General features: G+C 50.6%; 5 protein-coding genes and 1 long non-coding RNA gene across 16 annotated transcripts; 3 read left to right on the top strand and 3 right to left on the bottom strand.

The window, feature by feature from the left end:
* Positions 1 to 6,219: 6,219 nt before the first annotated feature.
* On the top strand, positions 6,220 to 9,106 carry LOC127556394 (uncharacterized). 4 transcript variants are annotated; one of them, XM_051989526.1, is made up of 3 exons: positions 6,220 to 6,702; positions 7,956 to 8,292; positions 8,369 to 9,106. In XM_051989526.1, the coding sequence occupies exons 2-3, from the start codon at positions 8,157 to 8,159 to the stop codon at positions 8,830 to 8,832; spliced, it is 600 nt and encodes a 199-aa protein (XP_051845486.1). In that variant the 5' UTR covers positions 6,220 to 6,702; positions 7,956 to 8,156; the 3' UTR covers positions 8,833 to 9,106. The 4 variants fall into 4 exon arrangements, with proteins under 4 accessions (XP_051845486.1, XP_051845484.1, XP_051845485.1 ...); XM_051989525.1 differs by lacking the exon at positions 6,220 to 6,702 and having other exon boundaries at positions 6,722 to 8,292; positions 8,369 to 8,505; positions 8,992 to 9,106; XM_051989524.1 differs by lacking the exon at positions 6,220 to 6,702 and having other exon boundaries at positions 6,716 to 8,292.
* A 307-nt stretch (positions 9,107 to 9,413) lies between these two features.
* RABAC1 (Rab acceptor 1) lies at positions 9,414 to 14,615 on the bottom strand. Its single transcript, XM_051989528.1, has 6 exons — positions 14,517 to 14,615; positions 14,334 to 14,422; positions 12,781 to 12,996; positions 12,197 to 12,294; positions 11,468 to 11,569; positions 9,414 to 9,682 (listed from the first exon to the last, which is right to left on the bottom strand). The coding sequence occupies exons 2-6, from the start codon at positions 14,399 to 14,401 to the stop codon at positions 9,591 to 9,593; spliced, it is 576 nt and encodes a 191-aa protein (XP_051845488.1). The 5' UTR covers positions 14,402 to 14,422; positions 14,517 to 14,615; the 3' UTR covers positions 9,414 to 9,590.
* LOC127556396 (uncharacterized) lies at positions 9,689 to 11,478 on the top strand. Of its 7 annotated transcripts, XR_007952455.1 has the most exons (8): positions 9,689 to 9,904; positions 10,073 to 10,184; positions 10,262 to 10,429; positions 10,486 to 10,513; positions 10,570 to 10,625; positions 10,766 to 10,821; positions 10,990 to 11,101; positions 11,382 to 11,478. It is a non-coding gene; the product is annotated as an uncharacterized LOC127556396 (long non-coding RNA). The 7 variants fall into 7 exon arrangements; XR_007952450.1 differs by lacking the exon at positions 11,382 to 11,478 and adding exons at positions 11,130 to 11,157; positions 11,270 to 11,337 and having other exon boundaries at positions 10,262 to 10,625; positions 10,990 to 11,045; XR_007952449.1 differs by having other exon boundaries at positions 9,689 to 9,876; positions 9,933 to 10,184; positions 10,262 to 10,625.
* A 37,663-nt stretch (positions 14,616 to 52,278) lies between the features above and the next one.
* ATP1A3 (ATPase Na+/K+ transporting subunit alpha 3) lies at positions 52,279 to 81,320 on the bottom strand. Of its 2 annotated transcripts, none has more exons than XM_051989522.1 (23): positions 81,130 to 81,320; positions 74,194 to 74,319; positions 73,802 to 73,861; positions 73,449 to 73,652; positions 72,615 to 72,728; positions 72,190 to 72,324; positions 71,811 to 71,928; positions 64,629 to 64,897; positions 64,049 to 64,247; positions 63,831 to 63,940; positions 63,160 to 63,294; positions 62,386 to 62,578; positions 59,174 to 59,349; positions 58,924 to 59,060; positions 57,614 to 57,764; positions 57,119 to 57,287; positions 56,307 to 56,461; positions 55,915 to 56,038; positions 55,201 to 55,346; positions 54,893 to 55,023; positions 53,808 to 53,909; positions 53,040 to 53,131; positions 52,279 to 52,723 (listed from the first exon to the last, which is right to left on the bottom strand). In XM_051989522.1, exons 1-23 carry the CDS (start codon positions 81,133 to 81,135, stop codon positions 52,695 to 52,697), a joined length of 3,081 nt encoding a protein of 1,026 aa, XP_051845482.1. In that variant the 5' UTR covers positions 81,136 to 81,320; the 3' UTR covers positions 52,279 to 52,694. The 2 variants fall into 2 exon arrangements, with proteins under 2 accessions (XP_051845482.1, XP_051845483.1); XM_051989523.1 differs by having other exon boundaries at positions 74,194 to 74,280.
* A 6,047-nt stretch (positions 81,321 to 87,367) lies between these two features.
* On the bottom strand, positions 87,368 to 120,810 carry GRIK5 (glutamate ionotropic receptor kainate type subunit 5). Its single transcript, XM_051989520.1, has 20 exons — positions 119,830 to 120,810; positions 113,396 to 113,525; positions 112,810 to 112,974; positions 112,234 to 112,331; positions 111,986 to 112,151; positions 111,633 to 111,811; positions 108,357 to 108,410; positions 107,916 to 108,077; positions 106,641 to 106,793; positions 105,627 to 105,731; positions 105,349 to 105,456; positions 104,679 to 104,882; positions 103,623 to 103,736; positions 103,250 to 103,359; positions 102,103 to 102,276; positions 101,167 to 101,332; positions 99,621 to 99,846; positions 96,873 to 97,001; positions 96,643 to 96,764; positions 87,368 to 88,514 (listed from the first exon to the last, which is right to left on the bottom strand). Exons 2-20 carry the CDS (start codon positions 113,472 to 113,474, stop codon positions 88,083 to 88,085), a joined length of 2,946 nt encoding a protein of 981 aa, XP_051845480.1. The 5' UTR covers positions 113,475 to 113,525; positions 119,830 to 120,810; the 3' UTR covers positions 87,368 to 88,082.
* A 9,611-nt stretch (positions 120,811 to 130,421) lies between these two features.
* ZNF574 (zinc finger protein 574) lies at positions 130,422 to 136,807 on the top strand. Its single transcript, XM_051989519.1, has 2 exons — positions 130,422 to 130,511; positions 134,039 to 136,807. The coding sequence occupies exon 2, from the start codon at positions 134,051 to 134,053 to the stop codon at positions 136,715 to 136,717; it is 2,667 nt and encodes an 888-aa protein (XP_051845479.1). The 5' UTR covers positions 130,422 to 130,511; positions 134,039 to 134,050; the 3' UTR covers positions 136,718 to 136,807.
* The last annotated feature ends 2,267 nt before the right edge of the window (positions 136,808 to 139,074 follow it).

The following is a 139,074-nucleotide window of genomic DNA, read 5'->3' as shown; positions in this document are numbered from 1 at the left end:
GCAGAGATCCCTTTTAATCTTCATCTGGGGAAGCAGACCTGAAGAGCCCTTTCCTTCTGGGCAGGAGAGAGCTCCCTCCCTCCTCGCTGCAGCCCAATCTCGCTTGAAGGCAATGGGAGGCAGCAGAAGGAGCCCCACATTTGGAATCAGAGAGGGAGGGTTCAAATCTCCCTGTGATCTTTAGGCAAGTCATTTGGAGCCTCAGTTTCCTCATCTGTAAATTGAAGGGATTGGATTGGATGTCATCTAAGGGATCTTCTAGCTCTGGATCCTGTAAGCCCTGGGGGGTCCCTGGAGATCAGGGGAGGTGACAGGAGAGCCAGAGGGAGGGAGAAAATCAGGGCAGAGACACCCACAAGGGGATGGAGAAGCTAGTCCTGGGAGAGGCCCCAAGAAGGGGGGGATGGGGCAAGGAGAAGGAGCAGGAGTTTCAGTCAGAGGTCTTGGACTCCTGTCTTTCTTCATGTGTTTTCCTAACTGTCTGACCTTGTGCTGTTGTGTGTTATTGGTCTCAGTTTCCCTATCTGTAAAACGAGGGGATCAAATCTGACTATTTCTAAGGGGCCTCTTCCAATTTAGAATTCTCTGGCGTGTGTGTGTGTGTGTGTGTGTGTGTGTGTGTCGGGAGAGCTGGGGAAGAGAGGAAGGAGGAGGGAGAAGGGGCTTGAGGAGCTGCGGAGAAATGGAGGGAGAGGAGCTGGACAAGGCTGAGTGGGGAGAGGAGGGGGAAGCCCGAGCCGGGTGGGCTGGGGGGGCTGCGGCCCGAGCGGGTGATCAATATTCGATTTAGGTTTTAATTCCGGGACTTTCTGAGTCTGTCAGCCCGTGATATATGAGCTCACGCCAGGGCCGCCCCGACCTGGCCGCCCCTGGCCCTGACCACGGCCCCAACCCCGGCCGCGGCCCCGGCCCTTCCCACGCTCGGGCCCCGTTCGGAACCGGCCCCCGCCCCAGCCTTGGCGGGGCCTGTCACTGTTTCTGTCTCAGTTCCCACCTTGACCGTGGCCTTCAACCAGGTCCCGACCCTGTGGCCCCACACCCCAGTCGCAGCATCCGGGTCACTGGCAGCTCCCGCCCGGCTGTGCAGCAGTCTCAGAGCCCAGGTGCAAATCTCACTGCTGTATTTACCACTTCTGCGCCATCAGGGGAACCCCCCTCCCCACACGGTCCCTCATTTGCCAGATGAGGGGCCGAGCTGTAGCCTCTCTCCCTCCCCCCATCAGCCGGGTGGAAACTGAGAATCGGCCCTGGGCAGAAGGGAAAACCCGGGGCCAGCTCCTCGTGCGGGGCTCCCCTCCTACTCCCCCAGGCCAGGGCCGGGATCCGGAGCTCCCCAGCCACGGACACACGTGCACATTCCCCTCTACATGCGAATCCTTTCACATGTGAGACGTAGGGCCCCGGACCTCCCAGTTGGAAGGGACCCCAGAGACCCTGGAGGCTCATTTCCTGCATTTGCAGATGAAAATACCAAGGCTGAGGGGAAAGTACTGAGCCAAGGTCGCCAGAGTCTGTGGGACCTGTCTTCCCACTTCCCTATATTCATAATCTCACGTAGTCGATTCAATAATCAGAGCTGGAGGCCCCGGGGGCTGGGGCCACAGAGACCCAAGGAGTGAGTCCTGCCCCCGGGGGGCATATAATCCTCTAGCTGTCGCATCTCTGCACACGGATACAACTCTCGTGCAAATACCCAGCAGTGTGGAACACAAACACGCGTATTACACGCACAACCACGCTCTCGTGCAAAGAAACGCTCACGGGCTCACACGGCATCCCAGCCGCCTGCTGTGCACACGCAGAGACACCTCGCTCTGTCTGTCTCCTCCCCCGACTTTCTTAAATGTGTGAGAGCACACGCATGTACTTACACCCTCACCAAGCTGAGAACCGAGACATCCCGTCCGACTTCCTTAATTTCCAGAGGAGGAAACTGAGTCCAGAGAGGGTTTACATTTGTAAAATTTGTCATCCTCCTGTCCCTGAGGGGGAGCCCATCTCCAAGGGGGCTCAGGGTCATAAAGGACGGCCCCATTTTACAGAGGAGGACAGTACATATTTATAAGATGCCTACGTGTGTGTAGATGCACATTTACACCCATAAGTCCTCGCCTCCTGCACTTGGATGTCGTCGACATGCTCTCACTATGCCTTTGGGTGTGCTCGCACAGGAGAAATCTCACACGTTTCCATGTTTCCATGTACGTGCTGCACATTTATACCTTCACACGAGAGGCACATGCACGGAGATCCAATGTACGCCGCCAAAGAGAAACCTCCTGCTCGAGACACTGAGACACAGGCTTGTATATACATGTGTACATTGGTACACAACCTGCTCCTGTATGCGCGCTGACACTTCCCTGTAAACATGTAGAAGCATGAAGCTTTTGCTCAGGAATACACGGAAATTATGCTTCCTCCAGTCCTGGAAATGACACTTAACTGTGTGATTTGGGGCAAATCAGTTAATCTCTGTGGGCCTTGGGATACTCACATGCTTAGAGAATCAGGGGAGAGAAAGGGAGAGAGACAGAGAGACAGAGACAGAGAGAGAGAGAGAGAGACAGAGACAGAGAGATAGAGAGACAGAGACAGAGAGAGAGAGACAGACAGAGAGAGAGACACACAGAGACAGAGAGACAGAGAGAGAGACACAGAGACAGAGAGATAGACAGAGAGAGAGACAGACAGAGACAGAGACAGAGAGACAGAGAAAGAGAGACAGACAGAGAGACAGAGAGAGAGACACACAGAGACAGAGAGACAGAGAGAGAGACACAGAGACAGAGAGATAGACAGAGAGAGAGACAGACAGAGACAGAGACAGAGAGACAGAGAAAGAGAGACAGAGAGACAGAGACAGAGAGACAGAGACAGAGACAGACAGACAGAGAGAGAGAGAGACAGACAGAGAGAGAGAGAGACACACAGAGACAGAGAGAGAGACAGAGAGAAAGAGAGACAGAGACACAGAGAGAGACAGAGAGAGAGAGAGAAAGAGAGACAGAGAGACAGAGAGAGAGAGAGAGAGAAGTAGACAGATGCTCTCACATGTTTGGAGAATCAGGACAGGAGACAGAGACAGAGGGGAGGGGGGAGAGAGAGAAAGAGACAAAGACAGAGACACTGAGAGAGATAGAGATGGGGGGGGGAGAAAGAGAGAGAGAGAAGGGAAAAGGAGAGACCAAGAGAAAGATTACAGATGCTCTCACAAGCTTAGAGAATTAGGGCAGAAGGAGGTGGTGAGTGAGGCCCCCCCCCCTTATACAGTGTCCATCACTGTGTCTCTCCCTGCCCGATCCCTCTCCCAGTCTCTCTCTCTGCCCTGGGGGCTCATCTCTCCCAGTCTCTGTCTCTGTCTGCCTAATTCCCGGCCTTCCTCTCCATCTCCATCTCCGTCTCTGGGGGAAGATGGATCCCCAGCCCCTCGGATGACAATGCCGTCTGCGCAAACTTTAATTAACACTTTGAGTTAATTAGTTCGAGATCATTTAGGAATAAAATGTTTTTATTAGGGAGGCGGCGGGGCCTTGATGGATGGCGCCGATGCGCTCTTCCGCCCGCGGGGACAGGCGGTAAACAGGAATCAATCAGGAAGGCCTCCTCACTCCCCCCCTCGCCCCGCACCCACCACCCAGTCCCTCCCTTTCCCTTCAGGTCCCCGGCCTCTCGCCCTAACGTCCAAGGGGTCCCCGCCAAAGCGCCCGGGGGGAAATGGCGAGCCCCGTTTGCGGCCTGAGGCCCGGGGTTTGAATCCTCCTTTGCCATTTACTGTGTGATCCTGGGCAAGTTTCCTCCTCTGTAAAATGGGGCCGTCCTTTATGACCCTGAGTCCCATTGGCTCTTGGAGATGGGCTCTCCCTCAGGGACAGGAGCCTCCCACCCTCGCTTCCCTCCCGATTTCCCAGGGGCATTTTGCCTCTGTCCAGCCTCAGGATCCCTCCTCAGTCCCTCCTCCAGGATCCTTCCTTAATCCCTCCCATAGGATTCCTCCTCCAGGATCCCTCCTCAGTCCCTCCTCCAGGATCACTCCTCAGTCCCTCCTCCAGGATCCCTCCTCCAGGTCCCTCCTCCAGGATCCTTCCTCAGTCCCTCCTCCAGGATCCCTCCTCCAGGATCCCTCCTCCAGGATCCCTCCTCCAGGATCCCTCCTCAGTCCCTCCAGGATCCTTCCTCAGTCCCTCCCACAGGATCCCTCCTCCAGGATCCTTCCTCAGTCCCTCCCACAGGATCCCTCCTCCAGGATCCCTCCTCCAGGATCTCTCCTCAGTCCCTCCAGGATCCCTCCTCAGTCCCACCTCCCAGACCCCGATTCTCCTCATGGGAGGGCCCAGCTTCTCACTGGGGCCTCCCGTGTGCTCCAGGACCCCCGTTACTCTCTCTCCTCCGCCCCCGGTGACTCCCCGCGGAGGCTCTGACTGCTGGGCCGAGCACTGGGCAGGGGAGAAGCAGGAGACCTTGGACCGAGGCCCATTTGTGCTGCTGACCCACTGGGAGAGCCTGGGCAAGGTTCCTTTCTCTGAGCCTCGGTTCCTCCGTCTGCGGAACAGGGGAGGGGACGCTGGCTTCCCACCTAGCCGCGCCCGTCGGTGCCCCGCACCCACCCCAAGGGCAGGAGCCGGGGCAGCCAGCCCCGGCCCCTTCCCCACCTCCCTTTTTCTCTCTCTGACTTTCTAAATCTCTCCAAATCTCGGGGCCTCCAGGTCCCTGAGACGGACTCTTTCCCCTCCAAGCCCCCAGCTCTGCCCTCGCGGGTCTGTTTGGGGCTGGGGTCTCCCTCTGAATGGGTCTCCCTGAGTTTCTGCTTCTGTCTCCCTGGCTCTGAGGCTGTGCCTCCCCTCCCTAGCGGGTGATGACTTCATCAGGGGCGGGGGCAGGGCCTGGGCTAAGGCCGGGCCGAGGCGGGGGGCGCGGGGGGCCGGGCCGGGCCCGGGGCCGATAAATCTTCATCAGGCGGCGGCGGGGGGGCCATTAGGCGCTAATGGGAAGATGGAGAGGGCCTGTCGGCCGCGCGGGCCGCCGCTCATTTGTCCTGCTTTCCACTCCATTGGGCGCCGCCCCCGCCCCTCCCCCTTCCCTCCCTTTCCCCCTCCCTCTTGCTCCCCCCGCAGCGCGAGCCCCATTTCCGCCTCCAATCCGCCCCCCGGGGCCTTCGGCTGCAGAGAACTGGGGGTGGGGGGCGAGGATGGAAAAGGAACTGGCGGGGGCGGGGGGGGGCACAGAATCTTGGGAGGTGCCGAGAATATGTGTGTGTGTGTGTGTGTGTGTGTGAGTGTGTGTGTGTGAGAGTGTGTGTGTGTGTGTGTGTGAGTGTATGGAGAGCAGAAGGCTGGGGGGGGGGGGAGGACAAGGTCCAAGTGTCCACGACAGAATGTGTATTTTGGGGGGCAGGGGCGAAATGACTCGAGAACGTGAGAGGGAGAGAACAGCTATGTGAGGCTAGAACTTGGGGAACGCTGGGAAAGACTGGGGGAAGGGCTAGAACTCCGGGGAGCATTGAGAGCCCCAGAAAGGGGCAGAGGAAGAGGAGAAGCTACGGGGGGAAGGTTAAAACCTGGGAACGTAAACTTGGAACGTGGAAGGGCAGAGGAAGGAAGGAGGAAGAGGACATGAAGGGGGATAGAAGTTGGGGGGCAGAATGTGGGGAGGAAGAGAACTCGGGGGAGGGAAATAGACCGTCGGGGTCGGAGGCAAAGTAGAGGCGGGAGAAAACGCCGGTGGGCTGGGGAGGAGTAGAGACGGCTGCCGAGAAGAGGGGCCGAGGGGTGGGACGGGCCGGGAAAAGGGGGCGAGGGCCCGCGGGGAGGAAGCAGCAGGGGCGGGGGAAGCTCCGAGGTTGGGGCGTCCCCAGGGAGCCGAGCCGGGCTCGGGGAGTCCAAGCCGCCGCCACTCTCGCCCCCTCTCTCGGACTCGCCGCAGCCCGCGCGTCCGCTCTCATTTCTTCGCCCATTTTTCTTCCTCTCCTGTCACTTCCACTCGGCTCACCCCCCCACCCCCGCCTGACCAGACCGCCGCGCTTCCAGACCCCTCTCGCGGCTGCTCCTGGCCCTCCGGGACCCGAGCACTCTAAGCCCCCGCCTCTCAGACCCGGGCGGCGGCGCAGAACCCCGGCAAGTTCCGGGGGCTTCGAGGGTCGCGTGACCCAGGCGCCCTGGCGCCCTCCTCTGCTCCCGCCTCGGTGACCCCCCGAACTCTGACCCCTCCCCCTCCCCCCTCCCCCCTCGCTCTCAGTCTCCTTGCCTCCCCAGACCTACTGCTCGGGGATTCCCCTCCCCTCGTGCCCTCCCTTCATCCCTGCATCTCGACCCCCCAAGATCTCGGGGGTCCTAAGCCCCATTCCCGCCCCCCCCCAAGGAGTCAGGCGTCCTGCTGTCCCGTCCTCTGCCCTTCTGGGCTCCAAGTGACAAGTGTGCCCTCCGCCCGGGGTTCGAGATTTGCCTTCGCCCTCACTGTCATCCCTCTCTCTGGGACTCAGTTTCTCCCTCTCACGCGGGCAGTCTGGCCGGCTGGTCTCCAGGGACCATTGATGCCCTAACATTCTGAGGTTCTGAAAGCGCGTGATTCTCCATCCGGAGTCGGGACCCTAGGAGGCCGGGGCTCTCGCCCGTCCCCACGCGCGGATCCTGCCCCCTCCTGCCCCCCCAAGCCCTCTGCGCAACCCCGCCCTTGCAGAGAATCAATTTTAAGCGCCCTCTAGTGGTGAGAGCGCGCGTGCGCGGCAAGGTGGAGGGTGGGGGGAGGGGCGAGGGAACCACCGTACCCACTCCCCAGAGCGGACAGACCACGGCTGTCCCGCAGGCTCCCTCCCCCGTCCCGCAGCCTTGGCCGGCCCAGCCGGTCCCCGCCTCGGTAACCTCCAGCTGGGGCCCTCCACGAGGGGATCCAGTAGGGGCGGGGGAAGAAGGGAAGCGTCGGAAGAGCTGGTTCTGGAGCCGATCCGACCCCCTCAATTTACTGGCTTGAAAACTGAGGCCGGAACAGGGCGAGGTGATTTGTCCCAGGGAGGATTTGAACCCGGGCCCTCCGATTCCAGAGCCAGAGGCCCGGGCCAGCTCCCAGGCCCCAGACGGACGGACCGAGGGCTGTGAGGAAGTTCCTCCCAGGGTGGGCTAAGGAGCCCGACTTCCCTCTCCGTGGGCTTGTTCCTTCCTCTCCAAAATGGGGAGTGGAGGAGGACCGGGAGGAGGGCTGCAGGGCCAGGAGCAAGGGGGGATGGGGAGCTTGGGACACCAGGACAGGGGGTTTGCAGCAAGGGGAAGGATGGGGAGCTTGGGACACCAGAACAGGGGGGGCTGCAGCAAGGAAAAGGGGATGGGGAGCTTGGGAGGCAGGGGGGCTGCACAAGAAGGGGGGATGGGGAGCTTGGGTCACAGGAAGGGGGTCTGCAACAAGGGGTGGGATGGGGAGCTTGGGACACCAGGGCAGGGGGGCTGCAGCAAGGAGGGGGGATAGGGAGCTTGGGTCACAGGAAGGGGTCTGCAGCAAGGGCTGAGGTGGGAAGAAGGTAAAAATAAGTTTGGAGAGTCCTAGATTTGGGGGAGACTGGGGTTTCATGCATACATGTCTCCTGAGCACTTCACAATGTCTCCAGATTCTCCCTCTATAAAATGGAAACACTTATTTGCATTTTTTTTTTTTTTTTTTTGGATTTAGGCAATTTGCATTTCCTACCCCAGGGGGGTATGGGTCGGAAAGTGCTTGAGGAACACCTTAACCAATGGGAAGCTCTGTAGTTGTCCTGGGCCTGCCATGGCAGCTGAGCTAGGGAGGGGCCTAATCACTCCCTTCTCCCAGGATTCCTGGGGCAGGCCACCAGAGTCAGCGGCCCCCACCCTCTCCGGATGAGACCACTGGGCTCTGGGCCCACGGGGGGTGCCGGAGAGCAGCTGCTGCCCAAGGCCGGGGGCCGGGAGCAGGGGGCCTCACCCCTCCCTTTCTATCTCCCCGGCCAGGCCACGGCTGACCGTCGGAATTTAAAGACCTTGGAGAGCTTCCCTTGCATAGAGGCCTTCCCCAGTAGTCAGATTTTCCAGGATGAGTCCTTGAGGTCCTTCTTCCCGGACTTGGGCTCCAGCAGGACTCTGCATTCGGACCCCAGCCCAAAGCTCTGCCAGCTGAAGCTGTGCCCCCGGAGGACATGCCCCTCCCAGGAGATGATCGTGGGCAAGCAGCCCCTGTCCGTGGCTTCCCAGGGCTCGGTGGGCCCCCTCGGGTCCCTGTCCCACGCCCGTCTCCAGCCCACGAATAAGTGGAACCGAGCCCTGTTCGAATGGGACAACACGAACCTGTGTGAGCGGAGGGCACCGGGGCCAGGGACCGGGGAGGGGGCAGGCGGCGAGAGGGGCTGACCGGGGCCGCCCCCCAGGTGTCAATGGGGCCCTGTTCCCCTGCCTGCTGGCCTGCTACGTGGCCCACATCCAGGGCGAGTGCTGCTGTCTCCCCTACCTGCCCGGGGCCCTGGTGGCCATGAGGACGGCCCTCCGGATGAGCCAGGGCATCCAGGTCAGCCAGTGCCGTCCCTGCCCTCCTCAGGCCCCAGCAGTTCCTCTTTGCTTCTCATCCCCAGCCCTCATGAGGCACAAGTCCCAAGGACCCGACGGGCAAATGTCTCCCCTCCATTGGACTTCCATGGTCCTCCTCCCTAGGAGGAGCATCTCCTGTCCCAGAGTCCTCCCCTCTACCGCTCTGTGTTCTATGAACCCATTCACCCACATCTCTCATCTCCTCGGGGGCCTTTTCCAAACTCATCCCCCATCCCCAGCTCCATGGCCGCCTGCACCTCTTGTCATTTGTGTTCTCAGGAGCCCCTCTCATCCCGGACAGCCCTGACCACCCATCCCTCCCTCTGCTTTCTACGTCTCCCCTGCATCCAGCCCCGGATCCTGTCCCCGTCTCCATCTCCCACGGGCCCTTGCATCCCGCCGGGCGCCCCCATTCTTCCCTTCTCCATTTCCATCCTTTCCCATCCTCATCTTTTCTCTCCTCCAGGGATCTATAGCGGAGGACTGGCTGGTCATGTGCTGCTGTCCAGTTTGTGGTCTCTGCCAGATGGCCCGGCAGCAGGAAAACCCCAGCACATAAAATAAAGGCAGCCCCTGCCCAAGGCTCCAGGGCTCTTCTTTCCCAGCTTTCCCCTTAGATTAGGCCCCTCGCCCCCCATGTTCTGGTTCCTAAATCAGTGTGGTCTGAAGACCGCGAGCCCTGGGCAGGGATTCTGGGCCATCCGGGTCTGCCCTGGGATCCGCGAGGCCCTCAACAAGTCCCTGCCCACTCTGGACCTTTCTCCCATACACCGAGGACTGGCGGGCTCTGCCCCTCTGACCCATCTCCTCTTGGGCTTCCCCACCCCGAGGAGGGCCCGGGCCCAGCTCCACTCCGTCCCGGCCGCTTCAGCAGAAAGACCATGCTAGTGATGGGCACACAATGAGGGGTGCTGGCCGGGGCCACACTCCTGTGTCGAGGGCTGGACTTTATTCTCAGACTATGCTTCCCCTCTGCCGGGCTCCCCAAGTCTCCATCGGCCACCCTGGGGGGAGCCCCCAGACCAGGCCGGCAGGCTGGCTCTCCTTGCCCTGCGGGAGGGGCCTTCACACGGGCTCCATCTGCAGCTCCTCCCCCTCGGGGGCTGCCTCCAGCTGGTGGAAGGCCGCGTGGGATCCGATGACCACGAAGGTGGCTCCTGGGGCCAGAGGGAAGGACAGGAAGGTCAGGGGCCAGAGGGAAGGACAGGAAGGTCAGGGGCCAGAGGGAAGGACAGGAAGGTCAGGGGCCAGAGGGAAGGACAGGAAGGTTAGGGGTTAGAGGGAAGGACAGGAAAGTCAGGGGTCAGAGGGAAGGACGGGAAGGTCAGGGGCCAGAGGGAAGGACAGGAAGGTCAGGGGCCAGAGGGAAGGACAGGAAGGTCAGGGATCAGAGGGAAGGATGGGAAGGTTAGGGGTTAAAGAGAAAGACGGGAAGGTTGGAGGTCATAGAGAAGGATGCAAAGGTTACGGGTCAGAGGGAAGGACAGGAAAGTCAGGGGTCAGAGGGAAAGACAGGAAGGTCAGGAGCCAGAGGGAAGGACAGGAAGGTCAGGGGCCAGAGGGAAGGACAGGAAGGTCAGGGGCCAGAGGGAAGGACAGGAAGGTCAGGGGCCAGAGGGAAGGACAGGAAGGTCAGGGGCCAGAGGGAAGGACAGGAAGGTTAGGGGCCAGAGGGAAGGACGGGAAGGTTAGGGGTTAGAGGGAAGGACAAGAAAGTCAGAGGGAAGGACGGGAAGGTCAGGGGCCAGAGGGAAGGACAGGAAGGTCAGGGGCCAGAGGGAAGGACAGGAAGGTTAGGGGTTAGAGGGAAGGACAGGAAAGTCAGGGGCCAGAGGGAAGGACAGGAAGGTTAGGGGCCAGAGGGAAGGACAGGAAGGTTAGGGGTTAGAGGGAAGGACAGGAAAGTCAGGGGCCAGAGGGAAGGACGGGAAGGTCAGGGGCCAGAGGGAAGGACAGGAAGGTTAGGGGCCAGAGGGAAGGACAGGAAGGTTAGGGGTTAGAGGGAAAGACAGGAAAGTCAGGGGTCAGAGGGAAGGATGGGAAGGTTAGGGGTTAAAGAGAAGGACGGGAAGGTTGGAGGTCATAGAGAAGGATGCAAAGGTTAGGGGTCAGAGGGAAGGACAGGAAAGTCAGGGGTCAGAGGGAAAGACAGGAAGGTTAGGGGCCAGAGGGAAGGACAGGAAGGTCAGGGGTTAGAAGGAAGAAAGGGAAGGTCAGGGGCCAGAGGGAAGGACAGGAAGGTTAGGGGTTAGAGGGAAGGACAGGAAAGTCAGGGGTCAGAGGGAAGGATGGGAAGGTTAGAGGTCAAAGAGAAGGATGCGAAGGTCAGGGGCCAGAGGGAAGGACAGGAAGGTCAGGGGCCAGAGGGAAGGACAGGAAGGTTAGGGGTTAGAGGGAAGGACAGGAAAGTCAGGGGTCAGAGGGAAGGATGGGAAGGTCAGGGGTCAGAGGGAAGGATGGGAAGGTTAGGTGTTAAAGAGAAGGACGGGAAGGTTGGAGGTCATAGAGAAGGATGCAAAGGTTAGGGGTCAGAGGGAAGGACAGGAAAGTCAGGGGTTAGAGGGAAGGACAGGAAGGTTAGGGGTTAGAAGGAAGAAAGGGAAGGTTAGGGGTTAGAGGGAAGGACAGGAAAGTCAGGGGCCAGAGGGAAGGACAGGAAGGTTAGGGGCCAGAGGGAAGGACAGGAAGGTTAGGGGCCAGAGGGAAGGACAGGAAGGTTAGGGGCCAGAGGGAAGGACAGGAAGGTCAGGGGTCAGAGGGAAAGACAGGAAGGTTAGGGGCCAGAGGGAAGGACAGGAAGGTCAGGGGCCAGAGGGAAGGACAGGAAGGTCAGGGGTTAGAGGGAAGGACGGGAAGGTTAGAGGTCAGAGAGAAGGATGCGAAGGTTAGGGGCCAGAAGCCCGGGCTCCATATGCTCCCTCTGCCCAGGCCCTGGAACTTACCCAAGACCCAGAAGACGGCCGAGCCAGCTCCAGCCAGCCAGAAGAAGGGGAAAGAGATGCCCCCTGCCAAGGCATACTGATGGGCGGGGCTCACTTCCCGGCCTGGGGGAGACAGGGACGGGTGACACAGGGCCGAGCCTCTCAGCAGCCCACCCCAAAGGGTCACCCCAGCAGAAGGGAGACCCCGCTGGCCACTGAACCCAATCCAAGCACAAAAAGGGATGCTCCCCACCAGATGCCAGCCTCCCGGGCAGAAGCTGCCCACCGGCCCCGGGGAAGAGGCACTCTGCCCCGGGCCCCAGGGGACTTCCACTTCTAGGCCCAATTCCAGGACCTCCCCCCGGCCTCCCCTCCCCGGAGAGATCTCTCCTACAGTCTCCTCCCCGTGCCTTAGAACTAGCCCTCCCGGCCAGCCCAGGGAGCTCTCTGGTCTTCAGGGTCCGGTGCACACGGCCCCTCCCAGGAAGCTCAGGGAGGCCGCCCAGCCTCCCTTTGAGATCAGATCTGACAAATGAGGGGAGTGGGCTCCGGCCCCGGGCCCTTTGCAGCATCTATGCTCAGACATTACTGTGGCCCCTTACCCCAGGGCGCTCCTGCCAAAGCCAGCCCCAAGGGGGCGCCCGAGAGCCTTGCCCGCTGGGGTCAGTCAGAGTGGAAGGCAGGCCGGGACTGGGGCCCCCCTCACTGCCCCCTGCTGGGGGGGGGGTCGTTGGGGGCGGGGCGGCTCACCGAAGAGCACCAGCTTGGACTGCAGGGTGCGCAGGTAGAGGATGTAGCAGGCTCCGAAGAATACTGCCAGGGCCACCAGGAGCATGGGGGACGTGACCCTGTGGGGGGCACAGGCTCAGGGGCCAGCCGGGGGCGGGGTTTAGGGAGCAGATGCCCTGGGGGGTTGGGGGAGGGGCTCCCAACCACATCTGCACCCTGGGGGGCCAGAGGCTCACCCAGTAGTTGTGCCCTTGGGGGCGGGGCCTTCGGCCAAGTTTGCACCCCGGCGGGGGTCTTGGGGAGGGGCGGGGCTCTTGGCCAAGTCTGCACCCCGGGGGGAGGTTTTTTTGGGGGGGGCTCCCGCAGAACTGGATCTTGGGGGAGGGGCCTGGAGGAGGGGCGGGGCCCTTGGCCAAGTCTGCACCCCGGGGGAGGTTTTTTTTGGGGGGGGGGGCTCCCGCAGAACTGGATCTTGGGGGAGGGGCCTGGAGGAGGGGCGGGGCCCTTGGCCAAGTCTGCACCCCGGGGGAGGTTTTTTTTGGGGGGGGGGGGCTCCCGCAGAACTGGATCTTGGGGGAGGGGCCTGGAGGAGGGGCGGGACTCACACGCAGTACAGGATGAGGCCCAGGAAGACGAAGACGTAGTTGCTTTGGTAGTGCTCCACGTTGCGCACCAGGCGCTTGCACAGCTCGCCCAGGTTCCGAGGCCGAGAGAAGCGCCGCTGGTCCAGGAAGGAGCCCCAGGGCCGGATGGTGGCCCGGCGCTGCTCCAGCCACTCCCGGCCCGCCGAGCCCGACGGCAGCAGCTTGGGCAGCAGCGTCCTGGGCACACAAGGAGAAGGCGGGAGGGAGGACCGGCCTCCTGGCTGCAGCAGAGGGAGGGGGACCAGGACGCCTGAGTCCTGAGACAGCCCGAGGGCACTAAGGGCCAGGGACCGAAGCCCAGGCGGCCGCGGGCGGGAGGAGGGAGACAGGGACTTCTGGGGTAGGGGGTTCAAGGCAAAGGATTCCCGGGGGGAGGGGCTGGGGGTCGGCCACCTGAGAAAGGGGTAGGGCTAGAGGGCAGCGGTAGCTGGGGCCGCGGAGTGGGGGGTCGGGATGCCCGAGACCAGAGAAGAGTTTGGGAAATCAGGATACTGGGATAGGAGATCCCTGGGAGGTGACAATGGGGCTCCGAGTTCCTAGGTTTCGGGGTTGGGGCTGATGGGACTCCTGGGTCCCAGGGGATGGGCTGGACTCTGGCAGGGTCCCCAGAGGGGGCGTGAGCCCGGGTGTCCATTACTGGGTCCTAGAGCATGGGGGGGGGGGGTCGGGACTCTGGTTAAAAGGAAGGGGAGGGGGTCTGAATTCTTGCAGGGTTGGGAAGACAGCGGGAATCTGAAGTCCTGGATACCCGGGATGGCAGGGGAGAAGGGACTCCTGGGTAAAAGGGTCAGAGTGCATGCAAGATTGGGGGGTGACGGGCTGGACAGGGAATCTGCATTCCTATTTCCTGGAGGATGGAGGTCCGGACTCCTGAGTCCCGGGAGATGGGGGTCCGGACTCCTGAGTCCCGGGGATGGGGGTCCGGACTCCTGGGTCCCGGGAGATGGGGGTCCGGACTCCTGAGTCCCGGGGGAATGGGGGTCCGGACTCCTGGGTCCCGGGAGATGGGGGTCCGGACTCCTGGGTCCCGGGGGAATGGGGGTCCGGACTCCTGGGTCCCGGGGGAATGGGGGTCTGCACTCCTGGGTCCCGGGGATGGGGGTCTGCACTCCTGGGTCCCGGGGGAATGGGGGTCTGCACTCCTGAGTTCCGGGGGAATGGGGGTCCGGACTCCTGGGTCCCGGGAGATGGGGGTCCGGACTCCTGGGTTCCGGGATGGGGGTCCGGACTCCTGGGTCCCGGGGGAATGGGGGTCCGGACTCCTGGGTCCCGGGGAAATAGGGGTCCGGACTCCTGAGTCCCGGAGATGGGGGTCCGGACTCCTGGGTCCGGGAGATGGGGGTTCGAACTCTTGGGTCCCGAGGGAATAGGGTCCGGACTCCTGGTCCCGGGGGAATGGGGGTCCGGACTCCTGGGTCCCGGGGATGGGGGTCCGGACTCCTGGGTCCCGGGGATGGGGGTCCGGACTCCTGGGTCCCGGGGATGGGGGTCCGCACTCCTGGATTCCTATTTACCTGGCACTGAGCCCTGGTCCCTCCTCCTCCTCCGTCCCGGGATTAAACAAGTCGTTTCCAGTCGCCATAGTGTCCAGCTGTTCCTACGACTATGGAGGGGAGAGCGGGGAGAGCTCAGCCGCCGCCTCCCGGGGGTCACCCGGGACACGACCCCCTCCCCATCCTCCCAGCTCCCGACCCCACCTTTCTCAGTCTCCGCAGCTGCCTCCGCTGCCGCCGCCTCCGGATCCGATGTGGCTGCCGGACCGTTTGTCTGTGACGAGGAGGTTGCTGGGAGTCGTAGTCCTAGGGGTATGGTGGGGGGCTGTAGTTCCGAGGAGCCAAGCGCCCGGCAGAATGTTGATTACAAGGGAGAAGCGTTAGTTTCTGGGAGCAAGGCATCACGGGAGACGTAGTCTTATGGTGAGACGCACTGGTAGACGCTCCTTGTGACTCTTTCTGATCTCTAAAGGAGAGTTTTGGGAGATTCATAGGTAAAATCCAGGATAAAGTGACAGCTGTAGTCCTCGAGTCTGAGGGAACGGGGCATTATGGGAGTTGTAGTCCTTAGGCCGAAGAAATGGACATGGTCATGGATTATTCGAATTGTGGGATCTGTAGTCTCCTGATAACGGGATAATAGTGAGAATTTCAGCCCTAAGGTAGAGGGTATTGTGGGAGTTGTAGTCCTCAACGCCAGGGTGCTCAGATAGCTGTGGCTCTCTGGAGTTTGGAGGGGCGTGGGAGCGCCCTAGTGGGAAGCGGTTCTGAGAACCGGCTGGGGGATTTATCCGTCTCCTGGCTGGTGTGGCGAGGCCCCACGTTGTGAGAGCGGGACAAACGCGGCCTGGCTCGGAGGAAAACGGCGGGGCATCTCCAGCCCCTCCACTCCTCCCGCGGGACTTTCCTCCCTGCCCCGAGGGGGAGCGCAAGGACGGCCCGGGGCCGATCCCTCGGCTCTCCTCGGAGAGGGACCGCGGGCTGGACTCGCTCCTTCCCCGGGGTTCCCCGGAGAGCGAGCGCTTCAGGATCAGCCTAACTCCGGAGGGCGGGGCCTTGGGCTGTTCATCCAAGGCTCCATCCTTTCCCATCCAAAGCCGGCTGCGCCCCGCGCACCTTTCGGAAGCAGCCGAGGTCGGGGTGGGGGAGGGGAAAACCATCGGAACGCGAGGTTCTGCCCGAGCGGAGGCGGGAAATGATCTCTGCCCGCGTTGTGAGAACAAGTATTTTAAAAGTGTTTTTAAAAATAGCAAAGAAACTCATAAATAAGTGGAGACAAAAACAAATTAGAGAATTTCTGTGGACGAGAATGGATTCCAGACAATTGAGAGTGAAGGAGCCGTTCCCATGGGAAGGGAGGCAACAGCTCAGAGTCTCACACAAGGGGAACGTTCTGAAGCTCGCAGCTGTGGGAGCTGCGGACAGGGCCTCTCTCCTCAGGTTGGCTCCTTCCCAGTCTTTTCCTTCATCCCCATGTGAGGCTGGAATCAAGGCTAGAAGCCAGAAGTATCCGAAGCTACCGTCCAGCCTGACCCGAAGCTTGAAGAGAACATCAAAATGAAAGAATTCAGATTTTTTTTCCTCCTCCTCCTCCTCCTCCTCCTCCTCCTCTTCCTCTTCCTTCTCCTCTTCCTCCTCTTCCTCCTCCTCCTCCTCCTCCTCTTCCTTTTCCTCCTCCTCCTCCTCCTCCTCCTCCTCCCCCCTCTCTTCTTCTTCCTCCCCCCTCTCTTCTTCTTCCTCCTCCCTCTCTTCTTCTTCTTCCTCCTCCTCCTCCCTCTCCTCTTCTTCCTCCTCCTCCTCCTCCTCTTTCTTCTCATCTTCCTCCCCCCTCTCTTCTTCCTCCTCCCCCTCTTCTTTCTCTTCCTCCTCCATATTAGGAAGATCTCAGTTCAAACCCCACCTCAGATTCTGAGCAGCTCTACCTCCATTTTCTCATCTGTCAAGTGGGGATGATAATAGCATCTCCCTTCTAGGTATCTGGAGGGATAAGCCCTCAAAGTGGCAGCTTTTAGTATTTAATGCCGTTGGGAGGAATCTCAGTCCCTCTCTTGGGAGAATGGTAGTCACAGGATTTCAAACTGGAAAACCCAAACATTATTGTCAGACTTTCATCTTATAAATGGGTAAAGACTAGAGAGACCTTTGTCGTTCTTTAGTCATTCCTCACCAGAATATTGAAGAGGCTGGCCACTTCCTCCTCCATCTATTTGGCTTTGCCATTTCCTCCTCCAGTCTAGATGAGGAAGCTGAGGCAAATAGGGTTAAGTGACTTGCCCAGGGTCACACAGCTAGTGAATGTTTGAGGCTAGATTTGAACTCAGGAAGATGTTTTCTGGACGCCTGACCCAAGGCTCTATCCACTGGGCCCGCTGGCTGCCATGGCTGACTGACTCACTCTATTGTTCTCTCTCAAAATTAAGCCCTTGGAAATGGGAAAAGCCATTTAAAAGCTATTTGACCCGATTAAACTGCTCAAAGTTGCGAGATTGTTTTTTAAAATTGTGACAATGCTCATCTCAGCCTAAATGGGGTCTGTCAGTTTGTTTCCGGTAGCATCTTAGTTTCTGAACCAACAGATTTTTTCATCCTAAACTGAGAAATGAAAGCTGAGCTTTTTCATTACCTCCACTGACCGTCCCATTCAGTCACTGGGATGACTGGGAGCTGGAACACTGAAACCTGAAGGGCAGAGCTTCAGAGAATACACATATTTGTATGGAAGGGAATGGTTCTTTACAATTCATTATCAAGCCTGGAGGCGGTAAGATCTTGGAAGTTGAGAGATAAGGGAGGAATCCAGAATGACTGCTTGGTTGTGAGCCTGAAGGACTGGATAACAGTGTTGCCCTCTGCAGTAAGGTAGGGTAGGATTTAAGGGGAAAGACACTGAGTTCTGTTTTGGAAATACTGAATTTCAGATTTTTAAAAAAATAACTTTATATTGACAGAATCCATGCCAGGGTAATTTTTTTTACCACATTCTCCCTTGCACTCACTTTTGTTCCGATTTTTTCCCTCCCTCCCGCCACCTCCTCCCCCAGATGGCAAACAGTTCTATACCTGTTAAATATGTCACAGTATATCCTAGATACAATATACGTTTGCAGAACCGAACAGTTCTCTTGTTGCACAGGGAGAATTGGATTCAGAAGGTAAAAATAACCCGGGAAGAAAAACAAAAATGCAAGCAGTTTACATTCATTTCCCAGTGTTCTTTCTTTGGGTGTAGCTGCTTCTGTCCATCAGTGATCCATTGGAACTGAGTTAGATCTTTTCTTTGTCGAAGAGATCCACTTCCATCAGAATACATCTTCATATAGTATCGTTGTTGAGGTATATAATTGTGATGACCGCGTATTTAAAATCAGCTGGAGTCAGGAATTCAGGTTAAGGGGAAAATCTTCAATCTTTATTGAAGTGAAGAGGTGAATAAGGATTGCGATAGCAATATGAGCAGCTGCGACAGGAAGCCAGCTAACAGAGGGAATCTGAGCTGAAAGGCCATTGCAATAGCAATGTGAGCAGCTGTGTCAAAACGCCAGCCAGTGGTCTCTTCTTCCGCTTCCCTTTCCCCTCCCCTGCCTCCACCCCCCAAAATCATCATTTCCTATACAACACATCAGGACTTGCACAAAGAGTGGGCGGGAGCCATTCTTTCTCCAAGCTTATAAATAGAGTATGGTCCAATTTCTATTTAGCCTCACGTGCTTGGGACCTCAGTGCATCAGCTCGAGCCTCAGCCCATTACATATAATGATCTCCTGGTTCTGCTCATTTCACTCAGCATCAGTTCATGTAAGTCTCTCCAAGCCTCTCTGTTGAATTTCAGATTTCTGCTGCTGTGCGGTTGAACGTGTCTTAAAGGCAGCCGGAGATTCAAAGTGGGAGCTCGGCAGAGAGGCTAGAGCAGGAAAGGAAGACTTAAGAATCATCAGCATAGAGATGGTCATTAAGTCCTCGCCAGGATCACAGGTGGGATGGAAATAATACACCTGATCCCACATGGAAGTTAAGCATTTGATTACTATGTGAAGGTTGGGTCCTTCTAGAGACAACCTGGCTTCTAAACCAAGAAAGGCAGGGAAATGGAAGAGAGGGAGAAGAAAGAACCAATTTCAGAACAGTGTCAGAAAAAAATAAGCCGTAACTCTGTTGTGTCACTTGTTGCCAGGCAGATTGGTTGGATTGTTCCCTGTTGCCATCTGCTGCTGAGAAAAAAAGTTCTCTGCTCTCTAGTATAATTTTCTGTTTAAAAGAATAGAGTAAGACAAGAGAGACGTCACATCATCATCTGTTGCTGCTCAGAGAGGGAGGAATAGAATCCTACAAAAGACAGGAGGCAGAAAAGAGGTTATTGCCAACATAGTTATCTTCAAGATTTTTGTGTTTACTTCAGGGAAAGGTTGAGTCTGAACTGGAAAAGTCCAAGGAAAAACTCCAGCCAGGCAGAGGAACAGCAGAGAAGCAGGGTTGAGTGGGTCCGTGTGAGAGACATCGGACCCAATGAGGAGTTAGTGGTCCATCTAATCGACTCAGCGAGAGCATTTGTTTAATCCAGAGCAGTTTTCTTATCAAAGAACTTTTATAGAAAGTTCTTTTCTTTCCTAAAACCTCTAGGAGTTATTATTCAGTTGCCCCCCAAACCCATCTGAGACCACAGACTTCTATGCAACAAGAGAACCTAATGAGGACCGAGACCTTTAGAACATTCTATCTCTTCTCTGGCTTTCTCAAGATTTCTACTGAATATCAAAAGATATGAAAAGACAATTTTCAGACGACGAAATTAAAACCATCTATGTCATATATAAATGCTATAAATCACTAGTGATTAGAGAAATGCAAATTAGAACAACTCTGACGTACCATTTCATACTTATCAGATTGGCTAAGATGACAAGAAAAGATAACGATAAACGTGAGAGGGGTTGGGGGAAACTGGGACACTAATACATTGTTGGTGGAGTTGTGAGATGATCCATCTGGAGAACAATTTGGAATTCTGCCCAAAGGACTAAAAAACTCTGCATATCCTTTGTACTATTACTGGTTCTGTACCCCAAGGAATCACAAAGGATGAAAAAGAAACCTACATTTACTACATGTGCAAAAATATTTGTGGCAGCCTTTTTGTTTTGACAAAGAATTATAAAGTGAGTAGATTCCATCAATTGGAAAATGGCTGAATAAATTATGGTCTATGAATGTAATGGAATATTATTGTTGTATAAAAAATGAACAAACTGATTTTAGAAAGGCCTGGAAAGATTTACCTGAACGGATGCTGAACGAAACAAGCAGAACCAGAAATACAGTATATGCAGGAACAGCAAGATTGTGCAATGATTAACTATGAAAGGCTTATTTCTTCTCAGCGGTTCGAAGGTCCAAAACATTCTAATGAACTCTGAATAGGAAACACCATCTACATCTATAAGAAGAACTATGGAGATTGAATGTAAGTCAACACATACTATGTTCACTTTTTTTTCCCCCTTTTTTCTTCTGGTTTTTTTTTTTTTAATTCTTTCATGGTTTTTCCTTTTTATTCTGATTTTTCTTTCCCAATAGGATTCATAAAGAAATGTACCTTTAAAAATTGATGTACATTATAACCAGAAAAAGAAAACAATTTTTTAAAAAGATAAAAGATTTCTGCTGAATGAAAAGAATATCAATAAAACTCATTTATTGAAGAGAGAGCTAGAGTGGCACAGGGGATAGAGGGCCTTGTCTGCATTGGTAGAGGGGGAAGGGAGTTTCTTAATTGGGAGTTTCCTATTCAAATTGTCAAAGGAAAAATTATGTAACATTATTGTTACCATATTGTTATTTTATTTGTTATCAGATGAGATGGATGTGGTGTGATAGCAATTCCTAGTTCAAAATAAACATGTAACAAATTCACAATGGCCACTCTGACAAAAGGTAGATTTATTTAGAAAAGAGGATGCAGACAAAATGGAGGGATGAAATAGACACCAAGAATGGTAAATATGAAATAGAATTGGGAGAACTTATAGACTAAGCAAAAAATAAGTTCCCCAGGGAAACTTAGAATTAACCAGGAAAAAGTAAATACTCCCTGAGATGGGAGAATGCTATTGTCTGGCAAGTTAAACTGCCCAGAGTTAGCTAGGGTAAGGAAAATGGTGCCATTAGAAGGAAGGCACTATGAGGGAGAAAAAGAGAATAAGTCATAATGGGATTAGTCCTGAAGAAAACTTAGTAACAAATTTTTTTTTTTTTTTAAGCTGAGGCAATGGGGGTTAAGTGACTTGCCCATGGTCACACAGCTAGGAAGTATCTGAGGATAGATTTGAACTCAGGTCCTCCTGATTTCAGAGCTTGTGCTTTATCCACTACACCAACAAACTGCCCCCCTTAGCAACAAAAGCAAATCTTTTATAGGGGAAATTTACTCTTAGGGGTTTCTCATGGCAACCAGAGAAGTAAAGGCAACTCAGAGGGCTAGAGGTCAAGAACCAGGTGGAATGTACCTGGCTACAGATATCTGCTAATCTACATCTCAAAAGATTACTTGAAGACTCCCAGGATGGGGGATGGATAATGGGGATTGCTAAAGGGTTCTTCGGAGATAGTCTGTGAATGATCTGATAATAGCTTCTTCCTGAATGGGGAAGAGAGTAAGTCACATCAATCTCACAACTGTAAATTGCTTAGCACAGTTTGGGGCACACAGGACATACTCTATAAATGTTAGCTATTATTAGTGTTAATCCAAACATTTCTTCCTCAGCCTCTCTAAACAAAAAATGCTTGAATTTAGAAATACTTTAGATTACTAAAAATAAGTCCTTTGGGACCAACAAACATCCAAAACACAGAGGACGGTAGTTATATTTTTCTTGGACCCAATGATCGGTCCTACGCTCAAACCTTGCCTTATCCTATGCTTAGCTTATGTCATTTTCCTTCCTGAGGGTGATACTTAATAAATCACAAAATCCCTTCTTTTTAAAAGTAGGAAATAACATGGATAGGAGAATCTGATCAATTCTAGAACCAAAAGTGGACCCATAATTCATTTGGTAAAAGAAGTAGATTACTAAATGAAGTGGATAACCAAGTTTCTGGGAGTGGCATATTTGAGTCATGAATCCCTGTTTTTACCAGTCAGTCAGATGACAATGAGGTGGGAGTCACAGAGAATTGTAGGATTTGTAGTTTTGTCGTGTTGGAAATGGCGAGAGCCGTACTGCCAGAGAGCACTGCAATATGGGAATGAGAGTTCTTTGGGAGAAGGGTATTGTGTGAAGCATTGTGGGATCTGTAGTTTCTGAGAGGTATAGTTTCCATGAGTGGAAATAATCATCCTGAGGGAAAGAGCAAGGAGGGACCATAACCTCCAGGCAAGTGACAGTAAGAGAACTGGATAAAGAACAGAGAGGGGTGAATTTTGGGGAGGGTTCCTTTATCTGGTTACAATGCCTTATAACCTTGTTCTTCATCCTCACATAATCCTTAATTCATCCATCAGTTGTTTCCCAGGCCACCATTCCTTCATTGGCCAGAGCTTCCTTCCTTCCCCAACTCGAACTTTTGGTCAAGGATTCTGTCCTCTAGACTATCTCCCACCCTCAGATTCCTCGCTCTTTGTTCTGTCACCAGACACACCATACAAGTCCTAATCTTGGACTGCAGCCACTGTTGCAGCCTTCATTCCTGGTCACTTGCCGCTGAATGACACCAGAGAAAATCACAAAATTGCTGACCGAACCCTACAAATTCTTACAACCGTCCCAAATGCTGTCACTGCAACAGGTAAATCCCTGTACATCTCCCTGATCAATTAACTAACTTACTCATCCCAGAGACCTCTCTCGGACCCTCTCAGCTGAGGATCTCGACAGACTTTTGTCAAAAAAATGAGGCCATTTACAGTGTTCCCTCTTTTCTCTTCTTCATCTCAGTTGCTCAGATGTCTTCCTCCATTCCCGTCTTCCATTAAGAGGTGACCATTCTCCGTATGAAGGCAAACTCCTCCACATGTGCCTTTGATCCCGTTCCATCCCATCTTCTACAGCAGAGTGCTCCTTCTCCCACTTTACCATCTTTATTCTCTCCTTGTCTATCGGCTGCTTCCCCGTTACCCACAAAAATACCCTCATCTCCCCTGTGCTTAAACATCCTCATTTGATCTGTTCATTCCTTATTATCCTCCCATATCTCCCCTCCCTTTTGAGAAGGCCGTCTACATTGGATTCCTCCACTTTCTTTCTTCTCAGTTTTAACTTAATTCTTCAAAATCTAGCTTCTAGCCTCATCCGTCAGCTGAAACCTCTCTCCAAAGTTTCCCGTGATCCCCTAATTTTAATGGGCTTTTCTCAGTCTGCATTATTGCTGACTTCTCCTCAGCCTTTGACACTGCCCTTCACTCTTATTCTGAATATTTTCTTCTCTAGGTTTCCGGGACCCAGGTCTGAAGTCAGAAAAAGCTGAAATCCAGCTACAGACATTATCTCAGGACAAATCAGTTAACCTCTGTCTCTTCCAGTTTCCTCAACTGTAAAATTGAGATAATAATGCTTATCTTCCATGGTTTTTGTGAGGATCAAATGCAATAATATTGGTAAAATGCTTGGTTATATAGTAGGCACTCCATAAATGCTTTCTTCCTCCCAATCTCCCTACTGTCTCTCTTGCTTTCTCTCTCTCTTCCTCCCTCCTTCCCATCCTTTCTTCCTCCCACCTTTTCTTTCTCCTTTCTTTCCTTTCTCCCATCTTCTTTCCATGTCTTCTTCCCTTTCTCCCTCCCTCCCTCCTTCCATCTCTTCTTTCCTTCCTTCTCTGTCTCCTTTTATCCCTTTTTAATCCCTCTCTCCCTCCCACCCTTACTTCCTTCCTTCCTGCATTCCTCCCTCCATCCCTTCCTTCCTTCCTTTTCTCTCTCCTTTCATCCCTTCTTTCATCCCTCTCTCCCTCCCTCCCTTCCTTCCTTCCTGCATTCCTCCCTCCCTCCATCCCTTCCTTCCTTCCTGCTTTCATCTATCCATCCCTTTCTTCCTTCTTTCTCTCTTTCCCTCCCTTCCTCCCTCCCTCTCTCTCTCTCTCTCCCTCCCTCCTTTTTGACTGCTCCTTTGGTCTCTTTGTTGGCTCTTCCTCCAGTTCATGCCCTCTAGTTGTAAATGTTTCCGAGAGCTGTCTTGGACTCTCTTCTTTTCTTGGTCTAGAATGGAACAGAATCTTCCCCTGCAGTAACTGTTGCAGTGACCTCCTCAGCTCCCATAGGTTCAATAACCCTCTCTTTTCCAATGATTCCTAACCTTAGCCTTTCTCCTGGACTCCAGGCTCACATTGCCAGCTGCAGGTTAAATCACCAGCAGCTTAAACTCAACACATAAATGACTTCCCAAAAATGAATTCATGATCTTTCCCTTTAACTGTCCCCTCTTACCAACTTTCCTATCACTGAGGGATGGGCAATACCATCAGCATTGTGACCTATTAAAGTCAGCTTCACTTGCTCCCCGGCTCACTCAGTCCCTCAGCCCATGCATCTTAATTGTCAAATTCAGTCATTTCTACCTCGACGATACCTCTAGTCCACATCCTCTTCTCTCCTCTGAGGGCCACCATTCTGGTGCAGGTCTCCATCACCTCGCGGATGGACTATAACAATAGTCTTCTAGGACGGAACCAGCATTTCCCCGATACAGCTTCTGTCCTCCATCCATTATACAGGAAGACTTTCTGTTACCTAAAAGAAGAGAAAAGTGTCTTTGGGCCCTGATTCTGACAGCTTCCTGTCCTTCTAGAAGCCTGAAACAATCCCAGTCACGGGAAGTCTGGGGCTCTCAGACTTGGTTTCTAATGAGTCACAATATTGTTTTTGTTGTTCCAGTCCTCTCCAAGTCACAGTGACCCTATTTGTGTTTTCTTGGCAAAGATGCTGGGATGGTTCACCCTTTCCTTCTCCAGCTCATTTTACAGACGGGCGACTGAAGCCCATAAGGTTAAGTGACTTGTCCAACATCACACAGCTAGTAAGTGTCGGTGGCCAGATTTGATCTCAGGAAGACGAATCTGGCTCATTGTTCTATTTTCTGCACCATGTAGCTGCCCCAAGTCATCATATCTTGATGACTTCTGATGTACCTTCCAGACTCCTTCCAAATAGAAGCAAATGGGGTGGGGATGGGGATGGGAAGCACATCTAGAAATAAGAGTGCTTCTGTGTCCTTGCTACCCCAGGACATGCGTGTTAAATGCTCAATGATTCACAAGAGCCTCATCCTGTCCCATCATCATTCTTGACCTGGGACAATGCTAGCATGAGAGCTTCATGTCCAACACCCTGCTTGATGGTTTCCCTGCCAGAAGTTCTTTCACCACTCCAGTGCATCCTTCCCTCACCTGCCAGTAACTTTTCACAAAGCACAGGTTTTATTATATCACCCTCATTTTTTAATTAAAGCTTTTTATTTTCAAAACATATGCATAGATAATTTTAAACATTCATCCTTATGAACCCTTGTAGTACATTTTTTTCCTCCCTCTCTTCCCCCAACTCTCTCCCCTAGTATATCACCCTCTTACTCAAAAATCTCCAGTCCCTGTATCACCTACAGGATCAAATAACAAATCCTGTGTTTGCCCTCAGCCTCCTTTGCCATCTTCCTATGCTTTGTGTCTCACCTCTGCCCATATTTAAAGATCCAACTACACCGACTATCTTGCTGTTCCTCACATTCAGCACTTCATTCCCTACTCAGTTCCTTTGCTCTGTCTAACTTGGAATGCTCCCTCTTCTCACCTCTACCTCCTGGCTTTCTTGACCTCCTTCAAGATTCAGTTCAAATCCCACCTTCTGTGGTAGAACCTATCCCACCTTCCCTTTGGGATTATCTTCTGTTTATATGGAATATATCGCATATATTTATATGTATACACATTTATACACATATATTATATATCTAGTATTTTAATGTATTTTCATTTCTCATTAAACTTGACCTTGGAGGCAACTCATAATTCTACCTTTCTTTGTATCTTCAGGACTTAACATAATACCTAGCACACATTAAGGAATTAATAAATGCTGTTGACTGGTGGGATTTTCCATACAATCATAGACTATCAGATTTGGATAGCTCTGATTTTTAGGATTTTGATCCCTTTCCATTAAGGTGAGAGGGTGTCCCAGGGTGGGAACCACCTATATCAACTATAGATTCTATTACTTAGCAGATAAATCCCAGAGAATTGCTTGAGGCAACTTGAGAAATTTGAGTTAAGGTCTTGCCCAGGATCATCATCTAGTCATCTGACCTTGGGTCTTTCTGACTCAAACAAAGCACCATTTTATTACTAATTAATAAAATAATATTAAATGAAATAATTATTCATAATAACTAGACTTTATATAGGACTTTTAAGATTTGCAAAGGTTTTTGCAAACATGATCTCATTTGATCTTCTCAGTCACTCTGAGATGTAGATGCTATGACCATCTCCATTTTTACAAATGATGAAACTGAGACAAGTAGGTGAAGTGACTTGCCCAGGTTAACACAGCTAGTGCCTGAGATTCTTCCTTATGTTCATCATAAATCTATTACCATGTAATTTATAACCATTCCTCCTAGTCCTGCTTTCTAAGGTAAGAAAGAACAAATAAAACCCTTCATATTCTCATGATAGTCCTTCATATCCTTGGAGATATTGGTTAGACGGCGCAGTGAATAAAGCTCTCTCTGTCTGGACTCAGGGGGACTGAGCTCCAATCAAGTCTTGGATACTTCTAGCTGTTATTCAGGAGCTAGAATCAGAAAATGTTTACCTTGCTGAGTAGCCAGGAGCAGGATGAAAGCGAGATGATTTCTTCTTCTCCCAGGAAAGTTGGAAAATTGACTACGGAGAAACGTTTTCCTAAAAAGTCATTTGGGAGCATTGACTTGTGATCCTGGGCATGAAGTCTTCTGGGTCTTAGGAGTCCTGTTTTCTTTCAAGTCCCAGCTAAAAGCCTATGTTCTAAAGGGAGCCTCTCCCAATCCCTCTTGATTCTTATGCCTTTTCTCTGTTATTTTTCATTTATCTATCCTATATATAGCTTGCTTGTACATAGTTATTTGCATATTGTCTTTCCAATTAAGTTGTGGATTCCTTAAGGGCAGGGGCTGTCTTTTAACTTGCTCTATTCCCAGTGTAATATTCTGGCACTTTAATAAATATTTACTGATTGATTCATGGAGTTGGACTAGTAACATTATAGGTTCCTTCTGGCTCTGGAACTATCCGTGGTACTTACCTAAAATTGAGTATGGGAAAACTAAGAACAGAACAGCACAGGATATGTTGAGTTGAAGACAGGAATATGATGCAAATCTTACTTCCTATTTCATGTCTGTATTAATAAATGAATCAAATCTGCATATGAATAAATTCTTATGGCATGTGAAATTAGAAAGATTAAAACCTCGATGGAATAAGGGCAAAGTTGATTTTTGAGTTAAATAAATGAGTTATTGTTAGATAGAATGTCCCAGGACTCCATTAATTTCCTGCCTTGAGCATCAGGCAAGACAAGGGAAGCCATTTGACCTACAGCCTTGTCTTCCTCACTCCTGGTTTCCATTACTCTTTCAAGGATTGAGAATCAAATCACTATTACCAGTTTTTTTTTTTCTATGACGATCACTACAGACCTATAGGTCTAATCAAAATTCTTATAATTCAGCACCCTGACCCAGTCAACTCTCCTTCCTCCTCCTCATAATAGCTAGTATTTATGTCGTATGTTTTAAGTTTTGCAAAACACATTACAGTTATCTCATTTGATCCTCACAACAACCCTAGAAAAGAGGTCCTACAATTTGCCCCCATTTTACAAATGATAAAGCAGAGGCAGAAAGAGTTTAAGGGACTGACTCAACCAATGTCGTATAGCTAGTGAGTATCTGAGGCTAAATCGGAACTTGATCCTTCTTCAGCCTTCTCTCCACTCCCTCTTGTGTTCTTCTACTCTGCTCTTCTACTGTATCATCAGGAACTCCTGTTCTTTGTGAACTCTTTGTATTGAATGAATGAATTTTTAAAAGCATTTGTTAGGTTACTACTATACATAACCAGACAATAAACTGGATGCATGGCCAGCAAAAGAGACTAAAGTGGGATGGACAGGAGGGGCAGAGAGATGGGAAGAGAACCAGAAGAGAAAGAATTGCATTAAACACTGGGGATATAAGTAGAAAATAGGAGACAGTCTGATCTCAAGGAGCTCAGATTCTCAAGGGAGAAAAAACACATAGAGGAAATTTCAATTGCAAGTCAGATAGAAAGGACTAGTAGTCCTTAGGGTGCAGCAGCAAAGCAAATCTAACGAACCCTTTTAATGTCATTTCCAAGGATAAAAAGCTATCTGTTTCTGCTATTGAGCCATTTGTCAGAGCCTAGGTCTTTGGTGGGTGGGAACTTCCCTTTCCTGGTCTAGTAGCTATGGCTATTAAGGAAGTGGGGACGCAGCATCTGCCCTTTGGGGGCAGTTGGTCAGTAGCTGGAGCTGATTATTGGTTTTCCTCCTTCTCCCCTCCATCAAATTATTTTGCATATCTTTTATATTTAATTTTCTATGTCCACATTGTTTCTTCCAAATAAAATATAAGCTTCTTTGGTGTAAGAAGGATTTCTTTTCTCCCTTTGTATCTCCAACATGTAGAAGGGTAGAAGGCTCATCATCCATACCATGCCCACTATCCAGGGCTCTGGATTCTCTTCTCCATTTATCCTATCTCATTGGGTGATCTCATCAATTTCCATGGATTCAATGATAATTTCGAGGTAGAGGATTACTAGATTTATTTATCTATATCTACCTATCTCCTTATCACCAATTGGCTTTTGGACATCTCAAACTAGATGAATTCAGGAGTATCTCCATTTTAACACATCCAAAGTAGAACTTGCATCTCCCTGCCCCCTCCAACTTTCCCTCATTCCTAATTTCCCTTTTATTGTCTGGAGCACCACTATTCTTTCCCCTGCCCCATTTCCCAGGTTTCTATCCTAGGTATCACTCTTGACTCCTTATTCTCACTCATTCCACTTTTCTAATCTATTGTCAAATTATGTTATTTCTATCCCTACAAGATCTCTTGGGTACACCCTACTTATTTCACACAGTTCCCATTCCATGCTTTCAGCACTTCTTGTCTGGACCATCATAATAATCTTCCAATTGCTCTCCCTGCTTCAAGAAATTTCAATGGCTCCCTATGTATCCAAGAACAAAACCAAATTCTTCTGTTTGAAATTTAAGGCCCTTCAAACTAATATAATAAAAATGACAATTCTACATAAATTAACTTACTTATTCAGTGCCATACCAATCAAACTCCCAAGGAATTATTTTACAGATCTAGGGGGAAAAAAAAAACAAAGTTCATCTGGAAGAACAAAAAACCAAGAATTTCAAGGGAATTAATGAATAAAATGCAAATGAAGGTGTCCTAGATGTACCAAATTAAAACTATATTACAAAGCAATGGCCATCAAAACCATTTGGTACGGGCTAAGAAATAGTCAATGAATGGAATAGGTAGGTTAGTTCACTAGTCGATGACTATAGTAATTTTGTGTTTGATAAAACCCAAAGATCCCAGCTTCTGGGATAAGAACTCACTATTTGACAAAAATTGATGGGAAAATTGGAAATTAATATGGCAGAAACTAGGCATTGGTTCACACCTAACACCCTGATCAAAGATAAGGTCAAAATGGGTTAATGATTTAGATATAAAGAGTGATACTGCAAGCAAATTAGAAGAACAAATCAGATCTGTAGAAAAGGAAGGAATGTGTAGCCAAAGAAGAACTAGAGTACATTATAGAATGCAAAATGGATAATTTTGAATATATTAAGTTAAAAAGTTTTTGTACAAACAAAATCAATGCAGACAAGATTTTGGGGAAAGATTTTTACATCCAACAGTTCTGAAAAAGGCCACATGTCTTTTTTTTTTTTTTTTTTTAAAGCTTTTTATTTTCCAAACATATACATAGATAAGTATCCAGCATTAAACCTTGCAAAATCTTGTGTTCCAATTTTCCCTCCCCTTCTCCTACCCCCTGCCCTGGAAGTCAAGAAATCCAATATATGTTAAACATAGTAGAAATATATGCTAAATCCATATATGCATACATATTTATGCAATTCTCTTGCTGCACAAGAAAAATCAGATCAAGCAGGGAAAAAATGAGAAAGAAAATAAAATGCAAGCAAACAACAAATAAAAAGAGTGAAAATCCTATGTTTTTCACTCAGTGTGATCCACAAGCCTCTCTCTGGGTGTAGATGGCTCTCTTCATCACAAGATCATTGGAACTGGCTTGAATCATCTCATTGTTGAAGAGAGCTATGTCCATCAGAATTGATCATTTTATAATCTTCTTGTTGCCATGTACAGTGACCTCCTGGTTCTGCTCATTTCACTTAGCATCAGTTAAGTGATCTCCAGGATAAAAGCCTCATTTCTAAAATACATAAAGAAGTGACTCAAATTTATAAGAATTCAAAACATTCTCCAATTGATAAATGGTAAAAGATATGAACAAACAATTTTCAGATGAAATTAAAACCATTTCTAGTCACATGAAAAAATGCTCTAAATTACTATTGATCAGAGAAATGCAAATTAAGACAACTCTGAGATACTACCACTACACATCTCTCAGATTGGCTAAAATGACAGGAGAAGATAAGGATGAATGTTGGAGGGATTTGGGAAAACTGGGACACTGATACATTGTCGGTTGAATTGTGAACAAATCTGATCATTCTGGAGAGCAATTTGGAACTATACCCTAAAGGCTATCAAAATGTGCATACCTTTTCATCCAGTCGTGTCTCTACTGGGCTTATCTCCCAAAGAAATCATAAAAAAAGAAAAGGACTCACATGTGCAAAAATGTTTGTAGCAGCTTTTTTTTTGTAGTGTAGACTGGAAACTGAGTTGTTGCCCATCAGTTGGAGAATGGTTGAATAAGTTATGGTATATGAGTATTATGGAATATTATTTTTCTATAAGAAACAATCAGCAGGATGATTTCAGAAAGGCCTGGAGAGACTTACATGAACTGATGCTAATTGAAGTGAGTAAAATCAAGAGAACATTGCACATGACAATTGCAAGGATTATACAATGATCTATTCTGGTGGCTCTTCTCAATGGCAAGATAATTGAGGCCAGTTCCATTGGATGTAGAGAGCCCAGTTCCATTGGATGTAGAGAGCCATCTGCTCTCCAGGGAGAGAATTGTGGGAACAGAGTGTGGATCACAGCATAGTATTTTCACTTTGTTGTTGTTGTTGTTTGTTTGCATTTGTTTTCTATCTATTTTTTTCCTTTTTGATCTGATTTTTCTTGTGCAGGATAATTGTGGAAATATGTATAGAAAAATTACACATGTTTAACATATATTGAATTACTCAGTTCTGGGGGATGGGGCAGGAGGAAAGGAAAGGAGAAAAAAATTGGAGCACAAGATTTTGCAAGAGTGAATGTTGTGCAGGGACACTGCTACATTGTTGGTGGAATTGTGAATACATCCAGCCATTCTGGAGAGTGATTTGGAACTATGCTCAAAAACCTATCAAACTGTGCATACCCTTTGATCCAGCAGTGTTTCTACGGTGCTTATATCCCAAAGAGATACTAAAGAAGGGAAAGGGACCTGTATGTGCTAAAATGTTTGTGGCAGTCCTGTTTGTAGTGGCTAGAAACTGGAAACTGAGTGGATGCCCATCAGCTGGGGAATGGCTGAATAAATTGTGGTATATGAATGTTACAGAATATTATTGTTTGGTAAGAAATGACCAACAGGATGATTTCAGAGAGACCTGGAGAGACTTACAGGAACTGATGCTGAGTGAAATGAGCAGGACCAGGAGATCATTATATACTTCAACAACAATACTATATGATGATCAATTCCAATGGAGGTGGCCATCTCCAGAATGAGATGAACCAAATCAGTTCCAATAGAGCAGTGAACCAGCTACACCCAGAGAAAGCACTCTGAGAGATGACTATGAACCATTACATAGAATTCCCAATCCCTCTATTTTTGTCCGCCTGCATTTTTGATTTCTTTCACAGGTTAATTGTACACTATTTCAAAGTCTGATTCTTTTTGTACAGCAAAATAACTGTATGGACATGTATACTTATATTGTGTTTAATTTATACTTTAACATATTTAACATGTATTGGTCAACCTGTCATTTGGGGGAGGGGGTGGAGGGAAGGAGAGGAAAAGTTGGAACAAAAGATTTTGCAATTGTCAATGATGAGAAATTACCCATGCATATGTCTTGTAAATAAAAAGCTATGATAAAAAAAATTAGTGAATGTTGTGGGGCAGCTAGGTGGTGAAGTGGATAGAGCACCAGCCCTGAAGTCAGGAGGCCCTGAGTTCAAATGTGACCTCAGACACTTAACACTTCCTGACTGTGTGGCCCTAGGCAAGTCACTTAACCCCAGTTACCTCAGCAAAATAAATAAATAGGAGTGAATGTTGAAAACTATCTATGTATGTATTTTGAAGATAAAAGTTTTATACATACATACATATATATATATATATGGCTCTTCACATCTTCCCACTTTTCCAGTCTTCTTCCACCGCTCCCCCCACATACTTTGTCCTTCCATACTGATATACGGATTCTTCACACATCACTCCACCTCTATACCAAAAGAGAAAGCTGTTCTTCCTCTCCTCCCAGGATCCCTGGCTTCCTTCAAGCTTCAGCTTAAACCAGTTCCTCCCTTGAGAGGCCTTTTGTCCATGGGAGGTTAACTGTATGTCCACAGTTACCTTGTGAGGCCTTGATTTGTTGTATCCACCTTTGTGCATAAACGCTGCTCCCCATTGAGTTAGTTCTCTGAGGGTAAGAAGTGTTGCCCTTTAGTCTTTCTGTTTCCAGCGCCCTACAAATGCGGGCACGTGGTAGCTTAACCCCATTCAATTCATGGAGAATTCAAGATGTGGGGATTAATAAGAAAAAGCGGCAGCTGCAGGACCCGTGGAACTGTTCTCACACATATGATCACAGGCGGGTGGCACGGGGACCATGGACAGCGCCTGCTCCTGACATCCCCAAGACCTGAATTCAAATTCAGACTCACTCATAGGCTGTAAACGCTTAACCTCCGTTTGCCTCAGTTTCTTCATCTGTAAAAACCTATTGCTGGTGCTGTATCAAAGGGGGGGATAACAACTGAAATGCTTTTTTTATAGCTTTTTATTTACAAGATCTTTGCATGGGTAATTTTTTAGCATTGACAATTGCCAAACCTTTTGTTCCAATTTTCTCCTCCTTTCTCCCAACCCCTCCCCTCGGTGGCAGGTAGACCAATACATGGATAACTGAAATGCTTAACCCAGCGTCTGGTGTGCAGTTGGTACTATGTAAGTGTTGGGGTTTTTTATTGCTACAGAAAAGGGAACCCCTGCAGGAGACAGTAGTTGGCTCAGCTCAAGCTTGGAGTGCCATCTGGAGGTGGAAATAAGAGATTACACCCTGAGTAACTCCTCCCCTCTCCCCCCTCTCTTTGACCTAAAATATTTAGGTCTCCTGATTACAAGTTCAATAAATTATGTTGCATCTTAAGGAGTCTTAAGGAGCGCCAAAGGGAGGAGCCTCTTATCAATTGTTTTGAAATGATCTAGGTCAGCAGGATCTACCCCTCTATAGCTAAGCTAGGTCTGCCATCAGGTGGTATAGGGAATGAGCATCTTGGAGATCCCTCTAGAAATGTTCAGATACTTTCTCTACAAGGTACAGTGTCGGGTGCCACGAGGGTTTAATCAATCGATGAATGGAGAAGCACTTATTAGTACTTACTATGTGCCGGGCACTGTGCTAATCGATAGGATGGATCAGGGGGAGGTCTCGAGCCCAGATCTGGATGCTGAGTCTAGCAATCCATCCACTGCATCAGATTGTTCACAAACCAGTTGTTTTTTTTCCTGGCTGATATACATAACTGTAGTACATTGTACACAGAAGTATTGCTTCTCCCATCCCAGATGTAAAAGTTCCATGCTGTTTTTTGAGGTAATATAAATTTCCCTATATGCGGAAGGATCCCTAAATTGGAAGAGAAAGAGGAAGGACGGGACTTGTTTAGTCTACCAGGGATCCTTTAGGTAGCTCCAGTATAACCTGCTGCTTCTTTGGGCCCTAGGATCCTGGAATTGCAACTTTGCACACTAACAATAAGGGATGCTTTGTGGGTGAGTTTTCCCACGTATCTTAGCGGCTTTGAGGTCTCCTCTTGCTACTGGTCTCAAACTCCAGACATCTAAGAGAATTGGAGTTCACTCACTCCTACAGCACAATCAGAGGAAACATTAAATCTTTATGTGGCCAAAATCTTGGTGTGGCTCATTTCTATGCTGTCTACACCTGCCTCCTTCTCCTTGGGAGTATGTTACCTTAGTATAAAAAGCAGGAGATAAGTATAGCCAGGACAACAGGAAGGAGAAGTTGCCTGGGTCTGGTGCAGGTGGAAGCCACCATTCCTGAGGGGACACATGCATCGGGGGATTGAGAAGAGCTTTTCACCTGAAGCTTGAGATCAGGCAGGTGCAGAAGGATGTGGAAATCTCCTGTGTACATGATATTTGTAAAGTGCATTGCACTATATTAAAGCACTCTATAAATGTTAGCTGTTATGTATATGTGACCTTTCTTTCTTACATAATGTTCTTTTTTATATATATTTTCCTGGTTATACATGTACATTCATTTTTTATATACATTTATTTATGAACCATGTTGAGAGAGAAAAATCAGCACAAAAAAGAAAAACCTGGAGAGAAAAAAAATTAACAGAAGAAAAAGGAAAAAAGTGAACATAGCATGTGTTGATTTACATTCAGCCTCCAACATTTTTTTTTTTTATGAAGTCTTTTCCCCTGCCCACCTTGGAGGTCAGGATAAAATTAAAATGGAAGGTGAGATGGAGTGTCAAAGGCCCACCAGGGATGAGGGTGCCGCCAAATGGCTAAGAGCTCTGGGAATTAGAATTCCGGGGAGCTCTTGAATGCAGGGATAACGTGGAAAGGGAGAAAACGTGGATCTTTGAAAAGAGGTGGGAGATCCTGGGGAAAATTTAGGCAGTGTGGGAAAAAAAGTATTAAAATCTATCTTAAAACATTTTGTATTTGAATTGTCATCTTTCTTATTTTTTAATATATTCCCATCCCTCCCTCGGAAAACTCTCATGACAAAGAATCAGAGAGGAAAAAACCGTTCAACAAAACTTACAAAAACATGGACCAAATGTGACACTATATGCAATGGCTCTTATGTCTTAAGAGGGTCAGGTAATCTAAAATGAAGGCATTAGAGTGAAGGATCTAACAATCCTCTTCCATCCCTAAAGCTATAAATGCATAATCTATTCACAGCGCCCCCTGGTGGAGACAGAATGTAATGGCCTGTTCACAGCTCTCCCTAGTGGGCCCAGACAGAATGACTTGTTAACAGCCCTCTCTGGTAGTGATAGAATGACCTGTTAACAATGCTTTCCAGTGGGGACACATAGAGTTCATGGATCTCCCTGGTGGGGCCAGAAAGAAGGACCTGTTGACAGCGCTCCCTGGTGGGCAGAGTGTAGTGACCTGTTCATAGTGCTCTCTGGTGGGCACAGACAGAATGACCTGTTCACAGCGCTCTCTGTTGCAGACACATAGAGTGACCTGTTCACAGCGCTCCCTGGTGGGACAGTGTAGTGACCTGTTCACAGCGCCCCCTGGTGGGGACACATAGTGACCTGTTCACAGCGCCCCCTGGTGGGCCCACATAGTGACTTGTTCACAGCGCTCCCTGGTGGGGACACATAGAGTGACCGTAGAGTAATCTGTTCACAGCGCTTTCTGGTGGGGACAGAGTATAGTGACCTGTTCACAGCGCTTCCTGATGGAGACACATAGAGTGACCTGTTCGTAGCGCTCCCTGGTGGGGACACATAAAGTGGCCTGTTCACAGCGCTCTCTGTTGCAGACACATAGAGTGACCTGTTCACAGCGCTCCCTGGTGGGACAGTGTAGTGACCTGTTCACAGCGCCCCCTGGTGGGGACACATAGTGACCTGTTCACAGCGCCCCCTGGTGGGGACAGAGTATAGTGACCTGTTCACAGCGCTCCCTATTGCAGACACATAGAGTGACCTGTTCACAGCGCTCCCTGGTGGGGATATAGAGTCATCATTCAGGAAAATTTTTCCGTGTGGATTTTTGTCACTGTAGGAGCAGCCTATGGATGTCCCTAGAATTTTCCTTTGGAGGGGGGGCTATTGAATAGGGCCTTTTAAATAACTTTTCCTAATCACCTTCAGATAATAATAGTTACCCTTTATATACCTTTTATCTCAAAGGAGATGTTTGTAAAGCCCATTGCACGGTGCCTGACACAACATAGTGTTTAATAAGTGCTTGTTCCCTCCCTTCTTTAAAATTTCCAAAACAGTTTGACAACGTTATCCCACTCGATCCTCACAACAAACCTCTGAAACAGGTGCTGCTGTTGTCTCAATTTTACAGATGAGGAAACTGAGACTTATAGAGAGCTAAGGTTCATAAGATCAAGAGGTCACAAAGGCAGGAAGGGTCTCAAGCAAGATCCAAAATCAACTCATGCTGATTGTACATTTAACCTTCTATCCACTCCACCACAAAGCAGTGTCTGGAAATAGAAGCAGCCAGGGGGTTCAATGGAAAGAGGACTAAATCAGGAGTCAGGGAGGCCAAATCTGGCCTCAGACATTTACCAGCTTTGTGACTCTGCCTGCCTCAGTTTCCTCATCTGGGAAAGGGGAATCATAATAGCACCTACTTTGTTTTGAGGCTCAAATGAGGTAATAAAGTACTTGGCACCATGTCTGGCACATAGTAAGTGCTATTTAAATGTCGGTTGTCATTATTATTACTGTCCTTCTGCCTCTGTGCTAGACCTACACGGTCTTCTTACAAGGTTTTATACTTGGGTATTGCTGTCTGACATATTAAAAAGAAGAATGGATGTTAAATCCTTGGAACAGTGGCAGCAGGTTTTAGAATTGTATTCCCATGAGGAATGCATGACATTAGGAGTATCTCTTGGCACTGAGATCAAAGATACAGAGGAAGGAGGGAAGGAATATGCATTTATTAAGTACCTACTGTGTGCCAGGCACTTTATAAATATCTCATTTGGTCCTTACAATAGTTCTATTATTATCCTTATTTTTACAATTGAGAAAACTGAGGAATACATTAGGTGACTTACACTCAATGGAGCCTCTGAGATGCAATAAAGTATGGATCCATTTTCTGCTGCTGGTGCTAATTTTGGTCTAACAATCAACACCAAGAAAATAAAGGTGGTTCCATCACTCAGCATCACACCATCCATATGTGGAACAGCAAACAGACATTGTGAATGCTGTGGAGAAGTTCACTTGCCTTGGCAGTATACTTTGGAAGGGTACACACCGATAACGAGGTTGACACACACATTGCCAGAACTAGCTCAGGGTTTGGGAGGCTCTGGAGGAAAGTGCGGGAGAGAAACTATCAAACTAAGGCCTACAGAGCCATTGCGTTGAGTTGTATACCTGAGAAACCTGGCCGACTGTCCAAGCCAGAAAAACTAATCACTTCCATTTGAATTGTCTTAGGAAGATTCTGACGATTGCCTGGCAGGACGCTGAGATCTTTTCTCAAACTAAACTATCAAGCGTTCAACTCTGCTGCAGAGAGCACAACTCTGGTGGGCCAGCCACACTGATTGGATGTCAAATGCATGTTTGCCAAAAAAAACTTTTACTGAGAATTCACACAGGGCAAGAGCTCACAAGATGGTCAGAAAAAGCAATAAAAGGACACTCTCAAGAGCCATCTTAAGAACTTTAGAATTGATTGTATGATATGGGAGACACTGGCACAGGACCGCTTGGCATTGTATGCCCTCATCAGGGAAGCTGCTGGGCTCTATAAGAAAATTGAAATAGCCCTAAAGAAATGCCAGATGTACAAAGTTAGAGAAGAGGAGATGGGGAAAGTGACAGAAGAGAGGGTATTGAACTCTCAAACACAAAAGTGTGTTTAGAGAGGGTTGACTTTGGTGACTGCCCGGTACGTAAAGAATGAAAAAATCATTTGAGGCAGAAACTCAGTATGAAGACTCCCACATTATTGTTCCATGAGTAGAATGTAGGTGCAACCTACAGAATCCACTGTATTCCCTTCTAGCCTTCCTAGAAAAATCCCGGAAGATGTTTTCTCAGAGAGGGAAGAACTAAGAAACCACCCAAAGGAAGTGTCAGCCAATGGTCTCCTCTTAAAGTCTTGAGGTCTACATGTATTACCCATAGTGTTGATGCTGACGCCTGGGGAAATCCAAATGTATGTAGACTATAAAATGACCAGTAAATCATGGATGAGTTTGAGATACCCTGGGTTGTTAGGAAGCTAGTAATCTTCAGTATTGGACTTTTGAAGGAGATCCTAACACATCATCAAAGCAAAGGAAGACAGGGAGAAAATAGCCTTCATCTGCTCAGAATGATAATTATTCTAATCATTCGACTCATAAGCTTTGACGAGAATCATTCCTGAGATGTTCCATGACACTATGTATGGAATTCAATTTCAAGTTTGGGTTGACAAGCAGCTGACCTATTTTGACCAGCCACCTTTTGGATGAATAAACTAGCAGCACTAGCTACCAACGAGTTCATCAAATAATTCACCAAAGATTAACTGGGATGTCCTGTTCCAGGGACATCTTGAATCTGAAATTATGATAACAAATAAAAATAGGTATAGGAATTGTACCTTGTGACTTAACTGGTCCAGGGAAATCCTGAGAAGATTAAGGTTGAGTCTGTATCATGTTTTTTTTATCCTATTTATAATTAATTGATTTTTATCCGTAACTGCTTTTTGTCCTGTAATTGCTTAAGTCATAGTTCTTAATCTCTGAACTTAGTTGAGAATTCAACTGGCCTGTAATAGGTTAATTTTAGAAATTCAGCTCTCCTGCTAATCACTGATCTATTCTTGCCTCAAGGAACTTAGCTGACCTTGGGAATTGCATGTCAACACTAGGGATTCAGGCCTACCATCTTTACTCCACAAAGCTATTCTTCAAAAGTCCAGTCTGTTATCTTGTCCCTGGACTCTTAGGAGAAACCAATTATGTTCCCGGGCCTCAGCTCTATAGCTAATCATGTTGCCTTCAACTATATGATAACACCCTGTTCTTTTTTTTTTTTTTTCCCCCTCCAAATCCTATATAAAAGTAATTATCCTTTTACTCAGTCTTTGGCATAGGCAACCCATTGACCCATTTATTGACAGGCAGCACACAAGTAGTGTTGACTTACTAGAAGAACTGTCTCAGTTTACCTTGGTTAAATTTCAATTGCAACATCCCAAGGAATGAAAAAAAAAAAACTTTCTCCCCAACCATAGTTGCCTAGAGTACTGCTTAAGTCACTTTTGTCCAAGGGTTCCAGCCAGTTCACTGCTTAAGTCACTTTTGTCCAAGGTTATACAGCCTAAGTTAAGTGATTTTTGTCCAAGGGTTATCTGGACAATTCACTACTTAAGTCATTTTTGTCCAAGGTTATCTGGCCAGTTCACTGCTTAAGTGACTTTTGTCCAAAGGTTATACAGCCTGTGGTGAGCTTTTTCTTCTCAAAACGCAGCCAGGTGATAAAAGTTCAGATCTTTTATTATCCCAATATAGCCCGGTTAGCTTAGAGGCCTATCTCTCTGCTTGGTTCCAAGAGCTCTCTCCAAATGTCTTTAAATCCAAAGGTCTGGTCCTTCAGCCTCTGCCTCTGCTTTTCTTCAGCCTCCAGCCAGCTCCAGTCTTCATGTCATTCCGGTGAAATCTCGACTTGTAGCGTCTTCCTCTCAAGAGCCTCTTCGACTGGCCCATTGGCCTATTTATGCTCCTTCCAGAGAGAGGGATTATGGGTAGTTCTACTTAGTACCTTGTTTCAGGTTCTGCCCAAAACATCTTCTTGTAAGATTAGATCAACTCTAATTACTTAGCAGTTAGTAAGGATTCCAACACAGCCCATTTTTGTCCAAGGTTATCTGGCCAGTTCACTGCTTAAGTAACTTTTGTCCAAGGGTTCCGGCCAGTTCACTGCTTAAGTCACTTTTGTCCAAAGGTTATACAGCCTAAGTTAAGTGACTTTTGTCCAAGGATTATACAGCCTAAGTTAAATCACTTTTGTCCAAGGGTTATCCGGCCAGTTCACTGCTTTTAAGTGACTTTTGTCCAAAGGTTATACAGCCTAAGTTAAGTCACTTTTGTCCAAGGGTTATCCGGCCAGTTCACTGATTTTAAGTGACTTTTGTCCAAAAGTTATACAGCCTAAGTTAAGTGATTTTTGTCCAAGGGTTATCTGGCCAGTTCGCTGCTTAAATGACTTTTGTCCAAGGTTTTACAACCGGTTCATGTCAGAAAGCCAGGTCTTCTTGATTTCAAAGACAACTCTCTATCAACTAGGTTATGCTGCCTTTCCATATGCACAGGAAATAATTAAGACTTATAGGGAGCTGGTCCACTGCCCCTGGTCCCATGCAAATATTATTCAGATTCTGAAATTTCCACTAGCGGGTGGCTTCAACCTGTGTCGCTTCTCTTTATCATCTGTCCCAGAATGGATGGCAGTGGGACGGCTGCATGAAGAGGGGTCAAGACAAGCCGAAAAATGGTAGAATGATCCTCAATGAAGCTTCATTCCTCAAAGGTCCCTTACAGTGAAAATAATAGCAGAAACTATGTCCATAATGGAGTGTGGTAAGACGTGACTGATTCCACACGTGGCCCCAGAAACTAGTTGGCTCAATGGCCACGGCAACTCTCCATTACGATTTAGGATGAGGGTCTGAAGAGAGAACTCTCAGTCTAGTAAGAAAGAAATCTTATTGCCCCTCCTCCCCCAAATCATCAAATATTGATAAAAATTCAGGGGGAAATGCCACCTGAAGCTCCTTTGGGTCATAAAGCTGAAGGGGACTTCAGAGACCCTCTGATTTAACGGCTTAGTTTCACAGATGAGGAAACCAAGACCCCGAGAAAGTCATCTACTTAAGCACTAACCATCAAAGGCAGGATTTGGACCCAGTTCTGGTTCCTGAACCAGTTTCTCCTCCTCCCATATTCCATGTCACCTTTTCTATCTGGAGAACAAATACCAGCAAATGTCTGGAACTTGCGGTGTTTAGGTTTTTTTGCCTCAGGAATAAATAGGAAAAAAAGTGTTGACGAATGATTTGCACTTCTGTTATGGACCAGCGGAAGCACCCAGGGATGAGAAAGCTTTGCCCAGAAGGTGTAGAACAAGCGCTTCTCCTTGCGGGGCTTCCCTCTGCCCAAGGGAGAGAGCTGAAGGGGAAGCACACTGGCTGTGGCTGACCACGAGAAGTCTAGGAAGCTGTGAGGGTGACTCTCAGTTGACATTTCAGTTTCATTGGGGACCTTCCCACTAGAAATCTCAGCGATCTCCACGGCTCAAGTTCCCTGGACGTTTGTACGGCAGAAGGAGTAAATAGTGCCCCAGGTTTACAAGACAGGATTTTCACGAGAGCCGCCTTTGTCGATGGACCGGTAACTTGAGATCTCGGAAGACGGCGCTGACATGGATCCTGACGATTAGCGGGTCTCTTGTCGAAAAAACGGTGACCTCAGCTCGGAAAAGTTCTGACGGTGCGAGGGACGGACCGGGACTCAAGTTCATTTTCAGGGTTTCCAGCAAGGTAATAGAGTCTCACTGGGATATTTTAGTATGCAGGGAACACGCGAAACTGCAGAGCTGGAGAAAGCCATCCATACCAAGTAATTGGAAGCCTGGGCAACCTGCCAGTCTATAAGATGGGCCCAGAGTGCTGATAATAGCTCAGAAGTCAATGTTTCGGATGAGGGAGAAATAGAATACTTGGAATTTCTCAGAAGGTCAGGGAAATCAGCGCGTGTCTGGGCCCCAGGGGTACTTTTGTTCAGCCGGGGCTGAAGGTTGAACCCACAGACAGCCTTTTTAAATCTAATACTCCAGCTATGGGGACACTTCAGGAGTAGAGATCAAAGAGTGTGACAGACATCTGAGGGATCCTCAGGCTTAGGACCGGGCTACGGCAGGTTCTGACAACTGGATGCCTGGGCCGTTCAATTCATCCACTACCGTATGTTTTTCACCAGACCGGGAGGTCAATATAGGTCTGCCAGCCTTGGCAGGCCAGTGACCGAGCTTCCTCACAACAGGGCAATTGCCATCCACTCAACACTGGGCTTTTGAGTCCTGCCGTAGACATTTACTGGCTATGTGACACTGTGCCTCAGTTTCTCCATCTGTAATATTATAATATTATTAATTAATATTATAATCTTATAATAGCACTTATTCCACAGAATTGTTATGAGGCTCAAGTAAATATGTGTAAATATGAATCTTTCAAATCTTCTTGCTGTTATTCAGTCATTTTTCAGTTGTATCCAATTCTTTCTGACCCCACTTGGTTTTTTCTTGACAGAGATACTGGAGTGTTGGCCATTTCCTTCTCCAGCTCATTTTACAGATGAGGAAACTGAGGTAAACAGGGTTAAGTGACTTGTTCAGGATTACACAGCCAGTAAATGTCTGAAGCCAGATTTGAACTCAGGTTTTCCTGACTCCAGGCCCAGGACACTATCCATTGAATCACCTGCCTGCTATTATTATCACAATATTTAGAGAAATGGGAGAAGTGATTATCTAGTTAAACAACACCCAATTACTGCAGGCTATGTATGTTACCGCAATGGAGACTATTGTGTGTTAATCATTACCTGTTTCTTCTCAGTGTCAGACAGGTGGCCCACAACACTTCCAAGTGCAGGGTGGGATCAAATTAAAATGTAATTGGGGAATGCTTAAGAAAATAAATAAAAATAAAATAAAACACAGATAACATTAACTTTCTAAGTTAATATGCAGTTTGCCCAAAGGGATCCTTACATGTGTTTCTACTTCAATCTTAGGCTACAGCTCTAGAAAATTCAATAACTTGCAGAGAAGGTATGCACTTGCTTTGGGAGAGTGGAGTTTCCTCACCTGGGAGTTCCACGAAATAGCCAGAGGAGCCCCCTCTCTGCTAAGTCATGGATGTTAGACAATGACGGTCTTGAGGGCAGGGGCCACATGTTTGCCTTTCTTTGTACCCCTGGCACTTGGCACAGGGCCTAGCACATAATATGGGCTCCATAAATCTTAGGGATTATCATAATTGGTACTTAATAAATGCTCCTTGATTTGACCTGACTAAAATCCTCCTCTTTGGACCCAGAAAGGAAACTTCTCGATATCAAAGGCCATGGCCCTGTCAAATGGTTTAAGCTTGTTTGTCACATCCATCCTCTGCTCTGCAGCCACATCCCAAGGGTAAGGGACCTTTCCATCTGACTTAGACTTGAAAGCTCCTCTCTGGGTTATTGCTTAGCCTTCCCCCACTCCTCCACCCTCCCGGACTTGGAATAAATGCTCCCCAAGGTCAGGGACTGTCTTCCTTTACTATTTGTATCCCCAGGGCTTAAAACAGTACTTTGCACATAAGTGCTTAATAATTGGTTGGGTTTTTTTTTCCATTAGTTTATTCAAGCTCTATGTCAAGTGTTCTCAACTTGCTTCTGTCAAGGACTGGGTCACCCCTGCTGAAGCTTAGGGACCTTCTCAGACTCGTGGTATCAAATGCACCAAGTAAAGTGCCCAGAATCATAAAAGAAAACCAATTATTTTGAAAGTTAGCAAAAGGTTCAAATAAAGACAAGATCTTGGACCCAAGCTAAGACCCTCCGCCTGCCTCTTTCTCTCTGTTTGTCATATGAGCTCTATGTATGGAGTCCTGAGGGTGAATTTGAACTCAGGGCCTCCTGGCTTCAGGGCCAGTGCTCTACCCACTGCACCATCTAGCCGTTCTTTATGTATGGAGGTGCACTCGTGTAAATTATACTGTGATATTGAAGTAACTTCCTGAGATTATAGAACATGTCAATTTCTGCTATTTGTATTGGAAATCTAAAATTGTGCATGTGAAAATCAGGCAATTTCACAGACTGTGATTTGTTTTTTCTCCTTTTGGGAAATAAAGTGAGCGATCTAGTCTGGAGACACACCACTCATCTGGCGCCCCAATAATTAAAAACAATGCTTATACTTCCTAGATCTTCTCTTCTCCAATTTAAATAGCCCCCGTTGCTTCAATAATCCTTGTCTATCACAATCTTGAGGTGTCTTCTCAATCATCTCTGGTCATATTCCATTGATCAGCGTCCACCTTGCATTATTTTTCTGCCTTTTCCTTGACCGCCATCTTGTCCCTGGCTCAGAGACCATACCCCAAAGGACTTAAACTTTTCACCACCCTGTCCCACCCCCCAAATTTTGACTGGTGAGTAAAATGGAAATAAATATGTTAACTCTGCACAACTCCATTTAGTTTTAAGTTTCCATTTTTTAATTAAGTTGTTATGTAAATTATTTTTCTGTAATGAGATAAATATTTGTGTATAGTTTTATTAATATAGTGTATGTGTCCCCAAATTTGGTAAACAACTGATAAACACTAACGATGTTAGAAAACTGAAGCTTTAATTGGTAATATGCTTTTATCATAAGCTTGGGTAATTGGTCACCAATCAGAACTCTGATGTTAGAAAACTAAAGCTTTCATTGGGAACATGCTTTTATCATAAGCTTGGGTAATTGGTCACCAATCAGAACTCTGATGTCATTTTAAAACACTTAACGAGCACCATAAAAACCTTCCGCAGGTCCCAGCTATGAGTCTGCCTCTGGGGGAACACTAGAATTGTGGACTCCTGCATTCACACGACTGATGAAGGAGCAGTGTTGATTAGGGCCAGGATAGCATCTTGGTGGGAGACATTCTGCTTCTCTCTGAACAGTAAGGGAATGTTCTAAGTCCGGGTATGAGACACACTTACGTGGCCAGTTAGTGGTTTGTTCCTATTGGCTTGATGTCTATAGGATTGAATGTATCATGGATCCCTGCTGATTAATAAAGAATGATTGCATGTATTGATGATTGTAAGTCTGAAGTCTGATCTACAGTTACCTTGACCCTCAGCATAGATAAAGGCGGGGAACAAACCCATAGTTAGTCCCAAGAAAAGAGTTGTTTAAATTTAGGAAAGGAAATTTGAAAAGAAAGTGTTTTACTAAGCCTATCTCTCCTGGGAGAATAAAGATAAGGTGAAGGACCTTCTAAGCAGATGCAGATAGAATATAGATTGAACTGGAGAGCTCTAGGAAGTGTGGGTGACAAAGATAAGGGTACTAAGCCAGTGGTCCAAGGTCATATGACTTTGATAAAGCCAAAACCACCGGAACAAAAATTTAATAATTCCTCTTTGCAAGATGTTAAGGATTTCCTACTTAAGAAATTAAGGGAAAAGATAGACTTGATTTGACAGGGGAAATAGCTCTCTCCTTATGGAAATAGAAAATAAACTAAGAAAATATTAAAATAATTAACCTGTGATTTGGAGTTTAATTACACACATTATATCAAGTAGGTTTCAGACATAGGAAAGCCAGAACAACCAATAGAAGACAAAGAATAATGGTTTCTTTGAAAATGGTTCGGATGACCCATTGCCGGAGGGATACAAAGATAATGGATGATGCAGTATTGGTCTTTCACCCTTTATCAATTCGCAAGACTTTTAAGTGAGAGAGAAAACAACCACTAACATAGAATCTAGAGCCTATCTGCCACAGACTTTATAAAAGGAATTATTATTGTTGTGATTGTTATTCAGTCATTTTCAGTCACAGTTGACTCTTCACCACCCCATTTGGGGTTTTCTTTGGCAAAGATACTAGAGTGGTCTGTCATTTCCTTCTTTGGCTCATTTTACCAATGAGGAAACTGAGGCAGACAGGATTAAGTGACTTGCCCAGAGTCACCCAGCTAGAGTCCAGATTTGAATTCAGGAAGGTATCTGCCTGACTCCAGGTCCTGCACACTATTCTTTGGCACCTTGCTGTCTTACCTAGATATTAAGAGTCTATTTAGGTGATGAGTCCATCCGGTTAGATTGGGATGAGTCTACACGCTGAGGGATGATTAGGAAAGACAAAAGGCTGACCCAGACTCGTAGGAAGGGAGAAAGTATTAAGAAGCAGCATAATTGAGAGGTTAGCAGAAGATATTCTCTTACATTAGATTTTTTTGGTGCTCGGAGGAAATAATGACCTAGTAATAAAAAGACAGTTAAGACTTAGAAAACTATGCCTCAGGCAGCACAGCTGTTATTAAAAAACGGCCATCCAAAGAACAGGTATACATGGATTTAAGCCAATAGTTGAAAGACCAGAACTAATACATTGCATTGAGCAGATGAAAAGAATCTCAATTAGAACAGGTCTAAATAGAGACAAAACTTACTCCTTTCCCTCTTTGGGAGGAGCAGATGCTGTAGAACAAGTCAAGACAACTTTAAGGTTAAATTAGGTTATTAGCTCAGAAACTAAATATTCACTAGCTATACAAAATGAGAAACTCAACCAGTGTAATAATATCTTTAAGGGGGCAAAATGATAGTAACCAAGGCAACCTTAGGGAATATGGAAAGAAAAAAAAGACTATGGAAAGAAACATCCTATTAGGGAGAGCTTTGGTACAAATTAAGATAAAGAAGAATAACATTTGAATCTATTATTATCTTCAATTTTCTCCTGTCTATATCTTGTTTGTATCTAGTTGTTTGAAAGTTGTCTCTTCCATTATACTGAGAGCTCCCTGAGAATGGAGACTACCTTTTGCCTTTTGCTTTGTCTTTTATTTTTTCTTTTGAAACATGACAATTAAAATTTTTTTTTTTACTTTTTTCTGGTTCTACGTGTATATTAACTTTTAAAATATACATTTCTTGGGGGCAGCTAGGTGACACTATCTACTGATAGAGCACCAGCCCTGAAGTCCGGAGGACCTGAGTTCTTGTGTGACCCTACGCCTAGTTAAGTTACTTAACTCCAATTGCCTCAGCAAAAAATATGTATATAGAATAGTAAAGGTGGGTTTCCAGAGACCTCCACCTGGAGTAGGACTGTAATAAAGTCACTTGAACAAAAGGCCTACTTAAGAACAAAAGGTCTAAACAGAAGCAGAATCCACTTCTAATCCTGTCAGTGCTCCTCCCTGCTTGTCTCCAGAGTAGGTTTCCATATTGTTTCCAGAGATTCAGGCTTTCCTCAATGCCCATCTGGCTATTCAGGACCACATCATCAGGGCAAGTTACTTTACCTCTGCAACAGTTTCCTCAATCATGAAAAGGAGATAATAGAATCTACTTCCCAGGGTTGTTGTGAAGATCAAATGAGATAATATTTATAAAATATTTAGCACAGTAGATACTTAGTAAATATTCCTTTCTAGATTTAAATATTTGGCATAATTGAGATGGAGATTATCACAGGCTGACACTGTTAGATACTGGTTTACAAGTGACTGTTGAGGTTGGGAAGGGGGGACCCCAAAAGTTTGGGGTCCCAGATTGAGATCACCAGGTGTCTCAAAAGAATTTGCAGGCTTGAACCCATCTCCTTAGCCAAGGGGCAAAGCTTTATTGGAATAGTAACGCCATTATAAAGCAGACTAAACTGTAAGGGAATTCAGCAGAGAAACAGAAGCAAGGAGCTACATCTATCCAGCTTTCAATCATAGACATGCTAATTCTATGGCTCATAGGTAGGAAGGAATGGTCTCCTGAATAGATTATTACTGACAAGATTACCAGTCAGTAGTGAATAATAGGGGTCTTATTCACTATTGTCTCAGAAATTTGATCTGTGGGAGTTTCCTGAGGCCAGAAGCTATCTGGGTAATAACCAGATATATTGGGTGTGGGAGTTTCCTGAGGCAGATTCCAAAGCTAGAAGATTTAGGACTACTGGTTTATTGTTAGAACAGAAGTCCCCCCAAGGTCAGGGGACCCACCAAATCATATTACATCATGAGCAGACTCAGTAAGAAAAAAATGAAAACAAACAAAAGCAGACTTGGATAAATGATTTTGGAAATCCTCAAACCTTAGTTTGAAAAGTATATAAAAACTTTTTAAATTTGCAGATTAGCCTGAGGAGATCTATAGATGTGCTATTCTAGTATTAGGAGAAGCAATAATCAGAATGAACATTTGCCTTATGGAAGAAAGAAAAAATTAACATTCGGTTATTGGTAGGGAGAGCCTTCTGGGTTTCAGTCATCTTGCTGCCCCAAAGCAACTAATAAATACCTTTCAGCAGAAAATTAAAGGAAGAGATAAAGAAATTATTTTGAAGGATTTGGAACAGAGAGGCAGAGTAATGAGGTATGGAGAGTGCTTTATCTGACCTACCCGCTGCCCCATCCTTACTTGACTTTACTCGCCAACTGCCATTAGGAATAGGTACACATATTTTCCCTCTTCCTACCCTCATTTCTAGTTCTGGAAGCATAATCAATCAATGAATATTTCTTAAGCTCCTACTACAAGACAGTGATCTTGATTTATGTCCTGCCACTGGACTTTAACAACTCTGCAGGGAAATGAGACCTATGACTTTGTGTAACTCTGTGTCAGTTAAATCCAATTCATTTTTACTTTTTTGGTTGTTATTTGCTTGCATTTTATTTTTCCCCATTTTTTTTTCTTGTGCAACATGATAAATATGGAAACACCTATAGAAGAATTGCACATGTTTAACATATATTGGATTACTTGCTATCTAAGGAAGAGGGTGAGGGGAAGAGAGAGACAAAAAAAATTGGAACACAAGATTTTACAGGGGTGAATGCTGAAAACTTTCCATGAATATATTTTGAGAGTAAAAAAACTTAAAAAAAAAAACAAGCTTAAGACTAATACTATTTTAGGTCAAAGCTTCTTAAACTGTGGGGTCATGTAATTGAATGTGGAGGTTACAAAATTATGATTTATTATCAGTAAATGTTTGATTTGTATACCTATTTTATATACTTATATACCCGGAGTCATGTCAAAATTTCTCTGGTGAAAAGGAGTCTCAAATAGAAAAAGTTTAAGAAGCCTATTGTAGGTGATTAGGATACTAAATGCCTTTACTAGTAATTCACTTATACTATAATCAAATGAATGCTTGCCATTGTTCCTTAAAAGATGTGCCCATTGCTTTCCTTACTGTTTCATTCCCCAACTACCCAAAATATTCTTCCTAGCCACCATCCCTCTATAGGGAGATCTCTTTTATTAAACTGTAAGTATCCTGAATGCAGAGACTGTATTTTGATTTTTTATCCCCTAATTCTTAGCCATATAGTGAGCACTTCATAAACGCTTTTCCTTTCCTTGATTCCTAAAATGTGGCTTCCGAACCTAAACACAAGTCTTTAGATGATGTTCTCTAACAACATTTAAAGGAGAGAGAAAGGGAAAGGGGAAGGGAAGGAAGAAAGGAAAGAGGAGGAGGAAAAGAGAGAGCTATTGACAGATTTGAAGGGACTTGGGAAACAATTTAGTTCAACCCCTTTATTTTATGTGTCTCTTTTAGCCAATTCACAGGTCAGAAGGATGAAAGAGAGAAAATGAGATGTAAAGGCAAAATACTTTCACAAGTGACTTAGTCATTCTATATCAGGTCAAGGATCCAAGGCTTTGAGTAATCATTTGTATATTAAAGGCCATTAGAAATGATGTTATAGTCCCTAGAACTTAGGTTGACCAATAGGATAGAGATTTTTAAAAATCTGTTGAACTCATACTCCCAGATATATTTGGTGATATAAAGAAAATGTCTATTGTCTACTTAAAACAACCGACTGAGATGAAGATTTGAGAGATGTACTGGATGATCACCATATATTAGCAAGAGATTTCTCACTGGGGAGACTTATTCTTGATAGGGAGAGATTTGTCAAAAGGAAAGCTTAAACATTTTTCTAAGAAACCTTGAAGCTATTCAGAGTTAAGTATTTGTTTGGTTTTTTTTAAAATATTCCCAGGTTAAGCTTCTGTTCTTTCTGGAAAGACACGGCAGTATCTTAGCTGATGATCAAAGTAACAGTGGTAAAAATTATTCTGATCATCAAGGATCAAGATTGATGGTAATGATAAAAAATGGCATCAAGGCCCTGCAGTACCAGGACGATTATTTTAATTATCTGTACTTCTTACATGTTCCGCACTCGAATATTATTTTAAGCTTGTGTCTGTTCTTAGAACTGACAATCTGCCTTGGCTTATAAGGGAGAATTGTTTTTCATAATTACTTTTCCTACGGCATTTGAAATGTCTTTACTGAAAGCTAATTAATGTTATTGGCTGACTATTAATGAGAAGCACACTAGTGTGGGCTTACGAGCTATAGAAGAAGCAGTCTTGTACAGAATTATCCCTAGAAACCAAGATGGCAGCCACCTCTTGGGAACTCAACCCTCATGGGTACCTCCCAGGAGGTACTACATGGATAAGATGATTGGAGTTCAGAGAAAGCAAGTGATTTACTTAAGATGTACAACTGGTAGAGCCAGGATTTTAAATCTGGTCCTAAATCCAGTGCTCTTTATTGTGCAGCAGGCTAGCCTAGGAAAGGACCCAGGACCCATTGCAGTCTCCCCAGGATCACAGTAGAGTTCACTGGAGGACCCTGATCTACACAGTAGCTGGAGGCTTTATAGGGATATATCCTTGATAATCTAGGGTTTGACCTAGGGGATTTCTGTGTATCACTAGGGGAATCACTCTCTCAATTGTGAATTCCCTGAGGGCAAAGGGAGTTAATGGGAGTTGTAGTTCCTGGGGAGAAAGATTGCAAAGTGCCTGGGACATTAAGCACAATCCAAGGGGAAAAAATTCCTGGCACTGGAGGATGTTGGGAACCAGAGTCATCTAGGAGAAGAGAATTTTGCATAAAATGGAGCCTCCATTAGTAAAGGATTATGGGAGATGGAGTCCCCCACAAGAACTGACTGTAGCCCATTTAAAGACTAAAGAATTATGGGAGATGGAGTCTCCTGGAGGGGGATTCTAGAGAATGGATTGGTGAAGGAGAGCAATTGTGGGAGATTCTGTCCCCTAAGAGGACTGTGGGGAGTTTGTGGCCAAAGGAACTGTGGGAGATGGAGTCTCCAGGATTGAGGGATTGTTGCTGAAAGCTTCATGGAAGGAGATGGCCAGGGGTGGGAGCACCCAGCCTGGTCCGAGGCTGATGTGGGCTAGAGGAGGGACGGGTAAAAAAGAAAACCAGAGAACTTGGTTAGAGAGACTCCTCCTTCTGAGTCCAGTGTTTCCTGAAGCCAAATGGAATTGGGGGCAATGGTGGAGCTGGAGAGCTCCTTCATCTTTCCCTCATTGAGCATCCATTTCCCTCTCTGTTAAAAATGTGTGTGTGGTGGGGTTGGGATCTGCCCTAAGGTCAGTTCCTCTGCCGGTTCTGACTGTCCATCCGGGGCTCTCTGATCCCTTTTGCAGCTTCCACCAGAGGTGGTCCAGGGGTTTCTCACAGCAAAGGAATTGGTGAAATGTGTTACTGTCCTGCATGCTTTCGGCACTTTGCTCTTTGGGCACATACAGCTGCATGCACACCCATCTGTGCACACACAGACACATACAATGTGCACACACACACACACACACACACAACTCCTCCCACATACACAGGCAATCCACACTGCACCAATATGTGAGCACACGTGTACACACATAGATACATTCACACAAATGCACAAACTCACACACGCACCCTCAGATCCGAGGGTCCTGAGTGTGCCCTCCTGCAGTGCCCACTGAGGTTGGTAACTACATCAGTCTGGCCATCAGCTTCATCTCCGCAGACCGGACCAGCTGCCCTGGACCCTCCTGCCTTCTTAGGTCGCTTGGAGACTTTGGACAGGATTTTGCTTTCTCACTTTTGGAGGGAGGGACATCAGGGTCTGCTGGGGTCCAAAGCAGCCCTTGGGGAATATTCTTCACAATAAGTAGCTTTTTTGGAGCTCGTTGCATCTGGATCCCTCCCAGCCCTGTCCTGTTCTCCTTTCTCTTGTGATGTACTTGAGTTTCCTCCTTTCCCCTCCCCAGTAGAACCTCCTCCAAGGCAGGAACCATGTTTTCTCTGATCTCCCACACCTTTCCCCTGTGGGGCACCCAGTTACTGATTAGTCAGCGCCCCCAGTTCGAGGATTCTAGTGTTCTATGCTGTTGAAGGTTCTCAGAGTCAGGGGTCTCCTAATCCTAAGGAGTCCTAGATTTAGAGCCAGAAGAGATGGTGGCTACCATTAAACCTAGCCCCTGCTTTACAGCGGGGGAGCCCTGGGGAGGAGAAATGGCTTGTCAGCTGTAATCGCTGATAGGGGGATGGAGTACTTTACGCCTAATTATCTTGGGATGTGGATGCTATTATTATCCTCATTTTACTGATGAGGAAACTGAGGCAGAGGAGAGTTTAGCTGCCTTCACATAAGGGTAAGCGGGAGAGGCTGGATTCTGACTCAGGGCGTTGCTCTCTCAATTTCTACGAAATAGCAGAGCCAGGAACACAAGTCCTGTCCTCCAGCTCCCATGCCAGGGCACTTTCCGTGGCACCCCGCTGCTTCCCAATATTTCTGGACCGGGATCCCGGGACTTGCCCTCAGCCAGTAAGTGTGTAAGGCAGGATTTGAATCCAGATCTTCTAAGTCCAAACTCCTTTCTTATATTCCGCTGCCTCTGTTCAGTTCTAAGAGTCCAGATTCTTATTTCTAGAATGCTTAGAATCTAGGTTTCCCAATAAGGGGATTCTAGAACCCTCGTTTAGAAGTCTGCGATGTGAGACGATGCAGCCCAGGGCACATGGACTGGGGCCAAAGGCGCACTGTCTGTTCCTGCCGATCCCCCCACCCCCAGCGGGGTCTCCGAAAGCAATGAGGACGCGGAGCCAGTCCCTTCTCTCTCTCCACCAATATATTTGATACTTGTCCAGAACCAGAGAGATGGAGTCGGCCATCGGGAAATAAAAAAAGAGGGACAGGGAGAGGGAGAGAGAGCCAGGAAACGGAGAGGGCGACGAGGACCCGGGACAGGCGGGAGGGCTCTCGAGACGGAAGGACAAGGAGAGAGAGACAGTGACACAGAGAAGAGGGCTGGGGCGGGGGGAGAAAACCAGGGAGGGAAAGCAAGCCTGGGAGAGCGGGGAGCGGGACGGAAGAACTTTGGGGGTTCGGGAGGCCGGGGGGCCGAGGCCCGGCTAAGGGAAGAGAAGGTCCCTCCCCCCAGAATACAAAACGAGGGTGGGGGCACTGGGGCATGGTTCTCTCCTGGGCTGGGGGGTGAGACGGGATGGGGCGGTGCTGGGAATGAGGTCAGTAATAGGTCTCCTTCTCCACCCAGCCTGGAAGAGAAGAGCCAGACAGAGACAGCGCCCCAGAGGCGGACGGAGAGAGACACAGAGACGGAAGGACACAGAGAGACAGACGGACACAGAGACACAGACACACCGAGAGACAGACGGACACAGAGACACAGAGAGACAGAGTCAGAATGAGAGAGAACGGCAGAGGAGAAAATAGAAACCAGTGGAAAGAATTGGCTGAGCCCTCCTGGGTCCGTCCCCCGGACTCCTCCCCGTGGCGCCCGAGGCTCCGTCGGGACCACTCCCAGCCCCTGCTCTAGTCCCCGCCCCACCCCCAGCCAGCCCCAGCTCTCACCCCCGGGGTTCCTGCGCAGGATGAGCTTTCTGATTTCATCATAGACAAAGATGAGGAAGCTATAGGGGAAGGCACAGAACCACCAACTGGGCCTGCCGAGCCATCGGGAGAGCGGGGAGACAGGTGGACACGGGACAGGAGCAGAAAGACAGGGGAAGAGAGGATGGGCGAAAGGGAGGGGGGGAAGAGAGAAGGAAGGGGAAGGGCAGGAGGAGAGAGACAGAGACAGAGACATAGAGAGACAGAGAGAGACAGAGGGAGGAGAGGGAGAGAAAGAGGGACAGAGAGACAAAGAGAGACACAGAGAAAAGGAGAGACAGAAAAAAGGAGAGACACAGAGAGAAGGACAGAGAGACAGACAGAGCAGGGAGAGGGAGAGATAGAGACAGAGAAGGAGAGGGAGAAAGAAAGAGAGAGAGGGAAGGAAGGAGGGACAAGGAGATTAAGGGTGAGATATTAAGGGACAGAATGGAAGGGGAGGAAGGGGAAAAGGGAAGAGGAAGAGGAAGGGAGAGAGAGAGAGAGAATGAGATTAGTGATTAGTGATTAGTTTCTGCACTGAGGCTATTCATTAGTAGAGAGGGATCCCCAGATCCTGGAATGGGGAGGGGGTTCCACTCTTGAGAATGGGACCAGGGTCTGCAGGAGATTTGGGGGGTCCCCAGGAGGCTGAGGAAGAAGTCTCCCAAAGTGGGTGCGAGAGAATGGCTGGCCGGGGTTACCGGGAGGGGAGAGCCACAGGCCCGCCAGGCTGTGGGAGACACTCACTTGAGTGGATACATGCGAAGGGCCACGTCCATGCCGGGGCAGTAGGACAGGAAGGCGGCCAGCGCTGTCTCCTCAAACAAGCCGAAGATCAGGATCTTGTTCCTGGGGAGGGGAGACCGTGGTGGGGGGCCTGGGAGGCACCAGGAGCCCGGCAGACGTCACACACACACACACACACACACAGACACGGCTCAGAGAGCCTCGGAGTCACAGGAACAGCAAGAACAAGAAACAGGAGCACGGAGCCGGGGACAGAGCTGGAGAGACCCCAGGAGGGGGAGGCAGATACAGCAAAGTGAGGGAGAGCACCGGGGGGCAGACAGAGACACAACGAGAAGCAAACAGACGCACTCAGAGGCAGAGAACTCATCTCTCCACAAGGTTCTCGCCCATCTAATTGCACAGGGAGATAAGGGCAACAAAGGCCCGGAACTGCAGAGAAACTCAGAGGTGAAGGGGAGGGGAAGAAGGAGGGGAGGGGAGAAGAAAACGTGAGGGAAAGCTATATGGTGGAGCCCCGAGAAGTGGAAATGGGGGCACAGAGTTAAACGTACTCAGAGAAATCCTCAAGATGGCAGAGAGATGGAGAGAGAAAGATGGAGAAAGAAAGAGATGGAGAGAGAAAGATGGAGAAAGAAAGAGATGGAGAGAGAAAGAGATGGAGAGAGAAAGATGGAGAAAGAAAGAGATGGAGAGAGAAAGAGATGGAGAGAGAAAGATGGAGAAAGAAAGAGATGGAGAGAGAAAGATGGAGAAAGAAAGAGATGGAGAGAGAAAGAGATGGAGAGAGAAAGATGGAGAAAGAAAGAGATGGAGAGAGAAAGAGATGGAGAGAGAAAGATGGAGAAAGAAAGAGATGGAGAGAGAAAGATGGAGAAAGAAAGAGATGGAGAGAGAAAGATGGAGAGAGAAAGATGGAGAAAGAAGAGATGGAGAAAGAAAGAGATGGAGAGAGAAAGATGGAGAAAGAAAGAGATGGAGAGAGAAAGATGGAGAGAGAAAGAGATGGAGGGACAGAAGCCTGAAGGAAAGAGGGGGCTGCAGTGAGGGGGAAGGGCCGAGCCCCCGCCTGCCCCAGCCCTCACTTCATGCCCTGCTGGAACACAGAGTTCCTCCTGGTCTTGCAGATGATGAGATCTGCCCACTGCACCACCACGATGCTGACGAAGAAGGCTGTGTGACAGGTGAACTCCACGGACTTGCGCTGCTCGTAGGTCTGGGGGGACACGCGCAGGGGAGTCAGCCCACCTCTCTCCCGGATTCCCCCCATGCCCGGGGTCGTCCTCCTGCCTGCCTCAGGGCGCCCCCCCGACCCCCGGCTCCCCCAGGACCTCGGCCCCCCTCCAGAAGCTTCTGCCGCTCCCCAGGGCCTTTGGAGGCCCTCCTCACTCACCCACTGCTGCCCATAGCTGTCCTCAAGGTCGTTGACCGTCCGGTCGTCCCAGTTGAGCCGAATGCCCACGAGGTTGGAAGGCAGGAAGCCGTTCTCCGCCAGAATCACGAAATAGGCAAAGAAACCACCAAGAGCCTGGATCATTCCTGCGGGGGCCAGAGGGAAGGGGGTCCAGGATCCCTCGTCAGACTCACCTCTGAGGTTACCGGAGGCTAAAGGTTCTCCGATCCCCTTCTGTTCCAGGACTTAGAGAGGGGTGGGACCTTGGGGGTCACCAGACCCTAGTGTGACCTTCCATTTTACAGATGAGGAAACTGAGGCACCCCACACTGATAGCAAGAGCCACGGCAGGAAAATGGCCCAAGCGTCATCTTGGATGGAATATCTGAGAGAAGAGTCTCAGCAGAAAAGGGGTCAGGCAGGCATTTATTAAGTGTTTACTGTCTACCATGCTTTGTGCCAAGCACTGGAGATACAAAGAGAGACAAAAGTAACTAATACAGAAAAGTTGCCAACAAAAAAAAAGAAATCCAGCTACTGGCCGTCTGAGGCAGGATTCCAACTGATCCCACTGTCACCTCCCAGGTGGCCCCTGATCCCACCTGAGGATCCTACCTGTGGAAGGTCACCTGACATGGGTCACCCGAGATAATGGCCCAAGGGGCTCAGCTGGGCAGAGCCTGGCGCCCAGAGGGGCAGACCCTAACCCCTTACCGATCTGCCCGTACGCCATACTGATGAGCCTCTCGTTCACCAGCTTGTCCGTCCTTGGATTTCGGGGCTGTCGCTTCATGATGTCGCTCTCTGCAGCCTCATAGGCCAGGGAGATGGCGGGGACCTGGCCGGGAGAGAGTGGGAAGCCGGTCAGTGAAAACCCACAAGTCACCTAAGAGGGGAGCGCTCCCCTGTCTGCGGCGGGAAGTCTCTCCTAGCTGGAGCGACCCAAAGAGGTCTTGAGAATCAGATCCCTTCCCATAGCCAGTGCCCGCTCTGAGCTCGGCTCCCTGGAGAATTTTCAGGGAGACCCACCCCGTGACTCCCAGCCCCCATAATGAAGGGCTTGAGCCCCCCGAAGCCTCTTGGGGAAGCTGAGTGGAGGATCTCACCATATCTGTGCCCAGGTCAATGCAGAGGATGGTGATGGTTCCCAGGGGCAGAGGGATGTTGGCCATGATGAAAAGAAGGAAGGGGGTTATCTCAGGGATGTTGCTGGTCAGGGTGTAGGCAATGGATTTCTTCAGGTTGTCGAAGATCAGTCGGCCTGCGGGAAGGAGGTCACAATGGGGGTCAAATCGGGCAGTCACCTGCCTTCCTGAGGAAAGAACTTGGCCCTCATATTTTCTAGCTCCTTTTTCCATCTCCCAATTGTCCTAAAATCCTTCTAGTGACCTGTCTTCAAAATGAGTGGTTTTTTTTAAAATTTCCCACAAAATAAAGTGAAACTTTGATTTATATCAGTTGAAATGCAAAAAAAAAACCCAAATTTAAAAATCTTTATGAGCACAAAAACAGGATTAAAAAAAAAAAACAAAATGGAAAAACAAAATACTTCTTAAATTGAGGATAATCACACTGCAAATGTGTAAAGCAGATGTATTTTTAAAGTAGAAGTGACCTCGACTCTGAGGTTGTCCTTATTCCCATGGAGAATAGGGAAGGGGGTGGGAATTGAGGGCAGCTCAGCCTCCTCTTGACCCCAGCTCATGGATCAGCGCATAGAACCCCAGAATGGACCAGCCTCTGGCTCCCTCACAGAGACCTTCCCAGTTTCTTCTACAAGGAAGGACACCTTGACAGCCAAAGAAGGGCCCCCATAGTGTCAGAGCTGGAGAGGACCTTTGAGACCACTGAGTGCTCCCCTGTCAGGTTGGAGTCAGCTGGCAGAGCTCAGCCTCCAGACCCCCAAGCCTCGTCTCACCCTCCTCCACGCCGGTGACGATGGATGCAAAGTTATCATCCAGCAAAATCATGTCGGCTGCCTGCTTGGAGACGTCGGAGCCGGCGATCCCCATAGCTACACCGATATCTGCCTTCTTCAGGGCGGGTGAGTCGTTCACACCATCCCCAGTCACGGCTACGATAGCACCCTGTGGGAAAGAGGGAGAGGGACACCGGGACTCAAGGATCTGGACCTCCAGGACCGTCCCTCTTCAGGGCCCCGAGGAGCCCGTGTCCCAGTCCCTGCTCTTCAGCCTCCAGGACGTGCTGTTCTCAGGGACTCGGGCACCCCAGAACCATGAACTCTACCATCGAGCCAACTTGTCCATCTGCCTCAGGAAGAGAGAGTTCTGTCCTCCTGTCCCCGGACACTAGATCCCCACCCACTGATAGTCACAGTCTCTGTTCTCCTGAGAGATGCAGCGTCTGCACCCCTGGCGACCCGGGACCCCTGATCCCCCCAGGGAGCTCTCACCTGTCTCTGGCAGCCTTCCACAATGATGAGTTTCTGCTGTGGGGAGGTCCGGGCAAATACAATCTCTGTGTGGTTCTGCAAGATTTCATCGATCTGTTCTGAGGAGAAATCCTTCAGGTCCGTGCCGTGGATCACGCAGGCCTTGGCGTCCCTGCACGGGCACAGGAGGTTGGTGAGAAATGCCCCAGGGCTGGGCAAGGGAGGGTCTGAGGCGAGAGAGAAGGGTGGACTGGGATACAGTGAGGGAAACCAGGAAAGGATAGGAAGGACACGGGGGCGGGGGGCAGACAAAGACTGAGGTCAACGGAAAGAGAAAATGACAAGAGGAAGGGGAGGAAGGCCAGGAAGGCCGGGACACAAAGGGAGTTTGACAGAGAGGCTCCAGGGGAGAGAAAGCTCATCCTCCCCGAGCCAGAAGCATCCTCCAACAGCAGCTTGTCCAACCTCAGGGTCTGATAAAGAAACTACAGCTTGGAGGCTCCCTTGGCCAAACTCACACAGCTGGAAGAGCAGCATGGACTCGAACCCAGGTCATAAATGCCATTGAGAAAGAGAGACAGAGATAGAGACAAGGGAAATAGAAAGAAAGAGAGAGATGAAAAGAAAGGAGGAGAGACAGGGAGAGACAGACACAGAGCCAGACAGACAGGACAGAGACAGAGAATGAGAGAGAGAGGGAGACAGATACACAGACACACAGAGAAAGAGACAGAGAGACAGAGAAAGAACAGAGAGAAAGACAGAGAAAGAGAGAGACAGAGACAGAAAGAGAGAGAGAGAGAGACAGAGACAGAGAAAAAGAGAGACAGAGAGAGACAGAGACAAAGACAGAGAAAGAGAGACAAAGAGACAGAGAGAAAGAAAGAGATAAAGAGAAGAAGAATAAGATAAGCAGAGAATGAAAGAGATATAGAGAGAAGAGGAGAGGCAGAGAGAAAGATAGAGCAGAGAGGGAGAGAGACAGAGGGAGAGAGAGAGACAAACAGAACAAAGAGAAAAAGGAAGAGAGAGTGCAAGTAGAGAGCAAAGACAGTGAAACAGATGGAGAGACAGAAAGAGAAAGAGAAACAGAGATAGAGACAGAAAGCAAGAGATACAAAGAAATAGGGAGAGAAAGAAGGGAGGAGAGAGACAGAGAGAGACAGAAACAGAGACGTACACAGAAATACCCGGCAAAGACCACAAGGGGGGAAGCGTGAGGGAGACTCAGCAGACCAAGCTGAGCAGAGAGGGGCGAGAGGGGCAGGCGGAGGAAGGTGGGGTCGGTCCTGGGGCGGAGGCGGGGCTCCAGGCCAAAGCCGTCGCCTCACCTGGGGTTGACCTGGCTCACGGGGATGTTGAGCCTGGCGGCGATGTCCTCCACAGTCTCGTTGCCTTCCGAGATGATCCCGACGCCCTTGGCGATGGCTTTGGCCGTGATGGGGTGGTCGCCGGTTACCATGATCACCTGTGTGGCGAGAGAGGAAGGAGTGGTCCCGGCCGCAGCCTTTCCCCTTCAGCCCCAGGCCCTCGAGTCTCTCGCCCTCCTCCAACCCCCCCCCCACCTGCCCCCGCCCCCACCTTGATGCCGGCGCTCCGGCATTTGCCCACAGCATCGGGGACGGCGGCCCTGGGTGGGTCAATCATGGACATGAGGCCGACGAAGCAGAGGTTGTCCGTGGTGAAGTTGACGTCGTCACAGTCGAAGGCAAATCCCTTGGGGAACTGTTCCTCAGGCAAGTAGTAGTGGCAGAACCCTAGGGACGCCCGGAAGAGCCGATTAGGACTGAGGGTCCGCCCCTCCGCCACCCCGGGGTCCACATCCCAACAGGTTGTGGTCCCTCCTCTCTCCCCATCTCAGCCTCCCGATTCTCAGCTCCCAATAGCCACTCTTCTACCAGCTTCCCACCCCAGTCCTCAGTTTCCCTATTTCCCACACCCTCCTCCTTTCAAACTCCTAAAAAGTCCGGGTTCGCCAACCCCTTCCTCACAGCCCGAACCCAACTCTGCCTATAACCTCATCTTCCTTTCAGTGATGGGAAAATGGAGAAGCAGAGACTTGCCCAAAGTGACAGTGTCAGGATCAGGGCACAAAGTCAGGTCTCAGGGGCTGATTCCGTGCCCCCCACTCCCAGGTTTCCAAATCTCCTATGCTCAGTTCAGTATTCTCTTCCTTTGATCCCCAACTCCCCATCTTCCCACTCCTACAACTCCCCAACTATGATTCCTATAACCCCACTTCTCAATTTCCTAATCCCTCATCTCCCAAGTCTGCATCGGCTGCTTATCAGTTCCAATGCCCTCTCCCTACTGCCCCAGATTCCCAAATCATCCCCCTCAACCACTGTATCCATCAGTGGATTTTCCTAATTTCTCACGCCTCAGGCGCCCAGCTCCTTAGTCCCCACAACTTCCCAACTTCACTCATCCAGGTTTCCAATCCTTTAACTTCTAACCCCTCAGTCCCTCAACTTCCCAGGTTCCAACACCCCATTTTATCAATTTTTCATTAATTCAGTTACCCACCGCTATGTCTCTCAATTCTCCCAGTCTCTAACTTCTCTTTTCTCCAGCTCCCCAACTTCCCATCCCTCTAATCTCCTAGTTCCACATCCTTCAGGCTCCTAAACTTGTCTCCCCATTCTTCCAACCCCTCTCTCTCTTCACTTCCAATTCATCATCCTACAATTTCTAATTCTCTCCCTTTTCCAACTTCTCATTCCCCCATTCTTCCAATACATTTATCTCATTAGTCTTTTAACTCCCCTAACTCTACAAATCTTCAGTTCTAGGCTCCCAATTCCTCATTCTATTAGTTTTTTTCTTCCATTTCCCCTATTTCTCAGCCACTCAGTTGCCTATATAACCCAGTGTTTTACTCCCTCATCCTTCTGGTCTCAGTTTCTTATCTCCCATTCCTCAGTCCCTCAATTGCCTATCCTCCAGTCTCCCAATTCTGGTCCCCAGTTCCTCATCCTCAATCTTCCCATGCCCTGTCCTCTTGCCCCGTCCTTCTCCTCCCTACCTTGTCTCTTCTTTCTGTTCTCATTCCTTCATCTCCCAAACTCATTGCTTAACTGAAATTACTCTTTCCAACATTTCGGTCACTTAATGGCCGAACCCAAGAGTCTTTCCTCAGTCTCTGTTCTCAAACTATATGTGATATTTGATACCTTCTTTCCCTCCTGGCTATTCCCTTCTCTCTGAAGTCTCATGACATTATTTGGTCTCTACCTGCTCAGTCTTGATCTCCTTGACTGGATTATTATTCACCACCCACTAACTATCGGTGTCCCCCTAGGCTTTATGTTGGGACCTGTCTCTTTTCTATGCGCCATCTTTCTTTGATGATCTCATCAACATCAATGGGTTTATTAATGGCCATCTTCATGCCTGGGATTGACTTTGAGCTCTATATATCCAACTTCAGTCTCTCCCCTGAGTTTCAGTCCCCATCACTAACTGCCTAATAGACAGTTCAAATGAGCTGTTCCAAAGACACTCCAGACTCAACATGTCCAGATGAAACCCATTATTTTCATCGCCATTACTGCCCATCCATCTTCCCAATCTCCCTACTTTTTGACAAGGGCCCCATTATTTTTCTAGCTACATGGGTTCAAAATCTTGGTGTTAGCTTTAACTCTTTACCACAGCATCTCTTCCCTCTTGTCCCTTCTCTCCACTCATGAACCCACTATCCTTGTTCAGGACAGCATCCATCTGTCCTCGAGATTACTGAAAAACCTTACGACTTCCTCATTTTGCCTCAGATCTCTCCCCACTTCAGTCCATCCTCCTCATTGCTGCCAAAGTGATTTTCCCTATGTGCATAATCTGATCGTGTGACTTCCCTAATTTACAAACTCCTGCAGCTTCCTATCACCTCTGGAAACTTATTACAAGCTCATTTGCGTTGCTTTTAAAGGTTTCACAACTTGCTCCCAACCTATCTTTTAAATCTTATTTAAGCTCGTTCCTCCCCTAAGCCTCTCCTTCTCTCTGTTCCTCATATACAACAATCTATCTTCCATTTTAATTTTTTTTTACTAGCTACCCTCTGTGCCCCTCACCTTAACCTTACTGAATCTCTCTCTTCCTTTAAGATTCAGCTCAAAGATGACCTTCTGCATGATACCTTTTCGTGAACCGCAGTCTGCTTGGGGTCTTCCCTCCCTAGCTCTCTTGTATTTATCTAATCTGCTTTTATTCTCTGTACAATATGGACTTGTCTCACCCATTAGAATATAAGTTCCTTGAGAATGGAGGTTATTTCCATTTTTCTATCTGTATTCCTAGCCTCTGACACGGTCCAGGGAACACAGTAAGTATTAGATAAAAGTTTGATTGATCTTCCCAGTTCTCTAATCTCCCACTCCCCAGTTCCCCAAATTCTGCTCAGTCTCCCATCTGCAAATGCCTTTCTCTAGTCTTTCAGTCTCTTATTGAATATCTCCAATTTATGTGGTCTAGATCTAGGTCTCCTTAGAGTCGTTTGCAGACTGTCCTCCCCCCATACTCATCCCCCATTATACTGTGCATTTTTTTTGCCTGTGTTTGAATCCCCAGAGCTTCACACAGATGCCCCTCACATAGTAGGTGCTTAATACTTCCTGATTTGACTATAATTCCCTGTCCTCCCAGTCTCCTATTCTTCCAACCCTCCATTTCCTTCAGTTGCCTGACTCCTCACCCCCAGTCTCCCAGGAATCCAGAACATGGTCCCCTGCCCTTCCAGCCCCCAGCCCTTTGGCGCTGAATCAGGCAGGGAAGATGAGCTAGCTGAGCCATACCGAGCACCCGTTCACCCAGCCCGCCCAGCTCCAAGTAAGCATTCTGGAAGGCCTCCTTGAGTTCATCATCCAAGGTCTGCTCTTTGCCCTGAAGCAGAATGGTGGAGCATCTGTCCAGGATCCTCTCAGGGGCGCCCTTCATCACCAGCAGATATCGGTTGTCATTGGGGTCCTCTGTCTCGTGGATGGAGAGCTGGGAAGTTCAGTGAACAAGTCAGGGGGTGGTACTCGGTCGCATGCACTCCCCCATCCCATGGGTGTTCCCCCTCACATTTCCTTCTCCCTGAGTGTCCTTCCATCTTCCTTCTCTCTCTGTGTCTTTCCATCCATCTACCTCCTTTTCAATCTTTGTATCTCTTTATCTCTGTCTCCCTCTCTCTCATTTTCCCCATCTCTCTCTCTGTGCATTTGTCTCTCTCCACTCCCTGACTCTCTTTCTGTCGGTGTTGCCTTCTCTCTCATCCGGCTCTGTACGTCCTCCCTGTGTATTTTCTCTTCCCTGTCTCCCTGTCTCCGAATCATTGTGTTTTGACCCTTCTTCTGCCTGCACCTGTCTCTGTGTGTGTGTCTCTCCCTCTTGGTGGAAAGAACCCCGGGAGGGAGAAGGGAGTCTCAGTTCTTCCCCCTTGTGACTGAACAAGAGCTTCCCTTTTTGAGTCTCTATTTATGTATCAATATTTCTTATGCGTAAGCTTTCGCTGCTGGGGCTGAAGGGGTTCCTCCCCTCGCCCCGATCATTGTGGGTGGTATCGCGGGCCAGCAATGCACATGTACCTGGTATTTGTTGGTGGAGTTGAAGGGGATCTCGGCCACTTTCTTGTTCCTTTCCCGCATGAGCTTCACGGAGCCGGATGACAATTCGATGCATTTCAGGAGGGCTGACTCGGAAGCGTCTCCTGCCACGTCCCTCTGCGTGAGAGGCGAATGGGAGAACAGGGAAGGGAAGGGCCGGGGGATGGTTGCTCGGTTAGCCCGGTGGCATTGAGGATGGGAGCGAGAAATGAGGAAAGGGGAGGCGGGCAGCGCTAAGGAGACCCAGGGGGACTGAGGGGAACCAGGTTCCCACAGCTGGGCGGGCAGAGGTGAGCGTAGCTAAAAAGGCACCGAGAGGACACATTGAGGTGGGTGGGCACCCAGATTGACACGGGGAGGAAAAGAATGACTGAGAAAATTAAGGTCAGAGCCAGGAGGACGTCGGGGCCGTGGAAGCTGCGGGAAGAGCTCTCCCTTTGGAGTTCTGGAGTTGGAGTCGTGGCGTCTTAGTCTAAACCTTGATTCTGCACATCAGGAAGCCCCTCAGCCTGTCTGGAGCTCAGCTGGACATGATCTCGATTCCAGTTGTTTAGCTAGAGCTCCTGGGGACAGTCTAAGCTCGGCTGCAGGGACAGGAGCTGGGACTGGGAACCCCAAGGGCCGGGGGGGCGGGGTCCCTCTCCCAGTCCCACCTTGAGCACAGGTATGTTGTCCTGGCCCCCCTTGAAGACAGCCCGGTTGCAGAGGCCGGCGATGTGGGACAGGGCCACCCAGGTGTGGGAGCTCTTGTCAAAGGAGGTTCCTGAGGGCCAGAGACGTGGGGTCAGAGCCCACTCTGGCTCCCCTCCGGCTCCCCTCCGCACTCCCCTCCCCCAGTTTGCCCCCTCCCCAGCCACGGGGTCACAATCACCAGACTGGTCCTCGGTGGTGTCTGCCTCATGGATCTGGTTGTCAAACCACATGTGGGCAACGGTCATCCGGTTCTGGGTCAGGGTCCCGGTCTTGTCCGAGCAGATGGTGGAAGTGGAGCCCAGGGTCTCCACGGCCTCCAGGTTCTTTACCAGGCAGTTCTTGCGGGCCATTCGCTTGGCGGTCAGCGTCAGGCACACCTGGAAGGCAGGGAGATGCTGGGGTCCCCCCGGAAATCTAGACTGTGCTTCTGCAGCCCCCGCAGGCGACGGTTCCCCCAAATAAGTCTTATGGCTGACCCAGAATTCTCACTCTACCGAGAGACTCCGTCCCCTTTGGGGGGAAAGCCCCTCTTCCTCAGGGCCCAGACCTGTTGCCGCTGGGCTCCCTGCCTCCCAATCCCCTCCAGAGCTGAGATGTTTCTCATTTCCCAAGCCCTCTTCTGTCCAGCTTCTGCCCCCCATCTGGCCCAGTCTTTCGCCCCCGACTCCTCATGATTCCAGGCTCCTGTCCCCCTCCTAGTCCCCCTGGCCCAGCCCTTCCAGGGACCGTGCGCCCCGAGTCCTCAGGGGAGCCCTTACGGTGACGGTGGCCAGCAGGCCCTCGGGCACATTGGCCACGATGATGCCGATGAGGAAGATGACGGCCTCGAGCCAGGTGTAGCCCAGGATGAGGGAGAGGATGAAGAAGGAGACGCCCAGGAAGACAGCCACGCCCGTGATCAGCTGGATGAAGTGCTCGATCTCAATGGCGATGGGAGTCTTGCCCACCTCCAGTCCGGAGGCTAGAGTTGCGATTCTGCCCATGACGGTCCGGTCACCCGTGGCCACCACCACGCCTCGGGCTGTGCCTGAAGTCCGGAGCAGAGAGTGAGAGACGTCCCCGCGGGGGCCCAGCGGGGAGAGGGGCTCCCTGGGGGGGAGGGGGAGCGCTCTGCAGGGGGACAGGGCTCGGGAACCATGGGAGGAGGTCCCCTAGTGAAGGGGATGAAGGCTCAGGGAAGGGAGAGGAGAGCACTGAGGGGAGGGGGCAAGGGGGCTCACTGAGATGGAGCCTGCATCAGGACACGCAGATCTCAGTAGCAGGGTGGGAGCCTCAGGGGAAACCCTGGCACTCTGGTTGGGCTCCAACTGGACAAAGTGAGGGGAGACAGTGGTGGGGCTCAGGGAGGGAATGGGGGTGTTCAGAGAATGGAGGCTCAGAGGGGACCCCGGGAGGGGAGAGCATTCCTATGGCGGCTGGGGGCTCAGGGAGGGAATGGGGGTGTTCAGAGAATGGGACTCAGAGGGGACCCCGGCAGGGGAGAGCTTTCCTATGGCAGTGGGGGGCTCAGAGAGGGAATGGGGGTGTTCAGAGAATGGAGGCTCAGAGGGGACCCTGGGAGGGGAGAGCATTCCTATGGCAGCTGGGGGCTCAGGGAGGGAATGGGGGTGTTCAGAGAATGGGACTCAGAGGGGACCCCGGCAGGGGAGAGTTTTCCTATGGCGGCTGGGGGCTCAGTGAAGAGGATGTCGTGTGACTGGGGTTCTCTGGACAGTGATGATGTTCAGTGGTGGCTGAGGACTCTTGGGCAAATAGAGGCTCAGCAGGAGAAAGGGTGATTCGGTGAAGGACATGGAGGTTAATTAAAAGCTGAGAATCGGTGTGGAAGAAATGGGGCAAAGGGGTTCAGGAAGATAATGAGCTTTCCTGAGAGCATGATGGGGGGTTCTGTGAGGGGAAGGGACAATAGTGAGGATATCGAAGCCTGAGGAAGGCTGGGGAAAGGCATGAGAGATCAGTGACGGGGTGGGGGCCATCAATAAAAGGGAGGGGAGTTCAGTGAAACCATGGTGAGTCTCTGAAGTGGTCTGGGGATCCAGTGGGGGAGGGGAACTCAGGGAATAGAAGGGAGTTCAGAGAAGGTAGGATGGGGCAATGGTGAGTCTCAGTGGGAGACAGGGGATCCAGTAGGGGGAGATGGGGGGCTCATTGAAGAGGGTGTGGTTCAGTGAAGGGATGGATAATGATGGGACTTGTGGTGGTTTGCTGCAGATTAATGAAGGAATGGGGGTGTAGTGATGGGCTTGAGATTTGGGGGGGAATGGGAGGCTCAGTAAAGTGGAGGGGGTTCAGTATAGGATTCTGGAGTTTGGTGGAGAAAGAGGATCCCCTCTTTCTAAATATTGGATGGAAAATCAGCGGGGAGGTGGGGGATTAGTGTTGGGCTGGGATTCAGCAGGGAAATGGGTGACTCAGTGAAGAAAATGGAGGTTCAAAGGAGAGTGATGAAGGCTTAGTTAAAAGATGGGGGTAAGTGAGGGGAATGGAACAATGGGGTTTCAGTGGGAGGATGGGCCTTTGTGAAAGTCTGAGTGGGGCTAAATAGGGGGATGGGACTTAGTGAGGGTATGAGTCATCAGTGAGTAGGACTTTGGCTTAATTTGAGTAACAAGGAGTCAGTGAGGGGGATGGTGGAGAAAGTGAGAGAGACGGAGGCTCATGGCGAGAGTGGGGAATGAGTCAGAGGAATTAGGACCTAGTGAAGGAACAGAGATATCAACATCGGAAGACTTTTTTAGTAAAGGGAATAAGGGTTCAGTTAAGACATAAGGTATCCGTTAAGGGATGGGAGCTTAATTGAGGGATGGTGGATAAATGAAAAAGGAAGTCATCAATAAGACCTAATAAGGTTTAGGGATGGGGATAGGGATTCATGAGAGGAAGGACTTTATGAAAACATGGAAGGCTCCTTGGGGAAGATGGCAGCCCAGTGACATGGGAGATGAGAAAACTCAGTGAAAGATGGAGATTCAAAGGAGATGGGGTCTCCCTGAGAAAAATGAAGGCTTAACGAGTGGAATGAAAATTCAGTTTTGAGTGTTGGAGTAGGATGCAGGTCCATGAGAGGAATAAGAGTATTCCCTCAATTTCATAACTGGAGGTTTAACAAGCAGCCTGAAGGACCACTGGGGAGGTGAGGGATCAGGAAGAGGAATAGGGACTTCGGGAGGAGATAGGAGCTCTCTGAATAAGGTGATAGACCAATGGGGGCATAGAAGTTCAGTGAGGAGGATGGAGGGCTCAGTGACGTGATGGGGATTCAGTAAATGGATCTAACTCGGTGGACCGAGAGAATAATTTAGAGGGACATATGTTTCATGATGGGATGGGGCGTCATTGACCAGATGGAGGGTTCAGTGAAAGGGATAATGGCTCATTGTAGACTTCCATGTAAGCACAGAGATGTGTGTGTGTGTGTGGGGGGGGTAAGTTGCATGATTTGTAAGAGGAAGAGTGGTTTAATGAGGCTACAGGAGTTCATCTTGGGAGCCCAGAAACCGGGAAATGATGGGTGTTTGGTGATGGGGATGTGAGCTCAAATGAGGACCTGGGGAGCCACGTAATGGAAATTTAAGGGCTCAATAAAAAGTATAGGAGGTGTAGTAAAAGAGTATGAGGGTGTGGTGAGGAGGCTACATGTCAGTGGAGGTATGGGGACACAGGGACTGAGGAGGACTGTGCCTCAGTGATGAGAAAAGGATGGCTCACTGAGTAAGATGATGACTTGGGAAAGAAAATAAAGCTTAATCAGAGGGATTAAGGGCTCACTGAGAGAATAAAGGGATCACTGATAGGGGTCAGGTTCAGTGAAGAGGCTGGGAAGCTCAATAAAGGAAAGGAAGTGAATGAAGGGAAAGAAATCTCACAAGAGAAATAGAAGCTCTTTTAGGGGGTGGGAAGCATAGTTCGGAGTAATAGTTCCCTCAGGGAAGCAAGAGGGAGTTACATCTAGATTGATTGGGGCTATAAGAGCTCCTTGAAGGAAATAATGCTCAATGAAAGAAATGAGATACTCAATGAGAGAAAAGGGGGTAGGGCTTGTGGCCAATGGAAGGATGAGGAACTGGACAAAGTCGCTGGGAGAAGAATGAGGAGGGATAGGGCTAATGGATGGTCGTCATTGAATGACAAGATGGCAGGATGGTACAAATAATGAGGATACACTGATGGGATGGTGGGACTCAGCGAGCAACCAGAGGCGTGGAGGGGAAAGATGTGTCTCAGGGATGGAGATGTAGGTTCAGTGAGGGGAATGAGGGGTTCAGAGGGAGGAATGGTGAGCCATTGAATGAAGAGAACACCAATAGGAATGGCTGTTGGTGGGAAGGATGAAGGTACTCAACAGGAGGGAGGAAAACTAAGGGAAGAGGATGTGAACTAGGGAAGGAAAAAGTGATCTCAGTGCATGCAATTAGAGCTTAGATAAAAGGTTAGACTTCAAGTGCAAGTGCATGTGAAGGAGAAAGAACTTTCGAGTCAAAGGACTTCCAGCTCCAACACTAGATCTGTGACTTTATAAATGTAACATTACCTCCCGGCTCTATTTCCTCATTGGTATCATGAGACTTGGATCTCTTGGATCTTGTCTCCTGAGATATTTTCATTATCTGTGATCTCCTGTTCCTGAGACTTTAGGGAATAGGATGAAGGCTTAATAAAAGGAAGCTGGGGAATCAGTGTGGGAGATGAGGAGGCTCCAGGAGGAAATGAAAGCTTGAGGAAGGAGTTTCAGGCTCAGTGAGAGTTTTGGGGACATTTGGATTCGGTGAATTGGGTGGGGATCAAATGAGAGGAATGGGGGACTTAGTAAAGGGATGAGGACTTGAAGAAGGCATAGGGAAGGATTGGAGACCAAAGGAAAATAAGGGTATGATGTCAGAATATGGGCTCAGGCAAAGGGTGCTAATTAGAGAAGTGCCAATTCAGGAAGAAGGAGGAACTGTCAGGAGAGATCTGGGGGCTTAGAGGAAGAGTGGGAGGCTCAGTGAGGGGGAGGTTTAGTGACTGGATAGAGGGCTCAGTAACGAGAATGGCTTTAGTAATGGAGAAATACGACAGGTGGGGGCTCAGTGAGAAGCACTAGGGAGCTCTTTGAGGGAAATGTGAGGTCTGGTCAACAAAACAGGAACTCAAGGAAAGTGTAAGAGTTCATGAAGGCTTAGCTAAGAAGATGGGAAGCACGGTGAAAGTATTGCTCCACAGAGGGAGGAAATGGGGGCTCTCACCTGGGGGATGGTTGAAAGTGGCCAAGTGAAGGAACTAGAATTCAGTGAGGGACATGGGGGTTGAGTGATGTCAATGAGGAGAATGGATTAAATTGGGGAACGGAAACTCAGTAGGGGAAATAAGGGCTCTAAGAGAGGTATGGGGACACAGTGAGGGGAGGAGAACTAATTGAGGTGGTGATGGTTCAGTGATGGGAATAAAGGATAAGTGAGAATTCAGTGGTGGGGATGGAGATCAGTAAGGGATCTGTTGGAAAATGAGGCTCAGTAGAAGAGATAGACTCAATAAGGGAAATGGGAGAACACTGGGGAAATGGGGTTCATTGGAGGCAGTAGAAACTCATATAAGTGAGAGGGAGTTCAGTAAGGATAAGAAAAGGATCAGTGAGGAAATATGGAGGTTAAATAAGGGGGATGGGGAATTATTTTGAAGTGGAGGATCAGGGGAGGTGATAAGGACTCGATAAAGGGATTAGAGTTCAGTGAAGTATATGAGAACTCAATGAGGTTAAATGAGGGGGATTGGGTCTCAGTGGCAGTAATGGGAGATAAGTGAGGGAAGATGAGGGTTCTGTAGAGGAGAAGGAAGAGGGGATTAAGTAAGGGAAGTTGTGGAATTGTAGGGGAATGGGCACTCAGTAAAAGAGATGGGGGATAGAAGTTAAGTGAGGGGCATAGATCTGAAGAACCAATAATGTGATATAGGGAGGACACAGGAGAATGGGAGATTATTGGGAGAATGGAAGCTTAGAGTGATGGGGACTCAGTGGGGGGATTAGAATGAAAATAAATGGATGTGAGTTCAGTGATGAGAATGAAAGTCAAGCAAAGAGGATAATGGGGAAAAGAGAAATATTGGGGAAGACAGGACGACTGAGTTGGGGTTATGGATATTCATAGAGTGACTCTATGGGGAGCGATATGTTAAATGGCAGATTTATGGAGGGAGTGGGGGTAGTGGAGAAGATAGGGGGTCATTAAGGAGTATGGAGGTTTAGTGAGGGCAAAGAGACTTGGTGATGGTGGAATTAGTGGGGAGAATGTGGGATTCTCCTTAGTAGGGGAAAGGGAACTCGGTGAGGGAATAGGGGATCAATGATGGTTGTGGGGATCAGTGAGGTGATGGATTAGTAGAGATGTGGGTTTATAATAAGTGAAGATGAGAATTCATTGAGAGAACATAAGGTTCACTGAGGGAATGGCAGCTAAGTGAGGAGGAGAGGGGCTGAGTGGTGGAGATGGGGACTCAGTGATCTCCATAAGGGATCAGTGAGAGAAAGAATTGATTGGTACTGAGAGATCATTAGAGTTTTGTAGCATGAGAGGGAGAGTCCCATAAAAGAATGGTAGCTAAGGGAAGGTGATAAGACTCGGGAGTAACAAACTATGAGAGCCAGGGTTCAGTAAGGAGGATTAGGGTTCAGTAAAAGCATTAGAAGCTCACTAAGGCAGGGGAGGCTTTTAGTGAGGGAAGGGTGTATCAGTCATCAATCAAGGGAGATGGATGATCAATGGAAGGAGCCCAGTATGGAGTTTCAATGGGAAGAAGAGTTCACTAATGAGATGGGGAACTCATCAAAGGAATGGGACACTCAGAAGGAAAGGAACTAAGTGCAAGCATGGATTGCTAAGGGAGGAGGACAAAGAGATCAGGGACAGGATGTATGTTAAGGATAAAAGGTAGACAAGAAGATAGGGACACAGTGAGAGGAGTGAGGGCTCAGTGAGAAAGAGGAGGATTGAGTGAGGATGGTGAGAATTTGGCAAAGTAATATGGCGCTCAGTAAGGGGAGGCAGATTCATTTGGGAGTCTGTATAGGGAATGGAGAACTGGTAAGCGGATGAGGGCTCCAATTAAGTAATTCTGTGAGATGATATTCTTATCCATTCAGGGGGCATAATAATAGGACCCCCTCACAGGGTTGTTGGGAGAATTAAATTAGGTCGTGTACATAAAATCATATGGAAATGAAAATGATGATTTCTATTAACAGTAATCAGAGAGAAGGCTGAATGAGGAAGATGGGAGTTTGATGACCATGGGGGTTCGGGAAGAAGTTTAGCCTGATTGATGAGGATGGGGTCTCAGGAAATGGGTTGGGGACTCAGAAAGGGTGATGAGCATTTAAGGGGGCCAATGAGGTATCAGTAAAGGAATAGCAGGTATGGAGGAGGTGGAAGAGAAATTAAGGAAGGGACTAGGGGCTCAAACTGGGGTTGAATGAGGTGATATATTCTCAGGAAAGGAGCTGAGGGTTCAGGGCTCAGTGAGGGGAATTGGGTCTTAGGAGATAAGAGCTCTGTGAAAGCATAAGGCTGGGGCTCAGTGATAGCCTGGCCCAATTCCAAGGAGGATGGGGATGTAGTAAATAGAACAGGGGTTCAGTTGGGGGATGCCGGCTTAGGGAAGATTATTAGAGCTCAGCCCTAAGTCTCAGTGGATAGAATGGGGGCTCAGTCTAGTGGATGAAAGCCTAGTTAGGAGGATGGGAGGTTCATTAGTGTTAGGGGCTAAATGAGAGTAATGAAGGCTTCTGGGGGGGAAATTACGGTTCCAGAAAGCATGGGGGCTCAGTCATAAATGTCTGATGGTAGGATAAAGACTCAGAAAAGGAATGGTGAGTAGACTAGGATGCTCAACCTATGCCAGTCCCATTTGTCTCCCCTTCCTCCCCTTAGCAGGCCATGCCTCGGTTTCCCCTGGGATGTTCCCACCTTCCACACAATTGGTGGAAAAGAAGGTGATGTTCCTGGTCTCCAAGGGGTTGTCATGTGTACAGTCTGGGGATCGCGTCTGGGGCTCAGACTCGCCAGTCAGAGAGGAATTGTCCACCTGGAGAAAAAAGCGCAGTGAATGAGGAGGGATGGGCAGAGCAGAGCAAGGCTGCTGACCCCGAAACAAGAGGCAGGCCTGAAGCAGGGCTGCCTGGTCCCCAGGGCCCCGCGTAACAGGAAACCTGAGTCCCCGAGCCACCAGGGGCTGGCCACTCACGTCCATGAGGAGATCGGGAGCCCCCACGGCCTCCACGCTGTCCCTCCCAGACAGCTTTTATCTCCATGTCTCTCAGATCGGGAGGGAGGGGTTCTGGCTCACCTTGCAACCGTGGGCCGAGATGATCCTGAGGTCGGCCGGGACTCGGTCCCCACCCTTGATCTCCACGAGGTCACCGACCACCACCTCCTCGGCATTCACCTGCATCTTCTCCCCTTCTCGAATCACTAGGGCTTGCTACAGGAGACATTGGGGTGGGGGAGAGGTGGAGGAGAGTCAAAACCTCTTCCTGTCGGGTCCTGCCCTTAGCTTATGGCCTCCCTCAGGGGGAGGGGGGCTCACTTCCTTCTCCAGCCACCACTTCCAAGCCCCCCCCATCTCTGACCGGGCTCAAGTTCCGGTTTCAGGTGTCCCGGACTCTGCCCTCTGTTCTTCAGCCAGTGTTCTAAGCCTCCATGGAGCCCAGAGCCCCTGCCCTAGCCAACCTCCCCACGCCTCGCGGGGCCCCAGCCCTAGGAGCCCCTGACCTGAGGGACCATGTTCTTGAAGGATTCCATGATTTTCGAGCTCTTGGCCTCCTGGTAGTAGGAGAAGCAGCCGGTGATGATGACCACGGCAGCCAGGACGATACCCAGATAGAGCTGCGGGAAGGAAGCCCCCCGGGTCACAGAGATGCCCCGTTTCCCACGTGTGACCCCGGCCCATGTTTGCCCGTTCTGTGTCTCTGGCGTGTTCCACGTCTACTCCCACGTGTGCACACACACACTCTCTGCCCTGGGTCCCATTTACACGCATGTGTGTCAGTGAGCATCCCGCGCCCCCTGTGGGTCCCACACATGTGCGGGGCACAGACGGTGACATTTGGGACCTCGAGGCTCCCTCCAAGCCCCTGCTTTTAAAGCTGAGGGAACACAAGCCAGATGGCGGAAGGGACTGACTCACTCCCATACAGTCTGCCCCGAGAACTCCTCCAACCCTACATCCCCTCTGCTCCCCTCTCACACAAGCCCGGGTGTGTCTCCTGCGTGTGTGTGCCCCGGGGGGGCGTGTCCCAGGCCCCACGGGAAAGTCTGTTCCACATCCTCTGAGCCCCGTGTCCCCCACGGCCCTGTGTCCTCTCAGCGGCTCCCGGCTCTCCCCACGGTCTCGCACACCCCCCTCCCCCCATCCCGTGGGGCTCATGGATGAGTCCCACGCCCAAGCCTGGTCCGCGTCCTTGAGCGTCTCCCTCGGGAGTCTCTCACATCGCCCACGATCCCCCGGCTCCTGTGCTGGTGCCCCACAGCTCCCCGGTGCTTGTCCCCGTCCCTGCCTCTGGAACCCCAGACGGATCCCCGGCGGTCCGGCCGCCCTGCACTCACGTTGTCTCCCGCGGGGTCATCCTCGGTGCCCGCCTGGATGCCGTAGGCTAGGAAGCAGAGGATAGCCCCGATCCAGAGCAGAATGGAGAAGCCTCCGAAGAGCTGGCGGCAGAACTTGACCCATTCCGGGGTGGTGGGGGGAGGCGTGAGGGCGTTGGGCCCGTCCCGGGCCAGGATCTCCTGCGCTTTGCTGTGGGTCAGCCCCTAGAGGACGCGGACCTCAGAGAGACCGGCCTGGCCCTCAAGGGCCCCCCCCAAGGCTCCACCCACTCGGGGGCTCCAGCTCCGGCCCTAGTCCCCGCCCCCCGCCCCTGCCCTTCTCCCCCATCCGTGGATGGCTCCTTCAGACTCACCTGCACACAGTCAGTGTTGTATTTCCGACACACCTCTTCCACTGACATCTTGTGCTCGGTCTAGGGGCCAAGAGAGGGGGAGGTTGCAATCGGCCGGGGGAAAGGGGGCCGCCCCAGGGGGGCCTCTGGGGAAGGGGCGGAGCCTCAGAAAAGGCCTGGGAAATCATAGGCGTGTCCGTGTACAGGTGGAAGGGACCTCAGGGACTCCCGAGTCCGAACTCCTCATTTCCAGGGGAGGAGGGAACGAGACTTGCTCAGGATCATACGGTTATTAATGACGGATCTAGGTCTATGGACTCCCCCCAGTAGCACCGGGGCGGGGCGGGGACCACCAGGGAAGGAGTGGACCCCCGAGGGAGAGGAGGCGGGCTCAGGAAAGGGGCGGGACTCACCATGGCCACCTCCTTCTTGAGGTCGTCCATGTCCCGGCGTTCCTTGTTCTTGCCCTTCTTGGGCGAGCCCTTGTCATCTTTCTTGTCCTGCGAGGTGGCGACACGATAGCTGTCAGAGTGGCCGCGCTGCGGGCGAGAGGAGGTGACAGGGAGGGACGCCCCCACAGCGCCCCGCGCCTCGCCCCGCGGCCTCCGCGCTATCCCTCCCAGGCAGCCTTTCTCTCCAGGTCTCTCAGATTGTCCCTTCTCTTTGTCTCTCTCGTGTGTGTGTGTGTGTGTGTGTGTGTGTGTGAAAGAGACAGAGAGAGACAGAGACAGAGAGACTGTGTGTGTGTGAGAGACAGAGACACACACACAGAGACAGAGACAGATAGATAGAGATGGAGACAGAGGAGAAAGAAAGAGAGAGATGGAGACAGAGAAAGAGAGACTGTGTGTGTGTGAGAGACAGAGACACACACACACAGAGACAGAGACAGATAGATAGAGATGGAGACAGAGAGAGGAGAAAGAAAGAGAGAGATGGAGACAGAGACAGAGAGACTGTGTGTGTGTGAGAGACAGAGACACACACAGAGACAGAGACAGATAGATAGAGATGGAGACAGAGGAGAAAGAAAGAGAGAGATGGAGACAGAGAAAGAGAGACTGTGTGTGTGTGTGTGTGTGTGTGTGAAAGAGACAGAGAGAGACAGAGACAGAGAGAGAGACACACACAGAGACAGAGACACAGAAGAGACAGACTGTGTGTGTAAGAGAGAAACAGAGATAGAGATACTGTGTGTATGAGAGAGACAGAGACACACACACAGAGACACAGATAGATAGAGATGGAGACAGAGAGAGGAGAAAGAAAGAGAGAGATGGAGACAGAAAGACAGACACAGAGACAGAGAAAGAGAGACTGTGTGTGTGAGAGAGAGACAGAGAGAGAGAGACTGAGAGACAGACAGACAGACAGACACAGAGGCAGGCAGACAGAAACAGAATGAAGCAGTGAGAGACAGAGACAGAGAGAAAGAAAAGAGAAGGGAAAGGAAGGAAGGCAGGGGAGGAGTGGGAAGAGAAGAGGGAGGGATTGAGAGAGAGACAAAGAGAGAGAGTGAAAGAAGAGAGAAAAAGAGAAGAGAGGAGAGGGGAGGGTAAGGAGGGAGACAGACAGGGACAGAGAAACAGACAGACTGAGAGTGAGAGAAAAGAGAGAGAAGGGGAGAGGAGGGAAGGGGAGGGACAGAAGAGGAGAAGGAAGGGGAGAAGGGAAGAGATGAAAGGAAGGAGGGAGAGAGACAGACAGACAGACGATAAGAAGTAAGACAAAGAGAAGAGAGGACAGGAGAAAGAAGGAAAGGGAAAGGGAGGGGAGGGAAGGAAGAGAAAGAGAGAGCTGTTTCTGTCCCTCTTTATTTCTGTTTCTTTATCTTCCTCTGTCTCTCTGTGTCTCTTTGTCTCTCCCTCTGGGTGTCTTTCTGTATCTCTCCCCCTCTGTGGCTCTCAGGTAGGTATAGGTGTCTCCTTCTTTGTCTCTTTCATAGCTGTCTTCCTTCGTCCTTTTCTCCTTCTATGTTTTTCTCTCTTCCTTTCTCTTCACCTATCTCTTTTGACCTTTTTTCTCTATGTCTGGGCTTCTCTACCTCTCAATGTATCACTCTCCTTTTCAGCCTGTTTCTCTTGTTCTTTGTCTCTCTCCCCTTCTGCCTCCTTTTCACACTTTTTTGTCTGTCTTTTCCCATCTCTGCGTATTGCTTTCTTTGAGTGTTTTTCTTTCTTTTTAAAAATTAATTTAACATTTTAATTTTCTCCAGTTACATCTAAAACGATTTCTTTTTCAGACTTTGAGTGTTTTTTGTCTCTTTTGATGTGTCTCTGGCTCTAGCTGGCACACACATATATGCCAGTATCCCCCCCTTCTCTTTCAGACCAATACTGCTGGGCATATCATCCCATCTTTGTTCTAGGTCCCCATCTGTTGACCCTCAAGGATCTTTCTCATTTAATGTCCCCCCCTTCTCAGCTCCAGTCCTCTTCCTCCTTAAAGAGTATAAGAAAAGCTAGTCTGAGAAATAAAGAGAAACAACAAGAGACATAAGGAAAGAGATGGGTGGCCAGAAAAACAAAGAGAGACTGGCAGCAGTAAAACAGAAAGGGGGTGGAGAAGGCACATGGGGGAGGGGTAGACCCTGTCTCCTCTCCAGCTGGGCAGGATCCCTAAGCTGAGAGGGATCCAACCCAGCCCAGTCCTTCTCAGGCCAGCTCATCGGCTTCAGGGATGCTAATCCCCTGGTGACCTTGCAGAGAGAACTGGGGAGCGGAAAAGCAGCCTTTTACCACACAATCACACACGTACACCTAACCCTTTCTAGGTCCTTGGGTGTTGGTATGGAGGACGTAGCTGACTGGCCAAGGGCACTTCCCAACACTGATTGGTGCCTCAGTATCCTCAGCTGTCAAATGGAACTAGATAGATGCTGACAACATAAGGGACGTGGTGTGACAAGAAAGGACAAAGAAAAGGAGTTCAGGGAGAGGGACAAAAAGAGGCAAAAATTTGGGAAGAAGAGAAGAAATTGGGAGGATTAGAGAAATAGAGAAAGGCAGATGGAGATATTGGGAGACAGAAAGGTCAAACCATGGAAACAAAGAGGGGGAAGAAACCAGAAAAGCCTGAGAAACAAGGGCATGGAAAATCCCAGACCGGGAGAGACACACACAGTAAGAAAGATGCAGAAAAAGACAGAGGTGGATTCAGAGATAACGGAAAAGAGGAAAAGAAAGCTGAAAGTGAGGTAGAAAGAAATGGAAGGGCTAGATAGAGAGACACAAGGAGAAACAGGAAGGCAGAAACATAGAAAGAAAGCAAAATGGAGACAGACCGAGAAAGAGGAGGTAGAGATGAAATATGTTCACGTTTATATAGTGAGTTTCAGGAAAATGGAGACAGAGAAAGAAAAATGGGAGGGAGAAGCCAGCTGTCAGTGTGCAGGGAAGAGGAGGACGAAAAGGTCTTAGAAGGAGGGGAGGTCTGGCCACTGGCCAATCCTGCAGCAATACTGCGCCCTAGGAGAGTGGGGGCACTGGAGCTGGGTGTTAATGAAATCTGTGGCCTCTTCGAATCCCCATAATATACAAGGAGAGAGACAGAAACACAGGAAAAATGGAGAGAGGGTAGAATAAAATAGAGAGGGATTCAGCTGCTGTGACTGTGAGAGGAAAAGGCAGATACTGAAAAGCAGAGAGATAGAAAGATGGAGAGCAAGAGACGAAAATTAACCTTGGGGATCAGGGAGGACCTATGGAGGAAAAGACAAGGGGATGGACAATGGGGGATGGAAAACAGACTCTAAATACTAGCAGTTCGTTCCCCCTCTTCCTTTCCCCTCCCCCTAGTCCCTAAACCTAGGAGTGAAGGTTGGAGAGCATTGAGCCCAAATATCAGAATCCCTGAGGTAAAAGGGGCTGGGGGATAAGGACATCTGGGAAGTCTCCTTGAACACTTGAACAGGGGACTCTGGAAACAAGGCTGGGGGAAGATGGGATGCCTACTCAGACTGGGAAAAAAGACACAGATGGAGAAACAGCAGGGTACAAGGAGAAACTGAGAAGGGGGAGGAGGGGAAGAGAAGGGGAATATAGCAAAGGACAGCCCAGGGGATGCCCAGCTATCCAGTTCCTGCCTCTGAGTGTGTGTGTGTGTGTGTGTGTGTGTGTGTGTGTGTGTGTGTGTGTGTGTATCTAACTACATAGTTATTTCTTCTTTAGTTTTTCCTGTCTCTGGATCTTCCCTGAGTCTCTTCATTATATCTGTTAATTGCCACCTCCCTTCCCCTTTCCCTACTCTTTCTGACCTTCAAGTTTCCTTTCCCCTTCCTTAATCTCCTAACCTTTGTCCCTCACACTTTCCCTTCTCCTTATTGAAATGCAACTCTGAAGGCAGAGACTGAGAGCCAGAGGGGAAAAGAGATGGAGAGACAGAAAGCAGGCGAGCTGATAGGTGCAGAAAGCTGGGGACTGCAGAGAAGCAATGCGGGGGAGGGAGGGGGGGGCTAGGAAGACACAAGGACACAGAGGTGGAGGGAAAGGACACTGTCCCAGAGGGAGAGAGCAACAGAGACTCGGAGACACAGAGGGACCGAGACAGGGACACACTGTGATGTAGAGGCTGAAGGAGAGAAGAGCAGATAGAGAGAAGGGAGAGGCAGACTATGGCACAAAATAAGAGAGAATGGGAGGTACAGAGATATGGGTTGGGGGAAGGCTAAAGTCTGCTCTTTCTGTCCCCCCCCCCATCCTAGTCTTGAACTGCTTCTGTGTCTTTCTCTAGCACTGAATCCATCTCTCTCTCCTTGTGACTCCCTCCCCTGATACCTTGTATTAAAGCCACTCTATTTTCTCATTCTCTCTTTCTATCTCTGTCTCTATCTTTGTTTCTTTGTCTCTGTCTCTCTATCTCTGCACATCTATTTTTTTTTCTTTCTCTACCTCTCTCTGAATCTGTTTCTGTATCTCTGTACATCTGCCTCTGTCTCTGTCTCTTTGTCTCTCTTTACCTCTGTCTCTGTCTGTCTCTGTCTCTCTCTCTTTTTCACTGTCTTCCTCTGTTTCTGTGTCTCTGTTTCTGTCTCTGTATCTCTCTGTGTCTCTGTCTCTCCTTCCAGCTTTATGTCTCCAGTCTCCCTCTCTTTCCCTTGCTCTCTCTTGTCTTTTCAGTGTATATCCCACATTCCCACATCAGTCTATTTTTTCATTATATTTTAGTCTTAAATTATCCATTTGTGTCTCTTTCAGCTCTATTTGTGTCTCTCTATAGCAATGACTTTCAGATCAAGCCTCTGTGTCTCACTTTTCCATCTTTTATTTGTAGGTATCTCAGAATCACGTCTCTGTCCCTATGTCTTTTCCATTGTCTGTTTCTGGGCACTTCCCCAAATTTCTCTAGGATTTCCTTTCTTTTTTATTTCTATCTGCTCTCTCTTCCCTTCCCCACTCCCATTTTTGTCTTTCTTAAAATCTCGTAATCAATTTCATTTCCTAACCCTTCTCCCAGTCTCCCCATATTGGCTCCCCTCCCTCTGTCATCCTCCCCCATTTCCTCCTCCTCTCTTGAAGTATTGGCCTCCCAATCCAACTTACCTGGAAGTCAAAAGCCCTCTTTCCCTTCCCCTACCCCCTCCCTCAACCCATATTTCCCCCCTATTTTTATCCCCCTCCCCACCCCAAACCCATCTCCAAGCTCATTTCTACCTTCCATCTTTATCCCACCCTCGTTGCTGTTCCCACCCTCCATTTTATCTCAGTCATGGTGAAGTGGGAAAAAAGACTGTATATAATGACAAATGGATCCAGCTTCACTACCTCCTAATCTTGTGACCTTGGGCCAGTCCCTTCACCTGTGTGGGCCTAGTTTTCTCATCTATAAATTGAGGAGGCTGGACTAAATGACCTCTACGGTTCCTTCCTGTTCTAAATTTATGATTCTCTGGTCCCCATTGGAGCTTAGTTTTCCTGCCTCCTGTTCCTGTGTGCTTCTTATGGTGTCATCCATCCCTAGCTTTCATCTTTACCCCCATCTCCCTCCTCCAAGTTTGTCTGCATTTCCAATTAGTATTTTCATAGCCCTTTAGGGCACCAGATGGTGCAGGTATTGCATATTCCAGATGGGGAAACTGAGACCCACAGGAGTGAAATGCCCAATCCAGACACTCACAGTGCCAGAGCCCAGATGCAAACCCTGACCTCTCCTGTCTGCAAGGCTAGACTCTTTCCCTTCCATCATGCTGCCACCCCTGTCCCCAACCCATTCCTCATCCTCCATTTTTAATTCCACTCCCATCCCCCCTCTTTCTCCTCCTGCCATCCCAAAGCCCATCCCCTGTTCCCATGCTCCATCCCCTCTCCATCCCCATATCTTTATCCTCCTGCCCATCCCCAACCCTGTCCCTCGTCCCCATGCTCCATCCCTCTCTCCACCCCCATCCTCCATCTTTGTCCCAGTCCCCATGCCCTTCCTCTTGAAGGCCATTTTCCCCAAAGCCCCCGGGCTGAGGATCAGACAGAATGGGATCCGGGTCTGCGGGAGGGTCAGGAAACCGAAGCGACTGCATCTGGTGGAGAGACCCAGGGACAGAGACAAGGACACACGGACAAGGGCACGGGGACACGCAGCTCGAGTGTTCTTGGGCCCAGATGCTGATTTTGCCCGCCTCCCCCTCCCCCCGGGGCCCGGAGCTCCCCCCTCCCGTCACGTTCCCCTGGGCAGGGCAGCTGAGGCACGCACGGACACACACACTTAAGAGCCGAGGCGCACTGCGGGAGGAGCCCCCCACCCTGATGGGCCAGGCCGCGAAGGAGACAGGGAGGTCATCTCTGCTCCTCCCCCCGAGTCCCCGACTCCGCAGCTAGACAGGGAGATTTCAGCCAGATGCACACGCAAGGTCACCCAGACGTGCAGTCACATCCGCAGTCCCCGCCACGGGCGGCTGGCTCGGCCCCGTCTCGGCGAGCCCCGGCAGGGTCCGCAAGCCCCCGCCTCGCCGAGCTCACAATGCCGCCCACGGACACGAGCCCCGCGGCCCCCCAATGTCACCCCCAGACCGCCACTGACACACACAGACGCTCGCCAGCCCCCAGGCTCGCAATGGTACTCGGACCACAGCCCCCGCTCGGGCAGCCGGGGTCCCAGCGGGCGCGCAATGTCAAACCGGGGCACGCGACATCACACATCCCAGCGTGTCACACAAACAACGCCACATCCAGAGCCGCGGAGCACCCGGGGGCCGGATCCCAGCCCGCGGACCCACACCGTGGGCACACGGCACCCCAAGGCCCCTCACACACACACACGCGCGCGCACACATGCACACACACACACACACACACACACACACATACATTCACACTCACACTCACACCCTCCGCCCCCCTCCCGGCCCGGGCACCTACCCCCATCCTGGCGGCTTCGCTGGGCCGGGGGCCGGGGAACAGGGGCGGGGGTTGGGCTGGGAAATGGGGGCTCGGGATTCAGGGCTCCGGGCTCTGGGGCTGGGGCTCCGGGTGCGGGGCGCGGGGCTGGGCTCGGGGCTGGGTCCGCGCGTCCGCTGCTCGGTCCGCAGAAGAGGCCGCCCGCCCCCCGCCTCCGCCTCCTCATATGGCCGGGCGCGCGGGGGGGCGGGAGCCGGCCAATCCGAGGACACGGCGGGATGAGTGGCATCCTGGGCCCCGCCCCTGGCACTGCAGCTGTCGTGGCTGCCTCCGCAGGGGGGGCGGGGCGGAGGGGGCACAGCGCTGCGGAGCCCCCGCCTCAGGCGCCCGGGATGCCAGGCTCCCCGGCCCCCGCCTCCTCCCTCTCTCTCCCATCCTCATCCCCCCTCCCCGCCCAAGGGGCAGCCCCGGGAACCCTCTGCAGTGCGGGGAGACACTGAACGCGGCCTGCCACCCACGCGGGACAGAGACAAGCACAGTCACAGAGACCGCGGCAAGACAGGCCGAGACGGAGAGATAGCTACAGCTAGAGAGATGCAGGGTCAAGGAGATCAGGAGACTCTCTGGGACAGGGAGGGCGATAGAGATAAATGGGGGGGGGGGGACAAAGAAACTAGACAGAGGGAGACAAGAGACAGGGACCCAAAGGAAGCCAGAGATCCAGTGAGAGAAACAGGTGCAGAGATAGACACAAAAAGGGACAGAGTAAGGAAGACCCAGACTAGACAGAGACACACAGAGATAAAAGAGAGAATTACAGAGACTAGAGGAAAAAGAAAAGATAGAACTCAGGAGACAGAGAAAGAGATAAAAAACAACAGAGAAAAGACACCGAGGGAGGGAGAGACAACAGAGAGACAGAGAAATATCGAAATATAGGGAGACAAGACAGACAGCCAGAGCTCAGAAGACAGACACAAAGGAAGGCAGGGACAAGGAGGGGGACAGATAAAGAAGGTTAAAGGGATGCAGACACATCATAGAGAGAAAAACAGCATCTTGGACGATAATATCTAGCAAACTTTTTCTAAGGGCCCATTACTAGCTGGGGCACCTGGCAGAACAAGCACCGTGTAAAACTTTCCCCCCTCTACAATTCGAGGATCAGAATAACACACTGATACTCGGAATCAAACCACCAAGAAGCTGTGTTGCCCTTTCCCTGCCCTTCCCAGCCAGCAATGGCCTTATTCCTGTTCTATCATTCCTCCATCCCCACCCCGTGATTGTTCCTCTCCTATGAAACTTGTCACGTAAGGGGAACATAGATGGCAGATACTAGAACAGGTCAGTCATTGATTGATAGAACATTAGACTTAGAAGGATCTCGGAATTTAGGGTATAATAGAATGTCAGGACTGTCAAGGTGCTTACAACCCAGACCTTAGAATAGAAAACCAGCAAATACAGGGTGAGAGTTGGAAGGGTCCTTAGAACAAAGAATCTGGAAACTCGAACTTGGATTTCAAAGACCCTTTCAGTCCAACTCCTCCCTGAACATTGACTACTCTCTGTACCATTCCTACCAATGACCATCCAGCTGATGCTTAAAGACATCCAATAAAAGGGGCCCAACTACCTCCTGAGGCATTTCCTTCCATTTTAGGAGATCTTGGGAGATTTCCTACCTCATCCCCACCCTCTCTTACATTAAATCTAAACCTGCTACACAACGTCTGACCATTGTGTCTCGTTCTGCCTTTGAAGACAAACAAAAATCTAACTTTTTTCAAAATGAAGACTCTTTAAGATTGAAGGAAACCATAATGGCTTCCCTTCCACAGGTTAAACAGGCCCAATGCCCTCAACCCACCACATAAGGCATGATCTGTGAGATCTTCATATTTTTGACTGATTTCTGGATACTCCTGCTTTTCAAACCCTTTCTGGAGTGAAGTGCCTAGTGTTGAACCCAGGCCACCCAATATGACCTTCCTGTGAGATCTTCATCTTTTTGACTGATTTCTGGATACTCCTGCTTTTCAAACCTTTTCTGGAGTGAAGTACCTAGTGTTGAACCCAGGCCTCCCAATGTGACCTTCCTAAAGCCAATACACTCTCAACTGGTGATTCTGCCTTTTTAAAAATGCAGTCTAATATCACCTTGGTTTCTTGGCTGTCATATTATTCCATGCTAAAAGAAAACGGCAAGAAGCAGTGGAAATTGGGTTGGGAAGGCTTGTTTTCCCATTTCAGAATACAACTATTCTCACTATTCTCCCTCATTCCACCAGGGAGAAGATTTGGTGGGGGAAAAGTGCTTGCTTTACTGGACAGGGCATAAGAGAGGTAATGGAATCAAGTCCAGAGACATGGATTGAGAGACAGAGATGGAAGTGGAGACAGAGACAGAGATCCAGACAGCAAAAAAGCAGAAAACCCCAGAGCACACAGAAAGATGGAGAGAGACAGGCAGAAAGCAGAGGCAGAGGCAGACTGGAAGACACACAGGTCGGAAGGAGACATTCAGAGACATCCCCATCCCCAGAAAAAATTCAGTAGCTGCTGGTTGCCCAGGTAACGGTAGACAGGCTACAATGAAGGGCTGGAAGGTTGTGGAGGGCCGTTACTATGGAGACTGGGAGCCCTCTGTGGTCCAATTCCAGGAAGCCCCATCACTGTCTTCCCCTAGTTGTCTTATGAGGCTGGGAAGGAGAGGTCACAGTTTCCAATATGGTTTCTCCTTGTACTCCCAGTGCCAGATTCATCATAAACACACACACACACACACACACACACACACACACACACAGAGTATCAAATGAACGCACATTTGAAGCTGCATTGGAAGCTTGACTGCTGCTTGCTTGCTACTAATGCCATCATGGGCAAGTCAGTTTCCTTCTCTGGGCTTCAGTTTCCCCATTTGTAAAATGAGAGAATTAGACAGTCTTCAAGGACCAGTTCAAAGGCATTAGACTCATGGTGTTTAAAGAAAGACTGAGATACACAGCTCCCTGAAAGAGTTGGTGTGGGAAGGACAATATCACCTTTTGAGAAGACTGTCTACCCTTCTTGAAGGGAAGAACACTGGGATATTTCTTGGGGAAATTAAAAGGCAAGAAATCTAGGTCCCTGGGTGGGGGGGATGGGTAAGAAGTATGCTGTAATGCAAGTTTGACTTCCTTTCAGAAAGATCTGAGTACTGCTAGTCTTTGTCTGACTCCAGACATGTTACTTCCTGAAGGATCTGTTTCTTATCTTCAAAATGAGAGGGGTAGACCAAGTGATCTCTGTGAATCTTATGCCCTTATAATAAATCCTATGATTAAAATCTCATGGTCCACATACCCGCAATGTTATTCACTTAAGATGGGGCAGTAATCAATACACACTCAACATGGCCACACATTTAGATACACACAATTCCACAAGAATTCCCATTCAAGCTCTGCAGAAATGCATGGGGATAAACCCAGAAAGTACAGTTCCATTAAACACGGAGAGGACAGTCCCATCTACACAGCCACACATAGGCCACCGATCACACACTCACTGACACCACACTACAGAAGGACTGATGACTCTGCAGCCTTTCTCCTCCCTATGCAGGAGCTGCGGTACCACAGAGGAAAGCGAAGGTCATAGGGACAGAACCCGGGACTTCTCAGGATTTAGAGAGAAAAGAGACAGGGGGGACCCCTTACCCTGAGCCTGGGACGGGTACTCAAAGAGTCAGTGATTGAGCAAAGGAGACAAACAAGAGACACAGGATCCCTACAGAATCAGAGCCTGGGAGAAAGCAAGGGAGACCTTGAGGTTTAGACCATGAATCAGGATAATGTCTCCTTGGAGAGGGGACCCAGTGTGTGTGCGGTCTCCCATCCAATCTGACCAAGGGTTTCTCATGCTTATAATGCTGGAGTGGAAGAGATTTATAGTGTGTGTGTGTGTGTGTGTGTGTGTGTGTGTGTGTAGCAGTGTAAGGAATTTAAAGTGGGTGGTTGTGGTGGGTAGGGTATAAGGAATAGAGTACTCTTTTCAGGGGGATCAGGAACATGGAGTGTTAGAGGGATAAAGTGTGCTGTGGAAGGAAACGTGGGGTTTGTGGGGTGGCAAGTGGGTGAATCATGTGCAACATTTAATAATGTATGGTTTGTTGGGGTAGACATATGTCATGAGGAGTGTGTATGTTGGGAAGTATGTGGGTGATGTGATAGGTGTAGGTTGAAGAGTCCAGATGACTAGTGAGTAAAGGTGTCTGGTGTGGAGCCGGGGGTGGGAGAAAAGATATTTATATTGTGTATGGGTGATGGGTTATATATAGGGAGAGGCATGGAAGGTATATAGTAGACCCCCCCACACACACACACACACTCTTAAGGCTTACATTCTCTGCAAATGCTGGTCCCTAACCCGAAGCTGTTTGTCGAATGTGGTGCTGAATGGACAGCGACCGAAGTCCAGAGCCCTGAGCCAGGTTGTTCTTTTTGTCCTTCACTCTTCACTGCTTTGGGTCACTGCGGCTGTCCCTTTGACCTTCGGCTCGCCCTCTCTCTTGCCCTTCATCCCTTCCCCCCTCTCCCTCAGTCTCCCCATCTGTTCCCCAGTCTCTCCCTCCCTGCCTCTCCCTCGGTCTCTGCTTTTTCTGACGGTGGTTCACCTGCTTTCCCCATGACCCTTTGTGTCTCCCCGTCACTCTTATCTTGTCTTGGTTTCTGCCTACATCAGTTCACTTCTCCACCTCCCTGTCTCTCCGGGCTCTCTCTTTTTTCTCTTCCATATGACCTTCACTTGTCCTTTCTTTGCTGCAGTTAAGTTTTCACAGAAAAATACTAGAGGGCTGTGGGGATGGAGGCGGGGCCGCTAGAGAGCTCCCTCCACCCACCCCAACTGGTGAAATGATGATCTCGAGCCTCTTCATCTCACCCCCTTTGCTATCAAGATACACAATCACACTCACAGGGAGTACACACAATCACACAACCTCACAGACAAGCCTCACGTGGAAACACACAACACAATCGCAAAAAGAGCACACAGAAATCACAGTCACAACGATAAATATTCCCAGAGCATGGCCGGCAAGCCAGGCTCATCTGACCCACACTCTACAGACATCACACAAAATCACACACATCAAAATATCGAAAGCAAAGCGCCCCCAGACCCACAAAAGCCACGTCACACACGCTATATCACATACATCATGAAAACAACCACCGTTCATGGCACAGAGGCACGAGTCACCCACACACTGCAAAGGGTCACACCCAATGCCACAATTATGCCCGGGAAATATTACACAACCACACTCAATCACACCAAATGTTGGGGGCCAGTGGACTTGAGTGGACGCCACAATCTGCTTCTAGTGATTGCTACCTATTGCCAAGTTATCTCATCTCTGAGCCTCAGTTTCCTTCTCTGGGGCTGGAGCAGAGAGAGGCTGAGATCTAACTCTATCTAGTGGGGATCTCCACTCCTTCCTGACAGAGACCTCAGAGAGCAATCTCTCTTTGTCTTTCTGACCGTCTGTCTGCCTTCCCTCAGGCATCCACCACATCTCTCGGTGTCTTTGGGTACTCAGCACCAGGGACAGTAAGGAAGGGCGGGGCGGAAGAGCCCAGAATCTCGGTTGCCTTGGAGACAGGAGCCCTCTCCCCCTCGTCCCCCTCCCAGCTCTCCGCCTCCCGGGGGTGGGTAGGAGAAAAGGCAGGTCCCGCAAAGCGACTGCGCAGGGAGAAGACTTGACCCGGCAACTCCTCCCCCTTTTGCCTGCAAACCTAGAATATGGGGATGCGGGGGCAGCGGCGGGAGGAACCTGCGTCTGATCGCCGGGAGACCCGGATTCTAGTTCCGACCTTGCTTCTGGCTTGGCCCTGACTTAGTTTCCTCTTTTGTCTAATGATTGGAGCGAGGGGGGTGGGGTGGGGTGGAGTGAGGACAAAGTGGGGAAGGGACTACGTGACTCTAGGGCCGAGGAAGAAGGGACAGAGCAAGTTCAAGGTGATCCTGATCTAGGCTCCCGGTCTCTGCGCCCCTCTTCTCTTCCCCCCCGCCCCCCGCTCCTCGAAGCACCAAGTAGTTTTTCCCTTATCCTCCATACTCTCAGGAACCCAGGCGTCCTGATCTGACCCATGGGCCCTCAGGGTCTCTGGCACCCGATCTCTCCTCCACCCTCTAAGTGTCCTACATGTCCATCTGCTCCGCCACTCCCCGCCCCCCTCAGCAAGAGAGGCCCAGGAGTCCCCAACGGTTGAGGTTTTCTTTGATTTTTTTTATTCCAACGGGGACGGGGGACTCGGGAGGGGGAGGGACAGGGGAGCCACCGACCCCCTCCCTAGGGAGTGTCATAGAAATCCGGGGGCTTCTCCCCAAAAATAGAGAAAGAGACAGAGACAGAGACAGAAAGCTGGGCCAGAGGTCGCCTCCCTCTCCTGCTCCAGGATGGGTGGGGCTCTGAGTCCAGGGGGCATTTGGAAGTGGGGCCCCCCAGGAGTTCCCCCCGCCACGAAGAGGGATCCATTCAAGCATCCAGGCTCAGGGCCTCCACCTCCGAGATCGATTCCTGCTCTCGGCTACGCCTCGACCAATCCACCAGGGGGCTCCAGAGGGCGAGTCCCCACCCTCACCGCCCTCCCTCCCGCCCTCGGGCGGGTCTGGCTACCAAAGGGCCAAGTCTCGGGAGTCCGGAGTCGGAAATTCTCTTTCCGCGACGCTCCCTCCGGGGGAGAGGGGCCGAGGGCTCGACCACTGGGCTTCCCCTCCATCCGGGCCACCCTGTCGCCTGGGTCGCGTTCGCGAGGGCGGCCGAAAGGGCTCCTTGATCTCCCTCTAGTCCAGGTTTCACCTCGTGGGGTCAGGGGATCGGACGCCTAGGTCCTTCTTAGTCGGCTGCTCGTAAGCCTGAGTTCTCCCCGAAGCCTGAGTTCTTGAGCTGGCTGCCAGCCCGCCCCATGGAATGGGGGCGGTCACTCTTGCTCGGACAGCTCCCGGGGCGCCGGGGGCCCCGGTCTGGGCCTCGGGGGGCTGGTGGTCTCGGTTGGGGGAACCAAGCCCCGAGGGGGCCCCCCACCTGCAGCCCGAAGGGCCTGGATGCGCCGGCACTCGTGGCAGACGCGGACGTGGGTGCAGCCGGCCGGGGCGGGAGCCGGGGGCCGGCCGGGGGGTCCGGGGTCGTCCAGGAGGCGCTGGGGGCCCCCGTGACCCCCGCCCGAGTCTCCGCCGCCCGCGCCCGCAGAGTACAGCTTCCCGTTGCTGAGGCGCATCTCCCGGACCGCCCGCAGGGACAGAGCGGCCCTGCCCGGGACGCCCGGGTAGCGGCGGCGGCGGCGGGAACGGGAGGTCTTCCGGCAAGACACGGCGTGACGAAGTTCTTGCAGCATCTCCTGGCACACGGACACCTGCGGGGAAGAGGAGGGCGTGGGGGCCGAGGAGAGGCCGGCTCAGGTCTCTCCCCCCTCCCCCTTTCCACCTTTCCTCCTCCACTATTATTCAGCGTCTCTGTCCCTCAGCTCTGCATCTGTCCTCCTGTGTCCCCCCTCTTCGTCTCTATTGTGCTCACCCTCATCTTTCTGACCTTTCACCTCCTCCTCTCCTGACTCCTTCCTCTCATTTGCCCTTCTCTCTCCCCTCTGACCTCCTCTCCTGGCCCTATGCCCTGGCTGCCCCAGCAGCGGGTTCTCCTCCCTGATCCGGGTTCTCCTCCCTGATCCGGGTTCTCCTCCCTGATCCGGGTTCTCCTCCCTGATCCGGCCCATCTCCACCTCTCAGACCCCTCAGAGCCCAGAGGCTGCCTGGTTCTATCCACTTTGGAGCTCGGTATCCGACAAAGTAATCCAGAAGGTAAAATATGGCGGAGCAAAGTTCTTTACAAATATCATCTCATTTGGTCCTCACAGTGATCCTGGGTCAGTGGTTCTCAAACTTTTGTTTTCAGTATCTTTATCCTATTAAAAATGATGGAGGATCTCTCCGAAGCGTTTTTGTTTTTCTGGATTATATTTATAGACATTGACCACATTGGAAATAAAAACTATTTTTGAATTTGTAGACCCTCTAAAAGGGTTTCCGAGATCCCCAGGATTCTCTAGACCATACTCTGAGAACCACTGTGACCCGGGAGGTTGGCTGTTAGAATGGCCATTTTGCAGTTGAGGAAACTGAAGTAAAAACAGACTAAGTGACTCCTCCAAGATCACACAGTTAAAAGTATTGGAACTTGGGTCTTCCTGGATTCAGGCCCAGGATCTTCTTGCCACTTAGCTGAGCACTGGAATTATTGTTGATCTTTCACCTTATTGGGGATGTGGGCTATTTTGGACCACGATTGTCACATACAGAGAGGGATACGATCATAGATGGGAGCTGGAAGAGACCTTAGAGACAATTGGCTAATTGTGAATTAGATTCACTCTTCTCAATTTGCAGATGAGGAAACTGAGGCTTGGAGAATTTAAGGGGCCACGCCCAAGATCACAAAGCTAGTCACTGACTTGGGAGGAGCTCAGGGGAACTGGGAGTGAAGTCCCACAAGTATTACATGAAGGAGCAGTTAGGAGATGGTGATGTATTTTCTGGAGGGGAGGGAAAAGTTAAAATTTATAGGATGGTGTTTTCCATTCCAGAAAACTGGAGGATGAGGCAGGGAAAAGATCCTTTTAGGAAACTGTTGCATAAAGAGCAACTGGCTTTGGTGGACCTGGGCCCAGGTTCTAGCTGTATGGCCGTTTAGTCTATTCATTGAGCCTCAGTTTATTCATCTGTGAAATGAAGAGGCTAGATTTAATGGCCTATAAGGTTTCTTCTGGCTCTGCTCTGCAAGGTAAGAAGGCAAGTCATCAGGCAGCTTCCTGATTGGCTGAGAGGAAACACATATGTGTGTGTGTGTGTGTGTGTGTGTGTGTGTGTGTGTGTGACAGAGACAGAGAAAGAGGGAGAGAGAAAAAGAGAGAGAGAGAGAGAGAGAGAGGAGAGAGAGAGAGAGAGAGAGAGGGGTGGGGGGAGAGAGAGAGAGAGAGAGAGAGCGAGAGAGAGAGAGAGAGAGCGAGCAGATCAAGGAGCTCAATCCAGAATGATCCCAAATCATTCTGGGGATTAGGTGGTTCTGGGAATTAGGAAGACGTTGTGGGAGTGCAAAGGCAGCAAAGGGAAGTGGAGCGGAGATGGGGGGCACCGGGCTCGGCCTAAGCTGATGGCACAGTGAGGTAAGAGTTGGCCTTGAATTCAGATCCTGCCTCAGACACTTGCCCTGTGCACGAGCCACTTGGCCTCTGGGTCTGGGATCCCCATGGCAGCTGCTTCACAAGGTTCTTCTGAAAATTATGAGCCGAGGCTCTGCAGCCCTTAAAGTGCCAGGCCCAGTGTGAGTTGTTAGAACTGTTCCTTAGCATCTAGTTGGGATGGGAGAGCTTAGGAAGTTTACTTGCTGCCCAGCCTGTGGGAAAGGAGATTTTCTTCTAATTCTTCTGTGTGACTTTGGGTAAATTGAGTCAACTTCCCTGGGCCTCAGTCTCCCCATCTGCTAAATGAGGAAGAGGTGCTGGACGATCTCTAAGACCTCCTCCAGCCCCAGCACATCAATCACTGGCTCCACTTTCGGGGCTCCCGTTCCCTTTTCTGTAAAAGGAAGGAGCTGGGCCAGACTGCTATTCATCCTTCCCTCTCAAAGGGGACCATGGCAAGTGAATTGGGCTGAAGTGAGGCAGGGCTGGGCAAGGTCACCTGCCTCACTTTCCCCTCCAGAACCACCTAGGCCAGTGGCCAAAGGCAGCTCGGGATGACTGGCCCTGGCGGCCGAGGGGAGACCTTGACCTTTTAAAGCTAAAATCAGAAGAAAGGCAGTGAAATGTAGTAGAAAGAACACCGGACTTGCAGTCAAGGATACGGGTTCAAATCTGACCTCTGGCACATCTGCTTGGGTGATCCTAAGCAAGAAACTTAATTTCTAGGACCACAGGCTGCCAAGTAGAGACTGACCTTGATAGAAGGAATATTGTTAAATCTCTTTGTTTAACCCTTTTCCAGTTATGTTCTACTCTTCATGACCTGACTGGGAGCTTTCTCGGCAGACATACTGAAGTGGTTTCCCATTTCCCTTCTCCAGCTCATTTTACAGGGGAGGAACATGAGACAGACAGGGTCAAGGGATTTGCCCGAGGTCACATGGCTAAGTGTCTGAGGTCAGATTTGAACTCAAGTCTTCCCGCTTCCGGGTCCAGTGCTCTACCCGCTGGGCCATCTGTCCGCCCTGAAGTACTTCCCTACCCAAAGGAAACAGCCCCACAAATACTGTCCTAAAAGTCTTAGTGCAGTGGTAAACTTTGAAAACTTAAACGTGCATTTGTGTATGAGAGTGTGTGTGAGAGAGAGTATATGTGCCGATGAGTGTGAGGGGGGGTATAAGTATGAGTGAGTGTGTGAGAGAGAACTGTTGAGTGTGTGTGTGAGTGTGAATGTTTGAGAGCTTATGAACCAAGGGTGAGAGAGTCTGTGTGTGTTAGAGAGTGTGTGTGAGAGTGTGTAGGACTCAAGCTTGAAGGCACAGGACCTGAGCTCCAATCCTGACTGTTCCCTGTGTGCACCTGGACAATCACTCAAAGTCCGGGCCCGGCTTCCCACAGGAAAGCCCCGAGAGGCACAAGGTGACTCCTGGAGCTCTCCCGGCTCTCAGCCCCAGCCACGAGCCTTCTGATTCCCTCGCTCTTCTTCAGTGGAATAGAGAGCTGACCCTGAATCTAGGAAAACGTGGGTCCAGGCCTAGCCCTGGCACATCATGGCAACGTGACCCTGGTCAACTCACTTAACTCCTCAGGGATCGAGACAACTCTAAGTCTGGTTTTCAGGGAGGCTCTGGCCTGCATTGGGAGAGGGAGGTTTCTCACCGGAAAGGTCCCTGTACCAATGGAATCATAAGTACATTCATTCCTGTCCCTGTAAAGTCTGACTCAGCGCCACCTCCTCCAGGAAGCCTTCCCTGATCCCATCCCCTACAGTCACGGCCTTCCCCTTGGACCTTCCTCCAACACTGCTCGCAGCTCTCGGGTGGTCTCTGTCCATCAATGAGAGAAGTCTTAAGGAAACTCCCTCTTCCAAGACTGGCGAGGCTGCCCTCAGGACTCTAGAGCACTCTACGTACTTAAATGACTTGCCCACAGTCACAAACTCACTGTCAGGAGCAAGATTTGAACTCAGGTCCCCCTGGCTCTGAGGCAAAGCTCTCCAGGGGATACGCTGGGCTGTGACTCTTGGTCAGGCAGCAGTGGATAAAGTTCGGGGCCTCAGAGTCAGAAGAGATCAGAGTTCAAATCCAGCCTTCGGTGCCGGTTCATTGAATTTCTGTTTGCTTCACAGTTGCCTGGATTGTGAAATGAGCACAATGATGGCCCCTCCTCTCAGGGTCCTTGTGAGGATCACATTGTATTGAAAGCACAGGGCCTGGCTCAGGGAGCGCTGTCCAAATGCTGGTTCCCTCCCTTCCGCCTAGGACACTCCGTGTGACATGGCATAGCACAGTATCTGTCTGGGCTCCTTCGCACTGAGCTTGCTGACAGCAGGTACTGGGCCTAACTCAACGCCTTCCCCTAGCCACCTGTGGCTCGGTACACAGCAGGCGCTTAATAAAAAGCTACCGAATGATTTCCAAGCTCCAGTGACTCCCCAAAGCCATTGCCTCAGCTTGGTTCCTTCCCCCACGGCCTCGGCTCGCAGCCCTCACCCCCGTCGGAGTTTATTGCTTCAAGAATTCCTCGACCAAAAACCGTCTCCCCAGGAGACCAGTGCTCTGGTGCCGGGCCCTTCTGCCCCTCGCCAGCTTGGTCCACAGCCGCCAGACGCACCATCTGTCTCTGGGCCGCTCCTCAGAGCCCATCTAGCCTGGCAGGACCTGCTAGAGCTTCTGCTCTGAACGTAGCCCTCAAAAACCCAAGGTCACTTCCACATCCCAAGGCATCGGAGACGGGCTTCTAGTCTCTTTTCTTCCCTAACCCTCTGGCCGCCTTATTCTGAATTATTTCATGAATTATTTCTGACTTTGTCCCTGCAAGGAAGTGGGAAGAAGCCCTGGATATCAGCCACCTTTTTGTGTGACCTTGGGAAAACCCCATTCCCTGCTCCAAGCCTTATTTTTCTCACCTGCAAAATGAAGATAATTAAGGCAAAACTGATCTCCCAAGGGAGATAAGTGCTGTACTGAAGGCAACATTAATGCAAAATTAATTTATAATTAATGTAATTGATTTATGATGAGTGTAGTGCCCCACTTAAAAATCAGCTATTATTGTTACTCTCTCTTTTCCCTGGTAAATATTTCAACCTCTTTAGGGATCTGGGATTTCATTAGTGTGAGTATTCCTCCCCTGATTCAGGTGTGAGCCCCTCCAAGCTTTAGCAAATCCATCTTTATACTTTAGTAAATCCCTCTCAGCTGTAAAATGGGAATAATAATAGTAGCTACCTCCCAGAGACAGGGTTGTTGTGAGGATCGGTTGAGATGCTATTTGTGAAGCACTTAGTACAGTGCCTGCTTAGTAGGTATTTAATAAATGCATACTTTCTTCCTTCCTTCCCTTCCTCCCTCCTTCCCTTCCTCCCTCTCTCCCTTCCTCCCTCCCTCCCTCCTCTCTTCCTCACTTTTCTCTTTCCTTTCTTCCTCCTCTTCCTTCCTTCCTTTCTTTCTTCCTTCCTTTCTTTTTTCTTCCTTCCTTCCTTTCTTCCTTCCTTCCTTCCTTTCTTTTCTTTCTTCCTTCCTTCCTTTCTTTTCTTTCTTCCTTCCTTCCTTTCTTTCTTTTTTCCTTCCTCCCTTTCTTTCTTTTTTCTTTCTTTCTTCCTTCCTTCCTTCCTTTCTTCCTTCCTTTATCTCTCTCTCCTTCTTATCTCTCTCTCTTTCTCTCTCTCTCTCCTTCCTTCCTTCCTTCCTTCCTTGCCAAGCCAGAGCAGTTACAATAGCATTAATAAAGGTGAGGAGATAATCAGAGGTGGAAGAGGCTGATTCCTGAATCTTGTGATCCAATGTGACTCAAGAAGGAGACAGATCAGGGGATTGACATTGAGTATATGAGGGCATGAGAAAAGTGTCATGGCTCAAAAAAACACAAGAGAAAATTGTAAAAGGAAGCCTTAAAACCTAAGGTTCCCTGACCAGGCTCAAGGTAGCTAATGAGATCCAAGAAAGTCTAAGGACAGAAAGATTGTTGGAATATGGGCCAGGACTCATCAGAGTGACCTTGGTTATGGGGGCAGGGGTGCCTGAGAACCTGTAGCCTGTTGGTAGGAGCTGGCTCTGAAGGGGAACAGAAAGCAAGAGCAGCTTTAGGTAAAACCCCAAGATAGGAAGAGAAAGTTGAATGGGAATCAGAGAACTTAAGAGAGGGGAAATACCTTAGACCACAGGTTCAAAAATCTGGAAGAAAATATTTAGTCCAACTCCCTCCTTTTATAGGTGAGAAACTGAAGCCCAGAGGTTAAGTGAGTTCTGAGATCATATAGACAATAAACATCAGTGACAGGATTTGAACCCAGTCCCCTGCTTCCTGAGATAATGCTCATTCACCCAAACCATGCTGCTTCCAGGATCACATGATGCCATTCCCTCCTAGTAAGGGATGTGGAAACTAAAGCCCTACAAGAATAAGAGTTCCACAGATTTCCCAGAAGTGGGAAATGCCAAATCTAGTTGTGACAGACCATTTAGCCCAAATCCCTCATCTTATAGAGGAAAAAAAATCTAAGGTTCCAAGAAGTAAGGACAGAATGTAAACACCAGGAATGGGGACTTTCTCTTTGTATCTCCATTGCCTTGCACGGCGCTTGGCCCAGAGTACGTACTTATGGAACAACTGTTATTTTTACAAAGAAAATAGGGAGATGTGAATTTTCCACCAGATGGTAGGGCTCCAAGGGTAGCCATTCATAGGTCAACGGTAACGGCATCTAGGGTCTCCAGGGATGCGTGTCTCATTCATATTTTTTAAACCAATGATTGGAATCATGGCACTAATGATATGTTCATCAGATCTGCAGATGTGAAAGACAGCTGACCCACTAGAAGACTCCATTGGGAGCCAAAAAAGTCTAGACAAGTTAGTGCAGTGGGCTGAAGGTGGTAAGAAAAGTTTCAATAAACTGTACTCATAAACTTTGGTACAAAAATCAAATTCATAAGTACAAAGCAAGAGAGGCTTAGTTAAGCAACAATTCTTCTGGAAAAGATCTGGGAGTCTTAGTGGACCAAAAGTTCAATGTCAGTTAGCAAAGACATGTGGCCCTCCAAAATTTTCAATATGACCTTGGGCTGAAATAAGAGAATAGCATCCAGGAATAAAGACGTGCTATCTCTGAGTACTCTACCCTTGATCAGATCACACCTGAAGTCTTGGGTTCAACTCTGTGTACCCGAATTCAAAAACAGGACATGGACAGCCAGAATGATGAAAGCCTTTGCTGCTGATGAAGAAGAATATCAACTTAAGAAAATGGGAGTCTTATTCCTGGAGAAGAGGAGCTGGGTATGAGGGATGTATTCAAATATATGAAGAACTGTTGTTTTATTTGACCTCAAACGACAGAACTAGGGAGTGGAATAAAAATAGAAAGAATAAAGAGGAAAATGTAATACACACACACACACACACACACACACACACACACACACACTCCTAACAACTAGAGATTTTCAAAAGTAAAAGGGTTTCCATGGAGCTTTTCAGGCCGAGGCTGAATGACCATTTGCTAGGTATCTCTAGTGGAAATTTCTCTGTGGTAGAGGTAAACTAGATAAACTGAGGGCTCTCCTAACTCCCAGATTCCCTGGTTCTGGGGATGAGGTGACTTTCCCAACCTCGAAGAGGAGTTAAATGCCAGAGCTGGAATTGGAACTCAGAGTCCCTGGAAGGACGATTTTCCCACTAGGTCACAGCTGTTGATGGGCTTTGTCATTAGATCCAGGCTAAGGTTCCTGGTCCCCACGACTCAACAATTCTATGCCTTGTGAGCACGGCTTTTTTTTTTAAACTCCTTTCCCTTAATCACTAATAAAAATGTCCTGAAAATCTTGCCTACGCCTTGAGGGAGACATCACCCTGAAGCCCAGAGAAACTCTAGCATGGGAGGTAGCTCTGGTAGCAGCTTTGAGCCTGGGGCCTCCTTCCATTCTCTTTGTTCTCACTTCAGCTGGGTCTCTTTCTCCTCCTCCTTTTCCTGCTGAAGCGCTCCCTACTCCTTCCCTCTCTGCGCCACTCCTGGCTTTGTTTCCGCTCACCCCTCTGACCTCACCACCCCCTCCGAGTCCTCACTACTCCTTTCTCCGCAGCCTCTTCCCTCCCCCTCCGTCTCTCTTCTCTGCTGATCCGCTTTCTGCTCCCTCCTTCCCCAGCCTCACCCTCTCACCTCTGTCTCTCCTTCTTCTCCTCGGCTCCATCTGCCTCTTTGGGTTATTCCTTCTCCCTCCACGCCAGGTCTTCTTTCTCTACTCCTGCCCTCCATGCCCCTCCCGCCGACCCTTCCCCCCTTCCTCTTGGCTCCTTGGACCCTCACCTCCTCGGACTCTGCCGACCTCCTGGTGGACCACACGAACTCCATGACGGCCACAAAGACAGCGATGATGAGGCCACAGATGAGCACCACGAATATCCCACCGATGTTCTCCATTCCCAGCCCTGGAAGGAAACGGGGGAAGGGCCAGGGAGACACCGAGGCTTCAAGACGAGGTCGGGGGCTAGGGTGGGGGGGCGCTTATTTCAGGGGGTGTGGGAGGGGACACCGACCTTTGGCCCGATGGTCCTCCTCCTTGGGGCACCGGCCCCCCTCCCACCACTTTCGCTTTAGGATCTCCAACCGGTTGTTCTCTTGCAGTTGCAAGATAGCCAACGTGATCTCATCCCGGAATGGGGAGCCTGGAAAAGCAAAGGCGGCGTTGAGGGCCCTTCGGCTTCACAGATCCTCTCAGATTATCTCTCCCCAATCCCTAATCTTCCCCACTTTTAATTTTTCAATTTCCTCCCTAGCTCCTTTCCATCATGGCCTCCCATCCCTCTAGATTCTTCTGATAACTAGTATACTCATCCCTCCCTTGACTAACATTTCTTACTTTCTCCATTCTTTTCCTTTTCTTTTCCCCATCTCCCCATCTCCTATAATCCCAAACGTCTAATATTCCATAGCTCCCTCCCTCCCCTTCCATCTTCCTCTGTATCCCCATTCCTTCAATTTCCTTTCTTACTCCATCTCTCCAACCCAGAATCTCCCTGCATCCTTTATCCTTCTGTCTTGCAACCTTAATCAAACTGCCTATCTTCATCTCCAGCCTAGATGCTATAATCTCCATCGCCTCCAAATTCTCCGGATCTCCATCTTCCATCTCCACATTCCCTAACCTCCCATCTCCATCTAGATTCTTCCATTTTTTAATCCAACAGACGTTTATTAATTACCTACAAGATGCAAGGTTCTGTACTAAGTTGCCCATCCATGGGCATCACGCTAGCTATGTTGTGTAGAGACACCGGCTTCCCACTGTACAGCTGGCACAGCCCCCTGAGAAGCAGCATGAATACCTCTCCACTTGTGAATGCTATGTGTGTCTGCTCTTCCCACTGGTATCGCACTTATTTATGGGAGAACGTACCATATTTATGGGGCAGTTATTTTGTCACGACTGCTCTTAGTATGTCAATTTAATAAATGTCCGTGCTGTGAGTTAATTATGTCCCAGCTGAATAAAATAAAGGTAAACAGAGTGGTGGGAATCTGTGAACTGTACTTGTAGGTACATGGAATCACCTTTAACCTGTACTAATCAACCCTCCCCACTCAGGACCCAGCTTATGAGAATGTCAGGGACTGAAGTAGCCTAGAGTGGAATTACATGTTCATAGAAGTTACACTCTCTATAAGAACAAGTTCAAACTGTCTTCAAACAGTATCCCACTATTACACAATCCTTCTGTGGATTACATATGAAGAATATTACAGTACGTGTTTGGCTCTGTTGACAAAGAATTTCAAATGTCACATATTCTCCTCCCCCAAACCCTCTATGACCAACATGACAAGTAGTTAGCCAACCTCTGTTTGAAGCTGTCCATTGAAAAAGACTCCCATCCCTCTCGGGGCAATCTATTCTCTTACTGAATGGTTCTCATTTGTAGGAAGTTCTCCCTGTGTCAAGTCTAATTTTTCTCTATGCAACATTTACCTACTGCTACTGGCTTTCCCCTCTGGAAATGAAGAGAACAGGATCATAGAATCTGAAAGGATTTCTGAACCCTAATACAGAGCTTAACCTTTCTCCCTTCATAACACCTTTTTGCCTGAGAAATTTTTATACCACCCCAGGTAGAGAGGTAAATAAAAGAGATGTATGAACCAAACCTTTACTGATAATAAATCATAATTTTGTTATCCCCAATTCAGTTATAAGACCCCATATGGGGTCGCAACCACAATTTAGGAAGCTTTGACCTAGTCCAATACCTTCATTTTAAAATGAGAAGGCAGAAGTCCCGAAAAGATAAATTACTTGCTCAATATATCTTAGGTAAAAGAATTAGGATTCAAACCTAGGCCCTCTGACCCCAAATCCAGTTCTTATTTCTGCTTAACAGTCTTTGTGATGCTTAAAGATCATTATGTTCTTCTTCACCTCTCAATCCTATTTTTACTCTTACTACTCCTATGCCTCCATTTTCTGGGTCTCCCCATCCACACAGATCCATCTCCCAAGTCTCTCTAGTAATCTCTATCCACATTCTTCATTCATCCTTCCCACCTATTTCTACCCTCCGTCACCTCCCCATATTAATGTCTGTCCTATGAATTTGATTCAGTTCAACATTTTAAAGCATTGACCATGAAAATGATCCTGTTCTGGGAACTGAGAAAAGAAAGAAAAATGAAAGCCAGTTCCTGTTCCCACAAACCTTATGTTCCATTCACTTTCAGTCTCCATATTGCCATTCTTTAACCCCCCATCTCCCAAACCTAAATCTCTCTATTCCATGCTCTCCCCATCTTCATTCACCCCATATCTCCTCTCACCCCATTACTGCCAGTGTCCAAATTCACTTTTGATGATTACCACTTGTGTTGCCTTAAGCAAGTCACTTAAATTCTCTGAACTCAGTTTCCTCATATGTAAAATGTTGGGATTGGATTAAATAGCCTTTAAATTCTGAACCCATGATCCATTCCTTCCCCATCTCTTCCTCATTTTTATATCCTCCTATAACTCCTATAAGTGTAACTTCTCCCCCATAGTTCCCAAACGCCTGTTCCATATCTCAAAATCCCTATATCCCCTTTCCATCTTCAAGCCTCCATTTCTCCCAATGTTTCTTCGATCTACTCTACCATCTGTCAGTACCACATCTTCATACTGTCCTCTTTCTCCCACCCCTTAATCCCCCCACCTTGTGATCCCCCTATGTTCCTCATCTCCCCAACCCCGTACCCCTACTCAATGCCCACATTCCTGGCTGGGTCTCCATGCTAAGGCCCATGGGGCCATGGCGCACCCAGTGGCATGCCGATGCCATAGCCCTTGGTATCGAGGAGGCCCCCAATCTGGGTGAGGTTGCAGTTGAGGCGCCTGTGGTACTCATTCATGGTGGACTCCAACAAGAAGGCATAGCGAGAGTTGAGGACCCGGGCGATGCCCTCCTCCGTGCTCTTCACAAACACACTGGGCTGCTTGGACTGCATGTAGTTCCACATCCGCTGGTAAGTCTGGTATCGAGAGTTCTGGCCAACGTGGAGAGGTAAGGGAAAGGAACACCACGTGAACGCCATGGTTCTCTGCCATCTCTCAACCCCTCGCCCTTTATAAGCCCTTTCCTCTGACCTCCTTCTTCCTTTCAAGTCCTGCTCAATTTCTCCATCCATCCCTTCTCAACTAGAAAATATCTCTGGTTAACCCATTCCCCTATGTCACTTTAGGAGTCCATGAATTTGTTAATATTTTGATAACCTTGCTAAATAAAGTTATTTCTTTTTAATCCTATGTATTTTATTTTATATGTTCAAAAATATATAAGTTGGGGGGAAAAAGGTCTGTGAGTTTCATCAGGCTGACTGCCAAAGGGGTCCCTGATTCACACAAAAAAATCAGAATCTCCACCTTCCTTAGTAGCCTCTTGGCAATTTGGGGCTCTGGGCCAGAACATTTCTTTCTCATAATACTATGCTCTTCCCAAGGACAAGACCATGTATCTCCCTAAAACTAGGGAGGGTTCCCAAGGACTGTGCTACTTTTCCCTAGTTGGACTGAGGGAGTTCAGAGATTTCCCCATCAACCTTGGAGTTCCTAGAAGACATGACCCCATTCCCCACCTAAGGCATCTGAAGCCTGAGTTGTGTTCTCCTTCCTCAGGGCAAGGGTTAATGTTTAGGCTGTATTTTTTCAGATCAGAGTCTCCCCAATAGAGGGCCTCTTTCTCAGGATGGGGAGGGATGCCCCACTCCATCTCACTGGCCCATTGGAGGCCTTCCAGCTTGCCCCTGCCCCACCTCACATCCTCCACTTGCACTAGATTGGAGACTAGGTGGGGAGGAGCTAAATCTGCCCCACTCCTTCCAGGCATCCTCCAAGAGCTGTTCTTGGTGCTGAATCTGATCACCTATGATGGACACAGTTCCTCAATCAACTTAATTATGTTCTTCTCCAGGAGGGGCAGGGACTGAAAGAAGCACTGAGGAAGGGGACTGGGAAAAATGAGAGTAGGGGACTAGAGGGAACTCCATGGAGGTAAGCCACTGAAGAAGGAAGACTAGGAGATGCTGGGAACTGGGGAAGACATTGAGGCAAGGGTCTGAGGGTGACCACTGGGAGATTGCCTTAGGGAAAGAACTAGAAGACACTGGATGGGGGAATTGATAAATCACTAGAAGAGGGAGAACTTAGAAACAATGAGGGGAGGACTGAGAGCATATCAAAAGAGGGGGTGTAAGATATGGGGGAAGAAACTAGGGAAGTGGAAAATTAAGGACAGAGGAGAAAGTAGGGAGAGTGATGGAGACACTGAAGAGAAATAAAGCCCAGGAGTTGTTAAATTTTAAAAGTACCTGGAAAAAGGTCATGGTGGAGCCTGCATGGATGGTCCCATACTCAATATTGGTCTGGTCGGCCAAGTCATCAGCCGACTCGACTGGCACCTCCATTCGCTGCACGGTGAGAAAGGCCGCCAGGTTGGCCGTGTAGGAGGAGATGATGATGAGGGTGAAGGCCCACCTGGTGGGAGGGGGCAGTGACTCGCCCAAGTTTCCCTGTCCTGGAAGCATCAGACCCCAGGCTCCTGGACTCTTAAGTCCTCTACTTGCTCTCCCCAATTCCCTAGGACATGAACTTCGGGGATCATGCATAACCCATCCCAGGGATAGTTTTATCCCAACAGGGATTTTCTGGTGATGTTGTTCCTTCAGACTAATATGGAAAGAGCCATGGGTTCTGATCCATCTGATTTTTGTCCTCTCAGCAACTCAGTTTCCTCAACAGCTAATTGGACTTCATAAAGTTTAAGGTTCCACCCAGGTCTGCAATCCTATATTCTAGGTCCTAAGATCCTCAAGGTTCTGACACTCCCCATTGTAAGGACCCGATCACCTTTACCATTCTATTTTCTAAGGTCTCTTCCAGCTCTAATATTCTGTTCTATGTTCTGAGATCCTTCTCTGAACTGACCTTCTCTCCAATCCCTCCCAGTCCTAACACTGTATGATGGAGAATTTGTCTAGATCCCTCTGCAGTATATAGGAGCAGGCTATCAGGAAGGTTGGATCCTGTGCCCAGAACTGTCCCTGGTATGCTATGGGTGACTGAGTGATTTATTCTCCCTCTTTGAGGGAAATGAATAGATTTTCCCAACTCTATAAAATGAAGATGCAGCTAATGGCCATCTCTAATTGACTTTTAAACTGCTCAGCTATCCCAGCATCCCTCCACACCGAGCCCACCCCGCTCCCCTGGCCCACTCCATCACCCATTTTGATTAGTGCCCTCACCAGACCCCGCTGACACATCGAGTAGAAAGTGCCCGGGGCATGATCTCCGAGCCCTGCTGCATGAATCCCCCGACGGGGAACCACAAGCTGTTGCCCAGAGTATACTGGTTCTCCACCACATGGGGACGTGCTCGGAGGCACGGGTGAGGGTTATACCACTCATAGGGGCTCAGCCTGCAGGAACATGGAGAGATGGGCCATGGCAGAGACAAGGACCGGCAAGCAGACATACAGGCAGAAGGACAGATGGAAAGATAAGCAGGCAGGTTAGGAGGGGGAGCCCTGGAGGTGGGGGAAGGGCATGGATGGTGCTTAGGGACCCAGGAATAGGAAAGAGACAAGGAGGGAGAGAGACAGGAGAATGACATCAATCAATAAGGAAAGAGATGAGAACAAGGATAGACAAAAGAAGGGCAGTGACAGAAACAGTAAGAGATTGAAAGGGAAGAGATGAGAGAGAGAGGGGGGGTGGGAGAGAAAGAAAGGAGGGGGGAAGAAAGAAGAGGAGAAAGAGGGGGAGGGAGGGAAGGAGGGAGGAGAAGGAAAAAGAGAGGAGAGGAGAGAGAGAGAGAGGGAGGGGAGGAGGAAGGGAGGGGGAGGAAGGGAATGGGGGAGGGAGGGAAAGAGGGATATGGCTTAGGAAGAAGGATAAAGACAAAGACAGAAACTTGAGATATGCAGTTGGGGAAGAGGGAGGCATTGACCAGGGCAGGGACAAAGAGGTGGAAAATAAAAAGGAAGATGACAGAGATAGATTGACAGGAAAATTACAGGAAGAGAACAGAAAGGAACAAAGAAGTAGAGAGCAGGGACTGATAGAAAGAAACAAGGAGAGACCAGATTAAGGAGGAAACAGAAGAAAAGACAAAGTTAAAGAGAAAAGACAGGGTCAGAAGCCCAGGAAAACCAGTCGGGGCAAAGGAAAAGGGAAGGGATTGGAAGGGGCTGAGAGCGGCCAGGGTGCCGGCAGCACAGAGGCTGAGGAACTGTATGGGGCAGAGGGGGGGAAGGAGGTGGGGCGATGCTGGCTGAGATGGGAGGGCTCAGGGCAGGGGCAGAGCTGGAGAGAGCCTGGGGCCAGGACAAGAGACAGAAAGGGGGGTCGGTCCAGGCAGACAGAGACACAGAAATAGGATCCAGGCCTCACCTGGCTGCCAGGAAAAGGACACAGCTAACAGCCAGGTAAGCCAAGAGCATGAAGAGCCACACAGCAGGTGAGAAGGGATCGAGGAAGGAGAAGTAGCCAGGCTTTCGACCCTGGGGCAGGGGGGAGAGAGCCAGGTGTCAGCCATCCTAGTGCACACTCCTTCAAGAATACAGGTGACTTCCTCTCTGATCCCCCCCCCCCTCACACACACACACACACACACACACACACACGCACGCACACACTCCCCATGGAGTACCCCAATCCCAATCCCCTACCTTCTATTCCCCGGGGAACTCAAGCATCCCAACCCCCAAGTCTGCACTTCCTCAGAAATCCAGACACAGGGTGACCTGGCCCCAGGGGCCCCTACCATGTGCACTCTGTAGAGGATGCTGATCCCAAGGGTCATGAAGGGTTTGGAGAAGTCTATGACCTTCTCCCGCTCGGCTGTGATAGTGAACGCGGCCACTGCCAGGTCTGCTTTCTGCTGGGGACATGGGGGTGAGAGACAGACAGACAGAGATAGAAGGGGGAGGAAAGCCATACACAGAGAAAGAAAATGAGAGGCAGACAGAGACCCAAAGAGAGTCAGGCAGGGGCAGAGAGAAGACACACAGATTGAGACAGAGACAAGGAGAGACAGAAAGAGAAGGAGAGACAGAGAGACAGACAGAAGAGACACAGAGACAGAGACAGACACACACAGAGACAAAGACAGGCAGAGAGAGATTTTCAAAGCAAGATGGGGAAACAGAAATGAGAGGCATAGAGACAGAGACAGAGACAGGAAAGTTAGAAATAAATGTGAGAGAGGGAGAGAGAGACAATGTGAGATCAAGAGAAACAACCCCGGAGGCAGATGTTTGGGTGGGAAGTGAGGAAGAGGAGAAACGGCTCATTGGGAGTCCGGGAAGACCTTCCCACACAATCCCTGGTCCCCCATCCTGCCTGAATTCTTGCCCCAGTTTCCCCTAAGGACTTTGGTCTCTTGTCTCCATTTCCTGTGTCTGGACAACCGGATTCTTCTCCAACCGTTTGGCTCTGCTCTAACTCTCGCCTCATTCAGGGACTTCCCAAGGTTTCTCGAGTCCCTTGATACTCATTTTCCTCATCCTGGCACTGAAGACCTTCGAAATCACTCTTAATCATCCCACCTGGAACACCCTTTCCACTCTTATCCACTTTTCCAAGTCATTTCCCCAAATGAGAAGATTGGACTGAAAGATCCTCAAGGTTCCTCCCACTTCTGACATTCCCAGCTCCAACATTGCCTTCCACTTTCTGCATCCTTGGCTCCATGGCTATTTTTGCTCACTCTCTGTCTCTCCCCTCTCCCTGCACTCACCCCCAATCACCGGTCCTCCTTTCCTCCCTCTTTTCCTCCCTCCCTCCCTCTCTCTCTCCAAGAGCTCCCCCTGCCCCATACCCGGTTGATGAGCTCCCCAACCATTCCGGTCCAGGAACCATTGGGCTCCGGTGCCCCATACAGCCCATCTTCTACTAGTCGAAGTCGGAATCGAAAACGAAGCAACTCCGCCAGCTCTCGGAGCATATCCACACAGAAGCCCTCAAAGCGCTCATTTCCTGACAGAGACTGGAAGTTGGGCCTTCGCATGACGTATGGATTTTCCTGGGGAAGAGGGAGGGGGAAAGGGGGTGAATGCTCAGAGCTCAAGGCTCCAGAATCAAAGATAAGATAAAAGCGTGTTCGATCAGAAGTGGAGAACCCACAATTATCGATCAAGAACTTAGGATCGGGGGTCAAGGACCTGGGATGGAGATTCAGGGATTACCCAAGAAAGAGCAAACAAGTTATCAGGGACTGATCATGGACTAGAAATCACCTAATTAGAGACACAGAAAAATAAAAGGAAAGACCCCAGAGAAGCAATAGGAAAGAACTTCAGGGTCTGGGGTGAGCATCCCAGGGGCAGGACCTGTTTCCTTCACAGAGTAATTGGCTGGAGATACCAAGGAGTTCTGCAGTTCTATAGACATGGTTCCTGGGAAGCAGACCTGCCTAGAAATCTAAAATTCCGTTTCTCCCAAGCTCTGCTTCCCCCCAGTCAAAGACCCCTCCCTCTCCTCCCTCTTACCAAGATGGTGGTGACCACCAGGGTCTTATTGGCTAAGGTCTGGGAAAGGTTGATGTCCAGGGTGGTAGCGTTCATAGCCAGAGTTCGATTGGAGTACCACACCCCGATCTGGAAGGAGGAGAACTGGTGAACGCCGAAGGGTTCAAAGCCGCCCCCCACGACCCCCCACGACTCTGAATCTTCAGGGACCCCCGCATCTGGGCCCCAGGTCCATGTCTACTTCGGTTCCAGCTCCTCCTTCCCAGGAACTGCAGCTCAGGAACCGTGGCCCCACTCACCTCCCGATGGCCCTCTCGGGACTTCTCTAGGATCCGCAGGGTATAGTTGGTCCGTTGACCTTTGCTGTTGAACTCAACTCGCCCAGTCAGCCCATCATACTCTACCTAGCCAGGGAGGGGAGGCCGGGGAGGGGACAGGCACGGAGGGCAGAGCAGAGGGAGGCAGGAGAGAGAAGACCAATGGAAGCAAAAGACAGAAATATGCCCAGAAGCGTCAGAGGAACAGAGGAAGGGGGAGACAGAGGTGCCCGGAGGCAGAAAGAGAAAGAGGGGGACAGTCCAGGAAAACAGTAAGAGGCCAGCAGAGGGATAGAGACCCGGCGGGAAGGAAAGAACGTGGAAAGGAAGCAGGAGGAAGAGACAGAGACCAAAGCAGAGCGATGGGGGTGGGAGAGAGAGGGAGATGTCCAGAGAGGAAACCAGCCAGGAGTGATGGGTGAAGAGGGAAGCAGACAGAGACAAATGAACAGAGAAGGAGGATAGGGAAATCCAAGCAAAAAAAGGGGGGAAAAGGACCGAGAGATTGGTAGAGAAACAGGGAGGGAAGGTGAGGCAGAGAACAAATGAAGCCCAGAGAGAGGCACAGAGAGAGGAAGATGGAGGCCAACGGAGAAAGGGAGAGAGAAAGGGGGAAAACAATAGAGACAGAAAGGTGCAGGCAGTTAGACCAGGGAGACAGACGTCAGGGGAGTAAGATCCCCACCTCCATCCTCACCCCCGGAGGTCCACAGGAGTTCGAAGCACAGTCACAGACACAGAAACAGGAATGTCCAGGAGGAAGAGACAGCGTCAGGGAGGCACAGGCCACGAGGGACCGAATTACAAATACGGATGGAGACAAACAGAAAATGAGATGGGGAGATCCAGAGACAGAGACAGAGTCGTACCCAGAAAGCCCAAGACACAGGGGGTGCGGCCAGGAAAGAAAGGGGAGCAGGGATGGGCACACAGCAGCCTTCCCCCCTTGCCCAGCCCCAGGCCCACAGCATCCGAGTCCCCATTCTGCCAGCTCACCATTCGAAGGTAGTTCATGAGGCTGGTCCCGTGGGGCCAGATATTGGAGGAGGTGCAAGCCAGGGGTTTTACGCCGATCTCCTGGCTTCGATTCAGCTCCCTCACAGCACTCACAACCACATGCACGGCATCAAACATTAGGGCTGCAGACAACTGGAGGAGGGGAGAAAATGGAACAGGAGGGCTCGACAAGGACAAAGCCCAAGCTAAGCTCCCAACCTCCTGCTCTTCCCTGAGGGCTTCAAAGCCTCCCCTTTCATGTGCTTTTCCTCTTTCTCTTTATCTCTTCTTCCCGCCTTCCATCATTCTCTTTCTCTTATCTGTCTCCCTATTTCCCTCTTTTTTTTCTCTTCATTTCTTCTGTCTTTTCTTATCTCATCCCCTTTGCCTCTTTCTGTTTCCATCACTCTGAAGCCTTCCCTTCCCAACCCTCTTCTGTCTGTCTGTCTCTTAGGCTCTGTCTGCCTCTATTCCTGCATTCCCGTCAGTCTCGTTCCCTGTCTCTCCTCTCCATCCCCATGTCTCCATGCCTCTATTTATTTTTATGGTTCTATTTGTTTAACTGTATGGCTTCATATCCTGGTCTCTTTCTTTCTGCCTCCATCTTTTTGAAATGAAAATGTATTTTTTTTCATTTAACAAATTATGTTCTCTCCCTTACACCTCTTCCCCCCCTCCCCCGGAAAAAGAAAAGGAAAGGAAAGGAAACTCCTTATAATAATAGATATTCCATCTCTGTACTTCTGTTTTTCTTTTCTCAGGTCTTTCAGATCAGCTGTTCCATGGAATGAAGGCGAGGGCAGAGTTATTTCTGTTTCTTGGGATGTGTCTGTATATATATGTGTGTGTACACACACACACACACACACACACACACACAAAATCTCATTTGGATGAGACTGGGTTCTGCCTGTATCTATCTCAGGAATTGTGTGTGTGTGTGTGTCAGAAAGAGAGACAGACAGACAGACAGAAAGAGACAGAGATAGAGAGACAGACAGAGAGACAGAGAGAGAGAGAGACAGAGAGAGAAAGAGAGAGAGAGACAGAGACAGACAGAGTTAGAGAGAGACAGAGGCAGAGAGACAAAGAAAAAATAGAGACAGAGAGGGAGACAGAAAAAACAAAAACAGACAGAGAAAAAAAGACAGGAGGGAGACAGACAATAACAGAGACACAAAGGTCGGGGATGGGTGCACCTGCGTGTTTCTGCCCGTGTCTCGTGTCTGTGTGTAAGTGTGTGAGTGTGAGAAGCGGCGCAGACAAGAGGCTCACCGCTGGACCAGGATACATGCTAGCCTCACAGTTCTCCCGCCAGGACATGTTGAGGCTCCGAACAAACTCCAGGTAGAAGGGATGGGATGTGTTGAACATGGAGAAGCCCAGGATGTTGGATGAGTCCTCCACAATGCCGTCCAGGTGAAGGATAGGGAAATCCTAGGGGCAGGATGGGGGGAATCAGGTCAGAGCCTGAGAGGGGAGAGGCAAGGCTCAGAGAGGGAGACCTGAGGCCTGGGGACAGAGAAGGGGAGCTCGGGACCTTGCAGAGGAAGGCTCAGGCCCCAAGAACAGGGAGTTTGGAAGTCATAGGAAAGAGAACGAGCCTCCAAATCTAAGGCAGGGAGCGAGAGCTCCAGCTTTGGAAGGGAGGGAAGAAGCCGAGGGGCGGGAGGTTGATAACTGGTGGGCAAAGGCAGGGGCAGAAGGGGGACTCACCATGGTTGTGAGGATGTATTTATAAAACGCTGAGGTCATCCCCAACTCTGAGGCCTGGAGGGAGAAGAAAGCATGGGGCGAGGAAGACAGAGACCGAGACAGAGCCATACAAATGGAGACACCCAAGGGATGGACGTAGAAAGGACGGAGAGAAAGACCAAACAGGAACCAAGAGAGGCCCAGGCCCAGGCACACAGACAGTTAAAACCAAGGGCAAAATCTGAGGGACCCCAAAATAGAGAGATGGCAGACGGGAGCCCAGACGCAGGTTTAGGGGCTGAGACACACAGAAGGCGGGTAGAGCCGCTGGCACAGGGATGGGGTGGGGGCCCATGGGGCCGGCTGGCAAGCTCCCTTCCGAGCCCCCTGAGAGTCTAGGACGGGGAAGAGGGATTTCAAGGATCAGGGAAGTGCAGAGCCTGGACTCCAGGGGCTCCCAAAGACCACCCAGAAAGCCAAGATCAGCACTTGCATTTGCACCTGCTTCCAATTTCCCCCAGCCTTCTCTTTTACATCTTTCCTTTTTCCTTCTTTTTTGTTCCCTTCTGCACCTCAGTTCCTTTCCTTAGTGCCTCTTACTGTTTCCATGCTATTCTTGCCCTCTCTTTGTTTCCCCTTTTCCTTCTTAGTCTTCCTCTCTGTGTCTTGACCTTCTCTTTGTCATTCAATCTTCCCTTCTCTCTCAGTTTCTTCTCCTCTGTCTTTCCTCCCCCCCCCAGCTCTGTCTCCCTTCTATCCCTCTATCCCTAGTCTCTATTCCTCATTTCCCCTGCCCCCAGAGCTCCCCTTCTCTTCTCCTCAGTCTCTCAACATCTCCACTCTGTCTCTCCATGTTCCCTAATTCTCCATCTATCTGCCCCTCTCAGTCCCTCTACAGAATCACAACATCTCAGATTCAGCAGGACCTCTAAGGCCATCCAACCTAACCTGCTCCAACCCAAGAATTCTCTCGATTCCCATTAAGTAATCATTCAGCTTCTGCTGGCTGACCTCCGGGGACTGAGAATCCACCACCTGGGGCAGTCAATTCCCCTTCAGGCCACTTCTTATTATTAGGAAACGTTTTCTCCCAAATCAGTCTTAGCCATCTCCACCCACTGCCTTCAGCTCTCTCCCCTGGGGCCAAGGGCAGGAAGTCTATATCACCTCTTCTACACAACGGCCCAGGTAGTGAGTATGGAGACCCCTCCCCATCTCAGCTTTCACTTCTCCCACAGTCAGAAAGTGCCGGTTAAATACAAATAAAAACCAAGAATCCTCTGTAAAGATCCCTCCAGGCTATATATCGACTTAGAAATCCACCGTGTTAACACTTCTTTGTTCTATTGTATTTTTATTTATTTTGTTAAGTGTTTCCCAATTACATTTTAATCTGCTTTGAGCTGGAGGTGCAAATGCTGCTGTGGGAGTTGTGTTTGTTATCTCTGGTCTAAATGGCTTTCACTATCCCCATCATTCAGTCTGTCAAAGTCTTTCCTAGAACATGGTATCCAGAACTGAGAACTTTTGACACTTTCATTTGGTTTTTGGGATGCTAAAATCCCTGAATCACAGACTGTTATCATCTAGTCACAGTTTGTCCTTGAATCTTGGACTTAAGACTTTGAAGATCCAAGTTAGATTGTGAATCTGGGCATGTCACTTAACCTTGATCTGCCTCAGTTTATTCATTTGTAAAATGGAGATAATATGCCTTCCTACCTCCCCAGACTTCTTGTGAGGATTAAATAAGATATTATTTTCAAAGTGCTATATATGTGGAGTGCTACATGAATATTAGCTATTATTCTTATTTATCTTGATTATGTGAAATTTTATTCAATTAAACTCACTATTCTAATCTGTCTAAATCTTTTTGGATCCCATTCCCTTAGGTCTCGCTACTAGTTTTGAGTCTTCTGCAAATTGGATGAGGATGCAAACCATGAATTCAGAATATTAATGGATTTTAAAAAATACTAAACAGCACAGTGTCGAGCATAGATCTCTAGTAGTGCCTTCATTAAAAATCTCCCTTCAATCCCTGTGCAACAAAAGAACTGTTCGGTTCTGCACACATATATTGTATCTAGGATATACAGCAACATATCCAACATATCTAGGACTGCTTGCCATCTAGGGGAGGGGGTGGAGGGAGGGAGGGGAAAAATCGGAACAGAAGCGAGTGCAAGGGATAATGTTGTAAAAAATTACCCGGGCATGGATTCTGTCGATATAAAGTTATTATAAAATATATAATAAAAAAGAGAAGAAAAAAAAAAGAAATCTCCCTTCAAGCTGACAGTGATCTCTAAATTGTCTTTCAGCAAGTTCTAAATCTTATATTCTCTCTGACCCTCTGTGTTTTTTAGTCTTGCTCCTTATCGTCACTAAATCAATTGTCATAAGGACAGCTAGCCACCTTTTACAGTGAGCATTAGGGCGGGCAAAGCCCTTTACACACATAAGGTCATTGAATCCTCACAATAACCCTATGCTCTTCTTATCATCCCTATTTTACAGATGAGAAAACCGAGGCTGAGAGACTTGCCCATCATCATAGAGCTATACGTTTCTGAGACAGAATTTGAACTCGGGTCTTCCTGATGCTACATCCAGCACACTGCTCTGTCCAGCACCATCTAGCTGCCTCGGCCATCAGCTGGCTCACGTCTCTCCAGCGCGTCCTCAAAAATATCAAATATTTTGCCAAAAAGTAAACGATTCAGAGATCCCCTGTCAGTCTGCGCGCTGTCGGAGAAAGGCAGAGGGGCTGGTGGGTGTGGACGGTTGCTCATGAAACCAGCCTGATTGATCCCCGCTTCCTTTTCTGGGTGCGCACCAACCGCCCTCTCTCATCCGAGAGCATGACCAGAAACTGAACCGAAGAGCCCTGGTCGGTGGTTTCCGGACTCCCCCCTTCCGTCCTTGGAAACCCGGCCATCTCCCCTTCTCCATCCCTGCGGGGTTCCTTCCCGAAGATCTCTCTCCCTGCTCCCTCTCTTTCCTCCCACCTCCCCTCTGTCTGCCCCTCAGTCGGGTCCCAAGCTACTTTTTTCTGCCGTCTTTCACGTCCGTCATTTCATGTTCACGTCAGCCCGGGGGAACGGGGCCAGCGGCGCCATTTTTGGGGTGAGGAAAATGATCCTCGGCAAGGAGAGCAGCGAGTCCGAGCCAGGAGCAGGAGCGGCTGCCCTGAGCTCTCCCCCGGCCTTTTTGGGGGTAGCGGCTCCTGGGTGAGCCCCAAAGTCCGGGGCCGAGGGGAGAAAGTGGACATTTGTGGGGGGAGTCACCGACCTTCTTGAGGATGAGGTGAGAGATGGAAGCGTTGGCGTCGATGATGATGGTGGAGACCTTGTCGTCCCGGATTTCCTTGAGCAGAGGTGTGGGGTCCCGGCTTTCGTCGAGCATCCGGACTGACAGCGTCTCCTTGGAGATCAGGAAGCCTCGGACCAGCTCCTCCAGTCTCAGCAGGCCTAGGGGAGAAAGCGATGGGGTCTGGGCTCAGGCCTCCCGGAGACCGGCCCAGACCCTGAGGGGGCTGGAGGGGAGGCTGGGTCTGGGGGGGTCTGGGGGCCCGAGCTCCCCCAACGGAGAGACTGAGGAAGCCCACGGGGAGGAGGAGGGCGCTGCTGGGTCCCCTCCCTCACACTCCGCCTTGGCACAGATGAGGCTGGCTGAGGGATAGTTGAAGGATTTGAGGATTCGGGAGACAGCCAGACTGACGTCCTCATTGCTGGGGTAGAGGCTGACAGAAGCAAACCGAAGGTACTGGAGCCGGGGGGTCTCCTCTGGGCCCACCTTGATGTGGGGGATCTGGAGAAGGGGACAGAGAACGGTCTGTACCTCCCTCCTCGGCCCTGTCCCCCTTTCCTCCAGCCGCCCCTCGGCCCCTCACCTCCTTCTCCCCGCAGATGTGGCTGACGATGGAAGCCGATGCCGGACTGGAGGAGGGTCCCAGCACCGACACGACCCCCTTGGGCAGGATCTGGCACACTTGAGAGGGTAGAGAGGGAAGCTCCCATGAGGCACAGGCCCCAAACCCTGCCCCCTCCCCCCTTCAAGGGAGCCTTGACCCTCCCTTCTCTGGGACCCCCCTGGGGGGGCCACCGACAAAGAAACTCCCATGTCTTGGTTCCCAAGTGAAGTGTCGCCTCTCAAGTTCTGACTTGCTGGGGGCCATTCAGACCCACTGGGGCCCACGGATGGCTCCTTGGGGTGTCCCTTCAGCCCAGGGACTGAGGAGTCCCTCTCCCCCTCAACTTAATCTGCATTTTTAATGAATAACTGGTCAAAAGGGGACCCGGTGGCGAGAGTTGAGGAAGAGAAAGCCTGAGCGGCAGAGAAAGGAAGGGAACCCTCGGGAAGTCTGGGGGACAGAGAGAAAGCAGGCCTGGGGCCCTGCCTTGCTCCCTCTGTGGTTGGGGAAGCCCTCGGTCCCCCCGCCCCAGGCCCAGGCCTCGACCCCGCTCACTGGTGTCCGTAGTCTCGTACTGGCTGTCTCTCTGGAGCTCAAAGATGTCCACCTCCACGCGGGCCTTGGCCGGGACTTCGATGATCCCGTTGATCTGTTCTCGGGCAAGGGCCAGGGCCAGGCGCTCTCCTCGGCCACACACGGTCTGGTCGTCCAGGATGGCGGCTGTGGGGACAGGAGGCTGGGAGACCAGAGGCCCCGGGGAGGCGGCCCTCGGGCTCGGGGTGCCCAAGGCCCTGTAGGGGCGGGAGGGGGGGCAAGGACTCCCGGATCCCTTAGCACCGAGAGCTGGTGGATTAGGGTTCCGAGGCTCTGGGGGAGGGTGGTCAGGGCTGGGAGAAGGAATCCTGGGGGCCCGGGAGGTCCGGCTCCTGAGGGGGGTCCCAGCTGGGGGTGGTCAGAGGTCAGGTCTCTGGGCACCCGAGGAAGCAGGAGCTTATCGATAGTGGCGGGGCTGCTCAAAGGCAAGGGGCCGGACCCCGAATGCCCGGTCTGGGAGAGGGCAGGGCAGGGAGTGAGGAGGCAGGGGCCTGAGCTGAGAGAGCCGGGGGTCCCTGGGAGGGGAGAGGGCTGGGGGAGGCCTCACCCATGCGCAGGGAGGACAACACCTGATGGCTGGGGTGGGCAAAGGCAACAATCAGCAGTAGCAGCAGCTCCGCCGGCATCTTCCTCCCCTCCTCATGGAGAAGCTGCTGCCCGAGGCCCCCACGTACCACCTGAAAGCAAAGCCCATTCCCAGGTCTCCAGGGCCGAGGGCCCCGGGGCACGGGGGGAGAAAGTCCCGGAGGGCCCTGCAGAGGGAGGGTCCCACAGGGGAAAGTCCTCGGCTTTGGGCTATTGGGGGAGGGGGGCCCAGAAGCATATTTGGGGGCGGGGGCACACAGGCCTGGGGCACTACTGGGGGGGGGCCCTAACCGGAACACTGCCGCAGACAGTTCACAGTCCTGGGACTCTGCTGGGGGAGGGGGAGACCGGCCTCCAAGGCGCGTTGTTAGAAGGAAGCTCGCAGCCTGGGAGCACTGCTGGGGAGGTGAGAAGAGCTTCCATCGCTGGAGGAGGGAGCTGTGGGGGGGCCCCGAGGTGGGGGGCCTGCTGAAGGAGGGACCCTGGCGAGAGCTGGGGAGGAGCGGAATGTTGGAGAAGAGCTCCCAGCCCAAGAGCTAGACTGGAGGCGGGGAGAGCTTTCAGCCCAGGGTCACTTTGGGGGAAATGAAGCCGCTCCAGAGGGATTGGGGTGAGGGAAGAGCCGCAGAAGGCGCCAGCGGAGGAGGCCCTCACAGCCCAGGGAGACCGCCCCAAGTTTGGGGGAGCTCAGAGTCCCAGAAGATCAGGGCCCTGGGTGACAGGGTCACAAAGAGGCTATCCCCACCCCGGAATCAGAATCAGGGCCAGGAAGCAACCCCCGCCCCTATCTCTGGGCAGGCGCCTGTCACCAGGCAACAGGAGGCGGCTAGAGAGGATGCAGCGGTCACCAGGCAACGCTATCCCAGCCCAGATCCCTGCCACCTCCCCTCCCCTGACGTCCAGCTTTCCCACAATCCCAGGGGGCTGGCGAGAGAGAGAGAGAGAGAGAGAGAGAGAGAGAGAGAGAGAGAGAGAGAGAGGGGAAGAGGAGGAGGAAGAGGAGGAGGAAGAGGAGGAGAGAGGGAGATGAAGGAGGGAAGGAAGAAGAGAGAGAGAAAGAGAGAATCATAAGAAGTAGAAAACAAAAAGGTGACAAAGAGGAGGAGGGAAACCAGAGGGAAAGATGGAGAGGAAAGTAAGAAACACAGAGACAGAGGCATCAGGGAGAAACACAGAGGGAGAGAGGGACAGAGATTCAGGACAGACAGAAAGGGAAGAGAGGAAGAAACAGAAAGGGAGAACAGTGAAGGAGGTAAGGCGGAGGGGTTGGCAACCTTTCAAAAGTGATTTACTTGACTACTGTTCTGGTGTTCTAGGGGGAAGTGGGAAACCAGATCAGAATAGCAGGCGCTCAAATCAAGAAGAGACCTTGGAGACCATTTAGTCGAAAGCCCCCAAGGGATTCACATGGTGAGTCAGGGAGACAGTGAGTGATCACTATCATTCAGCCCATCACCGTTCTGTCCCCACACCCCACATTCAGTCTTCCCCTATTCTTTCCAATCAGAAAGATACTGAAACTTAGGAAAGATAAATTCCCCCAGAGAAGAGGGAACTTCGAGCCATTCATAGTAACAGACTCAAATCTGGAAGGCACCGAGTCCCAGTCCATGCTAGACAACAAGAAGTCTTTACAACATGGCAGCCTTTACTTGAATACCAGAGTCCAAATCCGGGGCTCTGCCCCTTACACCTGTGTGACAAGGGCAAGACCCTGAAACTCTCAGGACCTCAGTTTCCCCATCTATAAAATAAGGGGTAATGATTAAACGTCCTTCTAAAGTCTTTTACCTCTAAATGTATTATCCCAGTGACCTTCGGTGACAGGGACCTCACCCCTCTCTCCATCCTATTTCAGACCATTCCACTGTAGGACAGGGCTCATAGTGACATTTTACCTTGTGCCGAGCCAAAGGCTGCCCATCTATATATTCCATCCCTTGCTCTTTGTTCTGGCCAATAAGAACTGGACTAGTTCATTCCCTGAAAACCAAACTCCAGATAGATAATTGATGGCAACTATCATGGTACCATTGAATTTCCTGCCATCGTTTATTCCATGGTCTCCGGTCCCCTCACCACCCCATTCCACCTGCGGATGAATTCTGGCAGATCACTGCTTCAGAGTGAGGTTCATAGAACCCCAACACGATTTGGTGGGAAAGAGTTTCATCAACCAATCCAACCCTAGGCTTAGGTCAACAGAAGGAGGATAGTGGATTTTTGATGGGAGAGCCTGGATAACCTGAATTTCTCTCCCACCCCTCTCCTGCCAGACCTTTAACTCAGAGAATTTTAGAACTGGGATTTGAGGAGCTTTTAGGCCATAGGGAAGAGAATGCAAAAGATAGGAGAAACCTTAGAACATAGAATGACACAGCTGGAATGGCTCTTAGGACAAGGAAAGCAGGGCTGGGAGTTCCAAAGGAGTTATGATGAAAAAATGCTATTCATCTCCAGAGAAGAAATGGATGAACTCTAAGTACAAATGGAAGTACAATTTTCTCACTTAATTTTCCTTTTAAAAAATATGGCTACTTGGAAGTATTTTGAATGCTTTCATATGTATAATTGCTATAATATTGCTTTCTTTCTCAGTGGTAGGGAAGGAGATGGAGGCAGGGAAATAATTTGGAACTCAAATTTTAAAAAGAAAAGAATATTAAAATAATTTTTTAAAAATTTAAAGTAATGCAATCTTTCTGTTTAGAAAAGAAAAGAAAATGGAATTTCAGAACTGGAAAAGCTCTTAGGACAGGGAATGTCAGAGCTGGAAGGGACCTTGGAACAAGGAATGTCAGATCTTAGAACATGTAATGTAAGAGCAGAGAGGCACTTTAGAATACAAGATGTCAGGCCTGGAAAAGATTTTGGAACAGGGACTGTCAGAGCTATAGTTGGACCACAGAATAGAAAATGTCTGAGACAGGAAAGGTCTTAGAATACAGACCATTGAATGTTCTACCTGGAAGGAATTTAAGAATACAGAAGACCATAGGAACTTTAGGATATATCAAGACTGTCAGACCTGGAGAGCGGAATAGCAAAGATGGAAGAGAATATTTGAGCGGGAGATGTTAGAATATACAATGTCATGCATGGAAGAGACACAATAAACTGAAGATCAGTGCCGGGAGGGACTGGGGAACAGAAGCTGAGGGTGAACCTTACAACATAAGTGTCTGAAATGGAAAGGACCATAAATCATAAAATGAACTGTCAGGACTGAGAGGTACCCAAGAATACAGATCATACCACTTCAGAGGCTGTAGGAACCTTAGAACATGGAATGTCAGAACTTGTAGGGACCCAAGAATACAGATCATACCACTTCAGAGGCTGAAGGAACCTTAGAACATGGATTATCAGGACTGGGAGGGACTTAAAACATAAGACTCTCAGGATTGGGAGGGACCTTAGAACAGAAAAGGTCTAAGCAGGGAAGTTCCTTAAAGATTATCTGCACCAATCCCCTTGCACACAGATGGAGAAACTGAGGTCCAGACAGAGGAAATTATCAAATTAAATAATGGATAGAAATGCTTTGTAAACAATAAAGTGCTGCATAAGACGTTACTATTACTTATCATTTCTATTTTTAGAAGGATCTTTACCAGACTTTCACAGGGCTCTTGTCTCCAAGGCATTTCACTACAGGACCTTGAGAAGCTGTAGGTTACCTGAGGAGACTGGGATGGGGAGGGCTGGGCAGAGATCATGAAATAAACCTTGGACAGCTCCTGTGGTGACTACTCCCAGACTGGGACTCGGACTGTCATAACTCTAGTCCCAACTCTGACGTACTGTGTGACCTTTTCCTCTCTGGGCCTCAGTTTCACCATGTGTATTTAAAAAAAAAACAACCTAGATTGATTCTGAGGGCTGGCTCTTTGAGCTCTGCGAATTTATGCTTTATAATTCTGGATCGGGGTATAAATGACTGGCTGGTTTAAGGGTCCCTGAAGGTGGAAGACCAAGAGAAAAGCAGAGGTCACTTGGATGAGAAAGGGAAGCCTGAGTTATGTGAAGACAGGAATCAGTGAGGAAGAAAGGTAGGAAGGTAAAAGTATATTGGAAAGGAAGACAGGGAGAGGAGAACATTGAGTGAGCGAAGCACACGGAGACAGGGATGGAGATAGAAACAGGAACCGAGAGACATTTAGAGAGAAATAGAGAAAAGAGAGACAGAGAGAGGAAGAAAGAGAGAGAAAGACATAAGCAGATGGGTAGAGTAGGAAACAGATGACTGAGAGAAAAGAAGGGAGGGAAGGAAGAGTGACAGAAAGAAGGAGGTAGAGGTGGGAAGTGAGAGAAAGGAAGACAGGAGAGAGACAGAGAGATGAGAGAGACATAGAAAGGCAGAAAGATAGACAGACAGATACACACACACACACACACACACACACACACACACACACTCTGTTCATTGGATAGAGTAAGAAACTCAGGTAGATGGATAAAGTCAAATCCAAAACAACAGGCAGACACAGACAGCCCAAAGCAAGGACAAGCAGATACAAATCAAATGAAGAGGAAGGATAGGAAACACAGATAAATTGGGGGGGAGGGAGTGAGGTGAAAGGGGTCCCAGAGGAAAAAAACAAAAAATTACTAAGAGATAGGGAAGGAAACATGGAGAAAGGAACACACAAGAAGGAAAACAAGGAGGCATGTAAGAGAAAGCAGAAGGGCAAAAGGGATGGAAAGGAGAACAACGGATGAAGTGGGGTCCGAAAGGAGGTCAGGGAATGATGAGATCTGACAGAAAGGATGGACAGATGGAACAGGGAGGAGTCATCAAGACAGGGACTGACAGTCATGGAGGAAAGGAGACACAGAGGAAGAAAGAGACGGAGACACCCATTTGGAGCGTTTGGAGAGAGGGATTGAGAAAAGAAGAGGGGCAGAGCAACAGACACAAACTGACGGAGAGAGGCAGAGGTGGAGGAAACAGAGACACCCAGAGAGAACAAGAGACGGTGAAGTGGGAGAGAAGCAGAGACAGAGAATGAGGGAAAGCTAGGAGACAGGAACAGAAACAGAGAGAGTGAGAATAAGAGCCAGAAACACAAAAAGGGGGCAGAGACACGGACATAGAGGAAGGGGTGCAGAGAAACAGAGTGAGAAAGTCCAGAACCAAAGCTCGGGGGGAGAAAGAGATGCAGAAATAAATGGAGTAGATACAGGTGAAAGACAGTGAAATAGTGTAGACATGGAGACGAGCAGAGACACACAGAGGGAGGGAAAGAGAGAATGATGGAATCAGGAGGAGTGAGGGAAGGAGAGGAGAGCAGAGACTGGAGAGAGGAATGAGAGGTTCAAAAGTTAAATGGAAAGAAATCAAAGAGATAAATGGAGACAGAGACAGAACACACAGAGGGGTACAGAGAGAGACACAGAGAATAAGATAAAAAGGAGTAGAATGAGACAGATGGAAAAATATAGAGCAAGAAGGAAGAGTGACAGAGATGGCACGAGACTATGAGAGACAAAGAGAGAGTCTGACATGCAGAGTGAGAGGAAAAGGTGATAAAGAGACCGGCCAAGATAGAGTTGGGACAGAGAATGGAAAGAAGAGCTGGGAAAGTTAAGGAAAACAGATGGCTTAAAGAAATCGACAGAGGCAGTGAAACAAGAATCTGGATCAAGCCTAGATCGGAGAGAGAGAGCCGGAGAGATAGAGAGAAAACCAGAAAAAGACGGGGTCACAGGAACGGGGAGACATAGCAAGACCAAAGCTAAGAGACCTAAAGAGATGCAAAGAGACCCCGGCGCAGGAATTAAGAGACAGGGAGACACTGAGAAGCACAGGAGCTAATAGAGCGTTAGATGGGGGAAAGAGAAGAAGAGAAACAGCAAAACAGACGGAGAGAGACTGGGGGAAGGAGACAGCCAGACACAGCCTGAAAGACACCAGGGAAATAGAGGCAGAGACTGAGAATGGAGAGAAAAACCCCAACGAAATAGAGGCTAGGTCATAAAGACAGGGACAGAGCCGGCCAGACAAGAGACAATCCACATTCAGAGAGAGAGGCTGAAAGACAAATGAAAAGTCAATAATATGTCCCAAAGGGTGGGAGAGGCCGGAGCACTGGGGGAAAGGGGAAATAGAGAAGCAGCAGATACTGGGAGCACCCGAAAAGTGATCTGGGGAAACGAGGGGACGGCAGCATGAAAGAGCCCTCCCCGACAGCCCCCAGCCCCAGCCTGGGTTCCCTGGGGGGAGCAGTCAGTGAGGGCGCTTTGCCAGGGGCCTTGGAGACTGTGGGCAAATCCAGCCTGCTCCCAGGAGCAGCCCCCATCCCCCCTCTGCCAGCTTGGCTGCGCCCAGTCCCACTCCCCCACCCCGCCCCCACTCCCCCCACCCCACCCCCCGTGCCCACGGCAGACACTCACGGATCCTGGTGGGCCAGACGGCTGGGGCTCTCTCGCCGGCTCAGGGGCCGAGAGGGGTGGGGGTGGGGAGGGACACTGAGATGGGAGCAAGGGGAGAGTCTTCTGGTCCCCAGCTGCTGGAGGTGAGGAGCCAGGTGGAAGGGGCGAGGGAGAGAGGGAGGGCTGGCGGGCAGGCCTGAGAGGGGAGAGGAGAAGGGGGAATGCAAGGAGAAAATGGAGGAGGAGAAGGGAAGGAGTAATGGAGGGAGGGAGGGAGAGAGCTGGCCCAAATGGGGCTCCCCACCCCCGGCCCCCTCCCCTCAGCCGGGTCGGCCTGGGGGGGCTGCTGGGGGTGAGGAAGGGGCCGAGATGTAGCCCGTGGCCATGGGGTGAGGGGGTGGGGGAGGGGAGGGGCCGGCAGAGGGAGGGGGTTACCCCGTTCTTCCCCCTCCCCCCCAGGCCTTGCCCCTCCCCTGGGGCAGCAGAGGAACGGAGACTAGGGATTCAAGTCTTCAGGCCTGACCGAGGGAGCATCAGGCCCAGGGGTAAGGAAGAGGGAGGATGGAAGCGAGGGAAATAGGGGGTGTAAAAGACAGGGGGGGAGATGGTGAGAGTGGATGATGGGAAGGATGGGGAGATAAAGAAGGCTCAGAAAATGGGGGGATTCGGAATCTCGTAGTGCAGGGAGAGCGGGAGATAAAAGAGGCTGGGGGCACGGGGGTGGGGGATGGGGCTCCAGGGAGGAAAGTGGGTAATGGGGAAAGAGGGGCCGGGGAGAGGCTGGGAAGGTGGGGGAGGAGAGCTTGGGAGAGAGAGGAACAGGAAAGGAGAGGGAGATGGACAAGTGAGGGCAAGAAGAAAGGATGGAGGAGGAGAAGGGATGGGGAATTGGAGAGGCGAGAGAGAAGGAAGGGGGGCCGGAGAAGAGGGGAAGATGGGGAGGGAACAGAGGGGTAGAGTGAGCCCAGAGGAGGCGGGGGGAGGGAGGAGGAGGAAGACGAGGAGGAGGAGGAAGAGAAGGAGGAGGAGGAGGAGGAAAAGGGGGAGGAGGAGGAGGAGGAGGTGGGAGGGAAGGAAGGGGAGAACAGTGAGGAGGGATGGGGAGGAAGAGCGGGAGAAGGAAGGATGGAGCGGTCCCGAGTCCCTACTCGGCTGGCCTCCTGGCGCCCCTTCCCGGCTCCCCCTCAGCGCCGAGCCACCGGCCTCCACGGGGCCCTGCCTCAGGCCACCCCTCTCCCTCTCCAGCTGCCGCTTCTCTTCCCTTCTCCCCTTCTCTGAGTCCGCGTCCTCCCTCGATGGCTGGCGCTGGGGGGAGGAGGGGAAAAGAGGAGAAGAGGGAGGAGGATGGAGGCAAAGCGGAGGGAGGGGAAGGGAGGGAGAGAGGCAGGGGGAGGGAGAAGAGTAGGGGAGGGGGAGGGAGAGCCTGCTATTGGTTGGCCGCCTGGTGGGGGGGCGAGAGGAGAATACCAATGAGGGGGATGGAGCTGCACTGGGCATCAGGGACCACCCCAGGCAGCCTCTCCTCCTGTGCCCTCCCCAGCACCCCCCCAGAGCCCCCCAGAGCCCCCGGGGCAGCCAGGGAGGGAGCAGAGGGGGCCCAGAGGAGGGCAGAGAGACCCAGGGACGGGCAGGAAAAGACAGGAGCAGGGAAGAGGCAGAGAGAGGGAAACAGGGACAGAGGGAGGGAAGGGGAAACATGGAGAAGCAAGAGGTCTGACCAGAGACAGAGGGGACGGCCAGAGGCAGGAGAGACTCGGAGAGGAGGCAAAGGAGGGCTGAGAGCAAGGGGAGAGATGGAGAGGAGGGACAGGAGACACCTGGAGGGAGGCCAAGGGAGGGAGGGAGGCAGGGAGGAGGGAGAGGTCTGGCTGGAGGCAGCCAGAGACAAGGAGGGAGGCGAGGGAAGCTGGAGGGACTGGGGGGGAGTCATAGAAAGCTGGAGGGACTGGGGGAAGAGTCATAGAAAGCTGGAGGGACTGGGGGGGAGGCGAGGGAAGCTGGAGGGACTGGGGGGAGTCATAGAAAGCTGGAGGGACTGGGGGGAGTCATAGAAAGCTGGAGGGACTGGGGGGAGGTGAGGGAAGTGGGGGAGCCCAAGGAACAGTCAAAAGCAGAGAGAGGACAAGAAGCCATGAAGAAAAGGGTCAAGGTGGACCAAGAGGCAGACATAGAGAGGACCAGGGGACATGGAGAGGTCCAGAAAGAGGTGGAGATTAGAGAGATTTCCTTTGAGAGAGAGCAGAAGGTAGGGCCAGGAGAAACACCTCAGGAGAAGGGAGAGGCAGGCGCAGGAGAGACAGAAGGGGGCGGAGGAGGGAGATGGGAGATGGGAGACGGTCCTGGGGGGGGAGAAGGAGCCGACAGTTGGAGCTGGAGGCTGAGACCGGGTGACTCATCGCCGCCCCCGTGGCTCGTGACTGGGAGGAGACACACATGGGCTTCGCACGTGACCTCGCGCCTGCCACACGCCTGCCACGTGGCCCTGGGGCCCTGCACCCCTTCCCCTTCTGGCACTGCGCCCCCAGGCTCCACCTGACCCCAGCCCCCGGCACCAACCCCGCTGGGTCCTGGGTCTGCCGAGCCGTGAACGGGCCCGGTCCCCCCCAGTCCCTCCCCGACACGGGGCTCGTCCCGGCACCACCGGCCCTCAACCACATCCTCTGCTCGTGGGCCGGGCGTCCCCGGATACCCCGACACCTTCTGTGCCGTCCCCGCCTGGCCGGGGGCCCTCGGAGGCTCGCCCCCACACCCTCTGCCCCCCACAACTCATCCACATCATTCCTTTGTTCTCCCCAGCTTCATCTCTCCCCCCTCCCCAATAAACTGGAGACCTTCAAACATGCAAGAGGTCCTTCCATGGGGATTTGTGGCCCTTGCCTAAGAGCAGTCCAGGATAAGGGAAAGAGCCGGGAGTCATTAGCCTAATCCATGGGAAGGAGGCTCGGCTGGTCCAGAGGCTTGGGGTGGAAGCTCCGAGAATCCCCCGTGGCACCTTGGGGTTACTTAATTTCTATGGGTCTCAATAGAGCGGTTGGACTGATGACCTCTACCATCTCTCCCCTAATCGAAATCTGTGATCCTGGTTCCTGGCAGCAAGTCTGCCTCTGAGGCCCCTGTAAGCATCAGTTTCCCCATCTGTAAAACCAGGCTTAGGGTCCACCGGGCTCCTGGGACCTAAATCCTGTCTCTCCTACTTGCTTAGTATCATAACCTCAGCTTTCTCATCTGTAAAATAAGAGAAGGGGGCCATTAGATGAACTCCAAGATTCCTTCTAGCGCTAAATTTATAATCCTATGATTATTTTCCTGTTTTACTTCACAAGAGATCGTGGATAGGGAAATGATCTGTAACCTACATAGTTGTGCAACCATGTTTTTAAAAAGGACAAGAAGGAGAAGGATGAGGAGGAGGACGAGGAGAAAAAGGAGAGGAAGGAGAAAGAGAAGGAGGAGATGAAGAGGAAAAAGAATGACCCTCTTCCCTTCACTCAGGCTGATGGTTTCTCCTAAAACCCTTTCATCTTGGTCCCCTCTTCAACTGAGTTCTATCTGTCCCACTCGTCTTTACTTTTCAAAAGCTTGCCCGATGGCTTTAGGACGTTGTCACCAATTTTGTCCCTCCTACAAACGGATAGCATTTCTTTTTCTCTGCACACTGTTGCCTTCAGTCTTATGCCCACCTCTCTTTCATGGCCCTGATCATATCCTCATCTAACTAGACTCGGAGCTCTTTTTGTAGCTTTTGCACTCTCAGTAGGTGTTTAATACCTGATTCTGGAATGTCCTCGTTCACTTGTCATTTATAAAGAACCTACTATGCTCAAGACACGAGGAAACAGAGCTCTGGGCAGGGCACTTGTCATGGGCATGTAACAACAGTCTTTGAGGTAAATAATAGATATTATCTCTATTATGAAACTGAGGGAGGTTCAGAAAGTGTGAATAAGTTGTCCAAGGTCACAGAGATGGTGTAAAAGATTTGTGAACCCCATGCACTTACTCAGAAGGACAAATGATTTTTTTTAAGTGTTCTATCCATTTTTAAAAAATAACTTTTGACAGAACCCATGCCAGGGTAATTTTTTACAGCATTATCCCTTGCACTCACTTCTGTTCCGATTTTTCTCCTCCCTCCCTCCACCCCCTCCCCCAGATGGCAAGCAGTCCTTTACATGTTGAATAGGTTACAGTATATCCTAGATACAATATATGTGTGCAGAACTGAACAGTTCTCTTGTTGCACAGAGAGAATTGGATTCAGAAGGTAAAAATAATCTGGGGAGAAAAACAAAAATGCAAGCAGTTTACATTCATGTCTCAGAGTCCTTTCTGAGGACCCAAAGGGTGTAGCTGCTTCTGTCCTTCATTGATCAATTGAAACTGAATTAGCTCTCTTTATCGAAGAGATTCCCTTCCATCAGAATACATCCTCATACAATGTCGTTGTTGAGGTATATAATGATCTCCTGGTTCTGCTCATTTCACTCAGCATCAGTTCATGTAAGTCTCGCCAGTCCTCTCTGTATTCATCCTGCTGGTCATTCCTTACAGAACAATAATATTCCATAATGTTCATACACCACAATTTACTCACCCATTCTCCAATTGATGGACATACTTTCATTTTCCAGTTTCTAGCCACTACAAACAGGGCTGCCACAAACATTTTGGCACATACAGGTCCCTTTCCCTTCTTTAGTATCTCTTTGGGGTATAAACCCAGTAGTAGCACTGCTGGATCAAAGGGTATGCACAGTTTGATAACTTTTTGAGCATAGTTCCAAAAGGACAAATGATTCTTGATATAAAGGTAATCCAGTAAAAGGAGGACTCTACTTTTCTGATAAAGTTGGAGCCCTGCAACCTGAGCTTGAATCCTATGGGAATTTGGGCGTGTCACCTGGTGTCTCTGAACCTTCTCATGTGTAACCAGCTGGTTTGACTAGATGACCTCAGAGATCCTGTCAGACTGTAGTATAATGATTCTACTCCTGCCATGAATGGTAGGCAATAGCTACTCGGGGCATAATATCTAGGCAAGCCACCAGGTGGCTCTCCAAGCAGAAGCTACTCCAGCTCACCGACAGTGGGTATCAATGAGAAAGTCATAAGTTAAGCGATCATATCATTTTGAGATTTACAAAGCACTTTACAAATATATCACTTTAAACTCATAACATCCCAGGGAAGTAGGTGCTATTATCTCCATTTTACAAACAAAGAAGCTGACACATATGGGTTAAGTGATTTGTCCAGGGTCAGTGAGTAAAGAAACATTTATTAAGCACTTAGAAATAAAAAGGTAAAGAGACAGTGCCTTGAGGACTTGAGGAGTTCACAATCTATTGGAGGAACTAGCATACAAATAACTATGTACAAATAAGCTATATACAGGAGAAATTGGAAATAATCAACAGAGGAAAGGCATCATAATTAAGAGGAAGCAAGAAAAGCTTCCTGTATACTGTAACCTATTCAACAGGTAAAGACTGCTTGCCATCTGGGAGAGGGGGTGGAGGGAGGGAGAAGAAAAATCGGAACAGAAGTGAGTGCAAGGGATAATGCTGTAAAAAATTACCCTGGCATGGGTTCTATCAATAAAAAGTTATTAAAAAAAAAAATGAAAGAAAGAAAGGCTTCCTGTAGAAGGTAGGCCTATTGTCTAAGGGCAGATTTGAACTTGGATGTTCCTGACTCCTAAGTCCAACATTCTATCTCCTGTGTCCCATAACTAACTCACTTACATTTAGTGTGCTAAAGAATCCATTGGGCTTGAAGCTAAGAATACCTAAAACTTAAATCCAGCTTTGATTATCATTCTTATGACCTTGGGCAGGTAATTTAGTCCCTTTCTGCCTCAGTTTCCTCATATGTAAAATGTAAATAGCACTTTACAAAATATAAACAGCACTTATTTCACAGAGTTGTTATATGGATCCAAGGAGATGGTATACAAAAAAGTACTTTGCAAACCTCAAATTATTATATGAATGTTATTATTAAGTTAACAATATTGACTCCAAAAATTCAGCAACACAAGGGTACTTGCCATTCCTAATGATATTTGAAACCTTAATATCGTAGCCCTTCAATCTTTTGGATCTGATTTTACACCTAAAGATGAGTTCAATGGATAAATCCCCTTCCAAGCACTTTGGTTTTAAGGATTCTGGATTTGAGACAGAATTTCCCTCAATAATCCTCTCACCCTCTGGCTACATTTGTAATAACCCCCACTCAGGAACTAGCCACATGTTAGGTAAGTCAGACACTGGTTTCCTTAGCCAGATGCTCTTTGGAATCTCATCATGAGGTACCACAGCAGCTCCCTTATATCCAATCAACAAGTGTGAATGCCCACTTCTGCATATCTTCATCTGTCTTTTTAGTTTTGTCTCAGATACTTCCAGGTTTCCAATACCATCCTGTTCCAAATGTTTACTCTTGGCTCAAACCCCAAGAAGACTGGAGGATGGAAACCCCAGGGAGAAATGTGAAGCACTTTCCCATCAGGAATCCCACTGGGGCTCATAGTCTCTTGCAACCTTCTGACTTAGTCTTCCCATTTGCCAAACAGTCTCTTAACCATCTTCCTCTGACACCCATAGAACTGAGCGTCTTAAGCAGAAGTTGCTTCGGAGAAAGGTTATGCTAGTGAATAGCAAAGATGTTGGTGATTTCGCTAGCATTCTATCCACTCTATCAAAGATGATGCCTAATGTTGCTCTTTCCCACTGTGTGTCTTTTAACAGGTCTCTTCTCTCTGGGCCTCAACTACCTCATCCAAAAACTAATGGAGTTGGAGTAGATGAACTATATTTGGTTCATTAAAGTCCTAATATTTGATGGTTTTCTTCCCGTCTCTACATGTCACACAGAGACAAATAAGAAAGAGAAAATCGACTGCTTGGGAGAGTAAGATACACCTGTCCCTTCCCCCACTTCCCTCTCTTTGGGGGTCTGTTTCTATTAAAGAGCAATAGAGAAACAAGAGGGACCATCAGGTCTGAAACTGTAAATTTCTATCCTCCTGAGGTCCCCGAGAGATCCAACCAAGATCCAGGTCCCCGAAGCACTAGGAAGATGTTGAAAAGCCTCAAACAAACTAAACATACAGAGTAGCAAAGGGTATTAGAGATCATCTTTTGTTGTACAGAGAAGGAAACTGAATTTCCGGAGGAGCAGGATATTGCAAGGTCAATTCAAGTCAACAAACATGTATTAAAGAAAGGACCTAAGTGATTGAGAGACGTACAAGATGAAAATACTGAAAAATAGATCCTAACCTCAAGGAGCTTATAATCCCCTAAGGAAATACTATCTATCTATCTATCTATGTACCATAGATGTAGCACCCTCACTGGACTACTCTCCCAACTATTATTCTCTCAGAGTTCTAAGGATTAATAGTAAAAGACTGGGCGAACCCCTACCAGCATGCTTCCTATTGACAATCAGTAATCTCAATTCATTTTTAGTAAAAGTATTTACGAAAATGACATAATAAAAACAGTTGGTATAAAACATTAAACATTAGCCCTAAAAGTGTGGGGCCCATTCTTCTACAGCTACACACATACCAGTGGATAAAATGGGTTCCTGACTTGTGACAAAAAGGTAACACAACTCCTTGTACTCTGTGGCCTGGAGCAAATGAGATGATATTTGTAACATGCTTATTAGTACACTGCCTGGCACAGAGTAGGCATGATATAAGTGCTCATTATTTAAAACAAAATTATCATTACCAATCTTTCTTGATTTCAAAGTCAGAATTCTTCTCTAGTGTAAAGAGTCATGATCTTGAAGCTCTTTTCTTCTTTCTGCATCCATCCATGCTTATCCTCTCTCTGTTCCCAGCTGGAGGTGTTGTCTCCTACTTATTTAGTCTTTTCAACAACAAAGTTATTGTGAGGATAAGAGAAAGAAAGAGAGAGAAGGATGGGAGAGAGAGACAGAGACAAAGAAAGAGAGACAGAGACATCCTCTTCATGTGATTTAGGCACCAAATATTAGGGTTCACTTGTGAAGAATTCACGATCATACTCTTTGGCAATACTTAGGTTTATTTAGGAGATTACAGACAAAATGAAGAAAATAATAGACACCAGGAATGGTAAAGATGAAATAGAGTTGGGAGAGCAAGGAAAGGGGTTTTGACAATTAATGATGAAAAAGACAAGTTCCCTAGAGGAACCCACAATTAACCAAGAGAAAGGGAACACCTTATGAAGTTGGAGAATGCCCTTAACTGGCAGGCCAAATCCTAAATGGAATTTAGCACCCTAAGAATTAACTAGCTATAAGAAGGAGTAAGAATAGAGGCTTGATGGAGGATGCGAGAAGAGACACCATGTGGCATGGGGAAGGGGAGAAGGAAAAGACACCACGAGGCAGAGTGCCATGGCAGGCTACAACCCAAAAGGGCCAGATGGCATGGGCCACAGACAGGTTTATAGGAGAAATTTAACCTCACGGGCTTGACATAACTTGGATTTCTGACTAGATGACCTCTACAGAGGGGAGACTCTAAGGTTAAACTGATCTCCATCAGTGCCCTTCTCTAGTTGCTTCAGGGAATAATTCCATGAATACTTCAGTCTTTTTCTGCCAGTTCCACCTAGTTACTCGGGACTTCATCCTCTCCTTTCCTAGAATCTATTATTTGAATTGGTCTTCCACCAACAGAGAGCTTTATCTTGGACTAACTGATATTTTTATACGTAGGGCCCGAAGTATGCTAGTTTCCATATGCTTTTGAACCAATGCTCCAAGCATAATAATCCTCTCGATTAATTAAGAACTTATTCGCATCTAGTTTATTCTTTTTGTTTATGGCTTGATTCGATCCAATTGTCGTACTTTGTATGAATGATTGGGGTGGGAGACGGCACTTAACTTGATCCAACTGTGCAACTAAATCAATACAAGGTCATTCCAAGAAGGTGAGAACCCGCCCAGCCAGCTCAGGGAAGTTTTCTCAGAGAAGGCAGCCCCTGCCCTGAGCCCGGAAGCTAAGGGTTCTATTCTCAGCTTTGCCATTAACTTGCTGTGTGACCTACAGCCAGTCTTCCTAAGCCTCCTTTTCTTTATTTGGAAAAATGAGGGGCTCGGCCTAGATGATCTCAAAAGTTGGGGCTCCCGTCTGTTTCTCAGCCTCGATGCTCTCTCCCTTCCTCTCCCCTTGCATCCCTGCCGCACTGTCAGCCCCTCTCTCTCTCCTTTAAAAGTCTCCCCTAACCTGCCGCTGGGACCCCCTTTCCCTAGCCATCACCCCGGCCCTTCAGTGCCCCCCCTCTCCATCGGTCCTTCTCGTTTTGCTTTGGCTCCTTCTCTGAATCCCCTCCCGCCCGGGACCTCAGTCTCCGCTTTTCTTAGCTAACTCCGGCCGTGGAAGACCCAGAACACAAGTTCTCAACACCCAAGATCTCGGCAGTGTTTTCGGCTCGGAAACAAACACGAGGCACCGTCGGCTTCACGGCGGCGCCCGGGGCTTCCGGGGTTAGTCTCCCCTCCAAACGGCTCCCTGGGCTCTGCCTCCTGCTGGGCGCGCAGCAAGCGCTTAACAAACCCGTCTTCCGGCCCGCTGCCCGCCTTGGCTTCCGGAAGCGGGCAGGTTTCGGGGCGCCCCCGAGGCCTAGCACAGAATAAGCACTTCACAGCGTGCTAATGCTTCAGGGCAGCGCGCAGTCCTTTTCCTCAGCAGAACGGAGGCTCCTCGAAGGCAGGGACGGTTCTCTGCGTCTCCAGAGCTGACGCCGGAGACCGCCACAATGCTTAATGAGCTGTGACTTGGGCGGGAGCTTGCAAAGAGCCATTAGGGCTGCCAGGAGGCTCCATTTATTGTTGGGAATTAATGTCACCACGGGCGGTTCGGCACAGAGGGGACCTGGCGCCAGAGGGAGGGAACACGCCTCCGATTCTGAGCCTCAGTGGCCTTTTCTGTAAAGTGGGGGAAATAATCTCACGTTCCCCCAATTCCCCGGGTTGTTACAGGAGGCACTCTGTACACCTGCAAGAGCCTTACATGGAAAGACTGTTTTTCGGTGTTGATCACCGCCCCGGCTTCTAATCGCCTCTCTTCCCTCCCCCTCCTCTCCTTCACTCAACCCCCAAGTCCCACAAGATGGCGCCCGCAGCCTCATTCCTGCTTCGACTGACGTCACTTCTAACTCGCTCTCCGCCCCAACCAGTCCTAGACGTAGGGGGGGCGTGGCTCTGCGAAGCCAAGGGAGGGGCGTGACGGCGGCGCGAGCGTCGAGGCGGGCCGACGAAGAAACGTCGCGTGCGGATTGGTCGCTGTCTGCCGAGGGGCGGGAAAAGAGGACGGGCACCTCCGTTCCGCGAGTCGCCATTGGCCTCGACCCCAGCCTCGCGGGCAGCCTATTGGTCTGCCCGCCCGCCCGCCCGCCAGCTCGCCGGACGCACGGCCGAGGTGGGGAGGGGGCCGCCGGAGCGGCGGAGAGGGGCGGGGCGTTGCTGAGGGCGACTGGCGGCCAGAGCGAGGCTGAGAGCGAAGGAAGAGAGAGGGAGGCCGAGAGAGAGGGAGGCCGAGACGAAGAAGGAGATCGAGAGCGAGATCGCTGCGGAGGTCGCGTGAGCGGACGGCCGACGCGGCCCGGCCCGGCCCGAGGACGGAGCGAGCGAGTGAACCCGCGGGCCCGAAGGAGGCGGAGGACGGGCAGGGCGCGTGCGCGGGCCCGGTAAGTGCAAGGCGCGAGGCGCCCTGGGCTGGGGCCCTTCCCCCCCCTTCCCCCCCCTTCCCCTCCCCCTCCCCCCCACGCCGCGCGCCACGCACCATTCCGCCTGCGCAGAAAGCGCCGCGCGCCGGCCCGGAGGCAGCCGCTAGACCCCGCGGACTGCGCGTGCGTGCGCCGAACCCTCGGTGGAGAGAGCAACGGTCGCCCTCCCCTCCCCCCCACGCGTGCGCTATAACCTGGCTGGGGGTGGGGTGAGAGGATTCGAGGAGGGGGCACCCTGGAGCCGGGGGGGTGGGTGGGAGAACCCCTGCACGCGGCTCCACGCCCCTCCCCCATCCACCTGGCTGACCCCAGAGAGCCCTACCTAGCTCCAGGGTCAAGAGACGCCCTGCCCGAGCCCCAGGGACGAAGAGGCGTGAGCTGTGTACTAGACCACAGGCTGAGGGGTCAAGCCAACAGTCCTGCCGAGAGTTCACTGGCCCCACCCCCAAAAACCCCCTGCTAGTCCTTAGACTCCCCGAAATATCTCATCGTACCCCCTCCCCTTAGCCAGCTTCTCCTCAGCGCCGCCTGGCCCTCCAGTCTGAAGTCCCCCCTCCCAGCCATCCTGGGCCTCCCAGTCTGGAGACCCCAGCCATTCTAAACCCTGAGTCTGGGACCCCAAAGCTAGACCCCCCCAGTCATTCTAGACCCTCCGGACTGTTCTAGACCCCCCCCAATCTGGAGCCCCTTTCCCTGGTGGTTCTAGACTCCTTGTGGAGCTCCCCACTGTTCTAGACCCGCTCCTGTCTGGGCCTCCCCCTCCCCCTGCTGTTCTAGACCCGCTCCTGTCTGGGCCTCCCCCTCCCCCTGCTGTTCTGGGCCTGCTCCTGTCTGGGCCTCCCCCTCCCCCTGCTGTTCTGGGCCTGCTCCTGTCTGGGCCTCCCCCCCCCCTGCTGTTCTAGACCCGCTCCTGTCTGGAGCCCCCCCCCTCCCCCTGCTGTTCTGGCCTGCTCCTGTCTGGAGCCCCCCCCCCCCCTCCCCCTGCTGTTCTGGGCCTGCTCCTGTCTGGGCCTCCCCCTCCCCCTGCTGTTCTGGGCCTGCTCCTGTCTGGGCCTCCCCCTCCCCCTGCTGTTCTGGGCCTGCTCCTGTCTGGAGCCCCCCCCCCCCCTCCCCCTGCTGTTCTAGACCCGCTCCTGTCTGGAGCCCCCCCCCCTCCCCCTGCTGTTCTAGACCCGCTCCTGTCTGGCCTCCCCCTCCCCCTGCTGTTCTAGACCCGTTCCTGTCTGGGCCTCCCCCTCCCCCTGCTGTTCTGGGCCTGCTCCTGTCTGGAGCCCCCCAGGCAGCCTCTTTCATCTGCTTGGCCCTGGCACCTTCTTCACTCCTCTCGCCATTAAGGAAGCCCCTTGAAGACAGGGATTGCCTCCCTGCGGCCTGACCTTAGACTGTGTTCCTGCAGGAGAGGGACTGTTCCCCTCCCAGATGGCTTTCAGTCTGGCCCCGACTGCTTGTCTCCCTGCGTGGGCCTTTTTTGCCAGACAGGCCGGGACCGTTTCCTTCTCCAGCTCATTTTACAGATGAGGAAACAGAGGCAAACGGGGAGAGCTTAGCCCAGGGTCACCCGCTAGGGAGCGTCGGAGGCCGGCTTTGGACGCGGGAGGGGCGTCTGGCTGCCTCTGTCCCCGGCCCCTTTCTCTTCGCCCCTTTGCCTGGCTGGGAAGGCCGAGGCCCGCCGTGGTGAGGTTTCTCACGCTCTCAGGCCTCGGCCCTCTGGTTACCTCTGATCCCACCCTTGGCTGGCTCATCACAGGAGGGGTTACCTCCCCCTCGCCTGCCCCCTCCCCCAGCACATCTCTTTCATCTTCAAACCTGCCTTCTACGCCTACAGATGGGGAAGGGAGGCAGTTATGGCGCCGCTGCCCGGCCCGTGCTGAGCACGTTGTGAAATTAGCCCGTTTGACCCTCACAGCAGTGCTGAGGCTGCCATTTTACTGAAGGGAAAATTGAGGCAAGCAGGGTTAAGTGCCCTGCCCAGGATTCTACAGTTTGGGTCTTGAGGCTGAATTTGAACTCAGATCTTCATCACTGCAGGCCATAAGGCCTAAAATTCCTTAAGCGCTCCCTCTGTTACCCTCTGTCTCCTCTCGTTCAGCGCCGAATTCCTAAGATGGGGAGTCTGTCTCTTTTGCCTGCTCCCAGTCCTTTGTGGTGGCGCCTCCGCCCCTCCCCGAGTGCCCGGCCTGGCCCACCTCGCCTTAGCCCTTACTCTCCTTGCTGTTTGTTGAGCTCATTGCTCCTCTTCCTCTCTCTTCTTGGCTGAGGCGCTTCTCCCTGTCCTCTCTGTCCCGGGGGCCTGCACTCTCTCCCTTGGTAGTCTTTATCCCCCCAGGTCTGTCTCGCCAGCCCCTGGAGCCCATCCCGGCCTCCACATCCAGCTGCTCGCGCCTCCGCCTTGCCTCCCCCCTTCTGGCTGCAGCGTCTGTGCCCTCCCCTTCAGATCCAGGTGGTTGTGAGCCCCATCCCTTGCCCCCTCACCCTCTTTCCCTCATTCAGGCTTCTTTACCTCTTCTTTAGAGTGTTCTAAAAGCCCACAAACTGACCTCAGGGTGTCTGTGGGCTTGCAGTCAGGAAGGCCTGAGTTCCGATCCCCCACAGGTACTGCGCCGCCTTCTTTCAGCTTCAGTGTCCTCATCTGTAAAATGGGGATAATAGATAAGGTTGCTAAGGACCAAATGCAATAATCTGTAAAAGGGCTTTGCCAACCGACACCACTATCGGAAGGCTGGCTCTTGTTAGTTTTCCCCTTTCCTGTCCCTTCTTCTCACAATTGATAAAATCTCTCTCTGATGCTCAAGCCTAGCTCTGAAACTCAGTGGCTGCCCATTTTCTGGAGGAAAAGCTAGCAATTGCTCAGCCTGCCATGTTTGAGGCCTGCAGCCTTTCCGGCCACCTTCATTCACAACCCTGGCCTTTCCAGACAGACTAAAAGATCATTTCTCTGGAAGGCCATCCCCTTCCCCCCTCAAGTTTCCTTCACCTTCTCCGTCTCGGGGCCTTTGAACCAGCTGCATCCCAAGTAATGTCTCTCCTGATGACATAGAAACTCTCTGAGGACAGGACCTTGGTCATTCACGGGTATCCCAGGGCCAAGCAGGGCCTTGGAAATTTTAGGTGTGAAATAAAGTGGGGTCGATGGAGGGGAGGCTGGAATGTAAAGACAGGGTGTTGGGGTCTGACGCCTAGATTTGGGGGGCAGGAGCCTGCGAGGGTGGCCGAGAGGTCATCTGGGAAGGCTGGACTAGGGAAAAGAGGCAGGGGTGCCCTAGAGAGAAAGGGATCTAGAGGTCTGGGGGGGCAGGAGCAGAGGGTTAGGGTACCTGGAGCCCTAGAGAGGGGAGGGGGTCGGAAGGGGTGGGGCACTGAGGTCAAAGGGGAAAGCCCCAGCCATCCCAGCTCCCCTCCCCGGGCCCTTCACTGGCCTCCCGCCCCCTCTCCTGAACCTCTCCTTTCCCTGTGGGGGATTTTCTTGTCTCTCTCCCCTTCCCTCCCAGGGCCCCGCCACCATGACGGAGGAGTCGGAGGAGACGGTGCTCTACATCGAACATCGCTACGTCTGCTCCGAGTGCAACCAGCTCTTTGGCTCCCTGGAGGACGTGCTCCTGCACCAGAACTCGCACCTCCCCCAGCAGCACTTCGAGGTGGTGGGCGTGGCCGACCCCGGGGTCTCTGTGGCCGCCGAGGCTCCCAGCGGCTCCGGCCTCTACCAGACGCTGGTGCAGGAGAGCCAGTACCAGTGCCTGGAATGCGGGCAGCTCCTGCTGTCCCCAGGCCAGCTCCTGGAGCACCAGGAGATGCACCTCAAGCTGCTGACCACCCAGGAGCCGGCCCCGCCCGAGACGCCCCCCGCCAAGCCGCCCCCCGCCATCTCCGCCAGCACCATTCACTATGAGTGTGTGGATTGCAAGGCGCTCTTCGCCAGGCAGGAGCTGTGGCTGAGCCATCGCCAGACGCACCTGCGGGCCGTGGCCGCCGTGGCGGCCGCCGCCGCCTCCCCTCCGCAGCCTTCGCCGCCCCCGGCTGTGGGGCCCCAGCTGGGCCAAGCCCAGGTGGCCCTGGAGCACTCGTACCGCAAGTCGGAGGAGGCGGGCGAGGCCGCGGGCCCCGCGGGCGCCGGGGAGGTGGTGGCCGAGGTCGAGCTGCTCCTGTACAAGTGCTCCGAGTGCTCCCAGCTCTTCCACCTGCCCGGCGACTTCCTGGAGCACCAGGCCACCCACTTCGGTCCTTTGGCCCCCGGCCCCGAGACCACCGGAGCCCCCGACCTGCCCCCGACCTCTGACCACAGCTACGAGCTCCGCAACGGCGGCGAGAGCGCGGGCGGCGGGAGCGGGCGGGAGCGCAGGGGGGGCCGCAGGCTGCTGCGCCGCGCGGGCGGAGACTCCCCCGCCGTGGCCTCCCCCGAGCTCTTCTGCCCCACCTGCGACCAGCTCTTCCTCTCCCCCCATCAGCTGCAGCAGCACCTGCGCAGCCACCGCGAGGGGCTCTTCAAGTGCCCCCTCTGTAGCCGCGCCTTCCCCAGCCCCCCCAGCCTGGACCAGCACCTGGGCGAGCACAGCGGCGAGTCTCACTTCCTCTGTGTGGACTGCGGCCTGGCCTTCGGCACCGAGGCCCTCCTCCTGGCACACCGGCGCACCCACACCCCCAACCCGCTGCACTCGTGCCCCTGCGGCAAGACCTTTGTCAACCTCACCAAGTTCCTTTATCACCGGCGCACACATGGCGCGGGGGGCGTCCCCATCTCCGCCCCTGCGCCCGCCGCCTCCTCTGAGGATCCCGAGCCTGCGCCCACGGAGGCAGGAGGAGCCCCAGGGGCCACGGCCCCCGCCAGCGCCCCCGCGGGCCCTCCCAGCAGCCTCCCCTCGGGGTCCGGCCCCCACCGCTGCCTTCTCTGCAGCCGCGAGTTCAGCAAGGCCCTGCAGCTGGCCCGCCACCAGCGCTTCGTGCACCGGCTGGAGCGGCGGCACAAGTGCGGCGTCTGTGGCAAGATGTTCAAGAAGAAGTCCCACGTGCGGAACCACCTGCGCACCCACACGGGCGAGCGGCCCTTCCCCTGCCCCGACTGCGCCAAGCCCTTCAACTCGCCTGCCAACCTGGCGCGGCACCGGCTCACGCACACCGGGGAGCGGCCCTACCGCTGCGGCGACTGCGGCAAGGCCTTCACGCAGAGCTCCACGCTGCGCCAGCACCGCCTGGTGCACGCCCAGCACTTCCCCTACCGCTGCCAGGAGTGCGGCGTGTGCTTTCACCGGCCCTACCGCCTGCTGATGCACCGCTACCACCACACGGGCGAGTACCCGTACAAGTGCCGCGAGTGCCCGCGCTCCTTCCTCCTGCGCCGCCTGCTCGAGGTGCACCAGCTGGTGGCCCACGCCGGGCGCCAGCCTCACCGCTGCACAGCCTGCGGGGCCGCCTTCCCCTCGTCCCTGCGCCTCTGCGAGCACCGCTGCGCCGCCGCCCAGGCCCAGGCCCCCCGCCGCTTCGAGTGCGCCACCTGTGGCAAAAAGGTGGGCTCCGCGGCCAGGCTCCAGGCCCACGAAGCCGCCCACGCGGCAGCCGGTCCGGGGGAGGTCCTGGCCAAGGAGGCGGCCACCCCCCGGCCCTCTCGGGCCGCGCGCCCCCCGGCCCCCGCCGCCCTGCCCGCCGCCTCTCCCGCCGCGCCCCCGCCGGCCCCTGCCCGGCGACGGGGCCTGGAATGTAGCGAGTGCAAGAAGCTCTTCAGCACGGAGACGTCCCTGCAGGTGCACCGGCGCATCCACACGGGGGAGAGGCCCTACCCGTGCCCGGACTGCGGCAAGGCCTTCCGCCAGAGCACCCACCTCAAAGACCACCGCCGCCTGCACACCGGGGAGCGGCCCTTCGCCTGCGAGGTGTGCGGCAAGGCCTTCACCATCGCCATGCGCCTGGCCGAGCACCGCCGCATCCACACGGGCGAGAGGCCCTACGCCTGCCCCGACTGCGGCAAGAGCTACCGCTCCTTCTCCAACCTCTGGAAGCACCGCAAGACCCACCAGCAGCAGCACCAGGCGGCCGTGCGCCAGCAGCTGGCAGAGGCGGCCGCCGAGGCGGCGGCCACCCTCACCGTGGTGGAGACGGCGGTCGAGGCGCTGCCCCTGGTGGAAACCATTGAGATCTACCCGCTGGCGGAGGGCGACGGGGTGCAGATCAGTGGGTGACCCGGGGGTCTCGCGCTTATTCCCCTCGGGGTCGGTTACGGCGTCCTCCCCCCCTCTGGGCCTGGCCAGGACCTGCCGGGGCGCCCGCTCCTCGAAGCCGGTTTGGGCCGGAGGCCGTCCCTCCCCTCTGTACATACTGCGCCCGCCCCCTCCTGTCTTTGGTGTTAGTTCAGTAACTGGATTTTTCTCTTTTCCCGGTTTAAGTCCTGTGTCCCAGGTCCCCGCTCTCCCCGTTTGTCCCCTGCTCTCTCAGAGCAGTTCCCAGCCCTGGGCCAAGGCAGCCAATAAAGACTGAGTTGGACACGTGTGGCTGTTGTCTGTGGGCCGAGGACCTGGGGGGTGGCCCTTGGGGCGGGGGCCCGCTCGCCCTCTCCCCTCACGTAGGGAGGCGGTTGGTGCCCTGGCAAGCAGGGTCGGGGGAGGTCCCCACAGGGCTGGCCAAGGTCAGGTTCCCAGGGTGACCCCAGCCTCCTCCCCAGAAGCGGTCCCTGCATCGGCCTTGGCCGGCCGGCACTCCCGGAGTTGGGGCACGGCTGGGAAGGAAGTGCGAAGGGCCGGCTCGGGAGCCTGGGGAGCGCTGCCTCTCGGTGTGGCAGCTCGGGGGGGAGGAGGCCGGTGCCGTGGGATCGGGCGCTCGGATTGCTGCTTCCTGGAGCCAGTCTGGCTCGGGATTCTGAATCCTCTGGGCCTTTCACCGAGCCGGCCCTGGCCGGAGTCATTTCTGAGAAGGGGGGCCTTGTCCTCGAAGCAGAGGAGTGGCGGGCCTCTGCGGTCAGCGGGTGCCCCCGGGCCCCAGGACCGCAGCATCAGATCCTACTTTCCCTCACATCAAGGAAAAGCCCAATCTGAGATGGGAAATCTGTAGTCACCTGAGCAGTGAGCCCACCCCTCAGTGCTGGACAGCCCGGCCCGATGGAAAGGGCTTCAGGCCCCTCCTCCTCAGTGCCTGGAAGGTTCTCTCTGCAGACTAGCCAGCCTTAGCACAGGATTGCCCGCCCCCCAAACTCCAGAAGGACCCCTCTCTGGCTCCCAAGGTTGGAAAAGGAAGGGCTGTTGTGGTCACCTAGAGGGGAGGACCAGGACCGTCCGTGGGTGGGATGTTGCCTCTTTGGGACAAGGACAAGCTAGCACCTCAGTCTGGGCCCAACTGCACCCCAGGCTAGGTCAGGAGCCGAGTAAGACCTAGATCTTTGGTCTGCGCTGCCCCTGGGCACGGGAGGCACGAGCTACCCGAGCCAGCTGCTTGGAGCCCGCCCAGCACGTGCCCCTCACTGTATCCCCATGTGCTTCAGGCACCAGCAACATCCGTGGGCTCATCCGTGGCATCCCAGGAGGTAGAGAGGAGGCGGAGGCCCAGAGGGGCAAGGACTGGTCGGAGCCCTGGCCACGGGCCCTCCCCTCGGGGCCAGTCCTTTACTTTGTCTGGCATGGCTTTTAGCTCCCGAGTCACTCGGCCCCTCGCACCTGAGTTTGTCAGGTCCTCCTAGACCCAGTGCCCGGGATCTGACGGCGGGACAGCAGGACTGGCCCTTTGACTCTGCTGGAAGCTTCCTGTGCAGTGACTTAGAAAACCACAAGTCATGTTATCTAGGTTATGCTTTTTCTTTGTTTTACACGTTTCCCTATTGTATTTCAATTTGACTTGGTGGCTGGCAGCCCACTAAGATTCAGAGATCCTTTTCGTTTGCAGGATTTCCTAGTGCCTTTCTCCCCACCCTGTACTTAGGCATTTGAGTTTTGAGTTTTAGATTTTTTTCATTTTTACTGGTTGTTTCTGTTTTCACACCATCTTTGCATTTCCAAATACAGGTTGTCCCACATGTCTTAGTGCAGCTTTAAGCGTTAACATCTTCCCCTCTCATACTCAGTAAAACATCCTTTGTGGCAATTGATCGAGTTAAAAAATAAATAAATCCAAGTGTAGGACTCACCATTAAGACCAAAGAATTCCTGGATCCTTGCCAAAGAAATGGGAGAAGAGCTGCAGAAGAACTGCCCTTTTTCCTCGTGAGAAGAGATTTAAGGAAGAAAAAGGTTTTCTTTAGGTCCTTCAGGGGCCATCCTATGGAACAGGAATTTTTGGCTTAGCTCCATGACGTCAAGAACAGAATCTGAGAGCAGCTGATTTCAACTCTACCCAAAACTTCTATGATGATTCTCAAGGCAGAGGCTACCCATTACTAAAGGTCCTCAAAATGCATGACATGTCGGGGGTGGGGCTTAGTGCTTTCAAGGGTCACTTTTAGCTTTTCACTCTAATGTCAAGAAATCGGGATATTTGGGCCGGCCCACACTAGGAAACCTGGAGGATGGGGGGTGGGGGAAGGTGGCTAGATTGCACTTTTTTTTTCTCCTAA

This window comes from Antechinus flavipes, chromosome 3, assembly GCF_016432865.1.
Source record: "Antechinus flavipes isolate AdamAnt ecotype Samford, QLD, Australia chromosome 3, AdamAnt_v2, whole genome shotgun sequence".
NCBI classification, from domain to species: Eukaryota; Metazoa; Chordata; class Mammalia; order Dasyuromorphia; family Dasyuridae; genus Antechinus; species Antechinus flavipes.
This window is presented reverse-complemented; position numbering and strand designations above follow the sequence as displayed.

What these genes read in the sequence shown, in the direction of transcription:
- LOC127556394 (XM_051989524.1), top strand. Translation starts at nt 7,845, where the DNA reads ATGAGACCACTGGGCTCTGGGCCCACGGGGGGTGCCGGAGAGCAGCTG. An exon ending in ATGGGACAACACGAACCTGT is followed by an intron (nt 8,293 to 8,368) that starts GTGAGCGGAGGG and finishes GCCGCCCCCCAG; the next exon opens with GTGTCAATGGGGCCCTGTTC.
- RABAC1 (XM_051989528.1), bottom strand. Translation starts at nt 14,401, where the DNA reads ATGGCGACTGGAAACGACTTGTTTAATCCCGGGACGGAGGAGGAGGAG. An exon ending in GGACCAGGGCTCAGTGCCAG is followed by an intron (nt 12,997 to 14,333) that starts GTAAATAGGAAT and finishes TTGTGTGCCCAG; the next exon opens with GACGCTGCTGCCCAAGCTGC. An exon ending in GTCCAAGCTGGTGCTCTTCG is followed by an intron (nt 11,570 to 12,196) that starts GTGAGCCGCCCC and finishes TGTCTCCCCCAG; the next exon opens with GCCGGGAAGTGAGCCCCGCC.
- ATP1A3 (XM_051989522.1), bottom strand. An exon ending in ATGACCCCGCGGGAGACAAC is followed by an intron (nt 72,729 to 73,448) that starts GTGAGTGCAGGG and finishes TCCTTCCCGCAG; the next exon opens with CTCTATCTGGGTATCGTCCT. An exon ending in GTGAGCCAGGTCAACCCCAG is followed by an intron (nt 57,765 to 58,923) that starts GTGAGGCGACGG and finishes GTGCCCGTGCAG; the next exon opens with GGACGCCAAGGCCTGCGTGA.
- GRIK5 (XM_051989520.1), bottom strand. Translation starts at nt 113,474, where the DNA reads ATGCCGGCGGAGCTGCTGCTACTGCTGATTGTTGCCTTTGCCCACCCC. An exon ending in CCACCATGACCTTTTTCCAG is followed by an intron (nt 99,847 to 101,166) that starts GTACTTTTAAAA and finishes CACGTTGGCCAG; the next exon opens with AACTCTCGATACCAGACTTA. An exon ending in TGGCATCGGCATGCCACTGG is followed by an intron (nt 97,002 to 99,620) that starts GTGCGCCATGGC and finishes TTGCTTTTCCAG; the next exon opens with GCTCCCCATTCCGGGATGAG.
- ZNF574 (XM_051989519.1), top strand. Translation starts at nt 134,051, where the DNA reads ATGACGGAGGAGTCGGAGGAGACGGTGCTCTACATCGAACATCGCTAC.